This window comes from Canis lupus, chromosome 35, assembly GCF_048164855.1.
Source record: "Canis lupus baileyi chromosome 35, mCanLup2.hap1, whole genome shotgun sequence".
Lineage (NCBI taxonomy): Eukaryota > Metazoa > Chordata > Mammalia > Carnivora > Canidae > Canis > Canis lupus.
The window spans coordinates 67,051-195,000 of record NC_132872.1 but is presented as its reverse complement, the minus strand read 5'-3'; the positions used below and the strand labels follow the sequence as shown (position 1 = coordinate 195,000).

General features: G+C 42.2%; 1 protein-coding gene and 1 non-coding gene across 9 annotated transcripts; both read left to right on the top strand.

The window, feature by feature from the left end:
* Window positions 1-7,166: 7,166 nt before the first annotated feature.
* On the top strand, window positions 7,167-105,602 carry ATP13A3 (ATPase 13A3). 8 transcript variants are annotated; one of them, XM_072812106.1, is made up of 33 exons: window positions 7,167-7,275; window positions 35,461-35,559; window positions 37,456-37,629; window positions 38,324-38,506; window positions 38,777-38,847; window positions 40,454-40,534; window positions 41,721-41,790; window positions 43,866-44,000; window positions 44,445-44,517; window positions 47,469-47,600; window positions 48,890-49,069; window positions 49,207-49,364; window positions 50,254-50,442; window positions 52,106-52,167; window positions 55,609-55,759; window positions 67,059-67,175; window positions 68,439-68,456; window positions 68,551-68,704; window positions 68,801-68,921; window positions 74,374-74,498; window positions 76,002-76,177; window positions 77,026-77,148; window positions 77,232-77,311; window positions 77,998-78,040; window positions 78,128-78,237; window positions 78,530-78,626; window positions 79,534-79,606; window positions 81,867-82,044; window positions 84,137-84,327; window positions 89,341-89,429; window positions 93,092-93,172; window positions 94,814-94,903; window positions 101,880-105,602. In XM_072812106.1, the coding sequence occupies exons 2-33, from the start codon at window positions 35,509-35,511 to the stop codon at window positions 102,075-102,077; spliced, it is 3,774 nt and encodes a 1,257-aa protein (XP_072668207.1). In that variant the 5' UTR covers window positions 7,167-7,275; window positions 35,461-35,508; the 3' UTR covers window positions 102,078-105,602. The 8 variants fall into 8 exon arrangements, with proteins under 8 accessions (XP_072668207.1, XP_072668208.1, XP_072668209.1 ...); XM_072812107.1 differs by lacking the exon at window positions 7,167-7,275 and adding an exon at window positions 7,328-7,481; XM_072812108.1 differs by lacking the exon at window positions 7,167-7,275 and adding an exon at window positions 8,167-8,399.
* LOC140625257 (U6 spliceosomal RNA) lies at window positions 103,384-103,489 on the top strand. The gene has a single exon (XR_012024616.1). It is a non-coding gene; the product is annotated as a U6 spliceosomal RNA (small nuclear RNA).
* Window positions 105,603-127,950: the final 22,348 nt, after the last annotated feature.

The following is a 127,950-nucleotide window of genomic DNA, read 5'->3' as shown; positions in this document are numbered from 1 at the left end:
CCGCCCCTGCCATTGAAGAACTTTCAGTGTCTTCTTTTTCTAGGAAAGGCAGTGGTCCTGTGGGGTTTTTTTTTTTTTTTAGTCTTTCTAATCTTTTTTTATTTTTTAAAGATTTTATTTATTCATGAGACAGAGAGAGAGAGAGGTAGAGACTCAGGCAGAGGGAGAAGCAGGTTCCATGCAGGGGGCCTGACATGGGACTCGATCCCAGGTCTCCAGGATCCCACCCTGGGCTGAAGGCGGCGCTAAACCCTTAAGCCACCCAGGCTGCCCAGTCTTTTTAATCTAACCATGTGTCCTCTAACCTTTCGTGAAAGCATCAGAGAAGGTAAAAAAAAAAAGAGCTGGAGTCAGTCAGAAGGACAATTAGACAAATCACTTCCCTTGGTGAAGTTGTGAAGCTCATTTTTTATCTCTATAAAATGGGACTCATCACCATTCTATTGCTGGACTGACATGGTGGTCGTGAAAATCAATGATCATTTTTTAAAATATTTATTTATTTATTTATTTATTTATTTATTTATTTATTTATTTATTTATTTATGAGACACACAGGGAGAGGCAGAGACACAGGCAGAGGGAGAAGCAGGCGCCCTGCCGGGAGCCCAATGGTGGACTTGATCCCAGGACCCTGGGATCAGGACTTGAGCCAAAGAGAAACTAACTACAATTTTAGTGTTGGCACTGTTGTTGCCATGAAAGTATTTGGAAATATAGAAAGAAAACTATGAATACAACATAAACAAATAGAAACTAGAAACACTGATACTTATTTAAGGTTGCAAATGCGATAAGAAAAAGATGCACAGAAGAGGAATTCTTAGCCTGGAATGGCCTTTGAGAGAGATCATTTTTGAGACTGAATTCATCCTCTCATTCATTCATTGATTCATTCATTCATTTATTCATTCAACTATAAAATTTGACTATTGTATGCCGGGTTTCATCTACTGCGAGGTATATAGTGATAAATAAGATCAACTCAGTCTCTCCCAGTGGTAGCACCAAGAGATGGCCTGGGAGGCATATTTTATGTGCCTCTTCCCCATAATTCCAAAAGTCTTGTCCCTCATTTACAAAGAACTGACACTTTGTCCCTCTTTTTTTTTTTTTTTTTTTTTTTTTTTTTTTAAAGATTTTATTTATTTATTCATGATAGTCACAGAGAGAGAGAGAGAGAGAGAGGCAGAGCGAGAAGCAGGCTCCATGCACCGGGAGCCCGACGTGGGATTCGATCCCGGGTCTCCAGGATCACGCCCTGGGCCAAAGGCAGGCGCCAAACCGCTGCGCCACCCAGGGATCCCCACTTTGTCCCTCTTAATTAAGTGCCATGCAAACAAAGTCTTGAAACCCTCAATTCCAAAAAAAAAAAAAAAAAAGGGATCCCTGGGTGGCGCAGCGGTTTGGCGCCTGCCTTTGGCCCAGGGCGCGATCCTGGAGACCCGGGATCGAATCCCACGTCGGGCTCCCAGTGCATGGAGCCTGCTTCTCCCTCTGCCTGTGTCTCTGCCTCTCTCTCTCTCTCTGTGACTATCATAAATAAATAAAAATTAAAAAAAAAAAAAGAAACCCTCAATTCCTCTTCCAAAAAGATTGCCACTTCTAAGCTTCTTCTAGAAAAATTCTGGACCTACAACTGGTCCTCATCTTTACAGATCTTGAAGTCTGATGAGAGAGACAAGTATTAAACACATACATAAACTCATGATAATTAATATTGCAATAATTGTTATAAAGATACTAAATGGAGGTCATCAAAAATAAGTAAATAGTGGCCAGGGAAGGCCTTTTTCAAGAACTGACCTATATTGGGATGCCTGGGTGGCTCAGCAGTTTGGGGCCTGCCTTCGGCCCAGGGCATGACCCCGGGATCCTGGGATCGAGTCCCGAATCGGGCTCCATGCATGGGGCCTGCCCTGCCTATGTCTCTGCCTCTCTCTCTCTGGGTCTCTCATGAATAAATAAATATTAAAAAAAAAAAAGAACTGATGTATAGTCATCTAAGAGCTGAATTTGAATTTGTCAGAGCCCTAGGTGAGGGGAAAAAAGGGAAAAGACAGAAAGACCAGGTTTGCAAAGGCCCTGAGGCAGGAAAGAGTTTGGTGTGTTTGGGGAAGTGAAAGAAGGCGCACTGTGGTTGGGATAAGGTGAGGTGGGGAAGCGGATCTGGGGAAGAAGAGGGTGACGGGTGACGGGTGACGGTGGAGGATGCCGGGGAAGGCCACATCCAACAATGGACCTTATAGGTCAAAGAAATCCTCACTTTATTCTCCATGAAATGGGAAGCGGTTGGACGGCTGCAAGAGCTGTGCTCCGAGTCACACGCAGTAACGAGCAGTGGCCGCTGTGGGAGAAAGGATCCGAAAAGGGTCAAGAGTCAAAGTAGAAAAATATCAGGTAGGAGGGAAGGCAGGATCCCGGGTGAGAGATGGAGGGGGCTTGGGTTATTCTAAGAGCAGTGGCAGTGGAGGGATGCGGCAGGATTTGACAGGGCCTTGGTGTTGGAGTGGCAAGAATGACCCCCAGGTTTCCGGTTGAGCCCTGGTGGGTAACGGTGTCTTGCTAAGGTCAGGAAGCCCGGGCAGAGCTGGTTTGGGCAGAAGGGCCAGCGCCGCGTCTCCGGTAAGTGGGTTTATGAGGCGGAAGTGAGACAGGGTGTGAGGATGAGAGGCCCGCGTAGCCGGGGACGCCGAACAGAGCCGAGGGTCACAGGGTAGGGTTGAGGGCTAGGAAGGCGCTCTGGCTGGTGCAGCAGCAGGTGGAGAGGTCACAGAGGTCAGCCCCGGGGTGCAGGTGGCCCAGCGCTCTTCTCCGCGGAGGGGACCAGACACCTTTAAGGAGCAATGAAAGCTATCCCTGTGGGACCCCTGGGGGGCTCAGCGGAGGAGGGCGGCCTGGGGCCCAGCGCGTGACCCCCAGATCCCAGATAGAGTCCACGTGGGCTCCCTGCATGGAACCCGCTTCTCCCTCTCCCTGGGTCTCTCTCTCATGAATAAATACATAAACTCTAAAAAAAAAAAAGAAAGAAAGAAAAAAAAAAAAGAATAGGAGATAGATGCTGAAGGTAAGGTCTGAAAAGCATCAGCTGGAGTGGAAACCGTGCGACCTTGGGGAGGCCCAGCACCATCCCGTGAAGGGCGGGACACGCAGCGAGGGCGAGCCACGGGGCAGCTCCCGTGTGGCTGCTTCCTCTGGTCCCTGTGGCTGCGGTGACTGTGACTGGCAGAGGCAAGCGGGCTAGCGGTCTTGAGGGCGGAGGACATGCCAACAGGTTCTTGCAGAAGGTCAAGTGAGGACTGTGTCTGGCGTTGCGATCGTGGGGGTCGGGGGGTCTGGAAGAGAGTGGGGTCACAGGAGGGAGGGCCCGGCCTCCGGAGCAGCAGTCCCCGGGCCGGAATCATCGCGGGTGGGGCGTCAGCCCGCCTCCCGGAACTTCTCTGGACGTGCTCCATTCTTTTTCTACCTTCTTGGTCTTCTTCTCCTCTCCTGGCTCCATCTTTTCCCTCAGCTTATAAACAGGCTCAAGCCTCTCCTGGTGACTCAGCATCTCTTCCAGGCAGCGTCCAGATCTCTTCTGTAGAACCCAGAACATCTGTAGCAGAGAATTTCCTGAAGAGTTCAATTGCCTTTTTTCTTCCTACAGTTTTCCCTTGCCCAGGTGGTTGTTGCCTTCCTCTAGGCATCTCGGCTGCTTCTTGAGGTCTGGGGCTCTTCGGGGCCTTTGAAAAGCCTCAATGCACTGACAAGCTCCTGCGGGATGCTCTGGAGGCTGAGTGGAGGCTGAGTTTGCCTGAAGGCGGCACTTAGGAGGCTGCTCCAAAGGATGGTGGGTCCATGCGGTGGGAATGGAGGTGGGGATTCCAGGCTTACTAAGGAGGTAAAATAGGTAGGATTTGGTTCCTGGATAAGGCAAAGGGCTGAACCAAGATTTCCAACTTTTTAAAAAAGATTTTATGTATTTGACAGAGAGAGAGAGAGAGAGAGAGAGACAGAACACAAGCAAGGGGAGCTGCAGCAGGAGAGCGAGAAGGAGGCTCCTCACTGAGCCCGGCTCCATCCTAGGAAGCTGGGATCATGACCTGAGCCAAAGGCAGACACTTCATCGACTGAGCCACCCAGCGTCCCTCCAACTTTCTAATTCTGATGACATTGGGTGCTGGGGTGGGGGGCAGTTGAGAGTGGGCCACTATGCAGCTAGTGGGTGGGCTCAGTCTCTCAGACATGCTGAGTTTGGGGTGCCTGGGTGATATGTCTAGATAGAGCCGCCAGACAGGCCGGACTGCGGATATTTGGGTCTAATTTTTGTGAAAGAGGCCTGCGGATGGCTGACCAGGTAGTTGACACCGTGAGGATGGAGGCAATCCCCAGGAGCGTGGATTGAGAGGAGCTGAGGGGCTTACAGGGAGTCCTGCATGTAAGGCACAGATTCACGGGTGATGTCATTGAAGGACCAGAGGAGGCCTTATTTACTGAGACGTGAGAATTGGGAGAGTGCACTCCTTTGGAATCCAAGATAGTATTGAGATTCCAGAAGGTGAGAGTCATCTGGAGGTGTCAAATGTAGTAGAGAGATCCAGAGAGATAGGCCTGAGGAGTACCTGCCCACTTTGGGTAAATGAAGGTCAGAGGTTACTCCTGCCTGAGCAGGGTTAGCAAAGGGGTGTGTGTGTGGCGGCAGGAGGCGGGGGGGGGGGGGGGGGGGGAAGCAGCCAGACTGTCAAGTGTTGAGAAATGAGGAAGTGAAGGGGGAGAAGGAGGACAGGACAGAAGGGCACACACACACATGCGCGTGCACACACACACACCCGTCTAAGAGGCCTGCAGCCTGCATGAGATGGGGAGAAGCCCTCGGAAGCTAACTGGAGAGAGCGCCTGGAGTGGAGGGCTGGCACCACAGCTTTGTTTTCAGATTTGGGAGAGACCTGAACTGGTTTAAAGGCTGAGAAGCAGTAGCCTGGAGCCAAGGGGCCAGAGAGTTGGGGGAGGAGGCTTTTAAGGGCTCAATCCTATCCATCGGGCTTCTCAGAGTTTGACAACCCTAACACACCCCTTATCATTTGAGCACCAATAAGGCTTAATGGAAACACACACACACAAGTGGTGGGACTGTGCCCAGGGGTTGTGAAGGGAGATACAGGCCCACCAGGTGCAGTGTGCCGTCTACGCCACGTGAGGAGATGCGTGGAAACTGTCCAGCTCCACACAATGTAGGGAGCCAGGAGCAGTGTGACACCTGTGATGAAGTTTTGGGACGTAGGTGAGATCCGGGCCGACCTAGAAAGAATTCTTTAGACGTCTTTGGTGCAAAATGGTGGTTTTATTAAAGCCCGGGGACAGGACCCCGGGGGCAGGAACAGCGGCTGCCCTGGGCCTAGGAGGGGTGGCTGATTACCCGCCGAGTGGGAGGGAGGGAGGGAAAAAGGGAGATTCCTTTTTCTTTTTTTTTTTTTAAAGATTTTATTTATTTATCCATGAGAGACACAGAGAGAGGCCGAGACACAGGCAGAGGGAGAAGCAGGCTCCATGCAGGAAGCCTGATGTGGGACCCGATCCCAGGATCCCGGGGTCACGCCCGAGCCAAAGTCAGCTGCTCAGCCGCTGAGCCCCCCAGACCTCCCCAAAGGGAGATTTCAAAAGGTCCTTCATATGCTAAAGAGGACCGAAGAGATACTGGAGGCCTTGGGATGTCAAGTTAAAGATTGCTTTTCCCTCTGGCAAGGCATTAACACGAAGACAATTGGAAACTTCCCAAAGAATGTCACACCTGCCCACCCAGGGGGTCGTTTGCGGGATGCCAGCCGTGCCAGGTGCAGCTCGCCCCCTCCCGCATCACCTGCACTGCGGACTCCGAGCAGCGTCCTGTCCCCATGAGGCGTCACCGTAAGTGCGGGCCCGGGGCAGGTGTCACCAGGTGCCAGTACTGAACCGGAGCCGGAATGCTTTTGGCCTCCGGGGAGGGGTCTCGGGTGCGGAGGGCGGGGGCCGGGCGGGTCGCCCCCGTCCCCGTGTTGCCTCTAAGCCGCCAGGTGTAGGGAGGCCCCCAGTGAGGCGCGCTTCCAGGTGGGCGCGGCCCGGGCAGCAGGTGGCGGAAACCAAAGGCGCGGCTGGGGGTCGGGCGTGCAGCGCGCAGAGACCAAGCCTCTGCGGGGGGAGGGGGGGAAGGTGCGGACGGGGGTGCGGGGGGCGGTGCGGAGTTTGCCTCCAGCTCCCTCGGAAGAGCGTCCGGCGCCGCAGGCGGTGGGGCGTGGGGGTCCCTGGGGTCCGCTTCCGCCCTTCCCGGGGCCCGGGGCGCAGAGCCCGCCGCCGAAGGCGAATTGCGCGTTTCTGTCTTCGGGGGCGGGGGCGGGGGCGCCGCGGGCAGCGGCGGAGGCCTGGGTCGCTGCTGGGATCCGGCTTCCCGCTGCCGCGCCCGTCTCCCCCGTGACCTGGACCGTGGGCCGGGCTTGCAGGCCCCTCGCGGGACGTTGTGCTAAGAGCTCGGGTTTGCGCGGCGGGGCCGGGGGGGGGGGGGCAGGTCCGCCTCCGCCGCGCGGGGCCCCCTGCCCTGCACCCGCAGCCGCAGCCTCCCGCCCGCACTCGGCGGCTGGGCGAGGGCCTTCCCGCCGCTTCCCTTGGCTCGCGGGGGCGGGGCCTGCGCCGTCGCCCCGCCCCGAGCCCCGCCCACCGAGCCCCGCCCACCGAGGCCCCGCCCCCGACGTCCCGCGCCCCTCCGCGCGCGCTCGGCCGAGGCGGCCACGTGACCTCACATCCGGGCGCGGGAGGCCCGAGCTCGCCGCGCTCCCCGGCCGCTGCCCGCGCTGAGGTCCCGGCGCCGCGGCGGAGGGGGCCGCTTCGTCGCCCGCCGCCCAGGCCGCCTCCGAGGGCAGCCCGCGCCCTCCCCCCCGCGCGGCCCTCCTGCCGCCCGCTGCCGCCCCGGCCCGGCCCGGCCCGGCCGCCGCGCCTTCCGCCCCCGCCGCCCGCCGCGCCGCGACCCGGAGCGACCCCGAGCGGCCCCGGGCGATGGGGCTGGGCTGAGCGCGGCGGCGGCGGCGGCGGCGGGCCCGGGCCTGGCGCCCCGCGGAGCGGCGGCTGCTCGGGCCCCGAGGCCCCCGGGAGCCGGCGGCGGGTGAGCGGCGGGCGTGGAGCCTGCGGTCGGCGGCCTCCGGGGCCTGCACCCGCGCTCCTGGGCGGCGGCGGCGGCGGCGGCGGCGGCGGGGCAGGTGCGGGGCAGCTGCGGGGCAGGTGCGGGGCAGCTGCGGCGGCCGTCCCCGGAGCCCGGCCCCGGACCGCCAGGTAGGACTCGCCCCGGGCCGCGCGCGGCGGGGCTCAGCGCCCGGGGCCGGGTCCCCTCCGTGCGCCTCGGAGCTGACTCGGGGACGCCTGCGGGCGGAGGCGGCTCCAGACCCGCGAGTCGGCCGCGGACAGCCCTGAAAGCGCGACAGACGCAGGTGTCGCTCGAGCCAGGCGGTTCCGGTTCTCCGCTAAGGGCTGGCTTCCAGGTTAGACGTGTGGTTCCTGGGCGCCCGGGCTCCGCGGGGCTCCGCGGGGCTCCGCGGGGCAGCGCCTGCCTTCGGCCCGGCGTGACCCCGGGTCGGGGGTCCGGGCCCCGAGTCTCCGATGGGCCCCCGGGCGTGACCCCGGGTCGGGGCTCCAGCTCCCGAGTCCCCGTCGGGCGCCCGGCTGTGACCCCAGGTCGGAGATCCAGCCCCCGAGTCCCCGTCGGGCCCCCAGGCGTGACCCCGGGTTGGGGATCCGCGCCCCGAGTCCTCAACGGGCGTCCAGCTGTGACCCCGGGTCAGGGGTCCAGGCCCCGAGTCACGACGGGCCCCCGGGCGTGCCCCCGGGTCGGGGATCCAGGCCCCGAGTCCCCATTGGGCGCCTGGGCGTGACCCCAGGTCAGGGGTCCAGCCCCTGAGTCCTCGTCGGGCCCCGGGCGTGACCCCAGGTCGGGGATCCAGGCTCCGAGTCCCCAACAGGCGCCCAGGCATGACCCCCGGTTGGGGGTCCAGCCCCCGAGTCCCCGAGTCCCTGTCGGGCTCCCTGCATGGAGCCTGCTTCTCCCTCTGCCCGGGTCTCTGCTCCTGTCTCTCATGAATAAATAAGTAAAACCTGTAAAAACGAGAGTAGTGCCTTTGGCTAGGTCTCAGCCTCCTTACCAAGGCACATGTACTTTGTTTCGCAGGAGTACGTGTGGCCTCCTTTTCTAGGGAGGACTGTTGTTTGCCGAGTAGGCTACACTTGCTAAAATAAGTGTGTGCGGACACCCCATCCTGGGTTAGCAGCGCTTTTCAAAATACAGATCAGCTCCTGGAGGTTCCCCGTAGCCTGTTACTGATCCTGGTTCTGCTCCTGTGCTCCTGCATCAGCCACTGTCAGACTCGCAAGGACTGAGACGGTTCAGTGAGGTGTCTGTCAAGGTTGGCGAAGCCTGTTGTTTGTTGCTCAGGGTGTTGGGCAGGTAAAGTGAGGACACCGGTTGTCTCAGTTTATAAGTAGTATAGTTACACATGAAACTGTGAAGTAGCAGGGGTGCCCGGGGGGCTCAGCGGTTGAGCACCTGCCTGTGACCCAGGTGTGACCCCGGGTCACAGGATCCAGTCCCACATCAGGCTCCCTGCATGGAGCCTGCTTCTCCCTCTGCCTGGGACTCTGCGTCTCTCTGTGTCTTGTGAATAAATAAGTAAATAAAAAATAAGAAGTAGCAGTTCTTCTTGAAGATACACTTGACAGGCTTCAGTTTATGCAGTGTTCAGATTACGTAGTAGAAGGGCTGATTTCTTTGTTCAGGTCAATTAGGTTGCTTTACTTGGAGTATGCTTGGTAATTAAGAATCTTAATTTATAACTGATTTGAGATAAATTCCTACACAGATAGGAAAATAGTTTTGTAGTAATTACAACAAAGCTTTGTAAGCTTGAATGTCTAAACGTTATTTTCTGATGACTTTCTGTGTGGTTTGCTTATTAGATATTACAGCTAAAATACTTCTGTTGGCTCGGTTAGCTCTTAATTCTCTCATTTAGGTAACATCAGTTTTCCACTGATGTCATATTTCAAGTGTAGATTCTTACGTGGATAAGAACTATTTATTGGCAGTTACAACATATTGTAGAAAAAGCATGGACTTGGAAAATCAGACTGGAGTTTGTTTTTTGACTTTTCATAACTGTTTGACTTTGACCAGTGCTAATAGTTACTGAGTAAGCTTGTTACATAGTAGGCTTTGAATCAAACACTTGACATGGATTATTTCATTTAAACCCTACCTTTTTTTTTAAAGATTTATTTATTTATTCATGACACACAGAGAAAGAGGCAGAGACACAGGCAGAAGGAGAAGCAGGCTCCATGCAGGGAGCCCAACGTGGGACTCGATCCCGGGACCCCGGGATCACGCCCTGAGCCACAGGCAGATGCTTAACCACTGAGCCACCCAGGCACCCCTAGACCCTATTTTACAGATGAGGAAACTGAGATTTAGGGATGTTAAGTTGCCCACAGTTACAGACCGCTAACATGGTAAACCTAGAAATAGAAACAGCTTGTCCCATATGGTAACAGAGAGCTAGGATTCTGCGTGTCTTCAAAGTCCCTTATATTGTAAATTGCTTAACTTCCTTGATCATCATCTTCCAGTTGTTTTTCCTTTTTTTTTTTTTTTTAATAAAGATTTTATTTATTTATTCACGGGAGACACAGAGAGGCAGAGACACAGGCAGAGGGAGAAGCAGGCTCCGTGCAGGGAGCCGGACGTGAGGCTCGATCCTGGGTCTCTTCCAGGATCACTCCCTGGGCTGAAGGCGGCGCTAAACCGGCCACCTGGGCTGCTCCTCTTCCAGTTCTTTCTTATTGAAAACAAAAATAGTAATACTTACTTCAGAGAGTTTTGAGGTTAGCTGAGACACTTCAATTCTCCCTTTGCCTCTTTCGTTCTATACACTAAATCAGGCTCTGCTTGTATAACCTGGTAGGTAGTCTTGTAAGCACTGTGAATATGAGGTTTGAAGATGTGAGTATACTTTGAAGATTGATAGCAGTCCCAGGAGATGGGCCATGATCAGTGATAGGGAGGCATCCTGTGAAACTTTGTCTTTATTCTGTATTTTTTCCCTAATGGTCGGGGTGACGGGGGAAATAACTTTATAGTTTTGAATGACAACAAAATGGTTTTAATTGCTAAAACTCTGGGAAGACAGAAATAGAATTTTAAAATGATCATGATTACTTGTTTTATCTAACACTGAATTCTGTCCGCTGGTATACTGGGTAACCTAAACTAACTATATACGTATTAAGTAGAAGACTTTGTGATGGAACATGAGTTGAATAGGAATTAGCGGCTTATCACTTATTAAGATAACAGTTTATAGCGGTACACTAAAAGAAGATAATGTAGTGCTATTACCTAATATATCAGGTAGATACACATTCCGGTGATGGAAGGCATACTGAGTGCACCATATAGCTCATCTAGTTAAATCTGCATCCAAGAGATCGCTGATGGGATTTAATCTTTGGTTTTGGAACATAGTTTGTGTGAAATGAAACTAACTGGCCTATGGCGATAATAGATCTGTAGTCACCAAAACCATGTTCTAATTATTAACCCATCTAACTAGTCCAGGAAACTTGCGAGAGGCAAGGAAATAATTGTTAGAATCTTAACTTGAATTTTGTTGACCTTCTATTTTGAGATAGAGAAAGAAGAGAGCATCAGAATTAGAGCCCATGTTTTAAGATTTATGTAAAACTATAAAAGGTTCTGGGTTTATTTAATCTGGAGGAAAGTAAGTAGTTGTCTGTAGGGTAACATGCCCTGGACTTCATGGTAGCTAGTGATTACATAAGCTGTAGGTTAAAAACCTTTGTATTAGTTTGGTGTTTGGGTGGTTCAGTTGGTTAGGTGTCATTGATTTTTGGCTCAGCCCATGAGATTGAGCCCTGCGTTGCGCTCTATCTCTAATTAAAAAAAGTATTTAAAAAAAAGTATTTAAAAAAACACAAAAAGATTTTTATTAGTAAGATTAAAAATAGATGATGTGAAATGTCACAAATCAATGGTAATAAAAAATAATCACTTTTGTAATCACGAGTTAAAAAATGTCATTAGGAAGGAGGGAGAAGAATGGAATGTAGGAGAAGGAGATTTGTTCAGATCATCAGATGTGTGAGAATGAGCAAAGTTGAGAGTGCCGAGTGCTGGAGAGTTTCTATGGAGCAGTTTTCCAGAGAGAACTGTCCCAGCACTGGATCTGGTAACATCTTAGACCCGGAGGCTCATAATGGGGCCTTTGTTAGGTCTGAGTGGTAAAACATTAACTCTGATAGCAGACTTTACGACTGCAAATTAAAGGAGTTCTGTACCCGCAAGGCATCTCCCCAGGGAAGGAGGCCATACAGACATTTGAAAACCCAGCTCCACCGAGGCATGTTTCTTTGAGGGTACAGGTGAAGACACACCTTTTACCTTCTCCTATCACCCGAGACCACTGATACTAGTATGAACTGAGAATGCAGTAAAAAGTACCCTGTGTTTAATGTCTGTGTATGTGGGATGGTATGAATTAAATGCGTTGTAATTAATCTCTTAATTGAAATTTGTCTCTTTTGTTGATTCTCACTTGCTCCCTTTGGATCTTGCTTTTATTTATTTTATATTTATTTATTTATTTATTTATTTATTTATTTATTTATTTATTTATTTATGATAGTCACACAGAGAGAGATAGAGAGAGGCAGAGACACAGGCAGAGGGAGAAGCAGGCTCCATGCACCGGGAGCCTGACGTGGGACTCGATCCCCGGTCTCCAGGATCGCGCCCTGGGCCAAAGGCAGGCGCCAAACCGCTGCGCCACCCAGGGATCCCTGGATCTTGCTTTTAAATGATCTGTTGATACTTAGATATTTGGTAAGAAATTGAATTTCTGTTAAAAGTGAGTTAACTGTGTAAAGCAGGGTTTCCTAATTACATGATGTGGAACTTGATGTAGGTAGACTTTTTCCAGAAGTTTTAAATAAAAATATTTGGGGATGCTTGTCTGGCCCAGTCGATGGAGTATGCAACTCGATCTTGGGGTTGTAAGTTCGAGCTCCATGTTGGGTGTAGAGATTATTTAAATATAAAATATTGAAAAAATAAGTAAAAATATTTATAACTGTCTTTGGATAGTAATATGAAAGACAGTTCTACTTCTGATAGCAAGCTAGATTAATTATTTTATTTAGTTTTACCTATTTTCTTCACAAGGAATTTGTGAGTTAGACATTGAAATAATGAAGTGTAAGATTGGAAGACAATAATGATGAATGGTTACAGGTCCTAGACCGATCCCTTCTTTTTACAGAAGAGGAAATGTGTAGAGTAAGTGATAGCATACTAGTGCTAGTTAAGGATCTAGGGTTAGATGGTTTCTGTTGGTAGGGAATTATTTCCACTCTTGCCTTTGCTCTTTTTTTAAATTTTATTTTATTTATTTACTCATGAAAGACACATAGAGAAAGGCAGAGACACAGGCAGAGGGAGGAGCAGGCTCCATGCAGGGAGCCCGACGTGGGACTCGATCCCGGGACCCCAGGATCAGGCCCTGGGCCAAAGGCAGGCGCTAAACAGCTGAGCCACCCAGGGATGCCCTTGCCTTTGTTTTGTATTGTAGTAATGGCTCATCTCAAAATTCACTGTTTTTTTTCTTTTTTCTACTGAGAGCCAATGTTAAGAGTTGCTTTTCATTACATGACTGACTTTAATTACTTTTTTTTTTTTATTTTTTTTTTTTACTTTTTTTTTTAAGATTTTTTTTATTTGAGAGAGAGCGAGCAAGCATGTGCACGAGCAGGGGGGAGGGGGAGAAGCAGCTGAGCGGGCAGCCTGATGTGGGACTCGATACCAGGACCCTGAAATTATGACCTGAGCCGAAGGTAGACACCAGCCATCCAGGTCCCCCTTTATTACATTTTTATTTTATTTTACTTATTATATTTATTTATTTTAAAATATTTTATTTATGTATTCATGAGAGTCAGAGAGAGAGAGAGAGAGAGAGAGAGAGAGGCAGAGACCCAGGCAGAGGGAGAAGCAGGCTCCATGCGGGGAGCCTGACGTGGGACTCGATCCCGGGACCCCAGGACCATGTCCCGTGCTGAAGGCGGTGTTCAACTGCTGAGCCACCCTGGCTGTGCCCTACTTACTTATTTTTAAAGATTTTATTTATTTGACAGAGAGAGGGAGCGAGCGGGCGAGAGTGTGCTTGCCAGAGAGCACAAGCAGGGGAGGAATGGCAGAGGGTGAGGAAGAAGCCCTATGTGGGGTTCAATCCCAGGACTCTGGGACCACATCCTGAGCTGAAGGCAGAAGGCAGACACTTAACTGACCGAGCCATCCAGACACCCCATTTTTATTTTATTTTAAAATAAGTCACGGAACAGTTCCCACGTGGGTCTAGTGTGCCTTCTAACAGCATCCCTGTTGCTCTGCCTTTTCCCATTTGTGAAATAGAATGAATAATGCATTAGTTATTAACTTACTTTGATATATAAGACAAATGTTTGAGTTCGTAATTCTTTCTGATCTAAAGAGCTGAGTATAGTGAAATCATCTTCTATAATGGGGGCTTTGGGCCAAATTCTCATTTAATGTAGAAATCCTGCATAGCCAAAATTCCACTTGAAAGAGTCCTTCAGGAAGATACCAGTTTGAAAACTGGTTGTTAACTGACATACTGTTTTTCAGTTCCAATGGCTAGTTTTTCCTCCAGCTTTTAGAATAGGTTACTTTTTTGGTGAGCTGGATCATAATTGGCTATGCAAGATACCCTTTTTTTTTTTTCTTTAAAGATTTTATTTATTTATTCATGAGAGTCACACAGAGAGAGGCAGAGACACAGGCAGAGGGAGAAGCAGGCTTCTTGCATGGAGCCTGATGCGGGACTCTGGGCTCCAGAGTCAGGACCTGAACCAAAGGCAGACCGCTGAGCCACCCAGGCATCCCTGCAAGATACCTTTTGACAGGTGAATGGGGCTTTAGACTGGTGAGGAACATGTTTATAGTCCCCATTGCACACTCACTCTGGGACAAGGATGTAAAATCAGGCATCCCACCACCACTATTTAAAATGTTTTTTTTCTCTTGTTTTTCTTTTCTCCTGTAACATGATTGTTGAGTGGGTATAGTTAAAAGCATATAATGAGGGATCCCTGGGTGGGGCAGCGGTTTGGCGCCTGCCTTTGGCCCAGGGCGCGATCCTGGAGACCCGGGATCGAATCCCACGTCAGGCTCCCGGTGCATGGAGCCTGCTTCTCCCTCTGCCTGTGTCTCTGCCTCTCTCTCTCTGTGTGACTGTCATAAATAAAAAAAAAAAAAAAAAAAAAAAAAGCATATAATGAGAGTCTACAATGTGAATAATGGAGAAAGAAATTAGGTAGCTGCTATCTCTCCAGGGTTGCACTGGGTATTTCATACCACACAAATAATCTAGCATAATTAAAAGGCTAGGTCCTAAAGTTGGGAATTTTGGAGGACCTTTTGTACTTTGTGTAATTCTGGATTGATACTCAGCTATATTCGTTGTTAGTTAATGTCTTCCCTACTGTTAGTAAAATCTGCATTATTTTATTTTATTTAATTTTTTTATTTTTATTTTTTTTTAAAGATTTATTTATTCATGAGAGACACAGAGAGAGGCAGAGGGAGAAACAGGCTCCGTGCAGGAACCTCGATGTGAGACTGGATCCCGGCACCCCGGGATTATGCCCTGAGCCAAGGACAGACCTCAACCGCCGAGCCACCCAGGCATCCCAAATCTGCATTATTTTAAAAGAACTATAGGGGCCCCTGACTGGTTCAGTTGGTAGAGCATGTGACTATTATTTTTTTTTTTTTTAAATTTTTATTTATTTATGATAGTCAGAGAGAGAGAGAGAGGCAGAGACACAGGCAGAGGGAGAAGCAGGCTCCATGCACCGGGAGCCCGACGTGGGATTCGATCCCGGGTCTCCAGGACCGCGCCCTGGGCCAAAGGCAGGCGCCAAACCGCTGCGCCACCCAGGGATCCCAGCATGTGACTATTGATCTGGTTGTGAGTTTGAGCCCCACGTTGAGTGCAGAGTTTACTTAAAAATAAATAAAAGAACTGTATAAGTTGTAGATGTTTTTCATGAAATTTAAAGTATCTGAGCCTACATATATTACTCTTGGGATAGCACAGTAAGAAAACATCAGTCTTAAAAAAAAAAAAAAAGATAATGGTGGCTAAAAATGCCTCGGGAGTGGGCATGGTATAGTGGTTAAAATGTGGGCTTCAGAGCCATATACAAGTGACTTTGAGTTCCAGCCTCATCACTTATTAGCTCTATAGTCGGGTTCAAGTGACTTTTTAAATTTCTTCCTTTGATGACTGGAGGTAATAAAAGTTACCTTAGAGAATTGTGAGGATAGGAGGCTCAGTAAATGGTAACGTACTGCTATTTGTTTAATTATATTTAACATACTCAAAACAAGTAACGTGTGTATGAGAGAGAGATGAGGATGTGTGGGGGTGGGGGATTGAGGATTGCTGCCTATTTTAACTAGAGCAGCGGGCAGTAATGACATAGTGTTGTATTCAGGCTTTTCATAGAAAGATACCATGATTTTGCATCTTTGGGAACATCCTAAAAGGTTCAGGCTGTTAACCTCATGTATCTCTAATGTACATTTTATGTGTATTTTTGTCTTTCTTTTTCTGGGTGTGTTTGCAATGCAGCCATTTCCCTCCATCCTGTGTGACTGTTATCCATTCTCTCCTGGTCACAGTATAAAATTTAAAAATATGTTTACTTAGGTTTATTTAATGGAGTTTTATGTGCATTATTTTCATTTACAAATACTGGTTATTAAAATAAAAATTAAGAATAAAAACAATAGAAAATACTGGTTATTGAAATGTGTTTATATCTTTTTATTTTTTTATATTTGAGGATTAATATATTTTTTTAAAGATTTTTTTTTTAAGATTTTATTTATTCATGAGTGATGCAGAAAGAGAGGCAGAGACACAGGCAGAGGGAGAAGCAGGCTCCCTGCAGGAAGCCCTCTGTGGGACTTGATCCCAGGACCCCAGGATCATGCCCTGGGCTCAAGGCAGATGCCCAACCGCTGAGCCACCCAGGCTTCCTTTTTTTAAAGATTTTATTTATTCATGAGAGACACACAGAGAGGCTGAGACCCAGGCAGAGGGAGAAGCAGGCTTCTCATGGGGAACCTGATGTGGGACTTGATCCCAGGACCAAGCCGAAGGCAGATGCTCAACCACGGAGCCACCCAGGTGTCCCTACATCTTTATTTTTATTTTTTAAAAAGATTTTATTTATTTATTAAAAACGTTTATTTATTTATTCATGAGAGACACACAGAGGCAGAGACACAGGCAGAGGGAGAAGCAGGCTCCATGCAGGGAGTCTAACGTGGGACTCGATCCTGGGTCCAGGATCACACCCTGGGCCGAAGGCAGGCGCTCAACAGCTGAGCCACCCAGGCATCAGGCATCCCCTTACATCTTTTATTTAAAAGGAAGTTTTTAAATTTTATTTTCCTTTGTGGCCTTTGGATTGCTTTCTTTAAATGTGGGTCTCTGGTTCTTCAAAGACCAAAGGTTTATCATCCATCTCGAGATTATGCCTTAATTTCTTCTTTTTTTAAGATTTTGTTATTTGAGAGAGAGAGAGAGCACGCGCGCGCAAGGGAGAGCGCACACAGAGAGAGGGAGGGAGAAGCAGACTCCCTGCTGAGCAGGAAGCCTAATGCCAATGTGGGCTCCATCCTAGGAGCCTGATATCATGACCTGAGCCAAAGACAGATGTTTAACGGACTGAGCCTCCCAGGTGCACCTGTGCCTTAACTTCTTAAGCGATTCATTTTTTAAGCTGATTGATTAAGGTTCTGATTTCCTAAAGTTTCTCTTAAAATTTCTTTGCCTTACTGTTTTTCCAAGCGTAAGAGATATAATCCTTATTTACATGCCAATAATAATCATGTGATTCAGTTTGCTCAGTAAATGCAAGCTACTGCAGGCAAGTAGCCTAATTTTGTCTGGAGCACTTAATGATTTGAAAACCTAACATTCTCAGTTAAAATAGATTTTTATTTCATGGATGCTTTGATATGAAATTATACTTTTTATAGTTATTACCACTGCCTTAGACTTCATTGATGAATAGATTTGGGTTAACCCAGGTTGTTTTCTGTTCAGTGTTTGGTGAGAAGAACAGAGTACGGTGCTTAATTTACTTAGGTTCAGAGGCATCTTAATGTGTTTTTAGCATGAATCCTTCATTATCTCTGATGCAGCCCATGGTGAGTGATCTTTCCTCATGTTCCTTAAAAGTTGCAGTAATTACCAGTTATGGTTGTACGTAAGAGTTGTGATTTCTCTAGGCAGGAAGGAAGGAAGCTTGGTTAGGGCCCTTGGTTATGCCCATAGGATTGTGTTGGCAAATCTGACTCTTCAGTATTTTCTTAGTTCCTGTATGTGCCAAGCGCAGGGCTAGACGTTGGATGTATGGGGATGAAATGAGTTCTGCTCACTTGAGCTGAAATGACCTCTGCTAAAGGCAGGTGAACACAGTGCTGCTGCGCTGTACGGGTCCCAGAGACACCATTCAAGTTGTATTCTTTGGAATGTGGCCCCATGGCATGGGCTTTGGTCTCTTTCAGTTGTAAAAAGTTCAGAATCTCCATCATATGCAAGTTAATCTATGTCTTTATCATATCAGGCAAGGTTCTTCATCATGATCTGATCCTGTCCCGTTTTTAGCTCCATTTCCAGGTGTTCCATAGAGGCTACCCTATGCTCCAGCTGTTTTAATTTGTATTCAAGACATTTTTCTAGGATTTCTCACCTTAGTGCTTTTTAAATTTGTTTTAATTTTAATTCTGGTTAGCATACAGTATTTCAGGTGTACAATATAGTGGTCAACAATTCCATACATGACTTGCTTTCGGTCACGGCTAGTGCATCCCTTCATTGCCATCTCCCCAAGCCCCTCCTCTAATAATTTGCCTCCTCTCCCCTCAGTACTTCTGCACGAGGTAATTCCTCTGCTGGATTCCATCCCTCTGTTATTTTCCCCGCTTTACTGCTTGATGAACTTCACACCTTTCAGGTCTTAGATCAAAGGTATACTTTATAGCACCACTCAGCCATTTTGATATGTGTTGCTTATCTCTCTAGCCCATTAGACTTGATGCTTTGAGGCGAGAAATTTAATCTTCATAATCTCCAGCATTTAGCACAGTTCTTTTTCTTTTTTTTTTTTTTAATTTTTATTTATTTATGATAGTCACAGAGAGAGAGAGAGGCAGAGACATAGGCAGAGGGAGAAGCAGAGACATAGGCAGAGGGAGAAGCAGGCTCCATGCACCGGGAGCCCGACGTGGGATTCGATCCCGGGTCTCCAGGATCGCGCCCTGGGCCAAAGGCAGGCGCCAAACCGCTGCGCCACCCAGGGATCCCCATTTAGCACAGTTCTTAAGGACATGTAGAAAAACATGTAGACAGTGACATTTTATTCCTAATTTTATTTTATTTTATTTATTTTTTTAAATTTTTAAAAAATTTTTATTTATGATAGTCACACAGAGAGAGAGAGAGAGAGAGAGAGAGAGGCAGAGACATAGACAGAGGGAGAAGCAGGCTCCATACAGGGAGCCCGACACGGGACTCCATCCTGGGACCCCAGGATCACAACCTGAGCCGAAGGCAGATGCTAAACCGCTGAGCCACCCAGGTGTCCCATAATTTTTGACTCTTGATGAAGAAGTAGTTGATCCCAAAGAATATACTGCTGTTAGTGGAGGGTATGCAGAGTATGTGGAGTCACCAAGGGACATAGGGTATTGGGAAAGTTGGAAAGGGCATTGGGATGAGTGTGGGAGCATGCCAAAGACAAAATGTACTTGGTTGTGAAATTTTACCCAGAAAAACAGGAAGGATTTTGCCCTTTCCTCATACCCTTTGTCTTGTCTTGCCATGTCTCATTCATTTACCTCCATTGCTGGGTGCTGTCTTTGTCCTCAGCCTTTAAGGTTTTCGGTCTGTAGGTCCAATTAAAAAATTTAAAAAAATATATATTTTTATTTTTATTTTTTATTTTTTTATTATTATTTTTTAATGTTTACTTATTTATGATAGTCACAGAGAGAGAGAGAGAGAGAGAGAGAGAGAGAGAGGCAGAGACACAGGCAGAGGGAGAAGCAGGCTCCATGCACCGGGAGCCCGACTTGGGACTCGATCCCGGGTCTCCGGGATCGCGCCCTGGGCCAAAGGCAGGCGCCAAACTGCTGCGCCACCCAGGGATCCCTATTTTTAAAGATTTTATTTATTCATGAGAGACACAGAGAGACAGACAGAGACACAGGCAGAGGGAGAAGCAGGCTCCACTCCACGCAGGGAGCCCGATGCAGGATTTGATCCCGGGGATTTTGGGATCGTGCGCTGAGCCACCCAGGTGCCCCTATAAGTCCAATATTATAGGACAAATGTTCTGACGTGTATGAAGAGACAAGATGGAGTTGTCCTGCTGGAAGGTAGAAGGGACAATCAAAACATGGTGGAGTTATTTGACCAGGGTCTGGAAGTACTTGTAAGAGCCCTTCAGCTAGACTGTTTGGGAAGGGCATTGTTGGCAGAAGGGACAATGTATGTGAAGGACTGGAGTCAGGAAACAGTAGTTCTTTGGGGAACTACAAATGTGTTCTTTATAAATGGGATGTAAGGTTTGTAAGAAGTGAATGATAACCATTGGTAAAAGGCAGGTAGGTGGTGGTGACAACTGGGCAGGGCCAGATTCTGAGGGATGTTACATGTCTTCCACTTAGTTGTAACTTTGTTCTTAGAGCCCAGTTGGGCCTCTCTTCTACTCCACTTCCCCATTCATGGTAGGGAAACCTGTAGTATTGTGTATTGTGAAACTTTTCAGGTTTGTTTGTTTTTTTAAAGATTTTATTTATTTGAGAGATTGAGAGGGGGGCACCTGGGTGGCTTAGTGGTTGAGCGTCTGCCTTTGGCTCAGGGCGTGATCCGGGGTACCAGGATCAAGTTCTGCATCAGGCTCCCTGCATGGAGTCTGCTTCTCCCTCTGCCTCTCCCTCTGCCTTTCTCTCTCTGTGTCTCTCATTAATAAAATTAAAAAAAAATCTTCAAAAGAGAGAGAGAGTGTGTGCATGAGCGTGAGCATGACGGGGGGAGGGGCAGAGGGAGAAGTAGATTCCTGGCTGAGCAGAAGGCTGGAGCAGAGAGCCCAACATACTAATCCTTCCCAGGACCCCAAGATCACGACCTGAGCTGAAGTCAGATGCTCAACAGACTGAGCCAGCAGGTGCCCCTAGACTTTTCAGTGTCTTGCTAGTAAAAGGATTGTTTAATTCAGTGTATTTCTTCAATTTATATGAGCAGGGGATGCCTTTTTAAAGATTTTATTTTGGAGGGACTCTTACCAGTTTGGGTAATGTTGCAGACAATGGCAAACTATTGAAATTTCAAGCAGAGAAATTATTATATCTGGATTGTATATTGATATGAATGAGGGAGACTAGAGAGGGCATCAGGACCTGAGTTGAGGCGGTGCCAGTGGAGATGGGGCATGGTGAGGGGGACGTGAGAAAGGTAGACATGGTAAGGTAAGACTGTGCCTACTTGTGGGATAGGAAGGAGTGTAGGATGACTTCTTAAATCCTGGCATGGCGTGTTTCCAAATCCTATTCATTTAAGGAGTAGAGGGAATTGTTCACAGTGGCTGGGGGTGGGTTTGGGTTTGGAAGAAAGATAAAATGAATCTATTGACTTTAGTTGTATGTAAGCATGATGTTTAAATCTATGGGTCTGGAGCTCAAGAGAGATTAGTGCTGAAAATGCTGGTTGGCAGCTGTTGGTAGTTATCACCTTGGACGCGTCAGTGGTGCTACTCTTGGCCCTTTCTGTTGCTACAGAGAAAGCCAGAGAATATTAAGTAGTGGGCAGAGGATGTGGAGGCCTAGGGAGTATTAATAATTAAGAAGTGGGCAGAGGAAGTAAAAACTTGGGTTACCTGGCTACCTGCCCCATGACCCAGGCTACTGTAATAGGAAGTATAATTTAGCAGAATTGTGGGAGGTAAAAGGTCATTTGTGAGCCATCTTGGGAGTCTAGTCAATCTTTCAACTACATTTGGCTTTCAAATGCATTTTTGAAAAATAGACACTTGAAAGTGCTGTCTGCATGTTAATTCCTTAATTTGTTGGTGATGCTTTTTGATATAGTCCCCCTATGCTTGACTTTGTGGGCAAGTCAAAAGTGCTAATTTTGGGTAATTGAGTTTTTTTTCCCGTTTTTGAAAGAAGATATTGATTGAAAACTGGTAAGTAGAGACGCCTGGGTGGCTCAGCGGTTGAGCATCTGCCTTTGACTCAGAGCGTGATCCGGGATCGAGTCCCACATTGTGTTCCTGAGGGAAGCCTGCTTCTCCCTCTGCCTGTATCTCTGCCTCTGTCTCTGCCTCTCATGAATAAATAAATAAAAAAACTTAAAAAACTGCTAAGTAAAGTAAATAAGGCCTGTAAAAGTGTTTTGTAAACTAAAAATCCCTGTACATGTGTCAGTTACTTTTGTTATGTTTGGCATAGTCCCCAAATGCTTTTTTTTTTTTTTCTTTTTAAAATCCTGAATACTGGATTACAGAATGACCATAGGAAATGAGAAAGTCCAGACTTCTATGATGATTGTACTATGAGTAAGGCCATTCAACAGCAATTTTTTAAAAAAGATCTTGTTTATTCATGAGAGACACAGAGAGAGGCAGAGACCCAGACAGAGGGGGAAGCAGGCTCCATGCAGGGAGCCTGATGTGGGACTCAATCCTGGGACCCCGGGATCACGACCCGAGCCAAAGGCAGACACTCAACCTCTGAGCCACTCAGGCGTCCCTAGTTTGGCTGTTAATCAGAAAAATGAACATCTCTGGGTTCTATGTGTAACTTCTTGACATACAACTTAGAATATAATTTTCTGTAATGTTTTCTTCCCTCCTTATTTCCCGTTCTTAACTATTCTCTCCCCATTCCCACCCCTTCTCCTCCAAGCCCTTCCTCTGCTCTGATGCTTTGTTTGGGTACCTGTCTTTGTACACCATTACTTTTTGTTTCAGAATGCAGCTACAGTGTAATTTTTTTGAATGTTTAATCAACAATTTAAACTCAGCACTGTACTACAACAATGTACTTTGCTCAGTTGAAATGACATAGTACCATAATACCATAGTTGAGACCAACTTCAAGCAGTACATGCAATAACTGCATAATGACAGTCACGAGCTAGTAGCAAGGATAAGGTTTTATCTAAGCTGTAACCTGGTTTCTATCAAAAATAGATAATAGGAGTCTTAGAATGGATGAATATTTAAATTTTATTACTATTTTTAAAATATTTATTTATTAATGAGAGACACAGAGAGAGGCAGAGACCCAGGCAGAGGGAGAAGCAGGCTCCATGCGGGGAGCCCGACGTGGGACTCCATCCCGGGTCTCCAGGATCAGCCCTGGGCTGATGGTGGTGCTAAACCACTGAGCCACCTGGCTGCCCTATTATTATTATTATTATTATTATTTTTTTTTTATTTTTTTTTTAGAATTTTATTTTTTTTTTATTTTTTTTTTTAAGTTTTATTTATTTATGATAGTTACAGAGAGAGAGAGAGGCAGAGACACAGGCAGAGGGAGAAGCAGGCTCCATGCACCGGGAGCCCGATGTGGGATTCGATCCCGGGTCTCCAGAATCGCGCCTTGGGCCAAAGGCAGGCGCCAAACCGCTGCGCCACCCAGGGATCCCCTATTATTATTATTTTTAAAAGTAAGCTCATACCCAGTGTGGGGCTTGAATTTACAACTCCAAGATTAAAAGCCACTTGCTCTAGGCATGCTCTACCAACTGAGCCAGCCAGGTGCCCCTGAATGTTTAAATTTTATTTTAAATTGCTGATTGAAATGTCGAGCTGTTAGAGATCTGGATTTAACAGCATTACATTTTAGAAGAAATCACTAATTTACACTGTCATATATTACTTAACAAAAATCCTTATCTTCTAAATTTAAAAGTGTAGGGGCACCTGGGTGGTTCAGTGGTGGAGTGTCTGCCTTTGGCTCCGGGTGTGATCTCAGCGTCCTGGGATCGAGTCCCATATTGGGGACTCTGTCTAGAGTTCTCTAAAAAGAGAACTGTATTAAATGCCAAACATTTTCTTTAGTGCTTGCTTTTAAAAACTTGTTTCAATTAGGTTTTTCTGTTTATATATACCCCTCTTACCCGAAAGCACAAAACTCATACACTCTTTCATGAATTTGAAGAAAACAGTTAATGGTAACCTGTATTTATATGTACATGTGACATGGATTTCTAATTGAGATTGTTGGATCAAAGTGTGGGAGTATTAAATTCTAATACACTATCGGTTTTCCAAAAGTAGTACAGATTCACTCTTTTCTTTTTCCTTCTCCTTTGGTGGTGGGGCGCAAGAGGGAGAGAGAGAGAGAGAGAGAGTATCGAATCTTAAGGAAGCTCCAAGCCCAGCACAGAGCCTTGATGCGGGGTTCATTCTCATGACTCTGAGATCATAAACTGACCCTAAACCAGAGTCAGATGCTTAACCAACTGAGTCACCCAGGTGTCACAAGATTCACTCTTAACAGCAGTGTATCTTTTTTTTTTTTTCCAGTTTAATGGGCAAGTAGTGTTTTACCACATAATTTTATACTTTACCTCATCTTGTTCTCTAATAGGTTCATGGGCACTTTGTTACGTTTCCCTTCCTTGCTTCACAACATATAAGATCCCTAAATTCTAGTTTCAGACAATTGTGAATTTGGGAGTAAACTTTGTAAAGGGAATAATAATATACCTGCCTTCTCTCCCCTCCACCCCCATTTATCATTTGTTTGTGTTTATTGTGTCTTATTTTTCTATTGAGACACATGAAACATAGGCTGTATTATACAGCCAACTCCTGCTTTCCCAGATTAGTATCTCCAGTCATACTGGAAAAAAAAATCTTCGAACTTCTCATCATCTCTTTTGATCAGCCGCTTTTCTATTATGGTTCCTGAAAACTGTTAGCCCTTTTCCTTACCAATGTTGGAACATCACCTAGTGGTGAGAAAGTGCAACAGCAAGATGGATAGATATAGAGGCAATACTGATGAGGGTTAAAACTTTTATGGTCGGAATGAATCCTGTGGACTATTACAATTGCGGGGTTTCAGGGGAGAAGAAATTGAAACCAATTGAAACCAACAGGTGAAGGAACTTGCAAAATAGTTCATGTTGAGTTAATTGTCATTTAAGAACAAGTTAAAGCTTTTTCTTGAGTTCTGTGATCTTTTTCTTTCCTTTTTTTTTTTTTGTATTTTAGGGTAAAGTTGTTTACCTCCTACAGTTCCTTAATATAGTAATGAACATGGCATATATGCTTACTTAATGCTTGCAGATGGATTAATTTTTTTTAGATGGATTAATCTGATTAAATATCTTAGTATTTGCTGCTGTTTTATGCTGTGTCACTGGCTACTGCTTTACTTCAGTGGAGCCAAACTGTGGAGGGGATGTAAAAATAAATATAATCAACTGTTGCTTACTGGAAGTGTACTTGTTAAGAGGGCTTTCAAAATGACTACTGTATCTTGCCAAAATGACTACGTTATCTTAACCTAATTAAGAGAGATCCAGAGAATCTGGAGAATGGCTTGATAGATCGCCATGAAGTGCTTTTCAGGTTCCTACAAGTTTCCCACCCAAGATTGTCCATGCATTGTAGAATTAGAAGCTTATACATACACTTAGCCTTCCTTCTTTCATTAACTATTTAAAAATACTATTACATGTAGACGGTACAACTATTCAAAAAGCACTAAAATCTCTTCCTTACTCTCACTCTGCAGCACCCTGTCACCACTAGTAGCCACTGTCTCCATTTTTTAAAGATTTTTATTATCTTAGGGGTAGAAGCCAGTTTTCTTTCTACGCCCTTTTGGTTCTGTCTGTTTTGATTATTCAGGCTGTAGGACTTGTCTTATTACAGCCATCCTATCTACTATTTCCTATTGCCTGCTGCAGCATTTTTTCATAATTGATAGAATTTAAAATCAGTTTAGTAATTATAATGTTTTTATAACGCAGTCCTTGAATATGGAGTTTTGAAAAGTTACATACGTGAGAAAGATTTAAGGGGAAGTTTAAAAGTTTTAAGAACAAAGTAGCTTGAATAAATGGAAATCTCTCATTCATGTAAGTAGACATTTTAAAAATACAAACTATTATGTTGTCCATAAAAGAACTTTTATGTGAACATGCTCTTTTGGCTCAGGGCATGATCCCAGAGTCTGGGATCAAGTCCTGTATTAGGCGCCCCATAGGAAGCCTGATTCTTTCTCTGCCTGTGTCTGCCTCTTTCTCTGTGTCTTTCATGAACAAATAAAATCTTAAAAAAAAATATATATATTTTTACACATTTCCATTTTTATAAAGCAAAAATTAAAACATAGATATCAGTTGTCAGTCCAAAACTACTTTTCCCATTTTTACTAATTAAATACTTTGTAGTTGATTAATACTCCAAGTTACATTTTGCCTGATGATGACATTCTCATCACAGGGAGTTTTCTCTGAATAAAAGGGGTGATTTGTTAAATAGTGTATGTAATAAAAGTGATAAAAACGTATGTAAATATGCTATAGTGTGGGCTAAGTTGTAACTCTTGATGTTCCTAATATTGATCCTAAGACATAATTATATTACTTTTCCTAATTTTAACTTATTTTGTTTTAGATATCACATTGTTTTGTAACCTATAAAAAACATAATTATACAAAGACTGTACTTTACAAATGTAAATAGTCTTGGTTTGGTGTATATTGGATACAATGGTCTTCCTTAAGCCTAAACACAGAAACAAAAGCATGTATTATAAGAGAAAGTTCAAGATGGGAAGTGATAAAATGGGTATTCACTAGAGCTTTGTTAAAATTTAGCTGGTATCCTTGTAAAATTTCCACGTATTCATTAAATTATATTATGTCATTCTTATTGTTAGAAGCTGACTTGAAGTGTTAAGTTTTGCCCTCATAAAGAGTTGTGACAGTTTGGTTTCTATAGTTAGGAGATTGAATTTTTAAAAAAATTGTTTTACACAATATTTATATAGCTATAAAAATTGAGGCTGTTCAATGAGTAAGGATTTTACATGTTATTAGACTACTTTTTTATTTCAAAGGGAGAACTGCTTTTGAATTGCTGAAGGGTATCTTAGTGGATGCTACAGATTTGACAATGAAAGAATATTCAGAGTGCTGGCTGACCTGTTTATACTTTAGGATCTTTAAAAAACCTTTTGGTGAGTGATCCTTAAAGATGGGTTTGCCAAATTTTTATTTAACATGGATAGGCATGTTTAAGTCTCAGAAAAAGAAATCTAGAACTACAGAGACAAGTAGGTGATTCATTCTGTCTTTCAACAATGCAAGGTGGCCCAAAAGTCTTCTTCTTTTTTAAAGATTTACTTATATATTTCAGAGAGAGCAAGAGTGGGCGCACACCTGAGCGAGCAGGGGGGAGGGGCAGAGAGAGAGAGAGGGTGGGAGTGTGAGAGTCTTAAGTACACTAGACTGAGCGTGGAGCTGGACTTGGGGCTTGATCCCAGGACCGTGAGATCAGGACTTGAAGTGAAACCAAGAGTCGACATTTAACCAACTGTGCCGTCTGAGCACTGCAAAGTGACCCAAAAGTCTTAATGCAATTTTAATTTTTAAAATGGCAGAGTATAAAAAAAAAATGGCAGAGTATATGTTACAAACTTATAAAAAATGTTATTTAAGAATTTCTTTTGGAATAACTTCGTTTTGTGAATTTTGAGCCAACAGATTTTTAATTTGATTTAATTTTTAATAGGTTTTATTTATTTATTCATGAGACATACACAGAGAGGCAGAGATAAAGGCAGAGGGAGAAGCAGGCTCCCCATTAGGAGCCCGATGTAGGATTCGATCCCAGATCCCGAGATCACACCCTGAGCTGAAGGCAGATGCTCAGCCGCTGAGCCACCCAGGCATCCCAACAGAGTTTTATTTTATTTTATTTTTTTTAATTTTTATTTATTTATGATAGTCACAGAGAAAGAGAGAGAGAGAGAGGCAGAGACATAGGCAGAGGGAGAAGCAGGCTCCATGCACCGGGAGCCTGATGTGGGATTCGATCCCGGGTCTCCAGGATCGCGCCCTGGGCCAAAGGCAGGCGCCAAACCTCTGCGCCACCCAGGGATCCCCCCCAAACAGAGTTTTAATTTTAATTTTTTACTTCCAACTCTCTGAACTTGGCAAATACTGAAGTAAAAAACTAAAAATGTGTTATTCAAAATTGCTTCACTTGAAGTTTCACTCAAGTTCTAGATCACTCTCTAAAGCATCTTGTAAAATTACCTGATTTGTAATTCTGGGTAGGTACATGGAATCTCCTTAAAGAAAACCCTCTTCACACATACTACTTACTATAAAACTATTGTTCCAACTAATAAGAAATTCAGGTTTGAAGAAAAATGACTTAGAGGTTTGGGGATCTCTATCCCTGTTGGAAGTCAGCTCCTCTTGTTTTAGAAAATGAGGTACAACTCTTACCCTAGAACACTGTACTTCATAGTGTGGAAAAAAATAAGTTAAGCTTTCAAGAATTTGCATCTGACTTAGTGGGATTTATTCCTGATAGCTTCACTTTGTCCTGTGCTGTTGTTTTTACTCACACAAAAGAATCAAGTTCATTGTAAATGCAAGGAAGGGTTTGGTTAAGCACAATAGCCTATGAGCTTCTTGCTATTTAGATAACATCTAGGCTGAGGCATGGGCTGTATAATTGGAACTAGATGTGATTTATTCAGTAGTAGCTTAACCAGTGCCCCAGGGTATGTATGTCTTCTGAAAACCCATTTAAAGTCAGTGAATTTAAAAATCCTAAATTTTAATATCTTAATAATTTTGGAAGCAGTTCAAAAAGAGTCAAAACAATATTTGGCAGAAAATTCTCATCTGAATGGATTTTTTTGCCTAGTTTTGTTTTTAGTATTAATAGCCAGCTTTTGAAAGTGCTGCTGATACAGCAATTGGGAAGAATGATGACATAGTGCTTTTGGTAAGAAAAATTTCTTTAATTTGTTTTCTATAATCTAGAAATTGACTTGATTAAAAAGCATGCACTCCTGCAGGCTACCATAGTTATATTCTGAAAATTAAACGGATTTTGGAAGTTTGGTATTAATGCTTCAAATGTTCTAATTAGATATAGTTTAATATGTATTTTCATCTTGACAGGCAATATAATTTAAAATATATTTATGGATTTTCATCTTTATGGATTCATAGAAAATTAGAGGCTTTCTGTTATGTACAGGTTTTTAAAATTTAAATATACATTTAAATTAAATGTTAAAGTTTATGTGATAGTCTTTGTAATTTCCTATGTGATATAGGATGCTTAAAGAGAATCATAACTGATGATTTTTATTTTTTATTATTTTTTTTAAAGATTTTATTTATTTATTCACGAGAGAGAGAGAGAGAGAGGCAGAGACATAGAAAGAGAAGCAGGCTCCACGCAGGGAGCTTGATGCGGGACTCGATCCCTGGACCTGGGATCAGACCCTGGGTAAAAGACAAAAGTGAAGAAGAGTGAGAGTCAAAACTCGGCAGTAAGAGACTATGGGTAATGCATGATACATGATCAGTTGGGTCTGTGGATTTGGGATTTACAGAGGCAGAGTTCTCAAGATTTATGGCCTTTGGTGCCAGGAATGAGTGAATATCTTCTGAAAATGTTTTTCTATCTAAAAGTTTCAGATGTATGCCTTTTATTTATTTAAAACCACTTTCTATTACAATTTCTACATGCTAAAAAACAATAGGAAGATTAGTATAATGAACTCATGTACCTATGACACTCAGCTTTTAACTCAGCTGTAGCAGTTACTAACTTGTGGCCATCCCCTGACCTATGATAAAGATTGAGGTTTTGTAATTAAAAATATTTTTATTTGGAAGTAAGTACAAAAGTGCAAAAAGTTGATGTATTGCTTTAGTGTTAAGTTCCTTGATTATTTTATTTTATTTTTTAAGTTCCTTGATTATATTTCTGAGGTCTGCAGAATCTGGTGATGTCTCCTCTCTTATTCCTGATATTGGTAATTTGTGTCTCCCCCACCTTTCTTTGAGACTGACTAGCAATGATTATTAGTTTTGTTGATCTCAAAAAAAACAATAACAACAACAAAAAACACCCCAAAACTAGCCTTTGGTTTTACTGAGTTTTACTCCTTTTACTGTTTATTATTTCATTGATTTCTACTGTGAATTTTATTAATTTCCCCTTGGTGCTTACGGTGGATGTAATTTGCTATTCTTTTTCTTCTTTCTTTCTTTCTTTTTTTTTTTTTTAAGATTTTATTTATTCATGAGAGAGAGGCAGAGACAGACCTAGGCAGAGGGAGAAGCAGGCTCCCTGCAGGAAGCCCAATAGGGCTTGATCCCAGGACCCCAGGATCATGCCCTGAGCCAAAGGCAGGCAGACCCTCAACCGCTGAACCAGCCAGGTGTCCCTCTTTTTCTACTTCCTTAAGGTGTATGCTGAGGTCATGATTTTAGGCATTTCTTGGAAATGTAGTGCTATAAATAATTTCTAAATACTGTTTTAGCTGCATCCCACAAATTTTGATGTATCTTCATTTTTATTCAGTTCAGAGTACTTCGTACTTTCCCTATTGATATCTGACTCATGGATTTCTAAAATCTTTTTGTCATTGGTTTCTTTTTTTTTTTTTTTTTAATTTTTATTTATTTATGATAGTCACAGAGAGAGAGAGAGAGAGGCAGAGACATAGGCAGAGGGAGAAGCAGGCTCCACGCACCGGGAGCCCGATGTGGGATTCGATCCCGGGTCTCCAGGATCGTGCCCTGGGCCAAAGGCAGGCGCCAAACCGCTGCGCCACCCAGGGATCCCTTGTCATTGGTTTCTGTTTCAATTCCATTGTTTTTAGAACTTATTTCTATGACTTGAATCTTTTACTTTTTGGAATGTGGTCTTTCTTGGTAAATGTTCTGTGCACATGTTAAAAGAATGTGTATTTTGTTGTAGTTCAATGTTCTGTAAATATCCATTGGGACCGGTTTGATTGATAGTGTTGTTTAGATTTTTGTCCTTTGTGTATTTTGAAGTATGTTAAATGTATACATGTTCAGGATTATTGTTTTATGTTCATCAGTTGACCCGTTTGTTGTTATAAAATGACTTTATCCCTGGTAATATTATTTTTTAAAATCCCTACTAATAATATTTGCTTTTTTTTAATGATTTATTTGTTTATGCATGAGAGACACACAGGGAGAGGCAGAGACACAGGTAGAGGGAGAAGCAGGCTTCCCGCAGGGAGCCCAATCAGGGACTTGATCCTGGATGCATGAGCAGAAGGCAGATGCTCAACCGCTGAGCCACCCAGGTGTCCCTAATCTTTGCTTTGAAATCTGTGTCTGATATTAATACAGTTATTCCAGCTTTAATTTGAATAGTGCTTGCACGATATATTTTATTCTTTTTAAATTTTTTATTTTTTTTTAAGATTTTATTTATTCATGAGAGACACAGATAGGGAGAGACACAGGCAGAGGGAGAAGCAGGCTCCCTGTGGGGAGCCCGAGGCAGGACTCGATCCCGGGACCCCAGGATCACAACCTGAGCCAAAGGCAGAGCAGCCCAGGCGTCCCTGCATGATACATTTTAACCTTTAGCCTACTGAGCCTTTATTTTAAGTTACATTTCTTATAGGCAAAATATAGTTGTCTGTAGCCTCCTTTTTTTTTTTTTTTTTAAGATTTTATTATTTTAGAAAGAGCAGGAAAAGGGGGAAAGGGAGGGAAGAAAGAGAATCCAAAGCAGACTCTGTACTGAGCATGGAGTCCAAAGCAGGGCTGGATCTTAGGACCTCAGCTGAAATCAAGAGTCAGACACTTAACCAACTGAGCCACGTAGGTGTCTCGATAGCCTTGCTTTTTATTTATTTATTTATTTATTTATTTATTTATTTATTTATTTATTTATTTTTTAAAGATTTTATTTTTTTATTCATGAGAGACAGAGAGAGGGAGAGAGGCAGAGACACAGGCAGAGGGAGAAGCAGGCTCTATGCAGGGAGCCCGATGTGGGACTTGACTCCAGGTCTCCAGGATCACGCCCTGGGCCACCGGTGGCACTAAACCGCTGAGCTACCCAGGCTGCCCTAGCCTTGCTTTTTAAAAATAAAAGCACAATCTCAGCCTTTTAATTACTGTTTAGACCATTTATATTTAATGTGATCATTGATATTGTTGGGTTTAAGTCAGCCATCTTGCTATTTATTTTCTAAATGTCTCATCTCTAGTTTCCATTTTCCTCCTTTTTTTTTCTTTTTTGCCTGCTATATCAGTATTTTTCTTTTTTTTAGTTTAGTATTTTTTATGGTTATGTTTAATCACCATTTTTTTTTTAGTTGTGAGTCTGTTGAATGGTTACTTGAGAGTTTATAGTGTTCATCTCTAACTTATTACAGTTTACCTGCAAATGATACTATTAAGAACCTTATAATATTATACTTCCATTTCTTCCCCTGTTTGTGCTATTATATATATTTACCCATATACATACCATGTCTGATGCTTTTCATTCCTTCATGGAGATCCATATTTCCATTTCCATTTTTCTACTTGAGGACTTTCTTTAACTTTCTTTTTTTGGATAGTGGTGTAGGTTTGCTCATTATGATTTTTTTCCAGGTTTTGTGTCTAGAAAAGTTTGTATTTCACCTTTGATTTTGGAAGATACTCTTGATGTTGCTCAGCTTTTCTTACCAGCATTATTTTTAGCAAGAAATCTGATGTCATTCTTATCTGTCTTCATTTGTATATAACACATCTTTTTCCTCTGGCTCCTTTTAAGATTCTTTTCAGTTTGAGCAGTTTGATAATGACATGCCTTGGTGTAATTTTTCAGTGTTTATTTGCTTAGTATTAGTTGGACTTTTTGGATCTGTAGGCTTATAGTTTTTCATCTAATTTGGAAAAATTTTGGTCATTATATCATCACATATTTTTGGTCCCTCCTACCTTAACATATATATTAGGGTGTTTACAGGTGTCTCAGAGCTTATTGATGTTGTTATGTGCTTTTTCTCCCTCTAGTCTTTTTTTCTGTTCATTATTCATTTTGGTATTTCTGTTACTTTGTTTTCAAATTCATTGATTTTTCTTCTGCAGTATTTAATCTGCTGCTAATCCCATCTAGTAAATTCTTCACCTTAGATACTATTTATGTTATAGTCAAGTGGGATCTTTTTTATATCTTTCATGTCTGTACTTAATCTCTTCAGTCTTTCCTCTTGTTTTTGATTATATGGACTACAGTTACAATGGCTATTATAATGTCCTTGTTTATCAGTTCTATTATTTGTGTCATTCTTGGTTTTTTTCTCCTGATTTCTCCTCATTATGGCTTTTTTTTTTTACTCCTAACTGGGAAACGAACTAGGGATGGTGGAAGGGGAGGTGGGCGGGGGGTGGGGGTGACTGGGTGACGGGCACTGAGGTGGGCACTTGATGGGATGACCACTGGGTGTTATTCTATATGTTGGCAAATTGAACACCAATAAAAAATAAGTTTATAAAAAAAATATGGCTTTTCTTCTTTGCATACCTGTTAAGTTTTAATTGGATGTCAGGTATTGTTACTAAATTGGGACTGGATATTTTGTATTCCTGTAAATGCCTTGAGCTTTATTTTGTGAAGTTCTTAAGTTATTTGGGAACAGTTTATTTCACATCTTAAGTTGTGTTAGGTAGGACCAGAGTAGCTTGCATTTTTTTATCTATCTTTTTTTAAAGATTTTATTTATTTATTTATTTATTTATTTATTTATTTATTCATTCATTCATTCATTCATTCATTCATTCATTCATGAGACAGAGAGACAGAGATACAGGCAGAGGGAGAAGCAGGGTAGGCTCCATGCAGGGAGCCTGGGGATCCCAGTTCTCCAGGACCACGCCCTGGGCTGAAGGCAGCGCTAAACCACTGAACCACCTGGGCTGCCCTCTATCTAACTATCTATCTATCTATCTATCCATCCATCCATCCATCCATCCATCCATTTTATTTGTTCATGGGAGAGAGAGAGAGAGAGGCAGAGACACAGAGGGAAAGCAGGCTCCCTGCAAGCAGCCCGATGTGGGGCTCGATCCCAGGACCCCAGGATCATGACCTGAGCCGAAGGCAGATGCTCAACCGCTGAGCCACCCAGGCATCCCTGGAGTAGCTTTTAGTTTAGGACTAATTTGATCCTGCTACTGAAGCAACACCCATCTAAATGCTCTTCCTGGTTCCTTGTAACTAATGGTTGGTAGGAAGGGGTACTCTTCTCAGCTCTGTGTGAGCCACGATGAGTTTTTCCTCTTAATCCTTTTGGATGGTACTTTCCCTGGCCTCAGTAGTTTCTTCACACACGTGCACTGATCAGTACTCAGCTAAAGACTTGAGGGAACCATCTTGGATATTTTCCATGTTCTTTCCCTGTGAGAATCTGCCCTGCAAATTTGCCTACTTCCATGTCTCCCCAGACTTCTAGCTTCATCTCCCCAATTGAGAGTGACTGTTGGGTTCCCTGCAGGATTGGGCTATGCCTTTCACATTGAGTTAACAATAGCGGATCTTTTCTGCAGGGAAAGAGGTCGGGCTTGCTCTTCCAGTATTTTATAGCGGTACGTTATAGCCCTTGTGAATAACTGCCACCTCAATCCTTTTGATTTGATGAACTGGTTTTACCATGGTAGAATGACTTCATACCTGTAGAGTGAGAAGCAGTTTTTGTTAAATTGCTCACAGGGTGGTATGATAATGTGTGTTTTGGAGATGTTGGACCAGATATCTCTAAGACTTCATTTTCAAGATGGTACTGACTCCTTGTATGTGTGTGTGTGTGTGTGTGTGTGTGTCTGTGTAAAATATGTATCACATATACATGTCATATTATTGTGTATGTTACATATAACATTATTAACATAGGTAATATGGAACAGTTTATACACAATATGTATGACATGTATATGTAATCAATGCTTTGTGTTTTATTTCTGTAGAAATCCCACTCAGCCATGACCCCCAACCATAGGGCTTACCAGAAGGTACAGAATCTTTCAGTACTGGTGCAGGAAGCATCAGTATTTTTTTTGGTCATTTTGTTGATGATATAAATCAAGATATTTCAGTACTTTTATATATGAGATTTGTTTAAAATTCTGCAGTTGGTTTTACTTAATTATTAATTCATATCATGTAAACATTAAATAGCTGTTGCTATCTTAGCACAAAATCTTCCTTACATCATTTATTCAACAAATGCTTTTTGAGTGTCTATTGTGTCAGACCTTTGCTACACACTGGATAGATGAGTAGGAGGATGGTATCTGGAATGAGAGAAGTAATCTTCCCACTGTATTCTGTGGAGATAATCCTAGTCTAAAGTAGTGGCTGTTTGGTCTCAGACATTTTTATAATCTTGAAAATTATTGTGAACTGTAAAGAGCTTTTGTTTATGTGAGTTATATCTGTTGATACTATATTAATTAGAACTGATATGTCTTTAAGCATATTAACTCAATGTTAATAAACGATAACAGTAATAAGCTTATTGCAGATTAATTATATTCTTCTGAAAAATACCTAAGACATTGTTTTATATTTTGCAAATCCCTTTAATGTGTGGCTGAATGTCTAATATTTCAAGTTAGTATCCTTTTTTAATACAGGAAATTTGTCAGCTCAGTTTTCTCCTAGACATCATGGGTAGTCAAACAATTAGAAGATTGCTTAGTGCACTTAGAATCAGAATGGGGGAGTGATCTCTAATAGGGGTACCCCCTCTTTAGGAATTGACTGTTGGCCAAGGATTACCATTCATGTAAAAGGTTCTCAGTAAATATTTGTTTAATGATTAATTTAATAATCATGGAGAGGTTTTGGGGTTGGTTTCACTGCTCGTACTCCTTCACTGTACTTCAAACAAGCAGTAAATTTGAGTTATGTGAAGCACTTTTAGCTCAAAATGGTTAAACTAATTTGATCTCTGAGTCTGGGGAATGAAAAGGGAAGATTCTGTAGTAGTTTCTCACAGAACTTAAATTGTTTTATACGAAGACTATCGCTAGTGTAAGTTAATTGATAAAATATGCCAGGTTTTGTGATAGATTGTATCATAAGAACTAGCACACTATTGAAAATGTCATCAGAACCAGCTAGCAGTTTAGGGAGTACTTACGTATCAGTTGAACTTTGATACACGTATCACGACAAAGTCTTACACTATAAAGTTATATAGTCTTTTGAGATACAATAGAATTCCTTAATGTTTGTTCTTCTTCCCCTCAGTTATCTTCATCTGTTTTGAAGCACAAGACCTATCAAACCACTGTAGATATGGACAAAGAAGAAAGGAAGACTATCAACCAGGGCCAAGAAGATGAAATGGTAACTGGTTTTTATAATTTATTTGTCAAGTATGAAGAATTTATTATTATTTCTATAATATTATTCCAAGGGAACTAGAAAACTATATAAAACAACAACAAAACACTAAATCAATGTGCTTTCCTTGCCCTGTGTTTTTTTGAATGGGGATTATGTAATGTTTCTATTTGCTGGTTTTAGTATAATTCCTGTTTGACTTGTGAACTGTAATACTTAGAGGAGTATGCTTTTTTATTTGATAATTGAAGCAGTTATGTTAGCTAATGCTTTAAATATAATCGCAAATGTAAGATTTGTAATTTTGATTTATAAAAGAGGTTTAAAATAAGTTTAGGGGCGCTGGGGTGACACAGTCGGTAAAGCATCTGCCTTTGGCTTAGGTCATGATCCCAAGGTCCCGGGATCAAGCCCTGCATCAGGCTCCCTGCTCAGAGGGGTGCTTGCATCTCTTTCTCCCTCTGCTGTTCCCCCTGTGTGTGCTCGCTCTCTATCAGATAAATAAATAAAATCTTAAAAAAAAATCAGCTTAATAAAAAAACAACTTTAAAGCTCTTTGTAGTAGCGGGGAGATAAGGTTGTTAGGGAAAATGGAAGACACCCCATTAAATGTGAATTTCAGATAATAAAGGAATAAATTTTTTTTAAAGATTTGATTTATTTATTCATGAGGAACACACAGAGAGAGGCAGAGACACAGGCAGAGAGAGAAGCAGGCTCCATGCGGGGAGCCTGATGTGGGACTTGATTCCAGGACTCTGGGATCATGCCCTGAGCCAAAGGCAGATACTCAACCACTGAACCACCCAGGTGCTCCAAGGAATAAATTTTTTTGTATAAGCATGTCTCATATGTTGCTAGGCTAAACAAGAATATTTTGCTAAATTTTTTATTGAAATTTATTTTATTTTTAAAATATTTTATTTTTTAAATTTTTATTTATTTATGATAGTCGCACACAGAGAGCGAGAGAGAGAGGCAGAGACACAGGCAGAGGGAGAAGCAGGCTCCATGCACCGGGAGCCCGACGTGGGATCCGATCCCGGGTCTCCAGGATCACGCCCTGGGCCAAAGGCAGGTGCCAAACCGCTGCGCCACCCAGGGATCCCCTTTTTATTGAAATTTAAATTTAACTAGGCCCCCTGCATTTTCACTTGCTAAATTTGGCAACTGTTGTTAGGTTATGGTAGTGGAGGGGCTAAAAAACAACTGGAATATTTTGGTTCGGGAGGTCAAATTTGATCAGTCATGGTGGTATTGAGACATTTAGTTAATCATTTGGGAGAAAAATAAATTTAAAACTTAACTTCATCTAAATACAGTGTGATATTATGGTTTATGTCCTGACACAGAAATAAGACAGTGGATGGGCAGCCCGGGTGGCCCAGCGGTTTAGCACCGCCTTCAGCCCAGGGCATGATCCTAGAGACCTGGGATTGAGTCCCACGTCGGGCTCCCTGCATGGAGCCTGCTTCTCCCTCTGCCTGTGTCTCTGCCTCTGTCTCTCTCTCGCTCTGTGTGTGTGTCTCATGAATAAATAAATAAAATCTTAAAAAAAAATTCTAAAAAAAAAAGAAATAAGACAGTGGAAAAACTAGTGAAATTCTAATAAAAACTAGGTGTAGTTAATAGTAATCGACATTGGTACATCTCTTGATGTTGACAAGTATACTAAGTTTACCAAGGGTAAAACCAGAGGAAGGGTATACAGGAACTCTTAATGTTTTTGTAACTTCTCTGCAAATCTAAAATCATTCCAAAATTAAGTTTATTTAAAAAAAAAAAACAACTACCTTTTATATGACAAGACAGTTAATACTCATTGGGAAAACAACAAACTTTGGCATTTTGCACTGCTATCATTTGATATTTAATTTTGTGATCACCATGTCCATGCAGGAAATTTATGGCTATAATTTGTGTCGCTGGAAGCTTGCTGTAGTTTCTCTAGGAGTGGTTTGCACTGGTGGCTTTCTCCTCCTCCTCCTCTACTGGATGCCCGAATGGCGGGTGAAGGCAACCTGTATTAGAGCTGCAGTTAGAGACTGTGAAGTGGTGCTGCTGAGGACTACTGTAAGTCTATGTATTTATTGGAAGTTGATTATTCGAGGAGTAAAATAATGCTTTTGTGTACTTGTTTCAAAATAATATATGAGGAGAACACTGCTAGGATATAATTTAGGAATAGTAATCCTAAAAGCATTTGTGTTCTAAGTGAGTATTATCATAGATTAGATATAAAGGATTAGAATATAAAGGATTCTTAAAGATGATTGTATCAACCTCTTCGTTTTAAAGTTCTTGATGTACCCAGAGATTAAATGCTTGTCTGTCAAAGTCACCAGCCAGTTTAAGGGGGGGCTGTATCAGGCAGCTCACTGGACCAGCTCCCCTTCTACTATGTGATGCTGCTGCTTCCCCGGTTTTTTTTGTTTGTTTGTTTTAATTTTGATTGGAAGGATTTTATCAGAGGCTTTAATTTTTGGTCTCAGTACATTGATGGGTAAATTAAGAAATTACACTCATCTTTCTTGGGATATTAATGAAATATGTCATAAAATGGGGAGCAATGGAAAGCACTTCATGATACTCCTGTTTATAACAAATTTATACATCTTTAAGAGGTGGTTTAAAAAAAAAGAAGTGGTTTAACATTTAGTGAGTAGGAAGTTAGGAATCAAGAATATGTAAAGAATGGGAATTAAATATATATAGGCAGTAATGTAACATACATAATTGATTTTGTTATCCCTTTCTCTCTTATAAGGATGAATTCAGAATGTGGTTTTGTGCAAAAATTCGCTTTCTGTCTCTGGAAACTCGCCCATTTTTGAGTCCAAAATCTATGGCCAATAAAGTTTCAAATGGCCACACTGTTCATCTAACTGAAAATTTAGCTGAAGAAAATAGGCATGAGATGAGTAAATATTCACAGACTCAACCACAGCAGGTATTGTGATTTTAGTGTCAAAGAAACTTTATTTTTGTTTGGGGATAAATTCATATACATATAAAATTTTTATTACTATAAATAACACAGTTTAGGTACTATTAGAAGAAGAAGACTACATTTGTATGTGATCACTTTAACTTTAATGGGTAAATAGATTTGTGTTAGTAAACTTGATCATTAACAAGTGATGATGCCTTTTTTTTCTTTCTTTTTTTTTGTGGGGGTGATGATGGTTTTTGATGTAACATTTTTGTGTGTGTCCCACAGATCCGTTATTTCACCCACCACAGTGTAAAATACTTCTGGAATGATACCCTTCACAATTTTGATTTTTTAAAGTAAGTATTTTTCTTTTGATTGGATTATATTATGAGTACCTTGAAAATGTTCCAGATAAAGAATTCATTGTAGTGTTGCATAAAATTGAAGCGGTATTTATTACATAACTTTTATTCACTTATTAAGTCCCTGGTACTTATTAACCATTTTAGGATAAATCCTACTTTTAACCTGTACCTTGGCAAAATTACATAAAAGTTTGAAATAGTTCATGTTAGAAACAGTATGGTTCTCCCCATCCACTGAATCTGAGTTCTTTTTGTGGGTTCATTTCAAAGTGAATTTTGAGTATACTTTATAGGCTGTCAGAATATCTGAAGTCTGATTTCCCAAATTGATGACAGTTCCATCTATTTGTTCTTGAGGGATGGAGTAACAGATAAACAGAAATTTAACTTGTGGATAAAGATTCAGATGTTGTTAAAAGTGTTAAGCTTTGAGTAGGACAAATTGGAGAAATCCTTTAAAATTTATTTTTTATGAAAGCCTCAAGTTATATAAGTACTAGATTAATTAGGATTCTATTTTTATTGCTATTGTTAAAGTGATTATTATAAAAACTTATGATGTATTATTATTACTTGAGTGCTGAAGGAATTCTTAATATTAGCAATACAAAGAGAATCACCGTATGAACATTTAAAATATTCATGCCTGGATTTTTTTTCTCAGACACTAAAGAATTGGAATATTCTGGAATAGCCCTGGGCATTTCCACATGTCTAGTTCTGAAGACCATTCCTAGTTAAGAACTATTGCCTTGTAGGACACGGCCAGTGAGCTGCCATTTTGTTTTTTTAAAAAAGACTTGGAGTTGATCCTGTTGCTTTTGGAGAAGTCATCAACTTCAGTGGGAAAAAAAATGTCAAACCTTATTTGCCTCGTGGCATTTTCCAGCTATTGAAACTTGTAGAATTTAAACTTATCCCAATGATGGCAGTTAGTTATGGAGCTTAGTTTTTCCATCTGAACAAAAGTAGAAAAGGATTGGAGTTAAATGATGTGCAAGATCTTCAGAGTTTTGTGACTAGTATCTCAGTTAAAATAAGCATAATTAAGACATTTTGGGGGAGAGGTATATCTGTTGGTTGAATCCAACTCAAAATTGTTAGATTTTAGAGAATACCTGTGATCCATATAAATTCTGTACTTCTAGGTTTGTAATAGAACAGGAACAGATTTGGATTGTTGGTTTTATAGAAAGAAAAATCAATGAATAGGATTTCTAACATGAAGCTTAAAAAATTGAAGAAGGGGAAAACTATATTAGCCATACTTTACCTTTAATTTTATTAACTTATTAGCTCTTACAGTTTTGGTACAATCTTAATGGATAATAATATTATAAACTTGAGCATTTAGAGCCATCTTATGTGATAGATAACATTGGATAATATAGAATTTGGCACATTTGAGACTTAGAAGTTTCATTATTGTTTATCTTAGGAGTTTGAGATTTAAAAATTCTCATTCATTTTCTCAGTTTTTGTTAAGGGTTTCTGTTTGTGAGGAAGTCACTTTAAAATCAGGATATGGAAAAATGAGGCATTAAGACATTTGGATATTTTAAACTTTGTTTAAAGTAAAAACTTTGGATTTATTTAGGGGACTGGATGAAGGTGTTTCTTGTACGTCAATTTATGAAAAGCATAGTGCAGGACTGACAAAGGGGATGCATGCCTACAGGTAATTTTTATCCAACTAAAGTTAGATCTATTATCAAAATTTCTAAATAAAGTAGTATATATAGTTCACCCTTTTACCATATAGTTGTACATATTAACAGGTATTTAAATATTATAGACATAGTAGTTGACAACTTACTGATTTTATTTGGGTAAGACTGTCTTTGAGTTTAAGAATTATGGAAATGTTGACGCTGGAGTTTTGAAGTTGATGTCCCTATATGTTGATATACCATATTTCATCAATTCTAAGTTGCACATTTTTTCCACATTTTAACATCTCTAAAGGGGAGATGTTTCATACAGTGGGTGGTGTGTCATCCTTTACTTGAGAGCATTTTTATCTTGATGGCACATAAAATAATGGATATGGCTTATAATTGATAGGATCTTAGATTTTCTGAAATGTATTGGGAATTGTAAGCATGAACTTAAAATTTACCATAATGAGTAATTGTTAGTTGGAGTGCATATTCTTTTTAATCATGTTATTATTTGCTGTGGCATAAAAATATACCAGTGTATTACGTAGTTTGAGGATAAGTGCCTCAAATAAAATTAGCAGTTTTCTTCTATTCTAATAGCATGTTTTTTCAACAGGTTAGGAGATAAAAAATTAATTCATTCAGACTTACACTTCATAAAAGGCAAGAGTTACGCATTACTCTGTCGTATAGAAAGTACTTCCAGGAGTCTAAGTGGAAGGATTTAAACAACATTTTGAAAGCATTTTTTAAAAAGTCAAATGTACACTGTTTTTGAAATAAAACGTTCTCAATACAGTATTCTCACTTGAAAAATAGTACAGGACCCCTCAAATATATTTATTTAGTCTCTTGCAAAAATTAATTGCAATTCAAAATTTTTGAGGTCTGCTATATTCAAGGATGAAAAAAAAAGTGTTTGCAGACATGGTTATTATAGATTAGTGGGAAAGATAACTTGTCACATAAGGAGATAGGAGGCAGAATGAAACAAGTGTAGTTTTCCAGTATTGACTACTTTGATTTAAATAGTGTAGGTAGAAAATTAAATTGTAGAAGACAAGTATGTAGAAACATGAATGTTTAAGTTCCAGATTTAAGAGCAATCTGTGGTTTGAACCTTATCTAATGAAATGCCATCCATATATTATACTATTATAATATAATATAATGTAACACTATTATTATGTTTTCCTGTTATAGAAAATTGCTTTATGGAGTAAATGAAATTACTGTGAAAGTGCCTTCTGTTTGTAAGCTTCTAATTAAGGAGGTAAGACAACATTTGTGATCAATAGAGTTGTCAATTTGAAAAGAGCCCCGATTGGGGCAGCCCAGGTGGCTCAGCGGTTTAGTGGGTGGCTCACGGTTTAGCGCCATCTTCAGCCCAGGGTGTGATCCTGGAGACCCAGGATCGAGTCCCACGTCGGGCTCCCTGCATGGAGCCTGCTTCTCCCTCTGCCTGTGTCTCTGCCTCTCTCTCTATGTGTCTTTCATGAAAAAAATAAATAAATCTTTAAAAAAAGAAAAAAGAGCCATGATTTAAGTAATAAGATATTTTTGGTTTTCTGTTTCTTAGTTTCTCCCTCACTCTTTTTTCTTTTCTTTCCTTCCTTTTTTTTTTTTTTTTTAAACTAGAAGGTAGGGGATCCCTCGGCGGCCCAGCAGTTTAGCACCGCCTTCAGCCCAGGGTATGATCCTGGAGTCTCGGGTTCGAGCCCCACGTCGGGCTCCCCGCATGGAGCCTCTGCCTGTGTCTCTGCCTCTCTCTCTCTGTGTGTGTCTCTCATGAATAAATAAATAAAAAAATAGGAACTCTGGTAGAGAAATAATTTGGGGGCATAAATTACCATTTTAATTAATTACCTTACTTATTTTGCTTTTCTTATCTGTACATTTTTTTTAAAGATTTTATTTATTTATTCATGAGAATACACAGAGAGGAGAGAGAGAGAGGCAGAGACACAGGCAGAGGGAGAAGCAGGCTTCACGCAGGGAGCCTGAACATGGGACTCGATCCAGGGTCTCCAGGATCACACCCTGGGCTGCAGGCGGCGCTAAACCGCTGAGCCACTGGGGCTGCCCTGTACATTTTTTTTTTAACTCAATACGTTGCACATGTAAATCTTGCCCTATTTTATAGATGTATACACCTGTTTTTTTTCTTTGATTTTTAAACAGTTTATCATATTTGTTCTTCATGTGGTATTTTATGGTGCATTTTTTGGGAACTAGACATTATACCGTAAGTTTGGAATACAAAACATGACCTGATGATTGACATTGAGGAATTGTACTTTATCCTGGGAAGGAAATGGGTCAATGATTATTGTAGTCACTGCCCAGTTACAGGTGCCATTGAGGAGATGTGAATAAAAGTTAAACATATTAAGGAACGAAGTAAGGATTTTGCCTGGCAGAGTTAGACTCTCTGGTCTTCCTTTTGGTTTTTGGCTAAAGATCAGGAGTTGAGTGAATACTTACAGTAGTGCTACAGAATGTTTTCCCTTAGTTCCTGAGAGTAACCATATAATCTTGCTTGAGAACGTATCAAAGTGTTGTGATTAGGAATTAGAAAGCCTTGTTTATAATGTAATTCATCAGTAACTAGCTTTGATCATTAGAAAACCTTTCTGCTGCTCTTTTATAAGTTGGAGTAAGTCCTTTCAAATTCTCTCATTTAATTTTGAAGTAAAATGGGACTATATATGAGAAAGTGCTTTGAAAATATACAAGCATCACTTTAAGACATTTGGGGGAAGTTGTTAATGAATTAGAATACTATGAAAACAAAGTCCATTGCCAGGATTCCCTTATCTCCTTTAGGTTTTAATTCTTAATTATTTCCTTAGAGAATGCAAAACAGTGTAACTTATTATCTAATATTTGTCTTCCCTGTAGGTTCCAGTGAACCTTTGACTTAAAGGAAAATTGGTATTTGGAGTTCATAATAAGTAAACATTTGTTCCATTTAATTAAGGATTTTATATCCTTTAGTAGCTCAATAATTATTGGAAGTAAATGTACTTTATTGCTGAAGTAAAATGAAGAATAGTTAAATAGACATATTTTAGCTATTTCTAGCTGAATCTCTATTTGGATTTGGTATGGATCTAAATGGATGCAAATAATTTAAATTAAGCTTCTTTAGCCAAATTATAGTAGGTTGATTATAAAAAAGTTCTATGCTAATATCTTGCCCTACTCTTTCGGTAGTACGTGTTGCCCTAGGTTATTACAGGGGGTATCCTCTAAATATCTTGTTAATTATTTCTTAAATGAAAAGATGGAACATCTGTATAGTTATAAAGACCTCATTCATTTGGACTTAAAAATCTTGTTTTTTAGGTTCTCAACCCATTTTACATTTTCCAGCTCTTCAGTGTTATACTATGGAGTACTGATGAATACTATTATTATGCTCTAGCCATTGTGATTATGTCTATAGTGTCAATTGTAAGCTCTCTCTATTCCATTAGAAAGGTAAGTCCAATTTATTAACAGCTTTCACATTGTGTATTTTGTAGTATTATGTAAGGTGTGTATGATAGTATTTGGTACAAAGTAATACTTAATATAGTTATTTTTTTGTTATATGAATATGTACTCCTTTCCCTCTTTTTTCGAGAATGGGGAAGGCAGGTGCTTTTTAGAGTTAGACTACCACTGGACTGGTTAGAGGGCATAGGGATCTATACATGCTTATCACAAGCTGGAATACTGGAAGAGTTATTGCACTCTTTTCAGGACTTTCATTAAAGTGCTAATCCTCGAATAATCTTTGAATCTTTTAGTCTTGACATTTTTAACGGCAAAGTAATATGCATTTGCCATATTAACTTCCCTTATTTTATATCACATTTGCTTTTTAATATCTTGAAGAATAGGCTTATATTAAGGAGTTTTTACATTTTTTTTAAATTTCAGCAATATATTATGTTGCATGACATGGTTGCAGCTCACAGTACTGTGAGAGTTTCAGTTTGCAGAGTGAATGAAGGTAAGTACTTAAGGTAACTCTTGGAAAAATAAACCAAGTAAGATACCCATTAAGCACTAATAACTAAAGCAAGACCAATGTATTATACATATACATTCGTTTGTTTTTTTTTTTTTTTAAAGATTTCATATATTTACTTGCACACATTCACAAGTTGGGGGAAGGGCAGAGGGAAAGGGAAATGAACTCACTGAGCTGGCAGCCGCACCCGGGCTCTGTCCCAGGACTTTGAGTCGAAGTCAGATGCTTTACTGACTTGAGCCAACCAGGTGCCACCTTGTACATTCATTTTTTAAGAAATAAAAATAAGTATTTGGATTTGTACTCCTCTGATGTTGTTTCAGATTCATTCCTGTAAAATTGTATTTTTCTTATTCTACTATGTGACAAGTACTGTGGTAGGCTCTGGAGATGCAGTGGTTACCAATATGGACACAGTGCTTGTCATCACTGAACTTCAGTCCAGTTGGAAAGGCAGATGATAACTAGTAACAAGAAAGTGTGACAAATGCTATCTATGGAGGGATCAGGAGATTTAGATATTAGAGCTCATTTACTGTAGGTGTCAGGGATGGCTATTGGGAAAAATATTTTTAAGTGGTTGAATTAGGTAAGAGGTAGGTGAAGGGGAGGGGTGAAAGAGGGAGAGGAGAGGGTTCTAAGTGCTCAGTCTTCTGGAAATGAAAGGTAGCTCAGTCATTGTAATAAGAGAAAGGAATTCAGTGTGGCAGGTGCAGCAACTAGATGATGGCCATCTAAGGTACATTTAGGAATTTGGTCTCCTTCCAAAAGGCAATGGAAAGCCATTGAAGGGTTTTTAAGCAGGCTAGTAATCTGATGTTTGCCTTTTTGCAAAAATTATTCTGGCTGTGTGTTTAGATCAATTTTTTAAAATTAAATCAACTTAAAAAATTTTATTTATTTATTCATGAGAGACACAGAGAGAGAGAGAAAGAGACAGAGAGACAGAGACAGACAGAGACACAGGCAGAGGGAGAAGCAGGCTCCATGCAGGGAGTCCAATGTGGGTGGAACTCGATCCTGTGACCCTGGGATCATGCCCTGAGCTGAAGGCAGACACTCAACCACTGAGCCACCCAGGTGTCCCTTTAGATGGGTTTAGAGGAGAATAATGTTGAAGACCTGAAATGGATCAAGATATGAGGGTTGTGGAGATGGAGAAAAACAGGATTGAGCTGAAAGATACTTAAATGTGGCCATTGGACAGGATTTAGCAATTCATCGGATGCGAGGTGTTAGAGCAGTGTCAGGCTCGAGGGATGGACATGGGTGCCATTTAATTAAATTAGGAACACTGTAGGACAAGCAGTACTGTAGGAAAGGATAACATTTTAGATATGTTAGTTCGTCTGATGCAGTATTGAAGGAAGTGTAAAGGACATAAAGAGACGGCACAGCAGCATGGGCCTTGGAGGTAGTAGCTATAGTAGCTATTTTGATTAATTGAGAATACCAAATCAGCCTCCAGTCCCTCGGCTCAGTACACTACATCTGAGCATAAACACTGTTTGGCCTGGCAGGTGATTCCTTCCTTGTGCTTCCTGGTCACTTGCAGCTTTAGTGGGGAGTATCTATCTTCTCCTTTGGTGCTCATCCTCTTCCTGCTCTGCGGAAGACACTGGGGATGCTAGGACATTGCATCTAATGTGTGTCTTCCTTACCTCCTTTCTCCTTTGTAAAGGCTGCCAAGTCATTGGTATTTAGTTTCCTGGTATACCTGAGAGGAGGAGACTTTCAAGTGGCATTAAAGCTTTGAAAGAGTTGAGTTTATTTAAAAATGAAAATTATTATGCCGACTATGTGCTTAATATCACTACAATTCTTTAGAAGTTGTTTCCTCATAGCTTAGGAAAGGAAGAGTTTTGTCTTACAGACTAACATCACAAACAGTAGTTTTCTCTTTACTTGTCTTTGTTTACAAACTAGCAGATCTCTTTTCTTTTTTCTTTTTCTTTTTTTTCAGATCTCTTTTCTGAGCATAGTATTAAAACCTCAGGGAGGGAAGGAATTCAGAGTCTAAACGTAAGGCAGTCTTAACAAAAACCTCCTTTTACTTGGAAAGATCTTTTAAAAGATCTTTAGATCTTTTTAGAAAGATCTAAAAAGTGTTTAGCTAAATTGAATGTAATGCACAAGTTTCTGTTTTTAAATGTACAGATTTCTAAGGAAATAATGAACTAGATAAATGTTTAATTTATTTTGTAAATTTATTTAAAATAGATGTAAAATATTAGGACTATTTTAGGAATGTTGAAGGCATTGAAATGTTAGGAGTCGTAAATAGTGGCAGTGAGAAAAAGAATAGTGTAAAAAATTTCTGTTAAAAAAAAGTGCACTGGGGCACCTGGGTGGCTCGGTTGGTTAAGCATTTGCCACTAGCTCAGGTCATGATCTTGGAGTCCTGGGATCGAGCCCTGCTTGGCTTGGGGCTCCCTCCCAGAGGAGCCTGCTTCTCCTCCCTCTGCCCCCTCCTTGCCCATGCCCACATGCTCTCTATCTCAAATAAATAAATAATATTAAAAAAAAAAGAAAGTACACTAAAATTTTCAATGCTTTCTACTGTTTCCAAGGAGTTAGAGAAATTTGAGCTTATTTAACTGTTGCGGGGAATCTCCTTTGTGGACTCACTGTTTTTCTAAGAGGCTGCTTGGTCAGAGGGGACTCGGCATCACTTGTGTGTGTGTAGCTGGTGTCCTATCAGGAGACAAACTACCTGACATACTTAAACATTATGCGTTGTTAGCCTAAGCCATAATAATCTTTTTTTGTCTTACTTTCATGTATTGAGATTGTCCTGTTTAACTACATTATATATTTAACTTAGTATTGAGGTGAGGTGACCTTTTATTTACTGCAGATCTTTTATTTACTGTATTTTTATTTCAAGTTAAGGGATATACAGACTTCTCTTTTTCTTTCTTTAAATCCAGAAATAGAAGAGATCTTTTCTACAGACCTTGTGCCAGGAGATGTTATGGTCATTCCATTGAACGGGACAGTCATGCCTTGTGATGCGGTTCTTATTAATGGTACTTGCATTGTAAATGAAAGCATGTTAACAGGTAAACTAAATGAGTAACAATCAGATCAGTTGTTTATGATATTGGGATTAAGTAGTTACTGATTAAACTAATTTAAAAAACTGTCTTGTATCTATAACTATAAAACTGTATTGTTTGTATTCTCAGAATGTCATGGATAACGAAGATACTTTTTTTTTCTTTTTGAAGGGACCAGGTTTCTCATTATACTCAGTTGTGATACTAAATCATTATGCTGGTGTCACTCTATATTTTGGCATACTACTTTTGCTATGAAGGGAGTATTTTAGTCAGGGAAGAGGAAATAAATTCTTTGCCTACAGAGGATGGCAGCATATATACTTCCCTATTTGATATGTAAAAAGTGGGAGTAAAGATTTTTTATTTTGCTTAAACTAGGGGGAAGTAGACTATGAAATGACTTCCTTTTGGAAATTCCTAATCTGAAGGTAGAACTTGATATCTTTTTATCACATTTTCTTTATTTTTTGTCAGAGTTAATCTGGAAGGAAGTGATTGCCATATGTTTTCAAACTGCTAGGAGTTTTGTCTTAAAACAGTCACACAAATATTCTCACATACTTGCTATCTTTGAAACAAGAGAGGTGAATGCTTAATATTGAAAAGAATTTGGCAGTTTGTTATTGTTTGAGAGAACTACCATATTCTGTATTTACTCTCTTTCCTAGATGGCTTTTGTCTTCTGTGTGTGTATGTATGTATAGTGGGGGTTAGGAATAGGTCCTCACATCTTTGTGTGTTTGAGGTTGCGGAGTGCTTTTCTTTTCAGTTCAGTTTTTGGGGACAAGTGAACAGATGTTGGGGCTGTAGCAACTACTTGATATTTTTATCGGAAACTGGACAAAATGATTTCCAGATTATTACTTTAACTCACAGCTCACTTCCAGGAATTAGTGTGGGAGACAAGACAATGTATTTGAGCAAGGAAATTGGTAGAAAGAAAGCTAATTGAATAAGCTTTGTTATCCACATATGAGAACTCTTAGGAACTGTTGAGGGATCCCTGGGTGGCGCAGTGGTTTGGCGCCTGCCTTTGGCCCAGGGCGCGATCCTGGAGACCTGGGATCAAGTCCCACGTCGGGCTCCCAGTGCATGGAGCCTGCTTCTCCGTCTGCCCGTGTCTCTGCCTCTCTCTCTCTGTGTGACTATCATAAATAAATAAAAATTAAAAAAAGAAAAAAAAAGGGAACTGTTGAAACAGTATAACATCTAGGTTATTTAACAATTCAAGATTTGTGTGTTTGATAATGATTTCTGTGCTTTAATTTACGATTTTTAAAATTTTAAAGGTGAGAGTGTTCCAGTGACAAAGACTAATTTGCCAAATCCTTCAGTGGACATAAAAGGAATGGGAGATGAATTCTATAGTCCAGAAATACATAAACGACACACTTTGTTTTGTGGGACTACTGTAATTCAAACTCGTTTCTACACTGGAGAACTTGTCAAGGCTGTAGTAGTTAGAACAGGTATAAAACATTTCATTTCTTCTTGCATGGTTAGCATATTTGATGTGTACTGAATGTTTGAAAAGCAGTTCTGTTTTTGGGATAATTCTCATTTTCTTACAAAAATACAGTCATTTTCTTCTTTAAATTTTTAAAAGGATTTAGCACTTCCAAAGGACAGCTTGTTCGCTCTATACTATATCCCAAACCAACTGATTTTAAACTCTACAGAGATGCCTACTTGTTTCTACTGTGTCTTGTGGCAGTGGCTGGCATTGGGTTTATCTACACTATTATCAATAGCATTTTAAATAAGGTATGTACATGGAACTTTTAATAAGGGTTGAGTCTTAATGATGGCATGTGGCTTCTGAGGATTTGAAATGTGGCTAATGAGAATGAAGAGCTAAACTTTTGATCTAACTTAAGTTAGCTATATGAGACTTATTTTATAATGTACAAATATAGAACATTTTCATCATAGCAGAAAGTTCTTTGGGACAGCTCTGGGCTAGGTGGTCTTTTTCTTGCTCTCTTGTGACCTAAAAAAGGGAGGGGCAACTACATACTCACCAAAAACTTTATTTTCTCTTAACTTCTGGAATATACAGTTATTTGTGATTACTTACTCGAAGATTCTTCTAAGAGACCTTGTCAGATTTCTTTTCATATTATGCCCTTTAGAGATGGGCATAATATGGTGCTTGTTCTGATAAGAGTATCTGCAGACGTTTATTGAACTTTGAAGTGTGTAGCCTGTGACACATGTAGAGCTCTTCAAAAGAAAATTTCCTTTATTATTTACTTATTTTTAAATATTTATTTATTCATGAGAGACACAGAAAAAGAGGCAGAGACACAGGCAGAGGGAGAAACAGGCTCCATGCAAGGAGCCTGATGTGGGACTCGATCCCGCGATCCGGATTCAGGCCCTGAGCCAAAGGCAGATGCTCAACCGCTGAGCCACTCAGATATCCCGAAAATTTCCTTTTAAAATAATTTTCATTCCACAGTCCATTGACAGCTCACTGAACTTACTGTTTTCTGAAGGGAAAAGAATTGTAAATGGTTGATGGATATAACTATATACACGCTTATAAAATTGAAAACAGTTTATGGATTCTTTACTGGAGAAATACCCACATTGTATTATTAAATATTTGATAGGGGGAGGGATCTGACATTTATTTTTCTGTTAATTGTAGGTAGAAATTGGGGTAATAATTATTGAGTCTCTGGATATCATTACCATTACTGTGCCACCTGCACTTCCTGCTGCGATGACTGCTGGTATTGTGTATGCCCAAAGAAGATTGAAAAAAATTGGTATTTTCTGTATTAGTCCCCAAAGGATAAATATCTGTGGACAGCTGAATCTTGTTTGCTTTGACAAGGTTGGTTCAGTTTCATAATCATTCTCAAAGGTTACTTCTGTAGCTTTTAAATATTTAGATTGAGGTTTTCTGAATGTGTTCTCTATCAACCAATTTGCACACATTATTTAATGTTCCTCTAATACTCCTTTTTTCAACTTTCTTGGCACATGCATCATTTATATATATTTCTTCTCACTGCTTTTTCAATTTTTAATGCTTAGATATTGCTTATTTGCTCAAATCTGCAATTGTCTAATCATTCACATCCAGAATTATGCTTTAGAGTAGTAGTAAAGACTTATCTGATCTTTCATGTTTTTAACAGAGTAAGCTCCATACCGATGTATTTACTGGAATTTTATTGGTATATCCGCTTAGTTGAAAGTTTGCTGTATGATTTTATTGAATATGATTCAAAATTATGAAGGTCACTGATGACAAATGATGTACCTGTGTGCAATGTTCCTTGCTTCTTAAACAAAGGGTTTTCCTTCCTTCTCCTGGAATTAGTTTTCTTAAAAGTTTTATTTTGAGAATTAAACATTGGCCAGAAAACCTCCCATCAAGCTCTACTTGGTAACCAATATGATAGATATGTGATTTTTTTTGCATTTTCATTATTGAGGGGAAAAAATGTGAGTCTTTTTTTTTTTTTTTTTTTTTTTGTCCTGTCCTGGGGTCTGTAGCTGGCTTAGTTGGTAGAGTGTGCGACTCTTGATCTTGGGGTTTGAGTTCAAGCCCCATGTTGGGCGTACAGATTACTTTAAAAAAATAATTATACCCCATGACTACATTTCATACTTCTCTGTTTAGAAAAATTTCGCTTATGCCTTTTGGGGAGATACTACTATTAAAATTTTTCAGCAGTCACAAAAGTGGAGAAAAGATACAAGTATGAAAAGTCCTCACTCAGCTTTAAGACGTAGGCATCTTGTCAGTCTTACTTTAACTGCTTCCTTCGTTTTGAAGGTGGCAGCATCAGACATGCTTTCATTCCATGTACCTCTGTTTTATCTCTAGAAGATTACTGCAATACCATTATCTTACTCCACTTAACAAAATTAACAATTCTTTAGTATTATCTAATACCCAGTTCATATTCAGATTTCCCTGTATGTCACAAAAAGTGTCTCAAATTTTGTAATTTGTTTTTTCTGTCAGAAACCAAATAACGATTGCATTGGTTACAAATTGACTATAGCAGTTGCTTTTTTTTGCCCTTTGTCCCGAATCATCTTATTGAAGAAACCAGGTCATTTGCATCCTGGATTTAGCCAGTTGCTTCCTCCTGATATCATTTAACTTTTTCCTCTTCTCTTTTTGGCTCCTTCTGTCCTGCTGTCTCCTTCCTAGGTAGGCCTTTATTGATTGGTAGATTAATTGGTGTATTGCTCGACTGTTTTTTTGATAATACAAACACATAAACATATGGTTCTATAAGTATGTTCCTCCTGCCCGTAGAGGAACCATAATGGAAGAAGGGTGTTTTGCACCCTTTCCCTAACTTTAATTATTTCCTGGAAGTTATTCCTCATCAATATACAGAGATCTTACTAGTTTCCTTTGTTGACAGCTGTATCCTATTTTATTATGTATATGTAGCATAACTTTTTGTGATTTCTGTTTTTTGGAAGCATTATTCATACTTTGTACATGTGTGCTTTTTTTTTTTTTTTTAAAGACTGGAACTCTTACTGAAGATGGTTTAGATCTTTGGGGGATTCAACGAGTGGAAAATACACGGTAAATATTAGCTAGATTTGATATTTATTACTTCTTAGATGTCTTAATATATGAAACATTAAAACATATAGAAAGTAATATGACAGCTGTGTACCCAACACCAAGATTAAGCAGTTGACCTTTTGCCATAATTGTTTCAGGTCTCGTTTAAGAGATTTAAATATTGCAGATAGTGCTAAAGTCTTAATCTGTTCCTACCATCATTCTGAAGTTGTGTTCTATTACCTTTGCATGTTTTTATATTTTTTCTACATCTGTCTGTAAACAAGACCTATCTGTAAATAAACATATGTGACTGATATATTGTTTATGTGTTTTTGCTGCTTTCATAATCTTAAGTATTGTGTAGTATTCCATGATGGGATTAAACCATAATATATATTCTAGGGAGCAGTTTTATTTTTTTCTTCATGTCCCCTTCCAATTGTTATACACATCTTGTGAACATGTGATTGAGTTTCAGTAAACTAGCTTTTTGAAGATGTCTGTGCTGGGTTATATAGCACCTGCATGGCTACAGGTTTAGTAGGGACTGCCTAGTTACTAAGTGATACCGCCCTGTAAGTGATTGTCAGACTTCTCATTTTTGCCACATGGATAGATTCAAAACGGTCTTTCATTGTGGCTCTTGCAGTTCCCTTGTTACTTGATAAGCTGATCTTACTTTCACATTTTAGGAAGGATTGTTATTTAACATTCTTCTGTATATTGTCAGTTTATATATTGACAGAACTTTTGGTTGTGTTCGTCGTTTTTATTTTGTTCAGGTGGTAATCTTTTTCAGTACTATGCATTGCAAAAATATTCCAACGGTGTATCTCGTCTTTATGTTTTTGTTGTCTTTTAATGGCTTAGTAGTTGTGTTTGTGTCATTTTTTTTTTCCTTTCAGAAGTCTTTGGGATTTAGGGTTTACAGTTGGAGAGAATATTGTGTGGTTCATGTGATTTCAGAGTTGTTATATCTTAGCCAATAGAATGTCACATTGTGATCTTATGTCTTCCTCCTAATGCATCCTGCCTTCAGTTCCGTTTCGTCTTACATTTTATAGTTACACATCGCAGCTTTCTTTGGTCTAATGTTTGCCGAGTGTGTAGTCTTTTCCATCGCTTTGCTTTTTAATCTTTCTGTGCCGTTGTGCTCACATTTGTAATTTCAGTTATATTGGAAATTATTTCTGCCATTCTTCACTCCAGTACACACACACATTTTCTCAATTTCTCTTCCATATTTTCACACATTTTCTCAGAATTTATTCATTTTAATCTTTTACTGCTTGTCCTTAAATTATTAGTGATCATATTTAGAGTCTAAAGTTCATGGGTATTTTTATTGGGTTTCTAAACCCCCAGGAAACCCGTGGACTATAGAGTACTTTCTTGATTATTCCCCACCCTTATTTAGATGTATTTGTTACACAATATTTTAGGATTAGGACTTGGGTTTTATACCATCCGCAGGCTGAGATTTCCCTAGGTTTAGGACTATCTTTGCTAACCACTGCTGCTTCTGCCCCACACCCCTGGACTGCATTGCCCTCTTCTGCAGCTACATTTGTTAGTGATTCTTCCATTTTGCTGTCACTTTTGAAGGACGGTGTAGTTGCATATCTATCCAGGGTGTCAGCTGTTCTCAGCGCTTTGACGGTGTGATTACATTTCTCCTGACTCCTTTCCTTATTGTTGTTTTAAGAATACTCCCTTATCCTTGATTTCTGCAGTTTCTTTTTTTTTTTTTTTTTTTTTTTTTTTTTAATTTTTATTTATTTATGATAGTCACAGAGAGAGAGAGGCAGAGACACAGGCAGAGGGAGAAGCAGGCTCCATGCACCGGGAGCCCGACGTGGGACTCGATCCAGGGTCTCCAGGATCGCGCCCTGGGCCAAAGGCAGGCGCCAAACCGCTGCGCCACCCAGGGATCCCCTGCAGTTTCTTTTTACTTGTGCAGGACTCATTTGCTTCTTGATTCCAAAGACGCATGCTTTTCATAAATTCTGGAAAAATAGGAGCTTTTTTCCCCCACTCTGTTATGATCTTTTCCACACTCTGTTTTCTTCATCTGGGAATCCTGACCATCGGTTAGACAAGAAACTGCCTTTGGTTCTTTCCAAGTCACATCTCCTCCTCTCCCCCCGTGGTGTCTTGTTCTTTGTCTAAGTCTTTAATTTAAAAGTGCCTCTTTTTGCATTCTTCCAGATTGCCATTCTATTATCTCAAATTTATGGGATTCTAATTCTGTCTTGTTGTGTCTGTTGAGTCATGGGAATGTTTTCCAGTGCATGTTTAAATTATGGACTTAGGCTTAGCAGGATCTTTCTGTAAGATTTCTTTGTGGCTGTGCTGTGGGAACTCCTCTCTGGAGAGTTTGTGCTTGGCCGAGAGTGGTGGTAGTGGTGCCACATGAGCTTCAATGTTACTTTCATAACCTGAGGATTTCTGGACTTGGAGTAGCACGTATTCAAACCCAGATCCTATCCTGAGTGGTATAGTGGTTCAGAGTTCGGGCCCTAAGGCCAGACCTCCTGTGTTTGAATCCTTGCTCTGTCACTTAATGCTCTGTGTAACCGTGGCAACTTACTTCTCACTCTCTGTTTCCGTTTCCTTATCTATAAAATGGGGATAATAAAACCTCTTCTATGGTGTAAAGAGGACATGAGTCACATACGTGTAAAGTTACTAGAACTGTGCCTAGTGCATTGTAAATATGATACAGATACTAACTTTTTCAGAACTTTGGGGGAAAAGGTAGTTTGCCTTTGGATCTGTAGGTAAATTATTTTTAGTATGTTCTTTTTCTGAGATGCTCCATTCTTTTATTTAGTATATTCCTTTTCCAAGGATGCTCTTCAAGAGGACTGGCTGTCTTGGGTGAAAGACATCCTTTCAGTTTGAACTCCCTACTTCGTATCTGGCCAGATCTCTGTGTTCTGTTCCTGTGAGGGGATTAAAGCCTGGGGCCTTAGGGTACTGAGATGGTTCCCTTGCCTTCTTCCTTTTCCTTCAGCAGTCAGCATCATGCAGGTTCACGCTCCTGGTTTTCTTCTCCTTCCATTTCTGGCATTTGAAAATTTCCTTTTCTTGCTTATGAGCTCCGTTTCACATTTAAAACATTACGTGTTACACGTTCATTTTGTGTTTTTACAAAAGAGATTTTATGTATTCTTACCTATCATATGCCCTCAGGCAGAAGTTTTAATTTGGTATCTAGTATTTTCTATATTGGTTTGTCTGGCATACTTATTCACAATCTTAGATAATATAGTATTTTAGTTATGTATAATTTACATAGAGGGAAATATTTTTGAATGCTAAAAACTATAGTGAAAATAATATATGCAGAAATGATAACATTTTATTTCTATTAATATTTATGAAACTGGAGTGTGGTTGAAATATTTATTGTCTTGGGATTTATGAATCTAATTCAGTGCATTTTCTATTTAGTTTTCTTTTGCCAGAAGAAAATGTTTGCAACGAGGTACTGGTAAAGTCTCAGTTTGTTGCTTGTATGGCTACTTGTCATTCACTCACAAAGATTGAAGGAGTGCTTTCTGGTGATCCACTTGATCTGAAAATGTTTGAAGCCATTGGATGGGTAAGTTCAATATTTTGAAGCACATGTAACTTTAAGGAAAATAGTTGTAAAAATTACCTTACAGAAGGAGATTTTTTTTTCTGCTAGGTGTTTTAATAACAGGATTATCTCATACCATAAAGGGAACTGTGTAATTTCTAAAGATATGTCACTGGAAAAAGATTTATAATTGTGTAAAAAAGTGTCTGTTTTAGTTAAATTAACTCAAACACCTTTATAAAAGAGGATGATCTGCTCAGGTACCTGCTTTATGTTTATAACAGAAACCAGCTATCCCTGACTTGGGGCAGTAAGCCCGAGTCAGTAAGATGATCTTTAGCAGCAACAATTTGTTGATCATGGGTGAAAAATATAGCCCTGTGTGTTCAGTGTACTTTTGTCTCCATTTTCTACTTCTGTGTTCTCACACACATGTATACAAACACATAAATTTGTTTACAGCTTTTTATTTGTTTTGATGTTGATGATTTTGAGTGCTTGCTATGTTTTCTGGTTACCATTTCACAGCAATAATAAGTTTGTTTTTGAAGTTCCTTCTGGCTTCTGAATTATTTTCCCTGGGCCAGTTTTCTTTTTCCCCTCCCTACGCTTGGTCTTTTTCCTTCATGCTTTGGGTTTTCATTATACATCTTTGTGGTACTTCTGTATGTAAGATTGAAGGTTTGATTTGATAATTCTCAGTAGCTGCAGTCAGGTTTTTCTCCTGACGGTAGCGAGTTAGTCTGTTTTCCGGAGTTGTGTCTCCCCGGAGAGGGAAGGCTGACCAGGGGGAGCTCCCTGTGTACTGAAGGTGAGGTCTCTTGAGCATGTGTGCCTTCGTCCAGAGTTGCGGGGTTAGCCTTTTAGGTTCCTCTCCTCACCTGCTCCTACTGTGCCTGCCCAGGCAGAGCTGCGTTCTGGAGTGCCGACCCTCACATTAGCAGCCCTTCCTCCTCTCAGGTAGGTAGTTCTCTCTCTACACAGTGACCCTTGATTTTGTTTTTTTGTGATCATGGTATCTCCCCTGCCAGGTAAGTATGATTTTGTTTTTTTGTTTTTGTGCTTAGTTCCACTATTCTGGCTGTTAAGAAATGTACCTCTCCTGAATGTCTGCTTTTTATTCTGGGTACTTTTTCTTCCATCCATCAACATGTTTCACTTTACCTTTTACTTTTATATTTGAAATCCTTTTCCTTTTCTAACTTTGTTTGCTTCTGTAGGTTTATTTCTTTCTTTTGTGTGTGTGTGTGTCTGTGTGTATTAATGTTTTGAAAGGGAGGAGGATGAATGGCTAGGTTAGTGTTTGGCCATCTTCTGATAGCCCAAAGTAAATATTTGTTAAATTTATTTTTTTATTTTTTTAAATTTTTTCTTTATTTATGATGGTCACACAGAGAGAGAGAGAGGCAGAGACACAGGCAGAGGGAGAAGCAGGCTCCATGCACTGGGAGCCCGATATGGGATTCGATCCCGGGTCTCCAGGATCGCGCCCTGGGCCAAAGGCAGGCGCCAAACCGCTGCGCCACCCAGGGATCCCAATATTTGTTAAATTTAATTTGCAAAAGGCCCACAGAGAATAATTTACGAGTAAAGCAAAATAGGATGGATCATCTTTGTTTAAAACTTCTCTCCAGCTGAACAGATTTTCAGTAGATTTAGTGTCCTGTTTGTGGGTCTTCAACAACAACAACAACACTGGTTTTGTAATTAAGTTTGTATGGTAGCATGTTTTGTTGACTCTGAGATGCCTTGATGCTTGATCTTACCACAAAATATCAATGGAATGTTTCCACATAACCAAACACTACTATTATGTGATGTGATCCATGCCATAAAGATCCATCTCAATTTCAGAGATGTTAAAATATGTTTTATTTTGTATACGGTTGGCTAATTGGACACAGTTCTCTTCCACTTAATTTTCCCATTGGTTGCTTGCTTCATTTTTAAGTCAAATTAGTTTATTTTTTCTTGGTATATGTGTATTTAATACAAGTTTTTGTTGGAATTAATTTCACCAGAAATAAATGTTTTTAAATTAAATTTCAAGCAGTTAGGATAGTAGTATCTTAACCGTAAATGTTCAGTCTGAAACACTAAACTCAAATCTTTATACATCAGTGTGTATTCGATCCAGCGGTTCTACTTATCATATTCATATCTGAGCTCCATATACTTTTTACTTTTTTAATTTAAATTCAATTTAATTAACATATAGTATTATAGTATTAGTTTCAGGGGTAGAATTTAGTGATTCATCAGTTGCACATAACACCCAGTGCTTAGAGCTACCCTATGACCCAGCAATTGAACTACTGGGCTGGGTATTTACCCCAAAGATATAGATGCAATGAAACACTGGGACACCTGCACCCCAGTGTTCACAACACCAGTGTCCACAATAGCCAAACTGTGGAAGGAGCCTCGGTGTCCATCGACAGATGATGGATAAAGAAGCTGTGGTCTATATACACAGTGGAATATCACTCAGCCATCAGAAGACATGAACACCCACCATTTGCTTTGACATGGATGGACTTGAAGGGTATTATGCTGAGTGAAATAAGTCAATCGGAGAAGGACAATCATCATATGGTCTCACTTATACGTGGAATATAATAAATAGTGAAAGGGATTATAAGGGAAAGGAAGGGAACTGAGTAGGGAAAATTACAGAGGGAGACAAACCACGAGAGACTCCTAACTCTGGAAAACAAACACAGGGTTGCGGAAGGAAAGGTGGGTGGGGGGAATGGGGTAACTGGGTGACAGGCAGTGAGGAGGGTGTTGGGTGTTGTAGTATATGTTGGCAAATTGAATTTAAATTAAAAAAAAAACAACAACCCTGCTTATTACATCAAGTGCCTCCTTAATGCCCCTCACCGACCTCCCCTCCAATAACCCCAAGTTTTTCCTATAATGGAGTCTCTTTCCCTCCCTTTCGTTTTTATCTTATTTTTTCCTTCCCTTACCCCCATGTTCATCTGTTTCTTAAATAGGAGTGAAATCATATGGTATTTATCTTTCTTTGACTGACTTATTTCACTTAGCATAATACCCTCTAGTTTCATTCACATCATTGCAAATGGCAAGATTTCATTCTTTTTGATGGCTAACATTTCATTGTAAATATAACCATATCTTGATCCATTCATCTGTCAATGGACATCCAGGATCTTTCCATATTTTGGCTATTGGGGAAATTGCTGCTATAAATACTGGGTTGCATGTGCCCCTGTTGTTTTGTATCCTTTGGATAAATATCAGTGCAATTGCTAGGTTGTAGGGTAGCTCTATTTTCACCTTTTTTTTTTTTTTTAAAGATTGTATTATTTATTCATGAGAGACACAGAGAGAGAGAGAGAGAAGCAGAGACACAGGCAGAGGGAGAAGCAGGCTCCATGCAGGGAGTCTAACGTGGGACTTGATCCCGGGACTCCAGGATCACGCACTGGGCTGTAGGCGACGCTAAACCGCTGAGCCACCCGGCTGTCCTATTTTCACCTTTTTATGAACCTTAATACTGTTTCCCAGAGCGGCTGTACCAGTTTGCATTCCCACCAGCAGTTGTAAGAGGGTTCCCCTTTCCACTCATCCTCCTTCGCCAACATCTGTTGTTTCCAGAGTTGTTAATTTTAACCATTCTTACTGGTGTGAGGTGATATCATTGTGGTTTTGATTTGTATTTCTCTGATGCCGAGTGATACTGAGCATTTGTTTGTGTGTCTCTTAGCCATTTTTTTTTTTTTTTAAAGATTTTATGTATTTGAGAGAGGGAGAGAGCGCGAACAGGGAGGAGAGTGGAGAAACGGAGAAGCAGACTCCTTGCTGAGCTAGGAGCTGGATGCGGGGCTCTATCCCAGGACCCTGGGATTGTGACCTGAGCCGAAGGCAGATGCTAACGGACTGAGCCACCCAGGCGCCTTTTGTATGTCTTTGGAGAAGTGTCTGTTCATGTCTCCTGCCCATTTCACGTCTGGATTTTTTTTTTGGGTGTTGAGTTTGATAAGTTCTTTATAGGTTTTGAATACTAGCCCTTTATCTGATAATGTCATTCGTGATTATCTTCTTCCATTCTGTAGGTTGCCTTTTAGTTTTGTTGACTGTTTCCTTGCCTTGCAAAGTCTTTTATCTTGATGAAGTCCCAAGATAGTTCATTTTTGCTTTTGTTTCCCTTGTTTCTGAAGATGTGTCTAGCAAGACACTGCTGCAGCTGGGGTCAAAAAGGCTGGGATTTTGATCAATTCCTGTCTCATATTTAGGTCTTTCATTCATTTTGAATTTATTTTTGTGTATGGCGTGAGTGGTCCAGTTTCTTTCTTCTGCATGTGGCTGTCCAGTTTTCCCAACATCCTTTGTTGAGGAGACTTTTTTCCGTTGTATATTCTTTCCTGCTTTGTTGAAGATTAGTTGACCATAGAGTTGAGGGTCCATTTCTGGGTACTCCATTCTGTTCCATTGATTTATGTGTCTGGTTGTTGTGCCAGTGCTATACAAGCTTGATGATTACAGCTTTGTAGTAGAGCTTGAAGTCCGGAATTGTGATGCTTCCAGCTTTGGTTTTCTTTTTCAACATTCTTTTGGCTATTTGGGGTCTTTTCTGGTTCCACACAAATTGTAGGATTGTTTCTTTCAGCTCTGTGAAAAATGCTGGTGGTATTTTTATAGGGATTGCATTGAATGTGTAGATTGCTTTGGATAGTATAGACATTTTAACGGTATTTGTTCTTCTAATCCACAAGCATAGAATGTTTTTTCATTTCATTGTGTCTTCCTCAATTTTTTTCATAAATGTTCTATAGTTTTCAGAGTACATATCTCTTACAAACTCTTTGGTTAGGTTTATTCCTGGGTATCTTACGGTTTTTGGTACAATTGAGAATAGGATTGATTCCTTGATCTCTCTTTCTGCTGCTTCATTGTTAGTCCATGAGAGTGCAACAGACTTCTGTGCATTGATTTGATATCCTGCCACCTTGCTGAATTTTCCTGAATCAGTTCTAGCAATTTTTTGCTGAAATCCTTTGGGTTTTCCACACAGAGTATCATGTCATCTGTGAAGAGTGAGAATTTGACTTCTTTGCCGATTTGAATGCCTTTTATTTCTTTTTGCTGTCTGACTGCTGAGGCTTGGACTTCTAGTACTATGTTGAATAACAGAGAGAGTGGACATCCTTGTCATATTCCTGATGTTAGGGGAAAAAGCTCTCAGGTTTTTCCCTTGAGGAGCATATTCACTGTGGTCTTTTGTGTATGGCTTTTATGATGAACTATATTCCATCTATCCCTATGTTGTGGAGGTTGTTTTTTTTTTTTAATCAAGAAAGGGTGGTGTACTTTATCGAATGCTTTCTCTGCATCTATTGAGAGGATCATATGGTCCTTTTATTAATGTTGTGTATCACATTAGTTGATTTGCAGATGTTAAACCATCCCTGCAACCCAGGAATAAATCCCAGTTGGTTGTGGTGAATAATCCCTTTAATGTACTGTTGGATCCTGTTAGCTAGTATCTTGGTGAGAAGTTTTGCATCTGTGTTCATCAGAGGTATTGGTCCGTAATTCTTTTTTTTAGTGGGGTCTTTGTCTAGTTTTGGGATCAACGAAATACTGGCCTCCTAGAATGAGTTTGGAGGTTTTCCTTCCAGATCTATTTTTTGGAATCTTTCAGAAGAATAGGTATTAAGTCTTCTTTATTTTATTTTTATTTTTTTTTATTTTTTAAATTTATGATAGTCACAGAGAGAGAGAGAGAGAGAGAGGCAGAGACACAGGCAGAGGGAGAAGCAGTCTCCATGCACCGGGAGCCCAACGTGGGACTGGGACTTGATCCCGGGTCTCCAGGATCGCGCCCTGGGCCAAAGGCAAGCGCCAAACTGCTGTGCCACCCAGGGATCCCTAAGTCTTCTTTAAATGTTGGGTAGAATTACCCCTGGGAAGCCATCTGCCCTGGACTCTTGTTTGTTGGATGATTTTTGATTACTGATTCAATTTTTTTGTGATTATGGGTGTGTTCAGGTTTTGTATTTCTTCCTGTTTCAGTTTTGGTAGTTCATATGTTTTTAGGAATTTGTCTGTTTCTTATAGATTGCCTAATTTGTTGACATAATTGCTCATCATATTCTCTTGTGGTAGTTTGTATTTCTTTGGTGATGGTTGTGATCTCTCCTCTTTCATTCATGATTTTATTTATTTGGATCCTTTCTCTTTTCTTTTTGATAAATATGGCAAGGGATTTATCAGTCTTGTTAATTCTTTTAAAAAACCAGCTCCTAGTTTTGTTGATCTGTTCTACTATTTTCTTTTGTTGTTGTTTTTTATCATTGACATCTGGTCTAATCTTTATTATTTCTTTTCTGCTAGGTTTAGGCTTTATTTGCTGTTCTTTTTCCAGCTTTTTTTGGGTGTGAGTCTAGTTTGTGTATTTGAGATTTTTCTTGTTTCTTGAGAAAGGTTTGTATTGCTATATCCCTCTCTCGTAGGGACACCTTTGCTACCTCCCAAAGGCTTTGAACTGTCGTGTTTCATTTGCTCCCATATATTTTTAAATTCTTCTTTAATTTCTTGGTTGACCCATTCTTTCTTTAGTAGGATGTTCTTTAGCCTCCATATATTTGTGGTCTTGCAAATTTTTTCTTGTGATTGACTTCAAGTTTCATAACATTGGGGTCTGAAAATATGTGTGGTATGATCTCAGTCTTTTGTATTGGTTGAGTCCTGATTTGTGACCCAGTAAGTGGTCTATTCTGGAGACTGTTCTATGTGCACTTGAGGAGGATATGTATTCTGGTGCTTTGGGATGAAATGTTCTGAATATACCTGCTAATAAGTCCATCAGGTCCAGTGTGTTATAATAAGGAAATAAGGAAATTTCCTTAATCAAATAAGGAAAGCACTTATTTCCTTGTTGATCTGCTGCTTAGATGATTTGTCCATTGCTGTGAGTAGGGTTAAAGTCCTCTACTATTATTTTATTATCAATGAATTTCTCTAATTTTGTTATTAATTGATTTATGTACTTGGTTGCTTCTAAATTAGGGGCATACATATTTGCAATGATTGGATTTTTTTTTTTTTTTTTGAGATTTTGTTTCTCCATTCACAAGAGACACAGAAGGAGAAAGAGAGAGGCAGAGACACAGGCAGAAGGAGAAGCAGGCTCCACGCAAGGAGCCTGATATGGGACTCGATCCCAGGACCGCAGGATCACGCCCTGGACCAAAGGCAGATGCTAAACTGCTGAGCCACTCAGGGATCCCCAGCAATTATTGGATCTAATTGGATAGACCTTTTATTATGACATTAGTTTCCTCCTTCATCTCTTATTACAGTCTTTGTTTTAAAATGTAATTTATCTAATATAAGGGTGGCTACTTTAGCTTTCTTTTGATGTTCATTAGAATGATAAATGGTTCTCCACCCCCTCACTTTCAATCTGGAGCTGTCTTTGGGTCTAAAATGGGTCTCGTAAGCAGCATATTGATGGGTCTTGTTTTTTTTTTTTTTTAAATCCATTTTGATACCCTATATCTTTTGATTGGAGCATTTAGTCCATTTACATTCAAAGTAATTATTGAAAGATAAGAATTTAGTGCCATTGTATTAAATGTTATGTCACTATTTCTGTAGAGTGTATCTGTTCCTTTCTGGTCTTTGTTACTTTTGGCCTCTCTTTCCACTCAAAGGGTCTTTAATGTTTCTTGCAGGGCTGGTATAGTGTAGACAAGTTCCTTTAGTTTTTGTTTGTCTTAGAAACTCTTTATCTTTCCTTCTATTCTGAATGAAGACTTGCTGGATAAAGTATTCTTGGCTGCATATTTTTCCCATTCAGCTTGTTGAATATCATGCCAGTATATGGTCTGGTCTGCTAGGTCTCTGTGAATAGGTCTGCTGCCAGCCTTGTGTTTCTACCCTTTTAGGTTTAGGACCTCTTGTCCTGAGCTGCTTTCAGGATTTTCTCTTCATATCTTTGTAATTTGCAAGTTTCACTAATATGTGGAGGTAGTTGACCTATTTTTCTTGATTTAGGGGAATTCTTTGTGCCTCTTGAGTTGAATGCCTCTTTCCTTACTCAGATTAGGGATGTTCTCAGCTGTAATTTGCTCAAGTAAACTTTCTACCCTCTTCTCCCATTCTTCAGGACCCCTATAAATACAGATATTATTTCGCTTTTTGGAATTGCTGAGTTCCCTATGTCTGCCTTCGTGATCTAATAGTTTTCTTTCCCTCTTCTTTTCAGCTTCATTATGTTCCATAATTTTATTTTCTGTATCATGGCTTTGTTCATCCTCATTTTTATGGCCTCCACTTGGAACTGCATCTTGGCTATAGCATTTTTAATTTTGGACTGACTAGATTTTACTTCTTTTATCTGTATAGTAAGGGATTTTCTAGTGTCTTCTATGCTTTTTTCAAGCCCAGCTAGTATCTTTGTAATAGATGCTTTAGATTTTTTTTTTAAAGATTTTATTTATTTATTCATGAAAGACACGGATTGAGAGAGAGAGAGGCAGAGACACAGGCAGCGGGAGAAGCAGGCTCCATGCAGGGAGACAATGTGGGACTTGATCCCGGGACTCCAGGATCAGGCCCTGGGCTGAAGGCAGTGCTAAACTGCTGAGCCACCCAGGCTACCCTGTTTTAGATTTTAGTTCAGATATCTTAGTTATATTCATTTTGATTAAATATCTGGCTGTGACTACTACTTCCTATTCTTTCTTTTGGGGTGAATTTCTCCGTCTTGTCATCATCTGTCCAGAAAAGAAAAAAAGAAAAGGAAAAAAAGACAAACAAAAACTTCAGAAAGTGTTTCTGGTGTATGCTGTGTGTACTCTGCTGTTGTGTTTTCACTGCCCTTTCCCATCAGTCTGTTCTCTTTGGAGTTCATTCTTGGTTATAGTGGGGAGTGTTTGGATCTCTGACTTGGTGTGCTTTGGTCTGTTTATTGATTTGAAAAGAAAATTAAAAAAAAAAAAGCCTGATCCAAGACTAGAAAAGGAACAAAAATGGAAACAGACAAAAACTATAACCCTGTTTCCAAAGAATAAGAAGGAAAGAAGGGGAAAAAAGTAAGGAAAGAAGAAAAGAGACAAAAAATAAGACTGATCCGAAAAAATAAGGGAAGGAAATGAACAAACCAACAAATGAACAAAGATTGTAAGCCTCATACCAAAAAAAGAAAAAAAAAAAAAAAAGAGAGAGAGAGAAAAGAAAAAGAAAAAAAAATAGAAAAATAAAAAAATTATAAAAATTAAGAGGGGAAATAAAAGAAGCAAGCCTGATCTTATTTCCACCAGAAGCTGATGTTTGGGAGCACTTTTTAATCAGTAGACTTAGTCCATGAGGGTGGGGGGGGTGGCAGGGGGTTGTGTTGCTCTTCTGAGGGGGGCCTGCTGCGCTGTCTCACTAGCTGACTTGCCTTTTTAAAAATTCCCCTGCCAAGTGCAGGGGGATGGGATTTAGTATTGAGGGCTCCAGCCTCCTAGGGGGTGCGGTTTCTCTCTGAAGTCTAAGCTGGTGGGGGGGTGGGTAGATGGAGGAGGAACAATATGATGTCACCCCACCCTCTTGTTCCTGGGGAAGGGAACTCCTGGCCATCCCTACTCAGGAGGCCTCTCAGAAAAGCAAATATTCTCCTGTGTCCCAGGCTTTGTCAGTTCCCTGATCTTGATCTGTCTGTTCATGGGCTGTAGGTGGCCCTGGCACCACAGATCTCCTGTATTTTTTTCTCTGGCTGGTGGTTGATATTCAAAACCCCATGTTTCAAAGGGCCTGACAAGGTGTAGACCCAGTCCCCTACCCTGGAGTAGAACCTTGTGGCACACCCAGCGCTGTCCTAACCCAGAAAAGCATTCGCACAGTTCATGCATAGACGCTAGAGTTTATCATGATGCACAGTGAAAAGCTGCAACCAGGTTACTTGCCATCTGTGTGCGAATTAGCCCCCTACTCTGTTCTGCCCCAGAAAAGCAGTCACACAGAGGATGAATCTATTATGGCAACAGCGAAAAGCAGCAGCCAGGTTATCTGCAGTTTGCTCATGTCTCTGCTTTCTGCTGCTCAGTCCTGTCCCAGAAAAGCAGGCACTTGGCATGCACTTGGTGGTTTAAGTCTATTGTGGCTCATAGGGAAAGGCTGCTACAAGGTTATCTGCCCTCTGAGCACACCTCTGAGCAGACGCTCTGTCCCTGTTGTGGAGCTCTGCTCAGTGGCTCCCAGCTGGCCTTTTGTCCTTGGAGAGGCAAAATATGCTCTCCAAATGTACTCAGGGAAGGGGAGCAATCTTTCTCATTGCAACCCAGGGGATCTCTTCAGTGTTGTGTGCAGTTTTTTTTTTTAAAGATTTTATTTATTCATTCATGAGAAACACAGAGAGAGGCAGAGACCTAGGCGTAGGGAGAAGTAGGCTCTCCCCCAGGACCCTGGGGTCACGACCTGAGACCAAGGCAGAGATGGCAGACGCTCAACCAGCTCAACCACGCTCAACCATGGAGCCACCAGTGCCCCTCTTCACAGCTTCTTGTGTGATCCCCGTCTGCTGCGCTCTCTCCTGCTTTCCTTCTTCCTGACTTTGATCTTCCAAAAAAAACGGTTCCCTCCCCTTCAGGGCCCCTGGGCTTTCTTCCCCTTTCCTCCCCCCCAGTTCATGGCTCTGAACCTCGCATCTGCCACGGTGCCTTCGTCCTACTGTGCAGATTGTTTTCTTTTTCTTTTAATTTTTTTAATTTTTTAATTTATTTTTTAGATTATTTTCTTAATCCTTAGATCATATTCCTTCTTATTCAGGATAGTTGGATGTTATGTTATCTAGCTGTGTTCAGGGAAAAGGCAAGCTTAGGCTCCCTCTACTCTGCCATCTTAACTCCCTTGCACTCCATATACTTTTGAATTCTTTCCTGTTAGGAGAAAAGGCTCCTTGGATGATAGAGTGAGTATTTTTGCTACTGCAAGAATCTTCTGTGGTATTGTGTGTGTGTGTATGTGTGTGTGTGTGTGTAAATAGTCTCTAAACCAGCAGGTTGTAGAAGCAAAACAAGAAGTTTTTCTCTTTGCTTTGTCTTTATTCCACTTCTAACCTCTGTTTCCCATCTTTCATAGGTTGCTAGCACTTTAATTTTGCTTATATTTTGCTCTACTTATATTAATGATCTAGTAGTGCTCATTTATTCCTTGGGTACTGACATTTTTTTTCCTTTTTTTTTTTTAACTGAAGATAGCCATATATATATATATATAATATATATATTATATTATATATATATTAAAGTAGAACCAGTGAATTGAATTTTATGAAGTAATATGCTGGATATTTTCCTTTCAGATTCTGGAAGAAGCAACTGAAGAGGAAACAGCACTTCATAATCGAATTATGCCCACTGTGGTTCGTCCTGCAAAACAGCTGCTTCCTTCATCCACACCTGCAGGAAACCAAGAAATGGTGCGAAATCATGTTAAGTTGGATAATACTGTTGATGCTCATGTTTAGTCCTCACTTTTTGAAATGTTGCTAGAAGATGAAATCACATGTCCTTTATTTAACTCATGTAGATAACGAATATTTTAACTACATTTATCCAAAACTACCTTGTGTATTGTAGACACTCTGTGTAAAACATTGAGATTCAATTATCTTTCTTTAGATTTTTATTTATTTATTCATGAGACACACACAGGGAGAGGCAGAGGTATAGAGGGAGAAGCAGTCGATGTCCGTCTGTCTATCCCCCGTCCCTGTGCCCCGTGTCCTGTGTTGTCCCCCGTCCTCCACCCCCACCTCCCACCACCCCCTGCAAGGAATCAGATGCTGGACTTGATCTGGGACTCTGGGGACTCCAGGATCATGAGCCAAGACAGACCGCAGACGCTCAACCTTTGAGCCACCTAGGTGCCCGGGATTTAATTCTCATTATCATTACTTTTCCTTCCATTTATGGAGCAACTTAGTGCTTTGTGAATACATGGTGATTAATCCTTTTTTTTTTTAATTTTTATTTATTTATGATAGTCACAGAGAGAGAGAGAGAGAGAGAGAGAGGCAGAGACACAGGCAGAGGGAGAAGCAGGCTCCATGCACCGGGAGCCCGATGTGGGATTCCATCCCGGGTCTCCGGGATCGCGCCCTGGGCCAAAGGCAGGCACCAAACCGCTGCACCACCCAGGGATCCCGATTAATCCTTTTAAATTGCATCTTTTTCTCAGGATTTAGTAAAAAGAATATGTGAAAGGGTTTATTTTATTTGTTAAAGATTTTATTTATTTATTTGAGAGAGAGCAAGAGAGCACAAGCAGGGGGAGTGAGAGGGGGAAGCAGGCTGCCTGCCGGGATCCTGATGCAAGGCTCCATCCCAGAATCCCAGGATCATGACACCAGCTGAAGGCAGGTGCTTAACTGACTGAGCCACCCATGTGTCCTGAAAGGCTTTATTTTTAGGTGAATTTCAAATTATGTTCCTACTTAGTTTATTTTAGTACTTAATATGTTAATGATAGGAAAATATTTGAAAATATTCAAGAATATATATTTTTAAATGCTAGGAAGTTAGAGAGCAGTCTTGAAATTGACTTTGAAATAATGGAAGCTCCTTGCTATTTTTAAAATGTATTGAGGATGTATCAAGTTTTGTTTTTCTTTTAACTCGAGTATGTTAACGGACCTAATCTATACTATTTTTTTATTCTTTTTGCTTTGTTTTATTTTTAGGAGCTGTTTGAACTTCCAGTAAGTAAAGAATGTTAACTTGTTACCTAAGTATACATGCTTTAATTCTAAAAAAAAATAGTAAATGCTTTGTGCATCTTTTGAAATTACGTAGGCTATTTATGAGATAGGAATTGTTCGCCAGTTCCCATTTTCTTCTGCTTTGCAACGTATGAGTGTGGTTGCAAGGGTGCTAGGGGATAAGAAGATGGATGCCTACATGAAAGGAGCACCTGAGGTCATTGCCAGTCTTTGTAAACCTGAAACAGGTAAGGAAGCAACTAGGCTTTGAGTAAAATTCTTATATTTGTATGTACTTGTATTTGCAATTTTAACAATGACATTTACTTTTTCCTTTTTAAAAGTTCCTGTTGATTTTGAAAAAGTTTTAGAAGATTACACTAAACAGGGCTTCCGTGTGATTGCTCTTGCACACAGAAAATTAGAGTCAAAACTGACATGGCATAAAGTACAGAATATTAGCAGGTAAGGTTGATGAATGGGTTTTCTGCAGTTTTTCCAGTAATGTTTTCCATATAGAAATTTCTGTATGTTGCAAGTATTTATTAAGTATTTATGAAATGTATACAACTATACCTAATGCAGTGTTTTGTTTTAGGTGTTTGAGATACAAGCACAACTCTTCAGAATTCTTCTCAGTTTGTTTGTTAAATATTTATTTAGTGCCTACTATGTGTCAGGCATGTTCTAGGAATAGAACTATGTTTTCAAATGTAAACATAATTCTCTTGTAGTTTGTTTTCCCAAATAATCTACTTGGTTTTGCCCAGAGGTTGGAACCAAGTACTATTTTGGTCAGAATATATTGAGTCACAATAACCGTACCAGTCCCCCCTTTCTTGAACAACTCCCAAAGGTCGAATGACATTTCACATCATCACATTTCCTTTTTTCCAGTCTTTCCCTTTCTCTTCCACGGTGTCTCCAGAGAGCTTTTTAACATTCAGATCTGGGGATCCCTGGGTGGCTCAGCGGTTTAGCGCCTGCCTTTGGCCCAAGGCGTGATCCTGGAGTCCCGGGATGGAGCCCCACATCGGGCTTCCGGCATGGAGCCTGCTTCTCCCTCTGCCTGTGTCTCTGCCTCTCTCTCTCTATGTCTATCATGAATGAAGGAATGAATGAATGAATGAATGAATGAAAAGGAATGAATGAATAAATAAATCTTTAAAAAAAACCATTCAGATATAACACCAGGTCCTACCTAATACTCTCGTAAATGGCTTCCCATCATGTAGTGGAAGGGTTCACCATCAGGGATATGCATCAGGAAAGAAACAAAACAAAACGCCTAACACTTCATTTGAAAAGAAGGAGAAAGTGTTAGAAGAAATAATCAGAAAGAGACATACAAATGGCCAATGAACACATGGAAATGGTAGTATACTTTATTTAGTTCTTTGGAGAATTAGAAGATAAAACCACAGTGAGATATCACTTCTTTCCTGAGGTTGGTGAAGTTGAAAAGATTGATAATACCAAGTGTTAGTGAAGGCTTGAGAAAATTTTAATGACATACAGCTACTACACTATTGTAGCTTCACAAAGAACATGTGTAATACCTATCAAAATTTAAATTTGCTTATACAATTTGACCCAGCAAGTGCAGTTCTGGGAATCCAGCTTAAAGAGCTATTTTACAAGTGTATAAGGTTCAGATTGAAATAGTGTCAATAACATAACCAATAGGGCAGTGGCTAAATTATGGACTGTTAACACTTCTATTAATTATAGCTTTTCTTGCTATGTGAAAGTGAAGTGTTCTTGTGAAGCTATAGTTCTTGTGAAGCTATTAATTTATGTGGACAAAATTTTGAGTATTTCTGGACTCCAAAAATAACCTCTCTTAAGCTTTTCTGATACCTTAGGACACATCTCCCTCCCTCCCTCCCTCCCTCCCTCCCTCCCTCCCTTCCTTCCTTCCTTCCTTCCTTCCTTTTGCTTACCATATCTCTTTTTTTTATTGGAGTTCAATTTGCCAACATTTAGCATAACACCCAGTGCTCATCCTGCTGTGCCCCCCTCAGTGCCCATTACCCAGTCACCCCAACCCCCTGCCCACCTCACTTTCCACTACCCCTTGTTCATTTCCCAGAGTTAGGTGTCTCTCATGTTTTGCCACCTCCTCACTGATATTTATTTTCACTCATTTTCTCTCTTTTCCCTTTCCCTTTATTCCCTTTCACTAATTTTTATATTCCCCAAATGAATGAGACCATATAATGTTTGTCCTTTCTGATTGACTTATTTCACTCAGCATAATACCCTCCAGTTCCATCCACGTCAAAGCAAATGGTGGGTATTTGTTGTTTCTAATGGCTGAGTAATATTCCATTGTGTACATAGACCACAGCTTCTTTATCCATTCATCTTTCGATGGACACTGAGGCTCCTTCCACAGTGTGGCTATTGTGGACATTGCTGCTAGAAACATCGGGGTGCAGGTGTCCTGGTGTTTGACTGCATCTGTATCTTTGGGGTAAATCAGGACACATCTTTCTGATGCAGGCACAGAATAAGTCAGGATAGAACAAGATGCTCACAGACACTGTTCAAAGCTGTGTGGTGGCTCTATGTTGAGATGCTGATTGTAATTCCCAGGGAAGGAGCTGGGAGCGCCATTCTCACTGCTCAGGAGTGCATTGCTTCTGAAATGATCCACTGCAAAACATGCTAAATGCTAAGTTTGCCTTTTGCCCTTTCTTTCTTGAAAGCAAAAGCAAAAAATCCTGTTCAATTTCTTTCAGTTAGTGAAAACAAGTATTAATATAGGTCTTTCATAAAAGTAAAGTGACCTAATGGAAGCTTTTGGAAAGTGGGAGATAGATACCTGTATTTTCAGGCACACTAAGTGAAAAGAATTAGGGCAGTGTTCAGAGTACAGTCTTGTTTTTCTGAATGAGAACTGAAGGAGTGGAATGGATAGCTCAATAGCTAAAAGGAAAAACTATGTTCAGAATTCTATTAACAGGGGGATCCCTGGGTGGCGCAGCGGTTTGGCACTTGCCTTTGGCCCAGGGCACGATCCTGGAGACCCTGGATCGAATCCCACGTCAGGCTCTTTGCATGGAGCCTGCTTCTCCCTCTGCCTGTGTCTCTGCCTCTCTCTCTCTCTCTCTCTCTGTGTGACTAAGATAAATAAATTAAAAAAAAAAAAAATAGAAGCTTTAAAAAAAAAAAAAAGAATTCTATTAACACAATATTTGGGGGATGTGGTTTAAGCATGAACATTTAAAGAAAAAAAAAGCAATAGCCAGATGATCTGATGGATATGCTTGTTTGGGAGGTACACATGTAAAATACTCTGTTCTGATTCTTGTGAAGGGGCACATTAGGCTCTTTCTCTGCAGCTTTACCTTTTGCCATTTTTCCCATTAAAGTCTAACTACTGATTTTCTTTAGTTCTTGAGCTTCTCCTATTCAGATCTCCTTTCATGCCCTTGAGTAGGCTATTCCTTCTCTGCACAGAACTTTATCTACTCCCCTTCTTCCACATCTTTCAACCAAGACCTTCTCTGTCTTTCCATTCTATCTTACAGGGGCAAGTTTTGGCATTTCTCTTACAGCTTGAACCTTTATATCTTCAGTAGAATATTATTTTATGCATTCATTAGGGGACAAAGTTTCCATGACCTGTGTCATTCATTGGAGAGTTAGGAAAACAGTAGCAGCCAAAAAACTAGCAGATCATGGGAAAATGGCTACATTGCTTAGACCCTACAGTTTCACATTGGTACAGCTTTTTTTTTTTTTGTTATGATAGTCACAGAGAGAGAGAGGTAGAGACATAGGCAGAGGGAGAAGCAGGCCCCATGCACCGGGAGCCCGATGTGGGATTCGATCCCGGGTCTCCAGGATCACGCCCTGGGCCAAAGGCAGGCGCTAAACCGCTGTGCCACCCAGGGATCCCTGGTACAGCTTTGTTCCCTGAAATGCATTTTTAGAGTTCAAGATTTATTTCTACTATCAACCACCAGCAGTGTCATTTGTATTGTTTCTAAACGTTTTTTTTTAGAGCACAACTTTTTTTTTTTTTTTTTTAAGATTTCATTTATTTTTGTAAGAAAGAGAGAGAGGGAGAAGCACGAGCCGGGGGAAGGGCAGAGGGACAGGGAGAAGCAGACTCCTCGCTGAGCAGGGAGCCCCATGTGATTTGGGGCTCGATCTCAGGACCCTGAGATCATGACCTGAGCTAATGGCAGACAGCTTAACTAACTGAGCCTGCAGTCCCCCCCAACTGTTCTTTAATACCTTTACCGTCCATAGTTATAAATTATTTTTCAAAGGTTGTTTTTAGAGCTGTGTATTTAAAGTGCCTTTATTGAATTTTGCGTCAAAAAACCACTTGGGGGCAGCCCCGGTGCAGCGGTTTAGCACCACCTGCAGCCCAGGGCATGATCCTGGAGACCCTGGATCGAGTCCCATGTCAGGCTCTCTGCATGGAGCCAGCTTCTCCCTCTGCCTGTGTCTCTGCTTCTTGTTCTCTCTCTGTGTCTCTATGAATAAATAAATAAATTAAAAAGAAAAAAACCACTTGGTTGGGACGCCTAAGTGTGGCTCAGTGATTGAGCATCTGCCTTTGACTCAGGGTGTGATCCCAGAGTCCTGGGATCAAGTCCTGCATCAGGCTTCCTGCATGGAGCCTGCTTCTCCCTCCGCCTGTGTCTCTGCCTTTATCTCTGTATCTCGCATGAATAAATAAATTAAATCTTTAAAAAAAAACTTTAAAAAAAGAATACAGTCATCTCCATGATATTTTTGTATGCACCTCTCTTTTTAAAAGACTATTTATTTATTTGAATGAGAGAGAGAGAGAGAGGACGGACAGAGGGAAAGAATCCCAAAAAGAATCTCCACTAAGTGCAGGGCTCGATCTCACAACCCTGAGATCATGACTTGAGTCGAATTAAAGAGTTGGATGCTCGACCAACTGAGCCTCTGAGCCTCTGCATGCATCTCTTTGCTGGCATGTTTGTTTTCCCACAAAAACGCCATGAGTAGACATCATACCTTTTCATGTTTGACTTCCCAGTGACTAGTAGTACTACTTGTGCAGAGTAGATAACTCAACTTTTGAAGGAATAGCCTCTTAATAGCTATTGAATATTAATAAATAATTTAAGAGCCCCATCTCTGGGACCCATTGTAGATCTTATTGTCAGACTGCTAAATAGTTTTTGTATCATACTTCCAAGATTGAGAATTTGATTATGAGTCCTTTAAAATTCATCAAGGGCTTGATAGTGAATTCACTATAACTGTATTGAATGTGCTGTGGTCAAGGTTTTCCTTTTCTTGTTAATATTTATGTTAGGGTCCCCTGGGCAGGGGGGCAGTAAAGCATAGATTTATTTATGCATATTCATTTTGTGGGTAGAATACAAGGTGAACATTTGTTAGTACTATAGATGTTTAGTGTCTTACAAAGATGGCATTTCCAAATTATCCTGATTTCTCACATTTCAAAGGGTAAAATTTTATTTTACAATATAACTCTTGGGAATTATTTTTACAGTTGCAATATTTTTGAGATACTGAACGCAAACACATTTATGGTTTATGGTTTATTCAACATATAAAATGTTTCAATTTGCAAATTACAGGTATTTTAAACTGCCTTATTTATTTATTTATTTATTTATTTATTTATTTATTTATTTATTTATTTTAAAAAGATTTTATTTATTTATTCATGAGAGAGAGAGAGAGAGAGAGGCAGAGACACAGGCAGAGGGAGAAGCAGGTTCCATGCAGGGAGCCTGATGTGGGACTCGATCCCGGGTCTCCAGGATCAGACCCTGGGCTGAAGGCAGGCGCTAAACCACTGAGCCACCCGGACTGCCCTGCCTTATTTATATAAAGAGAACAGGATCTGTTCTGTGGACTAAGTCATTATGTGTTAAAATTTCTTTTTCTGCAGAGACGTCATTGAAAACAACATGGATTTTATGGGATTAATTGTAATGCAGAACAAATTAAAGCAAGAAACCCCTGCAGTACTTGAAGATTTGCATAAAGCCAACATTCGCACTGTCATGGTCACAGGTTAGACATTATAGAAGGACACAGGAAAAATTGAGAGTTCAGGTTATGGGATATTGTGGAATGATCAGTTAGTTATGAAAGTATATGGTGGCTCCATCCTACTTTGTCCCATTGTAGCTCAGAATGTTTTTTAAAGGTATAAGATAACTTTGCAGTACTCTTTTGAGGGCTAGCAAATTCTGTTTCTAGAAGTAGTAAAATGGTGAAGGGCATTTTGAAAAAAATTTAGATTCATATTTTTTATAGCAGTTGTATCTTGTGTTAGTTATTTGTAGATTTGTTTTCTCTATTAGAGCCTGTGATTCTAGGGGGTTAAGAGAATATTTTGTTCATTTTGGGGGTCTCCTGTAATTTTTAGAACTGTGCCAGATGGATGGAAAATGATTAATAATATTTGTTAGAATTATATTTTTACGTATAAAAGTATGTTTATTATCATTGCTTGAATTCATACTAGTGAAAATAGCCATTGTTTGATTGGTTTTTGATTTCTGATGACTATATCCAAATGATTTTCCTGGAATTATTATATTGTTGATATTAGATAATTCCCATTCCTTAGCTGTGTGAAATTGTGGCAGCTCTTAAGTATTTTTTTCTTAGTACATAATCAGAATTAAGATTATCACTTTATGGCTCTTGTGTGTTTACTAAGACCTGTATGGAAAAGGCAATTGACAATTTTTTGTTTTAGACTCTGAGATCGATGTAATAGCATACTTATTTACCACTATGTAGCTCAAGTAAAGAAATTTAATAGCATCCCAGCAATTCCTTGGTTCTAATGATTCCTCCTTCAAAACACTTTCCCTCTCAGTCTCTTCCCCTCTTTCCCTGCCATGACAGACTGTGGCCTTGTGTCCCACAGAAATAGTATGTGGAAACTGTGGGGACAGAAGGCCTATTACCCTTCAGTTCTGGCAGCAGTGGGCTTCCCAGACCTTTCCCTGCCTCTCACATACATTTATATTTTCTTGATCCTGTTCTTTCAGGGCTTTCTTTTCTCCTTTTCATGATGGAGAGGATGTCTGTTTTCTCTTCCTATCTTGTAAAGATTGTATTCTTGTTACCTTATCATTTTACTTCTGTAATCCATTCTTTTTTTTCCCTGTGATATTAGGTATTCTTGTACAGACCATCAGTCACTCCTAAGTTATTTCAACAAATATTTTTTGAGCACCTGCTATGTGTATAGCACTGTGCCAGGTGGTGTTGATGGTTACTACTAGTGCATGACGAAAAAGATTCACAATATATCTGGCTTTAAAAATTGTAGGTGAGAATGGTCTGTTAAGCATATGTGTGCTTCCGTTATTTGAGGCTTCCTTTGAAAAGTATGTTTCAATTTTAATTATTTTTAAGCTCCAAGAGTAAGACTGTCTGTATATTATCTTCTTGCCAAGCCCAATCATAGATCTTCTTGATAAGTATTAATTGCTGAAAACATTTATGAATACATTTATCTTCCTATTTTATTTGTATTTTCAATATTTTGAAAATTAGGTGACAACATGTTGACCGCTGTTTCTGTGGCTAGAGACTGTGGAATGATACTACCTCAGGACAAAGTTATTATTGCTGAAGCATTACCTCCAAAGGATGGGAAAGTTGCCAAAATAAATTGGCATTATGCAGACACTCTAACACCGTGCAGTAATTCATCAGCAATTGACTCAGAGGTAATGTCAAGAAGAATTTTCCCTTCTGAAGCTTGCTTGTTTGAATTTAGTCCGAAAAAATAAAGATGGTGCGTTAAAACAGAACACAACAAAAAACAAATGAAAACAGACACCTGGGCCACCTCCTCAGAGATTGATTCATTAGGATTCATTATCTTAAAAGATAATCCCAGACATTTATCCCGTTTTGATTTTTTTTTAAGATTTTATTTATTTATTCATGAGACACACAGAAAGAGAGAGGCAGAGACAGGCAGAAGCAGAGGGAGAAGCAGGCTCTATGCAGGGAGCCTGATGTGGGACTTGATCATACCCCGAGCTGAAGGCAGGTGCACTTAACCGCCGAGCCACCCAGGCATCCCTTAATTTTTTTTTTTTTTAAGATTTATTTATTTCAGAGAATGAGAGTCCAAGAATTGGGGGAGGGGCAGCAGGAGAGACTCCTCAAGCAGACTCCCTCCCTAGCGAGGAGCCCATGAGATCATAACCTGGGTTGAAACCAAGAGCGGTGGGGGGGAAGAAACCAAGAGTGGTTAACCGCTCTTAACTGAGCCATCCAGGTGCCCGTATCCTATTTTAAAGGTAATAATAAATGGTGCCAGTGGTCCATAATATTTAGTCCATGCATTATTTGAAACCAAAGCTGATTTTAGCCTTTTTTTTTTTTAATAACCACTAACGGCAGCTTGCCTTAAAATTTTCCTTTTACTTTTAACAAATGTTAAACTTTCATTGTTTTATGTAAAATATCAGATGAAAGACTTTAGCTTTAGATCAAATATATTTAAAATAGGATTTTGTTACTTGGTCTGGATGCCTAAATACAGTTTTGAATGTCTCATGCACAGGCTATTCCAATTAAACTGGTCCATGATAGCTTAGAGGATCTTCAGGTGACTCGTTATCATTTTGCAATGAATGGAAAATCATTTTCAGTGATATTGGAACATTTTCAAGACCTTGCTCCTAAGGTTAGTCACTTAGGTTTATGTATGTATGTGTTCACATGAGGACGTTGCAAACCATATTTTAAAGAAATTTGTATTTTTCCCAGTTGATGTTGCATGGCACTGTGTTTGCCCGTATGGCACCTGATCAGAAGACACAATTAATAGAAGCATTGCAAAATGTAGAGTAAGTATTGGTGGGGTTTTTTGTTTTTATGGATTATAATTTCATTTTCAAAACCAGAAAAGTAACTAATATTTCATGTGTATGGAGTTGTCACCTGTCAGTAGGTGATAACTCTAAGTGCCTTTTTAAGAGACTCATGTTCATTTATTTAGCTAAAGTATAATATCCATAATTCCTTTTCCAGGTAGTATCTGTAAGAAAGGCTTCATTCACTCAGCTTGTAGAAGTAGCTTCATAGTTTCTATTAATAATTACGTTTAAGTTTTATTTTTTATTTTTTTATTTTTATTTTTTATTTATTTTATTTATTTGTTTAAGTTTTAAAGGGAGAAATCTTTACCAATAGCCTTAAAAGTAGGTTACTAAAAACTGTACAAGCCCATGACCTTTGCTCTAAAATTAGGAAACTGAGATGCCAAATAAGAAACTGATTTGCCCAGCTTGTGACAGAAATGGGACAGTAACTCAGGTTATTTGGCTTGCAAGCTGGTGATGTTTGCAAAGCAACGTGCCTATGGTCATTGTGATAAATAGATTTTTTAGTTCCATTGGGGAGGTCTTGGTCTGTCAGCTCTTCATAATAAAATAACATATTGGGGAAATCTTAAGTTAAATGTTTGTTTTATAAAAGTAATCAAAATCTTAAAAAAAGTAATCAAAATCTTAACCTAATTTTTGTTTCTCAGTTACTTTGTTGGGATGTGCGGTGATGGTGCAAATGATTGTGGTGTAAGTATGGTTTTTGTGGTTTATAGTTCTTTCTTTAGCCTAAGTCATAGTCACAAAACGTAACCACTTTTCTTCTTCAACCATTAGGCTTTGAAGAGGGCGCATGGAGGCATTTCGTTATCAGAGCTCGAGGCTTCAGTGGCATCTCCCTTTACCTCCAAAACTCCTAGTATTTCTTGTGTGCCAAACCTTATCAGGTAGCACAAGTTGAAAATTTCACTATTATCTTTGTGGCTTGCTCTAATAATATAGAAAAAATGATAGAAATTAATATGAGTTTGTTGTAATGATGTATTATTAGTATATTCGATCTGTAAGTTCACTAGCAATAGGTTGCAACTTCTCTTTCGGTTCTGCTTGGCTTTAGTTCTTTTGTTAGAAAAGTGCTTTGTTGTAGCTGTTGAATGTTGATGTTCATCTGTTAAGATGTAATTGTGATTTGGAAGAGTTCAGATGCTTTTATTCACATGCCAACATTTGTTTTCACAGGGAAGGCCGTGCTGCTTTAATGACTTCTTTCTGTGTGTTTAAATTTATGGCTTTGTACAGCATTATACAGTACTTCAGTGTTACTCTGCTATATTCTGTGAGTACCGTCATTGCTTATAGAGATGGTGCTTTTATTAAGGCATTTGAACCAAAAAATGAGTATGTTTGCATCCACTAAGTATGGAACTTACATAACTAGCCCCTATAAATTTTCATTTAGTTTATTATATTTTGAGTAGCAGATTGAAAATCTCATTAGTCTAGAACAGCATTTTCTTTAACGTTGATGACTGTGGTTAGGACCCTATGAATAAAAGGTGATTGTAATTTTTTTCCTTTAGTGCAGATTGGGAATTCTTCAAAATGTCAAGCTGTGACATATTTCGGATTTGTAGTTAACTTTGCTATATATTTACAGAAAAAGGTCAGAAGAAGGAAAGATGTTTCAGCAGTAGTTTGTAGGACTTTCTGTATTTGGAGAAAAAATGTACACAAGTGACATCTATAGGTATACTCCATCAGATTTGATAATTGAAGTGATCTCACTTTAGAATTTTCTCAAAACAAATGTGACATCCCAGGGAGTCTTTGTGAAACTATCCCTTTCTACCATTTGTAGAAAGGATCAGGGAGGATGGTGTTAGATAGTCTTAGGAAGCTTTGAGATACTAATTTTCAAGAGTGTTGAATATTCTAAGTACAAGCTTCTGGTTTTGTTTTGTTTTGTTTTTGCCAAAAAACTTAAATTTTTACTGAATGAATGTTTAGAAGCTGCCTTTTATATTAGTAAATTGAATCTTTGCAAATGCGTGTTATTTTTTACTAATATAAAAGGTAATTGTATTTTAACTTTTAAGCAGGTCTAAGTGTCACTTTAAAGTTGTCTTTATTGGTGGTGGGAGGAGGGAGATACTAAAACCAAGGAGGAAAAATCTAAAGCTGGGGGAAAGTGATGTAAAAATAGTTTCTGAAAACTAATTATGTTTTAAAAATTACTTCTGTAGATCTTAAGTAACCTCGGAGACTTCCAGTTTCTCTTCATTGATCTGGCAATCATTTTGGTAGTGGTATTTACAAGTGAGTATTTTGCTTCGTTATTGGTTTAAAAGCATATGAAATTCTGATGTAACTCATTAAACTTTGGTAAATTTATAACAATAATTATAACACAGTGCATACTTCTTTAGATTCCTTGTAAATACTTCATTTACTATGAGTTGTTTTTAGTATATGTGCTGCCGAAGTGAGCACTACTACAAGTTGTTTTTATTTGTCCTAGTTGTTTTATTATTTTATTGTTCTTCATCTTTTCTAAAATATTTGAGAATAAGTTTGTGTAATCATGCCCCTTTGCATCCACATATTTTATTGTATATTGTCGCCAAAGTCATTCTCTTAGGTAATTAAACATAGTTATAAAGATGAGAAAGTTTAACGGTGATATAATATCTAATCCACAGCACATAATCAGATTTTGTCATATATCCCAATAATGTCCTTTCTACCTATTTTTTCCCCTTGTTCTCTAGACCCGAATCTAATCTAGGCTCACAAATTTCATTATCATGTCACTTTAGTCTTTTTTTTTTTTTTTAAATGATTTAAAAAATTTTTTGAGAGAGAGCAAGAGAGAACAGGTTGGGGGGCAGAGGGAGAGAGAAGCAGACTGTCCACTGAGCAGGGAGCCTGATCTGGGGCTTGATCCCAGGGTCCTGCGGTCATGACCTGAGCCAACGTAGGTGCCCCACTGTAGTGTTTTTTAAACCCAGAATATTACATCAGCCGTTTTGGGGGACATCTTGATGTTGACATTTATGAAAGAAGAAACCCCAGTTATATGGATTTGTCTGATTAGACATTAGACTCGGGCTGTGAGTTCTTGGCAGGAGGATTGCAATACTGTATCCTACGTACAGCATATGAGGGGACACAAGATGTTGGTTTATTTGGTCTTGGTGATTATATCAAAAGAAATGGTGTAATGGATATAACCCACTTAGTCAAATGAAAATTCACAAGTCCCTATTGGAAATAAATAGGGAGAGAAGGGAAAGCTCTGCCTGAGAGTAAAATGCAAACTAATAACTATAGAAGGAATAATGGACTTCGACCATGGAAAGACCCTGCTCTGACTGACCTTTTAGGCCAGATAATTCTTTTCAGTGTGTTAGAGGGTGCTAACCAGCATCTCTGGCCCCTACCTGCTAGATGCCAGTAACCCTGGCACATCATGTCTCATGTCATGATCTTGGGGTTCTGGGATCGAGTCCTGCATCAGGCTCCCTGCTCAGTAGGAAGCATGTTATTCTCCCTCTCCTTCTGCCCCTCCCCCTTGCTCATGTGCTCGTTCTCTCTCTCTTTCAAAATAAATAAAATCGGGATCCCTGGGTGGCGCAGTGGTTTGGCGCCTGCCTTTGGCCCAGGGCGCGATCCTGGAGACCCGGGATCGAATCCCACGTCGGGCTCCCGGTGCATGGAGCCTGCTTCTCCCTCTGCCTGTGTCTCTGCCTCTCTCTCTCTCTCTCTCTCTCTGTGACTATCATAAATAAATAAAAATTAAAAAAAATTGTTTAAAAAAAAACAAAATAAATAAAATCTTTAAAAAACCAACAAAAACGAAGGTTGAAAGCTATATAAGCATAACAGTAACTTAAAAAAGGGCTTTGAACGCTTATTAAGGTGATAACCACCAAGTTTCTCCACTATAATTTCTGCTCTTCTCTTTGTAATTTTATTATGTAATCTGTAGAAAAATACTGAAACAATGAAAAATCCTGTTCCTCATTAAATTTTCACTCACTAGTTTTAGTATCCACTAAAGATTGTTTAACCCAGTGGTTCTCAACCAACATGATTTTGCCCCCCAGAGAACATCTGACAATGTCTGGAGGTATTTTTGGTTGTCAGAACTGAGCCACCAGGCACCCTGTTTTCAACCTTCGTTAATGTCTCCTTTTTGTTATGTGTTAATGTCTTAAGAGGAAGAAATATGTATTATTACTGTAGCTTTGCAATTAAAGATGCAAAAATAAATTCTTAAACATAGAAGGATGTTGATTAAAATTATAGTTTATATGTTTATGTTTAGTATTCTTGTACTAGCGTTTCAGTAGGCTAATAGAAAAGTACTTGTGAGGCACTTTTGAAAAAGCCTAAATTGTATGTTTTTACAGATGATTTAAATATGTATGACATCTGGATTGGCTTTGGGATTTGGGACATTTTTCATATTAAAGATTTGTTAGATGGAACGAATTTAAGTTCCTAAATGAATCTGATTTTGTATTTTATAGCAACCTGTTTAGATAAAAACGTCTTTTTTTCCTCCTCAATATAGTGAGTTTAAATCCCGCCTGGAAGGAACTTGTGGCACAAAGACCACCCTCAGGTCTTATATCCGGGGCCCTTCTCTTCTCCGTTTTGTCTCAGATCATCATCTGCATTGGATTTCAATCTTTGGGATTTTTTTGGGTCAAGCAGCAACCTTGGTATGAAGTATGGCATCCACAATCAGAGTAAGTTGGTCAATCCATTTTAAAAATCTTGTGCAAAATGTGTTGGAACATATATGCGTGTAAAAATAAGTTTTAAGGGCAGCCCCCGGTGGTGCAGCGGTTTAGCGCCATCTGCAGCTCAGGGCGTGATCCTGGAGACCCCGGATCAAGTCCCACGTCAGGCTCTCTGCATGGAGCCTGCTTCTCCCTCTGCCTGTGTCTCTGCCTCTCATTCTCTCTCTGTGTCTCTATGAATAAATAAATAAAAAGTCTTTAAAAAAAAAAAAGTTTTAAAATTATTTACAAATTCCCCAGCAGGGACACCTGGGTGGCTGGGTGGTTGACGTCTGCCTTCAGCTCAGGGCATGATCCCGGGGTCCTGGAGTCCCGCGTCGGGCTCCCTGCAGGGAGCCTGCTTCTCCCTCTACCTGTGTCTCTGCCTCTCTGTGTCTCTCATGAATAAATAAATAAGATCTTTAAAAACAAAATGTTCCCAAGCTGCTTGATTATATAATTAAGTTATTTGGCCTGTATTTGACTTTACAACATAATAACTCCTTTTATTTCTAGAAATGTGGTCAGGCGTGGTGGTCGTCATAATTATTACCAAGATGAGACTATTGGATCAGTTTCCTAATTAGCTACTGAGCCTTACTTTCCTTATCTGTAAAATGAAAAGATTGAAATTAGTAGAGTCTTCTAAACCCACAATGTTTGTGCCTCTAACTTTTCCAAATTTAGGAAAGACATTTTAAGACCTATAAAAACTTGTAAAAAAGTACTAAGTGCTTCTCTTATTTATGGGTATTCTATCAGTCACAGATTATGATAAAATTATTTTAATGAATTAAACATGTAAGCTGGGGTGCCTGGGTGGGGTCAGTCAGTTAAGCATCTGACTCTTGATATTAGGGTTTTGAGTTCAAGCCCAAAAGTGGGCTCCACGTTGAGTGTGGAGTCTACTTAATTAAAACACACACAAAAAAAAAACGCCTTAAGCCCAGGGCGTGATCCTGGAGTCCCGGGATCGAGTCCCAAGTCGGGCTCCCTGCATGGAGCCTGCTTCTCCCTCGGCCTGTGTGTCTGCTTTCTCTCTCATAAATCAATCAATCAATCTTAAAAAAAAAGGTTGTAGGAAACCAAGAAATTTAACATTACTGTTTGCCTGTGTGTACGTATAAACACTACGCACCCAAGGGAATAGATGGAATTGTTTGGGGGAAGCTTTCCAGAATTCATTTGTACGGATTAACATTTTATTAGTACTTGCCTGTGCTTTTATAATTAATGTTTTAGTGCTGGTTGTTAAGTGTGTTGGACAGTCCTGCCCACCTGGAAGCAGAGCTGAGAGCATGCCGTAGAGAGGAGGTTGGGGCCCATCTCAGTGCTAAAGTGCTTTGCTGGGTGTTTATTTATAAGAGTCCTCTTCCCCATTCTTCACAGAAACCCTGTGATGGCACAGGCGGTATCTATCCTTACAGATCAGGAAACTGGGGCTCAGAAATGAAAGAATATTTCCTCAGTTAAGCTAAAAAATGGTAGAGTTAATAAGGTCAAACCTAAGGTCTGTTAACCATTACTGTGTTTCTTTGTTTGTTTGTTTGTTTTCTTTTGATTCCAGTATGGTCAACTTACAGTGTTATATTACTTTTATCCCCAAATTTAAAAAGTGAGAGGAGCTTATTAAATATGAAGTTTCTTCTAGTTTTTTTTTAAACTGACTAGAATGTGACTAAGAAAGAGACCCTTAACTCTATTGCCTGTTCTACATATTTTTATCTTGATATCATTGAAATTTTTCCTACAAAAAACCTTATTTCTATGTATATTATGAGAGTGATTCAAAAGCAGTTAAAAGAATTTTTTTCTTTAAGAATTTACTTATTTATTCATGAGAGACACAGAGAGAGAGAGAGGCAGAGAGACACAGGCAGAGGGAGAAGCAGGCTCCATGCAGGGAGCCCGATGTGGGACTCGATCCCGGGTCTGCAGGATCACGCCCCAGGCTGAAGGCAGACACTCAACCGCTGAGCCACCTGGGCATCCTCGAAAATTGATTTCTTTTGGGAAATGAGAATGGTATTTAGTAATGTAAAATATTTTTGTGTTCTAGTGCTTGTAATACAACGAGAAGCCTATATTGGAATTCTTCTTCACATTTGTACAATGAAACTGAACTTGATACGCGTAATATACAAAATTATGAAAATACCACAGTGTTTTTTATCTCCAGTTTTCAGTACCTCATAGTGGCAATTGCCTTTTCAAAAGGAAAACCCTTCAGGCAGCCTTGCTACAAGAATTGTAAGTTTGGCATATGTGATTTTTATCCTGCTTCGTTTCTTTAAAAATGTTGTAGGAAGAGTAGAGTTAAACTGTTCTTTCAAAATGAAATAGGTCTTCACAAATAGAATGAACCTAGTGATTTAGGTGTTTACTGTCTTGTTTTGTTCTCATGGTAGCTGCCACTCTAAAGTTTAAAATTGAAGCCACCAGTTCTAAACATTCCTGGTTTTCACATCCAATTGCTTCTGGCTCCAGCTTTTATTTTTACAGCCCATTGCAGACAGAGTTAGAATTAGAAGCAGGAACAGAGGTTCTTCATTTGGAACAGTGGATATTATATTTTGCTTCTGGGTGGTCTGCACAGTGCCAGCTGTCTTTTTGTCATTTTGACCCTGGTACAAGACAGTATTCACCTGGAATCCTTCATTTGTGTCACCTTTGCATCCACTTTGCTTAAAGGGCCAGTAGAATGGAGTCTTATGCCTGTGTTGACTCATCTAACTATAGCAATCAGAGATAGCATTTTGATTGATCAAAATTAGGGGTTATGGGGAAAAAAATCAATGACTATAAATTGCCAATTTTCAAAAAGTTGAGAATATACTAATATATGGGATGACTTAATTTTTGTCATAAAGAACTTTAGATTTTTGCAGTATCAATGAATGAACAGTAATTCTTTTGCTGTAGTAGAAAGAAATGCCACTGTTCTGGTTGGCAAACTCAGGTCACAGATTTCGGTATATCCTAGACGTAAGTAACAACTACTAGCATTTATTTCTATCATGAGAGTTTACAGAGCATTTTCTCATATATTTAATTTGTAATTGTCCACTATGTGGTTTGTAGGTCAAGTTTTATTTCTACTTTGGACAGGTAAGACTGTTCAAGTATTAATAATGTTGAAATCTGATTTTATGCTTTTCTTTTACAAAAACTGATATTGGGGTGTCTAGGTGCTGCAGTTGAGTGTCTGACTCTTGGTTTTAGCTCAGGTTGTGATCTCGGTCATGGGATTGAGGCCCGCATCCGTGATGTGAAGCTTTTCTCAGGGTTCTCTGTCCCTCTCCTGTTGCCCCTCCCTCGACCAAATAAATAAATTAAAAACAACAACAACAACAAAAGCCTCTGATATTATCTAACAAGTAGAAACTGTATTACTGAAAAGCATATTGGAAGCATGCTTTGGAAAAAAAAGCCTTCCATAGAAGTTCAAAAGCTTCTGAGTACTTCATAACTAAAGTTAGCTTTAGTTAAGGTGAACTTAAAGTTGACATACATGTTTTATTTTTAGTTCCATATTTTAAAATTTCAAGGATATTTAGCATGCCCAAGGGTAGCTAAAACTTCTCGTCAGAGAATAATGCTCTCTTTGTATAAGAAAACTGGTGTTCAAAAAAAAAAAAAGAAAACTGGTGTTCAGACTGTAAGTAAGACAGCCATGTCAGAAAGTTAATTTTATAGATCTAAGTAAATCAACCCTATCTATCCATGCCACTCCAATTAAAAAGAGAGATTATTAATTGCCAATTTTTAAAATGGATCTTTTGTATTGGAAAATTTCAAGAAATTTAAAAGCTTTGTATTACTGTTTAATTTTGTATTAAGATATTTTGTATTTGCATGTAAATTCAAATTGACTTGAATAAATAATAAACTCAGTTGTTGATCATTGGACTATTTTTTTAAGATGTGTATTAAAAATTATGTTTTAGCAAAAATATACCCACAAAAACCTTTGTCCTTAATATAAGCAGCTTGTGCATGTCTGGTGGATAAACGGAAGTGCATACTGTCTTAAAATATGCCTCCTGAAAAAGTAAAATAGGAACACTAAAGACAGCATACACGTATTTTGCTGATTTTCACATCTTGTCTGTCATTAGAGTTCCTTAATCTTTCCATTACTGATGAATAAAGAAGTAGGGGGGGAAAAGCAGTGATAGGAATAGTCTAACAGTATAAAGAAATAATACAGCATAAGGTATAAGTAGAGCTGGGAATGAGTGAGGCTTTACTAGAGCTGACATAAGTCTTCTTTCTTTGCTAGGACTTGCTGGTGCTATTCTCTGTGTCTTAACAGTGAAACGTATTAAACCTATTTTGAGATTATTGTTTAAAAAAATTAATCTCAATCTTAGGCATGTTAGGCATTCTCGTCAGAGTGTTTTTGTACTCTTTTGTACTCTTGGATTCTGAATCAAACTGAATTGCAGTCTGCAGTGACCCATTTTCAGCTTCAGCTTATTAGCCCAGTTATATTTTTCTCCTTTGACCATGGGCCGTGATGATACAGGCTTAATTCTTAGAGTCTCATTTAACTAGATGTGATCTCTTGGATTTGGCTTTCTTTTTTGCTACAGCGTCTTACTTGAGTCCTATAACTTCCTGCTTGTGACATCCAAGTCCGGTCTGCGAAGACCTCACTACTGGACTGCCAGTATTTCTCCTCCTCTGGGTCTATATTTTTTCCTGTTCCTCTGCCAGGCCTGAATTGATTGGAGCAGATACCTAGAGACTCTGCAGGATAAGGTGGCCTTTCAAAGATAAACTGAATAATAAGGAAGTAGGGTTAGGAATAAAAAGACTTGAAATTTGTGGTTATAAGTCAGAAGACCCCAGTTCATATTTTTGAGGAAGGAACAAGAGAAGTATATATCAGAGTCATGAACGAGTATTGTAAGTTTATTTATTCTATGTAAGGCTTTATTTCTGAGTTACATACTAAGGGGAACGTAAAGGAACTCCTTTATGATGCCTGATTTTGATGCCATATGCCATCAAAACCAACTGGTTTTGATGAACAAATCTGTGATGCCATAAGCTGAGACACGGTTCATAATAACTTGAATTTACAAATGCTTTGCATTTGAAGGCCTAAGTCTACTCTTTCCTCTGGTATCCTCATCATATCCTCATCTTATTAGTTGAAATACCTCAGCTCCTAGGGATGTGTTCATGTTCACACAGCTTTGTGGTGGAATCTAAATGTTTACCTTAAGGAACGTTCTCCCCTTATCTCCAGTCACCACCAACACAGAATTAGTTTTGATCACTTAGTCTTCTTGTGAAGAGCATTACTTGTACTTCAGTAGCGATGCCAGGAGAGTCGAGGAGCGGAGAGCACAGTCTGCTAGAATCTCCGTAGCTCTCAAAAATGAATACCTGGTTTTCCCATTCTTGGTTTCTCTGTTTATCTTTTCATTTCGGTGATTATTTACATTGGCCACCCATGCGCGTCCCTGTCAGATTCCTTCTAATAGCGCCTCTTTCTTTACCCTGGCTAAAGAAAGGGAAGGTTTAAATACTTATTTTCTGCTTCACATGGATATCTTGGCAGGTTTTTAGACGTGTGATCAAAGGGAGTGGCTTTAGGAGAAAGAGGAAAATTTGAGAAACGCTGTTGAGGTGGATGTAAGAAGTTTATGAGCCTGAGTAAAAAATTGTTTTCTGGCAACATGTCAGGAACTAGATGACAAATCTCTTTTGTGTATAGCTGTAAAAATGCAGTAAAATTTGGAAAACATTCAATATGGGCTATTACTATTTTGAAACCACTTTTTCTGTCTCTGTGTCTCTCTGGCATTTGTATTCTGACCATTTCTTCTTTTTCTGATTTTGTCTTTTGTGTGTTTCTGTACTTACAACTACCACTTTTCCAAATGCTTTTTTTTTTTAACTGACCACATTAACTCTTTGAATAACTATATAACTTATGTATTGCCTTAGCTGCTACATTTATTGAATAAAATGTTAATGTTTTCTGTTTATAGTTTAGTAGTGTGTTTTAAAAATAAAAATCCAGGGAAAAATTTTTTAAATCTAACATGTGTCCCAGATTTTTCATCCTGTTGGTCAGTGACTCATAATTAAAGTTCCCCTACTTTGGCATGGATGTTAAATAATACAACTTTCTGCCTAAGTTGTTAGAACAATAAATATGTATATTAATATATATAAACAATAACTATATATGTTATTTCTGCAGAGCAATGAATGATATTGGCCTATGGTTTTGAAACTGACATATTAACAGTGTTTATACTTATAAATGACTCCTATATTTAAAAATAGTATGAGATCCCTCATTTACAGTCCATAGAATAGTATATTAACTTCTTTATCCAATCTGAAGGATTTCTGATAAAATTTTGGTTCCACATGGTATTAATAAAATTTGAGTTTCAAGATAACCTCAGAAAAGATTTTGTAAATAAATATCCAGGCCAAAGAAAAAAGGGAAAAGAGTTGGAGAATACCAATATAATGGGGAAATTTCTGAGCCTTAAGGCTCATTATATAAATAAGAGTCTGCTTGTTTATGTGCAAATGTATGCATGCATATACACAGTTAGCAAATGGCCATAAGCAGGGATTTTTGAGTTGGAGAGTAATGGGAAGTACTGCTGGATTGAATTTACCATTTCTAGCTACTGCAGCAAGCAGAATAGTTCACATTTAAAATAGTAAATCAACTCAGTTTCTGGGTTTTAACTAACGTTTTCTGTGGCAATATTTTTACAGAGGAAGTCATTGAGAAAGTGGGATTCCCCTAACAGAAATATACTTAGAGGCAAATTAGAATGCCTCTATTTAGGATTATAACATACCTAATACTGGGAGTAACAATGTTATTCAGTATTTTTATAGTCAACAGTAATTAGTCCATACATGTTTTAAATGATAATCTCAGTTTGCTCTGCATAGGCTAGTCTCCTGTCTTTGAATTATATATGGTCTTGATTATCTTATAAAGTAGCTATCTATCTGGGGAAATTAGAAATAAGTGTCCATAAAAGTCTGTCTCTTATTTTTATAAATGCTGATTATGTCTGTTTCACATAAATGAATTCTTTGGGCCTAAATGATGTACTGTAGTCTAGGAAATAACAAAACACACACTTTATATATTTTACCAACCTAAATAGATGTATTCAAAACCAGATCTAGGATTGCTAGTATATCAGTTGTTATTATATATGCATTTTTTTAAAGGAACTTCTAATTTAATTGTTTTACTTTCTTTTTCAGATTTTTTTGTTGTGTCTGTGATTATTTTGTATGTTTTCATATTACTCATCATGTTGCATCCAGTTGCCTCTATTGACCAGGTTCTTCAGGTAAGGGTTCAGCACATCAATTATTATTGGTTGTCTAAGGGTGATAATATCTAGGAGAGCAGTAGTAAGACAGGAACAGAAAATGACGTGTTAGTATTATGTGGTTCTTACACAGCCAGATGGGACTTCTGGAGGTTTGCTTAGGGCTTAACGATCTCTCACCTCCCTTGCTCTCATATTACTGGGGACAAAGATTCATCTGTCAAGGTCATTTCCCCCAGGATCTCTTCTTTCTGAATTTTCTAAGGTGCAGTTATATTAACCCAAAAATACCCTAAAAAGAATAAAGAACATAATTGAAACAGCAGCTTTTATTGAGTCTGTTATTTTATGTTTCTTGCCTGTTTTCTTCAGTCTTTGCTCTGGTTCTATTTCCCTGTCTGAAAAAAAAAATGTTCCTTGATCTTTAAAAATAAAAAAAAAAAAAAGCTTTGACCCTGTTATTTGATCTGTCCCTTCTCAACTTACTTGAATAGTCTGTACCTACTGCCTCTTCTTCTCTGGCCACTGAGTTCATATTTTCATTAAAAATCTTACGAATGATGAAATACTTGTTTTATATAAGAGAATATGCACGTGTATATAAGTTGTGCAGCACAATAGTAATAAAATAACATCCATGAGTTTATCATCCAACCTAAAAAAGGTAACATGACACCAGTAAGGCACTATCCCATACCTTTCTCCAAACACCCTGAGGGAACCACTCTTCTAATTTTTTACCTCATTGTCTTGCTTTAATTATATACTTAACCAATGTTGTATGAAGCCATAGAGATAGTTCTGCTTGCTTTTGATTGTATGACAGTGGCACCTCGCTATTTGTATTTTTCTGTGACTTGCCTTTTCTCATTAGCATTATTTTTAAGATGCATCCATGTCAATAAATGTATTTCATTTCCACTACTGTGTAGTATTCTATTATAGATTATGGGAGTATACTTTTATTCATTTCTCTATCTCCATTGGGAAATAATTAGGTCGTTTGTCATCTTTTCCTGTACTCAGGGGTTTTATCCCAGGTACAAGCAGTTGTGTTACTGAACTTTGAAGAGGTTGACAGTTTATAGTCTTAACCAGCAGGGTATGAGTGTGTCTGTTGCCTCATGTGCTTTGATGAGGGAGTTAGATAAGCACTTTAAGCAAAAGAAGAAAACAAAATAAAACCTGTTTATGTTTCTCTCCTGCCACATGGGTCTTCTGTTTCACAGCCAAATTATTTCTTGAAAGAGTGCAACGTAATTCGACTCCCCTCTCACACACTCATCAGATAGTCTGGCGTCTACCTACTAAAGTTGCCCTGGCCAAGGCCATTAACAACGTTCTTCTTAAGTCCAGTGGACTTGTCCTTTTAGTTTTTTTTTTTTCCCCCATCTTTAATTGACTCCTCAGCAGTATTTGACAAGTTAGCCAGGTGATCGATCATTCTGGAGACTCCGTCTACAATTTTGTGATGCTGTGCTCCCTTTGTTTTTTTTTCTTAACCTCTATGACTCATCGTTTTTAATCTCCAGACTCTCCTCCTCCTGTTCCTTAGATGTTAGTGTTCCACACATTTCTATTCTTCTCTCCCGTGTTAACTCTGTACATTTGGAGGAGCTCATCTGTAGTGCTGGCTTCACCTGTCATATCTTTTATGTTGGACTAGCTTTTACAACGGAGCTTCAGAACTGAGTATCCACTGGCATACTGAATATTACATGCATAGCTCACTCATTCATCAGTGAATCTCATTCATCAGTTCTCTCATTCATCATCTTGATAACTAACCTTACCATCATGTTCTCCCTCAACCCTGCTTTGTCTTTTGTTTTTTTTTTTTTTTTGTCTTTTGTTTTTTTGTTACTAGTATTTATCTGAGTCAGAAGTGTATATATGTGTCGTGTATATATGTGTCGTCGTCGTCTTTTCATAGCCAGTCTGTTGCTAGATTCTCTGTTTTCTTACTCTGAATCTATTTTACCTTTACTCCATCTCATTTGCCACCTAAAAGGCAGCTATTGTTTCCTCTACTCACAATACTTGTAACACCAAGTGTGTGTCCCAAACCAACTAGTCCTCCAACTGGGTATCTTACAATTCAGTTCTGATACCAACTACCTGGAATCAGCACACACCCTACAGGTTAAAGACTGTCCCACAAGAGTGCTCTCCAACTTGAGATAACAGTTGTAAGTCCCAGGTCATCCCCTGTGCTTCTTATTGATTACATATAAATCAGGGTTCCCAGAACCTCCTCCTCAGGTTCAATAATTTGCTGTAAAACTGAGGTTAAGACCTATGTTTATTGGTTTATAATAAAGGTACAGATGAACAACCAGATGAGGAGGCAGATAGGCCAAGGACTGGAAATGTCTCGAGCATAAGACTTTCTGTCCTTGTGGAGTTGGGATGCATCAACCTCCCAGAACGTGGCTGTGTTGCCTGAACGAGAAGCTCTCTAAACCTGAAGTTTAGGGATTTTTTTTTTTAATTTTTATTTATTTATGATAGTCACACACACAGAGAAAGAGAGAGAGAGAGAGAGAGAGGCAGAGGGAGAAGCAGGCTCCATGCACCGGGAGCCCGACGTGGGATTCGATCCCGGGTCTCCAGGATCGCGCCCTGGGCCAAAGGCAGGCGCTAAACCGCTGTGCCACCCAGGGATCCCTGGGATTTTTTTTTTTAATGGAGGCTACCTCATCTAGTCATGGTTAGTTATTAACTTAGTCTCCAGCCTTTCTCCCTTCCATGGAGGATGGGGGAGTGGGCCTGAAAGCTCCAAGCTTCTAATCATTGCTTAGTCTTTCTGATAACCAGCCCCCATCCTGGAGCTATCCAGGAGCCCACCATGAGTAGCCTCCTTAGAATAAAAGACATGATCCCTAGGAAATTCCAGGGTGTTTAGGACCTCTGAGTAAGCCGCTCTTATTGTCACCATCACTCAGGAAATTACAAGAGTCTTAAGTGCTCTGTGTCAGAGACCAAATATATAACTATTATCTGGTGGCCCCCATCACTGGTTTCTACTTCGATCATCTCTTATCTTGATTGCTGTAGCAGTCTCCACCCTTAAAATCTTTCTTGCTGGAATCATGGGTGTTTTTCTAAAACATAAGATCATATTAGTCCTCCACATCTAGCACAGTATTTTAGGTACTCAGTAAATATGTGTTGACTAAAAGGTGAATGCATGAATAGGATTTTTTTCCCTTTTATTTTTTTAGACCTTAGAAATTAATCACAGACATTAAAGTGAAAACTTAGACTGTATTTGTTAATTTGTATACTTTGATGAATTTGTCTTTATGACAGTATATAGAGTGTTGAGTGATACTTCATTATTTGATCAGTATCTGCCGTATTATATTTGTTTTAAAAATAGGAACTTGTTAGAAATTCATTAACTAGTAGAAAGCATGGGCTTTTGATTTTGAGTGAATAGGATTTGATTCTAAGCTCAGCCACTTTAACTGTACTGTATTCTTTTAACCTTGAGTTACACTTTTGAGCTTCATCCTCTGAAAAGTGGATATACCTTGTGGCATTGTTAAAAATTGAGTAGATAGTGTATGTGAAGGTGCTTGGTATGTAATAGGAATTCAGTAAATTTCGAAATCATGATATAATGCTGTAACATAAACTGCATACTACAATTTTAACTTAAAAATTTTGTCTTACAGATAGTGTGTGTACCATATCAGTGGCGTATAACTATGCTCATGATTGTTCTTGTCAATGCCCTTGTATCTATCATGGTGGAGGTAAGCACTTCAGATAATCAGATGGCTACGTTGCTGCTTTGGGATTCTTGGTGATTTAATAGTCCTGGGAGAAGAGGACAGGTAACATTATGGAAGCCCACAAAGAGTTTCAGTCTCATTTTAGTTAAATTCATTTAGCTCTCTCTCCTGACCTTTTCTGTTAACTGATAATTGTCATATTAAGGGATATGATATAGCTGTAATCATACAGATAGGAGGAGATAAGCAGAGAGATAGTGAACATTAGTGATCTACGGGAAAGGGAGAAGATTAGTGCTTATGCGACCCCTCAACTAGTGGGCCCATGATCATGAAATCAGAATGGGGGTGTACCACTAGAGACCTGTGGTATACAGTAAAAACTCCCGTTTAAGGGAAAAAGGAGGGAGGGGGCTTTCTACATGAACTCTAGTAAATTTTAATGACAGTTTATTGAAAGTATAAAATAATGACTGCTCTGAGCTTACTGGCACTGATTACTGGAACCTCCTCCTTGGTATTTACTTTTGAGTTTCCTCTGGAGGTCTTAAGTCCTCTGTGATTGATTGTATATTATATAGTTATTCTCCTATTAGGATTGCCCTTAAGTTGACTTCTGTAAAGGGAGCCAGTAATAAGTAATGTTTATTAATAAAATTTTATCTGTTCTCTATTAAAATATTATAATCCACTTCTTTTATATTCACTATTATAATTCACTGTTATAATTCTATTATATTATAGAATATAATATATTCTATTATAGAATATATATTCACTTCTATTCACTTCTATAGTAGCAATATATGAAATGGAAGAAGGAGATACAGTTGTCATTTTTAAGTGAAAGGTTCTCTTCATAGGGCAGGCTTTTGAATTAAAATTAAGTAATTTGTGGGGAAATGTGTATACTTCAGTGATAATAGTTCTCGACTTGGAAATTATGCTTAATTTGTTATCTTTCTAAAAGATGACTTGGTATTTAAATTTGGGCCATAATTGGCAGCGTAGCTATTATGCTACTGCTTTTTTAAGTTGTCCAGTGGAAAGTATTTGTGCTATTTTATGGACACGAGAAAGCACATCTAAGATATTATATTTTAAAAGCTTTCCCTTTTTTATAATATAAGTTCATCTGTTCACACAAATATTACTTAAAATCTAGAGGAAAACAATTTTTAGGGAATCTGCTCATAATCTCTCTTATTATTCTTGTTTAGTATTGAAAGAATTTTTGTGTTGGACTTTGATGATACTCATGAGCTCATCTATAGACATAGACTTAATATAATGTTAATTGAATGAAAATAATTCATTGTTAAAAAAAACCTCAAATTATAAGCATTATTTTAAAATGGGAAAGACCCAAGGATGCGATTAAAAACCACATTTTGTGGAAATTTTAGAGGTCCCATTTTTTCAAGAATTTTATGGTATTTGTTACCTATGTTGCCTTGTTAAAAAAAAAAAAAAACCAAAAAACCAAAAATGTTCTCTTGTTAATGCTTTATCCTTTTCCAATATTAACTGAAATTGTCTATATGAAAACCAAGTCATGTTTTTCACTAATGATGCAGCTTTGTATGAGCATTTTAAAATGTGCACATTAATAAAGAATGACTTAGTCATTTTTAATTCTTAACTCACTGGAATATCTCTCAGAACTTCTTCCTTGACATGGTCCTTTGGAAAGTTGTGTTCAATCGAGACAAACAAGGAGAATATCGCTTCACCACCACACAGCCACCACAGGTTGGAAATCAGCACTTACTCTCAATTCTTCACGCGTATTTAGGCTCTTTTAGTTGTGTGCTCTGCCGCCTTTCTGTAGGGTGATGTTTTGTTGTGTGTTTACTCAACCTTTTCTCCTGTGCCTGGCATTTCATTCCCTGTAAGGAGTCCTAGAAAATTCTTGGCAAACCTTTGTTACAGGTTTTTCAGGACTTCAGAAATTTCATAAGTCTCTTTTCCATTCCAATCCGTATCTTCGCTGTGTGTAAAGGTCTTCTCAGTAGTGAGAGGTTTCCCATTTCTCTCTGGTTTATATGTTTACGGTTTTCATGAGTCCCATTAGACCTAAATGAGATTCATGGAAACATAGTTATGAAATGGGAATTGTTCAGAGGCCAAAATGAATCAAAATTCAGAGGCCAAAATTTTGAGGAATTATTTCTGATCTCTTGTCAGCAATCACTGTACCTTGATTTGGGTGGCTTTTTGGCTTTTCCAAACATAGGTCTCTCTTCATAAAGATTTTCAGAGACCATGCATATCTGTAAATAAATCACAGCGTGGGACTTTTGACTTTTTGGATCCCTTCACAAGCCTGAGATTTGAAAGACATACAAGCTCCATGGGAAAAAGAGAGGAGAAATAGTTGAATAAAACCCATTTCCTGGTGTTTGGATGTTGAAGTATAGTTCGATACCGTAACATACAGTCGTATAGTATAAACTAATGTTAAACTAATATTGTGTTACCTGTGTAGAAGCATATGTATGCCCTATGTAAGGTAACCTATCAGGTCAGTCTTTTTTTTTTTTTTACCTGATACCATTGAATTAGCTCTGATCCAGCCCATTTGGATATAAAGAACTTGACAACACAGTGTCTCCCCACCTCCTTATCTGACCCATTGCCGTTTATGTATTGGCGAGGTGATGTGCTTTTACACATGTGAGTTCTAAATCTTCCCTTCATTCTGAGGCACAAGGAAAGCTTTCAGAGTTCAAGAGGATTCCCTGGCATTTCTGAGTTGGGCCACTCACTTATTTTTAGCCTTCTTTTACTTAAGTACCAACTTCCTGAGCTTTATTTTGGTATTTCAACGGGCTTGATGCCCAGTGTAGTATCACAGATTACTTTCCTTATAAGAGGTCCCGTGGAGTGCCATTTCCTTGTCTTCTGTTTTATGATGAAGAGTGAGAGTTTGGTAGTAATGGGATGAGTCTGGCTTCAGCTTCAGTTCCTTTTTCTCAAAGTGGTGTAGTGATATGGCCACAGCTATATCAGGGGCTCACATCCCTTAGCTAAATCTCCTTTGTGTCCAAGTGTTTTTCCTTTTGGTTACCTCACTATGTTATTTCAAAGGGTATATTCTGGCTCATATCATCAGTCCTCATATGAAATGTTTGTATCGGCAAGGCCCAGGCCATGGAAAACATTTACATGGAGTTTCCAGCATCTCCAAAGAGTTCTCTAACTGTTGATCTAAACAGGAAATGTGAGGGCACCTGACTGGCTCAATCTGTAGTGTTATGACTCTTACCTTGGGATTATGAGGTTTGAGCCCAACATTGGGTGTAGAGATTTTTTTTTTTAAGATTTTATTTATTTATTCACGAGAGACACCCAGAGAGAGAGAGAGAGAAAGAGAGAGGGGCAGAGACACAGGCAGAGGGAGAAGCAGGCTCCATGCAGGGAGCCCGACGTGGGACTTATCCCAGGATCCCGGGATCAGGCCCTGGGCTGAAGGCAGGTGCTAAACCGCTGAGCCACCTGGACTGCCCCTAGAGATTACTTTAGAAAAAAAATTCTTTAAGCAGGAAATGGCAGGTTCTGAGGAGGCATTATACCCTATTTATTCAAAAGTGGGTATCATAAGCCTCCTTTAAAATATTTGAATTGGAAATTTCTCCTCAGTTTTCAACCAAAATTGAATGGGAGAAGATTCTATCATTTGCTAAATCTGTTTTCTAGAAATTTGGTAGTATCTGTCTTCTTTATTTTTAAGAGTTTGTGTCTTTCATGTGAAGTCCTACCTCTGAAGTGCTCACAGGAGAGAGTGAAGATGGCGAGTGGTCTAGCATAGGCAGCTCCAGCATTCCCTGTGTGTTTTGCCACTTTGTTCTGAGAATCCCAGAGTAGACGAGAATTTTAGTCTTCATTTTCTGTAGTCATGATTGAGAAAGCATTTTTTAAATTACTGGCTTTAGAAAAGAGTTGTTGTAAGGTTTTAGCACAGAATGCTTCCCGTTTTCATCTTCTGACACTTCTGTGTGTAATGTGGTTTCACTGTTCATATTTGTGACCCTTCAAGAACTAGTCAGCTAGTCGTATTACCATAAGGCTGTGGTTCTCAATCAGAGACAGTTCTATTTGCCCCTGCCTACCCTGACATTTGGTGGTGTCTGGAGGCATACTTGGTTGTCACACTTGGAGAGGAGAGGGGTTGCTCCTGGCATGCAGTGGGTAGAGGCCAGGGGTTTTGCTCTGTAAACATCCTACAGAGGTACACGGGACAAACCCCTCATAACAAAGACTGATTTTTTTGGAGAGAAAGTGAGAGAGAGTTCATGAGCGGGGCGGGGAGGGAGAGGAGAGAGAATCCCAGGCAGGCTCCACAGTGTAGAGCCTGACATGGGACTTGATTCCATGACAACTGAGATCATGACCCGCGCTGAAATCAAGAGTCGGATGCTTAACCAACTGGGCCACCCAGAAGCTCCACACAAAGAAATTTTATTTTTATTTTATTTTATTTTTTTTTTTTAATTTTTTTTTTAAAATTTTTTTTTTTTAATTTTTATTTATTTATGATAGTCACAGAGAGAGAGAGAGAGAGGCAGAGACACAGGCAGAGGGAGAAGCAGGCTCCATGCACCGGGAGCCTGACGTGGGATTCGATCCCGGGTCTCCAGGATCGCGCCCTGGGCCAAAGGCAGGCGCTAAACCACTGCGCCACCCAGGGATCCCCACAAAGAAATTTTAGTCCGAGATGTCACTAGTGCCAAAACTGAAGGTGAAAAAGAAAGTAGAGGCGAGAAGTCCCTTAAGGACTTCTGTGGCTACCGTAATTCTCTGCCAGGAACTCTCGTTCCGCCTCTGACTGCTCTGTGCTCTTTTCTACCAAGGATCCCATGAGGTCTTTTCAGACTGCAACTCCCAACCATCTGTATTAATTCTGGGAGAAAGAGAAGACCTATTTCTTTCTTTTTCCTCCTTTACCATATAGACCCAAGGGCCATGGAATTGTGTTGAAAATTTCAAAGCTAGAGGCCCTGGACTAGGCCCCACATCTTAGACAGTTGGATTGGGAAGTCAGGAGCCTTATCTGAAAATCTCTGACGACTTTGTCTAAAATATCTGTTTATCTACAAGGGACATTGTACACCTCCAGCATCCTCCCAAATCTTAAGGTCTTATTTATAACTTCACTTTGTACATAAAGCAGCAACATTGGGTTGACTTGCCAAGGTTGTGCATGTAATGAATAACAAAATTGGGAGTTGAAACCAGGGTTTCTCAATTTCAAGAAAAGTTTCTTTTTTTATAAAGCATTACCCCTATTTAGGAAGATCTGTGCTGCATAATCTGTTACTAAAAAGCATTTGTGTGTATCTTGTGTCTGGTAAACTAGGGCCAATTAGTAGTAGATGTGGACCTAGGATCATGTCGTCGTGTAGGTTGATCCTGCCCGAGGATTTGTGCTGGATTATGTTTTCCTTTTGTGGGGAAAAGCAGATATTAGTGGTAATCTTCACGCCACTTAGAAGATTATTTGAGCTTATTTAGATAGAATGTTAATTCTGATTATCTTTATTTTATATTCAGGATTGGTATGGAAGAAGACGATTTTGAAAACCACAGTATCATTACAGCACTTCCCGCACAAGCATGGCTTTATATTTTACATGCTACCTGTGAAAGCATTTCCTAAAAGTAGACTGGCATTGGGATTCTAGAGTGAATAGCTTGGAATGGCCTAAGAAGCAGGAGAATTTTAGCTATAGATCTTTTTGAAAGTTCTTTGTGATCTCTCTTCTGGACTGTGGTAGCCACTTTCCTGTCTTTGAGGGACACACTCAGTCATTCAACCATTGCTTTCGGCAGCAAAGGAGAAGATCCAGTTGCTATAGCTACTGTATTCTCCTGCTTCAGGGATTATGTTTGGATGTTGGGGGAGACCTGCGTGCTCACTCTAAGCCCTGTGGTGTCCCACCTCTTTGCCCTCCTCTTCTTGCTGTCATGTCTCCCTTGGTTCATTTCTCTAGCATGCCTGTAGCACCTTTTCTTTTCTCTACCAGTGAATTGTATTGTATTTGAGGATGTATGTGGTATGTTTGTATTTTTAAACTAACAAACCTATATTGTGTATTTTTTTGTGTATGATATTTGGGGAAGGTGAGGTACAGGAACAGCATGTTTCTAATCATAGTAGAAGGAGATTCTCTAGTTTTCTTGTGACTTAATTTATTTTTTCTGAATTATAATTTTACTTGTTTTTGATAAGTGAGGATTTTTTTAAAAAACATGCATCTCGGGCAGCCCCGGTGGCGCAGCGGTTTGGTGCTGCCTGCAGCCTGGGGTATGATCCTGGAGACCTGGGATCGAGTCCCACATCGGGCTCCCTGCATGGAGCCTGCTTCTCCCTCTGCCTGTGTCTCTGCCTCTCTCTCTGTGTTTATGAATAAATAAATAAAATCTTAAAAAAAAACATGCATCACAATGTAAAAAGATTTCTATTTCATTGTGATTCTGTTTGCAACGAAATTAGTTTCCAATTTATTGCTTGCCTCACTTTCTACAGGTAGGAAACTGGACTTACGGGTGTATGTGTGTCTTAAATTTGAAGACACTGGGCTGTGACTTATCTTAACTCAGCCTGCTATGCATTGTCGCGTGCCCTTCCACCCAGCCAGTTCATCTGGACAGTCAAAACCTGTATGTTTTCGCTTTTTTAAAAGTCAGCATTCACCATTTGCCTTTTCCTGTGGTCCTTTAACAGTGCTACAGGCTGTAAAATGAAAAGTGACAGCTTTCAGATTGATTTAGGAACAGGGTATCTTTTTTCTCACTACTCTGAAGAATTTAAGCACCTTGGGGAAAACATAGACCCAAGTAGTGAGTCTCATCTCAGGTTACATATGAAGGTGTATTGTGTATGTGCCTACACAACGTGTAATGTGGAAAGGAATTACAGTTGACCTTTGAACGGCACAGGTGTTAGAGGTGCTAACTGCCCCTCGCCCCGTGCAGCCCAAAATCTGTGTATAAATTTTGACTCCTCAAAAACTTAACCACTGGGGCAGCACCTGGGTGGCTCAGTTGTTAAGCATCCGACTCTTGATTTCAGCTCAGGTCATGATCTCAGAGTTGTGAGATCAAGCCCTGTGTTGGGCTCCTTTGCTCTTTTGTGCTCTCTGCCTCCCTCCCTCCCTCTCTCTCCAGTAAATAAATCTTTAAAAACAAAACAAAACTACTGATAGCCTACAGTTGGCCTTACTGATCATATAAGCTGTCAGTTAACACATATTTTGTATGTCGTATGTATTATATACTGTATTCTTAAAGTAAGCTAGAGCAAAGTGTTACTAAAAGAAATCATAAGGAAGAGAAAATAAGTTTTTAGTACTGTGTTTTACAAATCTGCGTAATTGGACTTGCACAGTTCAAACCCATATTGTTCAAGGGTTAGCTGTATTTGTTATTTGGATCACCTGAAGAATCCTATTATCTAGTCTCTTCTGAATCCTAATGCCAAGTATTTTCTTGTAGACTTCTTTTAAGATGATGATAGTTCTTTTTAGTTATGACAATAAAGAGGCTACTAGATAAAGATCTCCAGCCTCCCCCGCCCCCCCAGTCCTCATACAGCTTATTTGTGACCACAATTTTTGCCTGTGAATTCTTGGTACCAGTGCATCTTTTTGTGTTTTGTTGATAAAATTAAGACTTTCAAAGGTCTTCTAGTTTAAGATTTTTTTTTTAAGATTTTTAAAAAAATTTTATATTATTTTTGCTGTTCTCTGCTGGTCAATTTAGAAACACATGTTTCAAAACATGTTATAGCAAATTTGCCTTCTTTGATGATGAAACCATTTTGGGTATCAATATTAAAATGCTTTACTTACCTCAGTTATGTTACATTTCATTTTGTGAGATTACTTCAATTGAGATTAAACCTAGTTGCAGCTTGAGGTACATGTTGATGGGACAACAAACACCATGGGGTTTAAATTTTGTTTGAAGAAGTGACAGCCAGAGTAATTAGAAGTTGACTGTTCTTCAGAGGTGACTATAACTTACGTCTCAGTACAATCATTTTAGTTTTATTTCAGTTTTATCTCAAATTTCAATTAAATTCTGAGGACCTATATTGAATCTACATTTTTGTATAACTAGGGACTGCTTTCTTGTTCTTAAAAGATTGTTTATCTAAGATCACATTCATTAAAAACATTTGGATTGATCCAGAAGAATTTCAATGTCAGCAGAGCTTTTTATAATGAAATAATACTAAGAAATAGTGCTTGATTTATACTTTTCTATGTACTTCTTTCCAATAGTGGAACACCGGGGGAAGCTATAATTATAAAACAAAGTTGTTTTTTTATAGTAATGAAAACATGTGAAAAGAAGTGATTGACAGTAAACACGATCCAGGTTCTAGTTTTGACCTAACAGTATTTTCATCGTGCTTTATTTTTTGAAAGATGACATGAATAGTAATAATAATAATAATATTTGTATACTACTTTCTTCCAAAAATGAGCAGCTAGCTGGCTGAATTGCTAGGAGCAATGGTATAATCTGGGATAGAATACGGGGGTTTTCATATTAAATATTAAAAATATTTTCTTTCATTTGGATTTTTTCCATTTATTTGTTGTACTCAGAAGTCATTTCTCTTATTTTCCTGCGTTGATGTATTTTGCTTTTAAAAACTTGTTAAGAACAAGCAGATCTTAATCTACTTGTATATTCTTTTTTTCCCTTATTTTCTTAGGAGTCAGTGGATCGGTGGGGAAAATGCTGCTTGTCCTGGGCTCTGGGCTGTAGAAAGAAGGTACCAAAGGCAAAGTATATGTATCTGGCTCAGGAGCTCTTGGTTGATCCAGAATGGCCACCAAAACCTCAGACAACAACGGAAGCTAAAGCTTTAGTTAAAGAGAATGGATCATGTCAAATCATCACCATAACATAGCAGTGCATCACTCTCGGTGGTATGCTAGTAGCAGGAGAATGCAATTTTAGGACATTCTGATCCTGTGTGTCGGAATGGCACCATTTCAATTTATGTCCCTTCTAATAGCTGATACTAGAGCCTTTTTTTTTTTTTTTTAATAAACAGAACAGAACAATAAGATTGGCCTGTCAGTTAAATTAATAGTCTGTAAAGTCCTATATCTTCTTTCAGTAACTACATAATACATATATTTCCAGAATTTTTTGTTAACCTCAGTGATACTCTTTATATAGGGTACAGAAGAAAGATGGTATTTGATAGGCTTTTAGACATTAGCTTCTGAGACTTGGTTTATCTGTTTAAATTTATTATTTTCCTCACTCGCTTATTAGAAAAAGTCCTCGTTTATATACCAGCCCTAAATTTGCTATTGATCAATAAAATGGGTGTTAATTACCCTCCAGTGAAAATAGGTAGAAAGCCTGTTTTCTTTTGGTTCCAAAATTTCTTGCAAAGACTTCCATATATACCTACACCTGTTCCCTTTGATAGTCTAGGAGTTAGTTTTATGGTGTTGCTTATAGAATAACTCAGGTAATTTCCATTTATGGTTTTATATTTTCTGTACAAACTGCCTGGGTTTTATTTTTCTAATCAGCAAGGTGCTTCACTGCCTTCTTCAGACGTCCCTCAAAGCTATTAAACAGATCTTGTGGTATGTCTCCTGTCAGTAGTATAATTTACTTCACTTAAATGTTGTAGGACCATTTTCACTGGGAAAGAAAGTTTTTTGTTGTTGTTGTTGTTGTTTTGCAATAGATGTAGGTCTGTCTGATATCTCTTTTTTTTTCTCTCAGGTTTTATATAATTTTAAATATTTTTATTTTCTATCTTTTTAATTACTTAAAGACATAGGATAATAGTGAATTGGGTTTTGTTTTTTGTTTTGTTTTAGTCTTTTGAGTTAGACTTTCACCTACTAAAATATTTAAGGGTTGATACATGTCTCTCCTATGAATAATGAGGCTTAAAAATGAGTGGTTTTGAGTGACTGCTTCTTCAAAACAGTATGAACTCGCTGAGTTTGTTTTATGCCATTAGGTGGCGCCAGAGGTCAGAGTTTACCTGTTTAAGATGGGATGTTTACAAAGGAGCATTAATTTGGATGTAAAAATTTGTGGGAGGAAGAAAAAATGAAATAAAGTTAAAGAATAGACATTAATTGGGCCAAAAGAAATGTGAAAAGCATTTTTCACCTTTCTGTTTTTTCTGGTTATTTTTAAATTCGAAACAAAATTAAAGTAACCTTAAAAATGCCTTTCTGGTGCTCGCTTCTGCAGCACATACACAAAATCGGAACAATACAGAGGAGATTAGCATGGCCCCTGTGCAAGGATGACACGCAAATTCGTGACATGTTCCATATCTTTTCAGCTTGGGGCGTGATCCTGGGATCCGGGATCGAGTCCTGCGTTGGGCTCCCTGTGAGGAGCCTGCTTCTCCCTCTGCCTGAGTCTCCTCTGCCTCTCTCTCTGTCTCTCATAAATAAATAAATCTTTTTTTTTTTTTTTAAATGCCTTTCTGGGTAAGATCCAGCAGTTTGGCAAAGCCCACAGTTCTGATAAACACAGAAATTGCTATGCTATAAAACGGACACTAAACTAACTAAACTATGTGACATTATCCTGTGTTCTTCCCTAACTGGTAGTAGGCTTGTGCTGTCCACTTCCAGCTGATCATTGTTTTTCTGATAGATATTTACCAGTTTATCAGATGTTAGCCAGAGCTCTAGAACCACATGGTTCTCATTTTTTATGCTGCAGAGACCTGAATGATGTTAGGTAACTATAGGAAAATGTAAGTTACACTCAGGATCACTGTTAACTGCTATTGCCACTGATGATTCTTACAAAAATATTAATCGAAGTTTTCCATCAGAAAGCATAATATGATATTAATACACATTAGATAAGAACAGTTGTTCATGAATGAACAATTTTGTGAAGCTATGCATCTTAGACCTCTTGAGCTGTGAATTAGCACTGTTTTCTATAGTTACTTACTCTTGATCATTTTCTGGTTTCCACATTCATTTTCAGTATGTATAAACATTATTCTTAAAGTGATTTCCCAGAATTGTAGATTTTATTCTTTGATTTAAATACTGAAGCATATAATTAATGACTAAATAGCAGCTTAGAAATCCAGTTACCGGATTGTATTTAACATCTTTAAGAGCATGATCATAAAGAGCTGTACTTTTTACACCTTTCTCTTTTTTTAACATTTAGATTTTATGAGTGTTTTATATCTCATTTGTCCATATTATTTTCAAAGGAGTGAGGTTTTTAGGTAGCTGGAAGAGCATCTGTAGGAATCAGATTTGAACATAGACAAGGTGGGTTGTTCAAGTTGCAATTGATGGTTTCCAGAATATTATTTGAAGAATGTCTGTGAATCTAGGTGTGGGTCCTACTCAGTGCCATAGATAGGAGGAGTTCTCTCTCTGTAGGTCACCGTTACATAGTAATTTTGATTCTGAACTTCACATTAAATTATTTGAGTGTATACAGACCTAAATTTAAAAATCTGTACATATCTTATTTTGATGTATTAAAGATTAATAAATATTGCCGATTTAAATTTTATTTATGCACATACTTAAAGGACAGAAATGTCCGGAAAAGTAATTGTTAAATAATGATATGTAACTTTTTAACTTTTTAAATAAATAACAAGATTTTTAATGTGTGTCTCCCTCAGGGTTGTTTAAAGTTTTTTTTTTTCTCCCTCAGATATAAATAGTGGTAACTATATGTTTTGTATCTTCTAGCACCAACTGCTGTAAAGCAATGCTGCAAATAATGCTTGAATAAAAGTGGCTAAGCCAACAACAAAATAAATACTTTTTATATTAGTTTTATAATTCCTACATTCGAGAGCTTTCCAAATTGCACTTGCATTTAAACAGAACTGTTGCGGTCTTAACTGTATTTATTTTGTCTCCCATGTTTGTGAAGATACTGCACAGTTTCAGAGGCATGGTAAATAACATATCAGTGTTTATGTATTTTGTTCCCCAAACGGCTATAGATAATAATATCCAGAGAAGAGCAAAATCCAAGCTTTAAAAAAACCTTCTAAATCGCATGCATGCAATTTTGACATATCCGAAAATAGGTTTTTGTATATTTATGGTGGGAGGTGATGGGGAACTTTTGACAAAATGTGCGATGTTAATTTTTGTATAGTCTGTGGGCATTTACACATTTTTAATGTAATTAAATTTTAATGTAATTAAATTAATAAGATAGCTACTTCCTGTTATGATTTGTGAATTCCCTAAGACTTTGGATTTTTTTTAAGTAACTTTATATCAGAAATGATACTGCATCTTTATATTTTTTAAATTGTATTGCTGCTCAAGAATGGTACCCTGATGTCAAAAAGGCATACATTCATAATTGTACATTTAGCATTGTAAATTCATAATCTTTTTTGGATTGAAGCTATTCAAAATAAAAATTTAAATGAATGAAATAACATTTCATTTCTGTGTCCTTACACATTTGTTTGCCTTTTAGCCATACAAATACTGCCCTCTCTGGATTTATTTTCCTACTTCGTATTTTCCCATTTCCTTTGTTTAACTTAGAATTTTTGAAGGGGATAAATACTGTTTTGCACATATATATCACATCATGTGTGTGACCATCCAGTGGAAACCCATTCGTTAGTCAGATACGATGTAGAACCAAACGTTATTTGTATGGAGGCCGGAGGGCAATCGTGAAATGTTGAGACAAGAGGCTTAGAATCTACTAACAGTTGGGAAGATCCAGCCACGTCAATGCCACGTAAAATCGTGTAAGTTTGAAGTCAAGTGGCAGCCGTGGCTACGAAAAGAGTGTTCCCAAGGAGAGAGAAGCTGTGGAACTGTGCATTGTCCGAGAAACGTCAGAGAAGGCAGGATTTGTGTTGGCCTTTGTACTAGGCGGGAGACGTTTCTGGGTATCCCGGGTTCTACAGGAGGTGTGCGTCCTCTGCCGTGGCCTCCGCACTGCTGTGGTGCGATGGACTGGGTGGTGTGAAGGGTTAGAGTCCCAGGTTCCTTACGGCCACTGTGCTTTGTGGTCATGACCCCGCAGCCCCCGTCTTCCTTGGCTGTTACTGTCAGGTGCTGTATTTTGAGTGTATATTGCAGGGAAGGATGGGGTTGGAGGAGTTTGGAGGAGAACGTCAGCTGTTCAGGGTTGGGGTTTCGACTGCTCCGTAAGCGCACAGAGATCCCTCCAGTGCCCTGGTCCCCGAGTCTCCCCTCACTGAGGAGACCATGTCTCCTCCAGGCAGACAGCTATGCTTTGGAAAGGCCAAACCTTATAGGCTGGGGTGACTTTAATGCAGAAGTTGCCTCTTAGCAGAGCAGATTTCTAACCTGTTAACATGAATCCAAAATTCAAAGGACGTGAAAACACGGGAGCCATCAGCTTCATTGTTCAAAATAACTGCTCCACACCTCATCCAGGAGTATCTGGGTGGCCCTGGGGCTGGGGTCGTGGTCCCGGGCAGAGTCCTGGGTCGGGCTCCCCGCGGGGAACCCGCCTCTCCCTCTGCCTGGGTCTCTCTTTCCCTCTGTGTCTCTCATGAATGGATTAAAAAAACCTTAAACATCCAGGTTTTCAGCGAATGGACTCAACAGTGTGCTACTGTCCACAACTTCCATATCCTTGGCATTCAGAATATTAATATTCTCTTTCCAAAGAATAAAACTTGGAGGTCCTTCTGATCAGAGCACTTCCTCGGGAAGTAGGCCACAGCAGCTTACCCGAATTTGACACAAAGTCTTCTTCTGATTTAAAATCTACACAAGAATTCTATTATATATGTGTGCTCTGTTGCCTTTGTTTTACATCATTCTGTGTATCTTAGACGTTGGCACTGAAGTCCACAAGGCATTGCATTGCATGGATGTTTCATACTTTAGAAATTTCACTACTTTCCTATTGATGGTCATTTAGGGGTTTTTGTTTTTTCTACTACAAACAACCCTGTAGTGTTTTTGTGCACAATTATTTTTAAGTAGGCTCCACACCCAACATGGGGGCTTGAACCCTTGACCTTGAGAGCGAGAGTTGTATGCTCTACTGACTGAACTCTTGGGTGCTCCATTTTGTGCACAAATTTTTAAAAAATATTTTATTTATTCATGAGAGACACAGAAAGAGGCAGAGACACAGGCAGAGGGAGAAGCAGGCTCCACGCAGGGAGCCCGATGTGGGATCGATCCCGGGTCTCCAGGATCAGGCCCTGGGCTGAAGGCGGCGCTAAACCGCTGGGCCACCCGGGCTGCCCCTTGTGCACAAATTTTAATGAGCCTAGATATAGAATGTATTTTTAGCAGTGTAACTGCTGGGCAAAGGGTATGTATATTTTTAATTTAGTTGATACTGCTAAACTTTTTCCCCAAAAGTTTGCTCCAATTTATATTCCCATCATTGTAGTATGAGAATGTTTCTTCACATTTCTTAAAATGCTGGATATTTTCAGGCTTTAAGCATTAAAAAGTTATTTCAGTTTGGTGTTGGTGCAGGGATTATCAAATAGCCCAGGAACAGACTCCCAGATTCATGAGATGTTGGTTCATGACTATGCTGACAGTAAGCTCTGAAGGAAAAAGGGATTTAATTATATATAAATGGGGCTAGGACAGCTGGTTTTCTTAATGGAAAAAAATAAAATTGGACTCAACTCACATCATATACAAAAATCAGTTCTATATGGATTAAGGACCTAAAAACAAAGGACAAAACTTAAACTCCGGCATTATAGAATTTTTTTTACTTGGGATGAGAGGAGGACTTTTGATGCAAAAAACACGAATCATAAAAGATAGATAACTTTCCTTATATTAAGACTTATGTCTGTCAAAAGGCGTCATGAAGATGAAAAGGCAAACCACAAACTACTTTAAGATATTTGGCACCTATAACTGACCAAGGATTAGTATCCAGAATATATAAAGAATGCCTAGTTTAGTTTTTTAAAAGACATACACATTTCACATATAGAAAAATGGGCAAAAGAACCCAAAATTTCTCAGAAGATGAAGCACAAGTGAGGATTAAAAATATAAAAGATGCTCAAGGGCAGCCCCGGTGGCGCAGCGGTTTGGCGCCGCCTGCAGCCCGGGGTGTGATCCTGGAGACCCAGGATCGAGTCCCACATCAGTCTCCCTGCATGGTGCCTGCTTCTCCCTCTGCCTGTGTCTCTGCCTCTCTCTCTCTCTAGCTGTGTCTCTATGAATAAAAAAAAAAAAAAAAAAAAAAAAAAAGCTCAAGTTCATTAAATGGAAATGAAAAATTAAAACCACACTGAGACAGTTGCTGCGTATGTATGGTAAAAATTAAAAACTCCGGTCCGAGGACGGGCAGGGCTGGGAGGCAGAGGACTGTCCTACACTCTAGGCAGCATCACGTATTGGCACAACTCCTGGGAAAGCAGCTGGACGTTCCTAAGTTAGATTGGACATATGAACGCCCTTCAAACCTGTAGTGCCGTTTGGGACCCCTTCAAGGATGTTTTTTTTTTTTTTATTTTTTATTTTTTATTTTTATTTATTTATGATAGTCACAGAGAGAGAGAGAGAGAGAGGCAGAGACACAGGCAGAGGGAGAAGCAGGCTCCATGCACCGGGAGCCTGACGTGGGATTCGATCCCAAAGGATGTTTTTAGTCTTACTATTCCTCAAAAATGGGAGAGGAGAACTGGAATGGAGAATTGGGGCGATGGGGGGGGGAAGGGAGAGGAAGGGTGACCCACCTAAGGGGTAAGGCTGCCACGGGATCCAACTGTCACCAAGCTTCCCTAGCATCACGGAGTCCTAACGTGCCACTTTACGGAGAAACTTACCTCCCTTCTGCTCTTTCCCGTCCGCCTTGACGCCAGCGTTTCAGTCGCATGTGGTCCCTTCGGTTAGAGCCAGAACATGCCTCCTGGGAAGGGCCTTCCCCTGTTTCTGCGGAGTCGTTATCCTCGGGATGCAAGGACACTTCCCTCTTCCTTTGGAAAGCGCCAAGTCATGGGCAAAGCCCTGAGCCTTTCAGCGGTTTCAGGGCGCGGCGCCACTTCTGGTAAGGCCGAATACTTGACAAAACTTACTGTGGGCGACAGAGGGCTCCATTAGTCTTTACGTGCAGAAATCATAAAATTTAGTTCAAGAAATGATTTGCATACAATTACACTTGGGAAGTATTGCTTTGGCAGATTAGTATTGCTGGGTATTTGTCACATGTGATTCAATGCGACGAGTTTGTATTTTTTGTGAAGCATCTTGGAAATGGGAGCTGCTTATTTACGGCACAGTCCGAAGTACTGTCCCCTTGCAGCTCTGTGACCGTGGGCGTTACCTGCTTCTGTGCCTCAGTGTCATCTCCCTCAGCCCAGGATGAGAATCGTGTTATTATAGGGATGGAATGAATTCACGTAAAGAAAGTGCTGTGGGAGCCCGGGGCCTCGGCGGTTGGGCGGCTGCCTTGGGCTCGGGGGTGACCCCGGGGTCCTGGGACCGAGTCCCGCGTCGGGCTCCCTGCGTGGAGCCTGCTTCCCCCTCTGCCTGGGTCTCTGCCTCTCTCTCTCTCTGTGTCTCTCATGAATAAATAAGTAATCTTTAAAAAAAAAAAAAAAAAAGGAAGAAGAAAGAAAACGCTGAGAACACTGAGTGGCATAAAGTGTACGTTTGGCCCATGTTTCCCGGGCGCCTGACCAAAGTTGTCCACTGTTCAACGACTGGGGTGAAAGGAACCGGGCGGTGCTTGCCCTGGTTTGTGCAGACTGCTGGGCCCTTCAGGCCTGTTGCTCGCCGTCCCCTGTGCCAGCGGGCAGGGGGACCAGGACCACTTCACTGTGGGCCCTGCTCCGGCCTCTGTGAGCTTCGATGTGACAATGACTCACTAGTTCTGTGTAAATATTTTAAAGTATTGGCTTTTAACTATAGCTTGAAAAAACTTTTCTTAAAGATTTTATTTATTTATTCCTGAGAGACACAGAGAGAGGCAGGGACCCAGGCCAAGGCAGCAGCAGGCTCCACGCAGGGACCCTACGCGGGACTCGATCCCAGGACCCGGGGTCACAGCCTGGGCCCAGGACACACGCTCCACCGCTGACCCCCACGTGCCCCGGGCTTGGAGACGCTTTAACTGCAGGACTCCACACGGGGCCGGAATCCGTGGGGGGCGGATCGTTGTCCCGGGAGCACCGGGTCCAGCACGCGGGGCTGCAGCTGGGAAGGCGGCTGCGAGGCTCCCTGGGGTTCCGGGGATGGAGCCGGCTGTGGCCTGCAGGGGCGCGTGGAGGGGCTCGGGGCGGCGTTGCGGGGGCCGCACCTCCGGCACCTCCTGCACCACGCGCACCTCCCGCACCGCCCGCACCTCCCGCACCGCCCGCACCTCCCGCACCGCCCGCATCGCCCGCACCGCCCGCACCTCCTGCACCGCCCGCACCTCCCGCACCGCCCGCACCGCCCGCACCTCCCGCACCTCCCGCACCGCCCGCACCGCCCGCACCTCCCGCACCTCCCGCACCGCCCACACCTCCCGCACCGCGCGCACCTCCCGCATCTCCCGCACCGCCCGCACCGCCCGCACCTCCCGCACCGCCCGCACCTCCCGCACCGCGCGCACCTCCCGCACCGCCCGCACCGCCCGCACCGCCCGCACCGCCCGCACCGCGCGCACCTCCCGCACCGCCCGCACCTCCCGCACCTCCCGCACCGCCCGCACCGCGCGCACCTCCCGCACCGCGCGCACCTCCCGCAACGCGCGCACCTCCCGCACCGCCCGCACCGCCCGCACCTCCCGCACCGCGCGCACCGCCCGCACCGCCCGCACCGCCCGCACCGCCCGCACCTCCCGCACCGCCCGCACCTCCCGCACCGCCCGCACCGCCCGCACCTCCCGCACCGCCCGCACCGCCCGCACCGCCCGCACCTCCCGCACCGCCCGCACACGCCGCACCTCCCGCACCGCCCGCACCGCCCGCACCTCCCGCACCGCCCGCACCTCCCGCACCGCGCGCACCTCCCGCACCTCCCGCACCGCCCGCACCTCCCGCACCGCGCGCACCTCCCGCATCTCCCGCACCGCGCGCACCGCCCGCACCGCCCGCACCTCCCGCACCGCCCGCACCGCCCGCACCGCCCGCACCGCGCGCACCTCCCGCACCTCCCGCACCGCGCGCACCTCCCGCACCTCCCGCACCGCGCGCACCTCCCGCACCGCCCGCACCGCGCGCACCTCCCGCACCGCGCGCACCGCCCGCACCGCCCGCACCGCCCGCACCTCCCGCACCTCCCGCACCGCGCGCACCTCCCGCACCGCCCGCACCGCCGGCACCTCCCGCACCGCCCGCACCGCCCGCACCGCCCGCACCCCGCACCGCGCGCACCTCCCGCACCGCCCGCACCGCGCGCACCTCCCGCACCGCCCGCACCGCGCGCACCTCCCGCACCGCGCGCACCTCCCGCACCGCCCGCACCGCCCGCACCGCCCGCACCGCCCGCACCGCGCGCACCTCCCGCACCGCCCGCACCGCCCGCACCGCCCGCACCGCCCGCACCGCGCGCACCTCCCGCACCGCCCGCACGGCCCGCACCTCCCGCACCGCCCGCACCTCCCGCACCGCGCGCACCTCCCGCACCTCCCGCACCGCGCGCACCTCCCGCACCGCCCGCACCGCGCGCACCTCCCGCACCGCGCGCACCGCCCGCACCTCCCGCACCGCCCGCACCGCCCGCACCTCCCGCACCGCCCGCACACCCCGCACCTCCCGCACCGCCCGCACCGCCCGCACCTCCCGCACCGCGCGCACCTCCCGCAACTCCCGCACCGCGCGCACCTCCCGCACCGCGCGCACCGCGCGCACCTCCCGCACCGCGCGCACCGCCCGCACCGCCCGCACCGCCCGCACCGCCCGCACCGCCCGCACCGCGCGCACCGCCCGCACCTCCCGCACCGCCCGAACCGCCCGCACCGCCCGCACCTCCTGCACCGCGCGCACCTCCCGCACGGCCCGCACCGCCCGCACCTCCCGCACCGCCCGCACCGCCCGCACCGCCCGCACCTCCCGCACCGCGCGCACCTCCCGCACCGCCCGCACCGCCCGCACCTCCCGCACCGCCCGCACCGCCCGCACCGCCCGCACCTCCCGCACCGCCCGCATCGCCCGCACCGCCCGCACCTCCTGCACCGCCCGCACCTGCCGCACCTCCCGCACCGCCCGCACCGCGCGCACCGCCCGCACCGCCCGCACGACCCGCACCGCCCGCACCGCGCGCACCTCCCGCACCGCGCGCACCTCCCGCACCGCCCGCACCGCGCGCACCTCCCGCACCGCGCGCACCTCCCGCACCGCCCGCACCGCCCGCACCTCCCGCACCTCCCGCACCGCGCGCACCTCCCGCACCGCCCGCACCGCCCGCACCTCCAGCACCGCCCGCACCTCCCGCACCGCGCGCACCTCCCGCACCTCCCGCACCGCGCGCACCTCCCGCACCGCCCGCACCGCCCGCACCGCCCGCACCGCGCGCACCTCCCGCACCGCCCGCACGGCCCGCACCTCCCGCACCGCCCGCACCTCCCGCACCGCGCGCACCTCCCGCACCTCCCGCACCGCGCGCACCTCCCGCACCGCCCGCACCGCGCGCACCTCCCGCACCGCGCGCACCGCCCGCACCTCCCGCACCGCCCGCACCGCCCGCACCTCCCGCACCGCCCGCACACCCCGCACCTCCCGCACCGCCCGCACCGCCCGCACCTCCCGCACCGCGCGCACCTCCCGCAACTCCCGCACCGCGCGCACCTCCCGCACCGCGCGCACCGCGCGCACCTCCCGCACCGCGCGCACCGCCCGCACCGCCCGCACCGCCCGCACCGCCCGCACCGCGCGCACCTCCCGCACCGCGCGCACCGCCCGCACCTCCCGCACCGCCCGAACCGCCCGCACCGCCCGCACCTCCTGCACCGCGCGCACCTCCCGCACGGCCCGCACCGCCCGCACCTCCCGCACCGCCCGCACCGCCCGCACCGCCCGCACCTCCCGCACCGCGCGCACCTCCCGCACCGCCCGCACCGCCCGCACCTCCCGCACCGCCCGCACCGCCCGCACCGCCCGCACCTCCCGCACCGCCCGCATCGCCCGCACCGCCCGCACCTCCTGCACCGCCCGCACCTGCCGCACCTCCCGCACCGCCCGCACCGCGCGCACCGCCCGCACCGCCCGCACGACCCGCACCGCCCGCACCGCGCGCACCTCCCGCACCGCGCGCACCTCCCGCACCGCCCGCACCGCGCGCACCTCCCGCACCGCGCGCACCTCCCGCACCGCCCGCACCGCCCGCACCTCCCGCACCTCCCGCACCGCGCGCACCTCCCGCACCGCCCGCACCGCCCGCACCTCCAGCACCGCCCGCACCTCCCGCACCGCGCGCACCTCCCGCACCTCCCGCACCGCGCGCACCGCCCGCACCTCCCGCACCGCCCGCACCGCCCGCACCGGCCGCACCTCCCGCACCTCCCGCACCGCGCGCACCTCCCGCACCGCCCGCACCGCCCGCAACTCCCGCACCGCCCGCACCTCCCGCACCGCGCGCACCTCCCGCACCTCCCGCACCGCGCGCACCTCCCGCACCGCGCGCACCGCGCGCACCTCCCGCACCGCGCGCACCGCCCGCACCTCCCGCACCGCCCGCACCGCGCGCACCGCCCGCACCGCCCGCACCGCCCGCACCTCCCGCACCGCGCGCACCTCCCGCACCTCCCGCACCGCGCGCACCTCCCGCACCTCCCGCACCGCGCGCACCTCCCGCACCGCGCGCACCGCCCGCACCTCCCGCACCGCCCGCACCACCCGCACCGCCCGCACCTCCCGCACCTCCCGCACCGCGCGCACCTCCCGCACCGCCCGCACCGCCCGCACCTCCCGCACCGCCCGCACCGCCCGCACCGCCCGCACCTCCCGCACCGCGCGCACCTCCCGCACCTCCCGCACCGCGCGCACCTCCCGCACCGCCCGCACCGCCCGCACCGCCCGCACCTCCCGCACCTCCCGCACCGCCCGCACCTCCCGCACCGCCCGCACACCCCGCACCGCGCGCACCGCCCGCACCGCCCGCACCTCCCGCACCGCCCGCACCGCCCGCACCGCCCGCACCGCGCGCACCTCCCGCACCGCCCGCACCGCCCGCACCGCCCGCACCTCCCGCACCGCGCGCACCTCCCGCACCGCCCGCACCTCCCGCACCGCCCGCACCGCCCGCACCGCCTGCACCGCAGCCTTGTGTCCGTCGAGGGGCGCTGAACCCTGGGCTGCCGCTGCGAGCCGAGGGACTCCAGGACCGCGACCCCGCAGGAGCGCCCCCTCCCTGCGCTCCCCCGACCTGTGGAGCCGCACCCCGGGCCCTGGGGACCCGCCTGCCGCGTGGCCGCCCGGCTCTTTGGGGCGGGGGGCCTCGGACTCCATGGCGAGCAGCTCGTGTCTCCGCATTCGGGCCGCACCTGCACTCTGCACCTGTGGAGTCGCCCCCCGCACTTGGCTCACTCGCCCCCTGTCACCTTCGGGCGCTTGTGGGGGCTGCGCGGCCCACGGGAGCTGTGGCTGCACGACCCCGGCTGCCCGCTGCCCGCCGCTGCCCCGCAGGTGCTGCAGGCGCGGGTGCGGGTGCGGGTGCGGGTGTGGGTACAGATGCAGGTGCGGGTGTGGGTGCGGGTGTGGGTACAGATTCAGGTGGGGGTGCGGATGCGTGTGCGGGTGCAGGTGGGGGTGCGGGTGTGGGTGCGCGTGTGGGTGCAGGTGCGGGTGCGGGTGTGGGTGCGGGTGTGGGTACAGATTCAGGTGGGGGTGCGGATGCGTGTGCGGGTGCAGGTGGGGGTGCGGGTGCAGGTGCGGGTGCAGGTGGGGGTGCGGGTGCAGGTGCAGGTGGGGGTGCGGGTGCCGGTGCGTGTGCTGGTGCGGGTGCGGGTTCAGGTGCGGGTGCGGGGGCGGGTGCAGGTGCGGGTGCCGGTGCGTGTGCTGGTGCGGGTGCGGGTGTAGGTGCGGGTGTAAGTGCAGGTGCGGGTGCAGGTGCGGGTGCAGGTGCAAGTGTGGGTGCGGGTACGGGTGGGGGTGCGGGTGCAGGTACGGGTGCGGGTGCAGGTACGGGTGCAGGTGTGGGTGCGGGTGCAGGTGTGGGTGCGGGTGTGGGTGCAGGTGTGGGTGCGGGTGTGGGTGCAGGTGCGGGTAGGGGTGCGGGTGCAGGTGTGGGTACACATGCAGGTGCAGGTGTCTGTGCCGGTTCAGGTGCAGGTGTGGGTGCGGGTGCGGGTGCATGTGCAGGTGCCCGCCACGCCCTCCGTTGGCCGGTGGCGCTCCCTGGCAGGCCCCACCTTGCGCCCGTGCACCCTCCGCGGCCTGGAGCGGGCGCAGCTCGAACACTGCCAGCGGGAGGCCCCCGGACCCCGCCCAGTCCCCCCAGGTCCCCCTTCCCCTCCCCTCCTCCCCGCCCCCTGCGGCCGCCACGGTGCAGGACCGTCCGGATGCCGGAGCCCTGGGCCGCACGCAGCCGGTGGCCAGGGGCGGACGCCAGGACCGCAGCCCGTTCTGAGGTCTCTGTTTTCTGCTTTTCGGTCCCCAGACCGTCGTCCCGGGACCCTCGTGTTCGCTGTGGTTACGCTCGGCCAGCGCCTGGGAGAGTGAATCAGCGAGTGGCCTGTGAGTCCACCGAACGGGCAGCTGATGAGACCGTGGCCAGATCCGTCCTCCTCCCCCCTCCTCCCTCCTCCTCCCTCCTCCCTCCTTCCCCTCCCTCCTCCCTTCTTCCCCTCCCTCCTCCCTCCTCCTCCCTCCTCCTCCCTCCTCTCTCCTCCTCCCTCCTCCCTTCTCCCCCTCCATCCTCTCTTTCTCTCTTCTCCCCCCTCCCTCCTCTCTCCTCCTCCCCCCTCCCTCCTCTCTCCTCCTCCCTCCTCCCTCCTCTCTTCTCCCCCCTCCCTCCTCGGGATTCTGAGCACCTCTAAGTCAAGTCTGCTTTGTGGCTGCTGCTCGCACGGTGCCCAGGGCACCAGGGTTGGGCCCATCCTAGTGCCCCCGGTGCCCAGGAGGGGCGTCCCGCCTCTCAGCGGGAAGGGTGCAGACGGCCTACCAGCCCCCGGCCAGGCCTGTCCCAGGCACAGTCTGAGTAACATGACCTCGGGCCACCCCGGGGATGCAGGCTTTTCCTGGGCCCAGGATGGATTATTCTCTCTGCTGTTGAAAAGCCGAACTGTCCCGGGTCTCCCATGTCCTTTCTCACCCCGAGCCTCTGGCCTGTGGCTCCTGCCTTCAGTGCCCCTTTCCGGGAGAGACCTTCTCTGCAGGCGGGACCAGGAGCTCAGCGCCTTCCTGCCCCGAGCCAAGGGGCGGGAGGAGGGGGTGCAGGAGGGGGCCTCTCAGGGGGTCTCAGGTATAGGGGTAGGCCCTGGATCCTGCCAATGGCAGCTCTATCTACGTGTCTCTCCCTGCTTCCTCCACGGGTGACGAGTGTCATCGTGACACTGGGTTGGTTTTCATTTTCTGGGACTAAGTGCTACCTCATGTCAAAGCATTAATGGAGCCCCTGACCTGTGACAGGTGCTCATGGATGTAACGAGAAGTTTGGTTTCCAGTTTACTGTGGTGGCATCACGTTCTCCAGCGGCATCACGTTCTCCTCCGGCCTCCCCACTGGGAGCCTGTGCGAGGCGGCGTGTCCCCCGTCACCCCCCCATCCCCATCCCCCCTTGTCCCCGTCCCACGCACACAGCTCTCCCAGTGCCCCCAGCTGCACCTCCTGCCTGGGCCACACCTACAGTCTCTAACCTTTGGGTCCTTATCCCTGGAGAGGGACAAACAATATCTGCGTTCGGGAGTTTTTGTGAGAAGTAAGGGCAGTAAATCGTGTGCTGACTCACCCCGTGCCCTGCGCCCAGTCAAGCTCAGTGAACGCCAGCTCTTATTATTAAGGAGCTAAAGCAATTATTTGCTCCCTGATTGCACAAGAGCTCTGAGTGGCCTTTTGCTCTGCGTACATGACAGTGAGAGCAGACTTTCTCGGGCTGGAGATCACGCCAAGTCAGCTTGTCTCCCCCGTCAGTGGCGGCCCTGTGTGGCCAGGCGGCCCTGTGGTCGGTGGCGACCCTGTGTGGCCAGGCGGCCCCGTGGTCGGTGGTGGCCCTGTGTGGCCAGGCGGCCCTGTGGTCGGTGGTGGCCCTGTGTGGCCAGGTGGCCCCGTGGTCGCTGGCGGCCCTGTGTGGCCAGGTGGCCCCGTGGTCGGTGGTGGCCCTGTGTGGCCAGGCGGCCCCGTGGTCAGTCGCGGCCCTGTGTGGCCAGGTGGCCCCATGGTCACTGGCGGCCCTGTGTGGCCAGGTGGCCCCGTGGTCGGTGGTGGCCCTGTGTGGCCAGGTGGCCCCGTGGTCGGTGGCGGCCCTGTGTGGCCAGGTGGCGGCCCAGAGCCAGGGCAGGGGAGCCCTGAACACCTCCGGGGCAGGGTGGGAGCTGCCCCTTGGGGGCCAGGTCCTGGCAGCGCCCAGGCAGGCTCAGGTGTGGCCTCAAGTGTGGCCTGTCGCGGGCCACCTCTCAGCCACCGGGCCCAGGGCACCCCCCACCCTGTGTGCTCGCTCGGCACCATGGCCCACCTGGTCTTGCCTCCGGGGCGCCCGCTCCGAGCTGTGGCCTCCCTGCAGCCTGACACCTGGGCTCCCGGGGGACACAGGCTCCAGCCCCGACCGGCCGCGGAGGCTGTTCCCTTGCAGAGAACAGTGGCCGGGCGCCCGGGCCGGCGGGGCGGCGTCGTTCCCATGGGGCCCTCTGGGGTCCTAGGGTCCCGGGGTCACCTGCGCCCCGGCCCGCTGCAGGCCCTTCCCGGGCGGCGCTCTCCGTGCAGGGGCCGAGCAAGCCACACCCGAGCCCTGCTCCGAGGCCTTGCGCTGTGCTGTCCCCTCCAGCTGGACATGTCCCTGCCCGGGCCGTGCCTGCCAACGGCGGGGGATCGTGGGGAGCGGTGTGGACTCAGTCGGTGCCATAGCGAGCTGCTGGGTGGGGCTTCAGGTGTGTTGTTTCTTAGCCCCACAAAATAGGACAAAATGCCACCTGTGTGGGTGCAGGTCCCGGTGCCTGCGCGTGGTGGTGCCTTCGTGCCCTTGAACGAGCCACGTAGCGGCCGGTTCTTAGGTTCTCTGTGAACGGGCGACTCTGCACGTAGCATTCTTCAAGCCTTTCCCCAGGCCTCATGGGGTTTTGTTTTTTGTTTTCTGTTTGTTTTTGTCTTACTTTATTTACTTAATCTCTACCCAACATGGGACTCAAACTCCTCACCTGAGATCAAGAGCTGTGTGCCCGGGCCGCCCGGGTGACCCAGCAGCTTGGTGCCGCTTTCGGCCCAGGGTGTGACCCCGGGGTCCCGGGATTGAGTCCCACGTCGGACTCCCTGCAGGGAGCCTGCTTCTCCCTCTGCCTGTGTCTCTGCCTCTCTCTTTGTCTCTCTCATGAATAAATAAATAAAATCTAAAAAAAAAAAAAAAAAAAAAAATAGAGCTGCGTGCCCTTTGCACAGAGCCAGCCCGACGCCCCCGGATTATTGACATCTGTCCAAGCCTGCAGCTCTGGTTCATTCACTTTAATAGCTGCACAATATTCGATTGGATGAATTTTCCACAACTTATCTGTTCTCTCATTGATGGATGTGTATTTCTGTTATGTCTTTTTCTTTTTATTCCCCATTGGCCCATATCCTCTTCAATCCTTTGATAGTATCATCATTTTGAATTTTGGTCTGATAGGTATGAAATGGTATCTCATTGTTTTGTCTTATATTTCCCTGATAACTAGGGAAGTTGAGCTTATTTTTAAATGTTTATATGTTTATTGGACTTATTTTTAAAATGCTTAAACTTGGGGGCACCTGGGTGGCTCAAGTGGTTGAGCATCTGCCTTCGGCTCAGGTCGTGATCCTGGGGTCCTGGGATCGAGTCCCACATCGGGCTCCCCACAGGGAGCCTGCTTCTCCCTCTGCCTGTGTCTCTGCCTTTCTCTCTGTGTTTCTCATGAATAAATAAATAAAATCTTTTTAAAAAAATAAATAAAATGCTTAAACTTATAATTACTCATTTCTTCTGAAAGTTATCTGTGCATATACATTGATCCATTTATAATGGAGCATTTTGCCTTTCTTTTTAAAAAAAATTGATTTGTAGGAATTCTTAAATATCCTGGGCACCAGTCCTCTAAATTGTATACTTTGGAACTATCTTTTTTCAGTTTGCGGCTTATTTCACTTTATTTATGCTGTCTTGTGTGGAATAGCAGCTTTAATTTTAATCTAGTCAAATTTAGCAATATAACTTTATGGTTCCTTTAAAAAAAAACACTTGATTAAGTGTTTTTGGGGCCCCCTGGGTGGCTCAGTCTGTTAAGTGTCCACTCTGGATTTTGGCTCAGGTCCGGGTCGGCCTCCTGCTCAGCGCACAGTCTGCTTCAGGTTCGCTCTCCTGCTCCCTGTGCTCCTCTCGGCCCCTACCCTGCACATGCACTCACTCTCTCTCAAATAAAATCTTCAGAAAAAAAATTCTGCTACTCTCAAGTCACAAGAGAACTCTTCTATATTTTCTTCTAAAAGTTGTAAAGTTTTGTTTTTCACATTTAGGGCTTTAGTCCACGTGGAATTTTTTATACTGTGTGACGTAGGGAACCAACTGCATGTTTCCCAAATGTGCAGACCGTTTGCCACCTAACCCACCCTTTCCGCACTGGTCTGCAAAGCTACCTCTGTCATTTGTCACGTTTCCCTGCATGCACAGGTTGGCCTCTGGCTTCTGTCGCTTAAACCACCGGCTTGTTGGTCTCTTCTTATACTCACAGTCATCATTACTGTAGCTTTTGTAATTCTTGGGTATGGGGTCACCACCCTTTGTTTCTTCCTCAGAAAAAGCCTCATCCATTCTGGGCCCTTTGCAACTCCACGCACACGTTAGGATTAGCAGGGCAAGCCCCACGGAGAAACCTGTTGGAATGCCGGTCGGAGCTGCGTGAATTTGTGAACTAATCTGGGGGAGGGTTTGCATCCTTTACAAAACCTAGCACAATTGTCTATAAAGGTGGTTTGCTTTTCTGTTTATTTAGCTCTTTTATGATCTTTCAATGAGGTTTCAGAAGTTTTTGCATGAGATTCTTGCACAGGGGCTCCTGGCTCAGCTCATGGTCCCGGGGTCCTGGGGTCCAGCCCCACTTCTGGCTCCCTGCCCAGTGGGGAGTGGGGCTGTGTGTCTGTTTCTCCCTCTGCCTGCTGCTCCCCTGCCTGTGCTTTCCTACTCTCCTCTGTCAAATAAATAAATAAAAAATATATTTTTAAGATTTTATTTATTTATGCATGAGAGACACAGAGAGAGGCAGAGACACAGGCAGAGGGAGGAGCAGGCTCCCTGCAGGGAGCCCGATGTGGGACTCAATCCTGGGACCCCAGGATCAGGCCCTGGGCTGAAGGCAGGCGCTAAACCACTGAGCCACTCGGGCTGCCCAATAAATAGAATATTAAAAAAAATATTGCACAGATTTTCTTAGGTTTATTCCTAGTTCTCCTCCCTCTTTTTTGAATTGTGGCTGTTACTATAGATGTTATCTTTTTTAAAAATTACATTTTCTCATGGTTTATTACCAGGATGTAGAAATGGGATTTATTTTTATGTAATTATCTTCTGACAATGATTCCAATAACTTGCTTTTTCCTATTAAACCCTTATACCTTATAATTACTGATCTTACTATATCTTCCCTGCATTGGCTAAAGCCTCCAATACAATGTTGAATAGCAATGGTCGAGGTGAGCATCCTTAACAGCATCCTGATTGCAGATGGAAAGCCTCCAATGCTTCATTAACGAACGTGATCTTTCTAGCTCTAGCTAAGTCGTTTATAAAATCATGAGTAGGTGTTGAATGTTATTTTTTTATCTATTAATATGCTCTACAGTTTTTGTCCTATGTGATAAAGTGGTGAATTAAATTTATAGATTTTGAAAAATAAGTTCATTCTCACAACTCTATAAAGTAATCCCAAGCCTCATCATGCATTTAAAAAATACACGTGGATTCAGTTTGTTAATGTTTTATCTAAAACTTTTATTATCTGGGCAGCCTGGGTGGCTCAGCGGTTTAGCGCCGCCTTCAGCCCAGGGCGCGATCCTGGAGACCTGGGATCGAGTCCCACATCGGGCTCCCTGCATGGAGCCTGCTTCTCCCTCTGCCTCTCTCTCTCTCTCTCTCTCTCTCTCTGTCTATGAATAAATAAATAAAATCTTTAAAAAAAAAAATAAAACTTTTATTATCTGTTCATTAATGAGATTCCCTTGTAAATTAAAAAATAATAATATCTTTGATTTTTACAGTATTGTCCAAATTATACAGCTTAATAAGGTGGGTGGGGGTAATCTCTCTGGGAACAGCCTGTAAAGAATAATTACATTTTCCTCGAATGTATTCTAGAATTCCTTTCCAAAGCCATCTTGGCCTGGTTTTATTTCATGTGTACTAGTTATCTATTTCTGCATTAAAAAGACCCCAAATCCTTGGGATCCCTGGGTGGCGCAGCGGTTTGGCGCCTGCCTTTGGCCCAGGGTGCAATCCTGGAGACCCGGGATCGAATCCCACGTCGGGCTCCCGGTGCATGGAGCCTGCTTCTCCCTCTGCCTATGTCTCTGCCTCTCTCTCTCTCTCTCTCTCTCTGTGTGACTATCATAAATAAAATAAAAATAAAAAGACCCCAAATCCTAGAGGCCTAAGATGATACAGTTTATTTTCTCACAGTTTCTGAGGGTCGGAAAATGGGGAACAGCTTAACTGGGTGGCTGTGGCTCGGGGGTCTTGTGGGTCATCACTGAGCCTTGGCGGGGACTGTGGCCACCTTGGTCAGGGCTGGAGGATCTGCTCCTCACCTGGTTGCCAGTCCTCGGGGGACGGACGGCGGGAGCCTTGGCACAGGGGCCTCTGTATCAGGCTCCCTGCGTGTCTCGTGACCCGGCAGCTGGTGTCCCCGGGGCAGCTCTCGTCCCTCGAGAGATGGGAGCACAAGTCCCAGGGCCTTATTGTTGGGCCCGGGAAGTCACACGTCCTCCCGCACAGCGTCCTCCAGGGTGTGCGGCTGGGCCGTCGGAGCAGGAGGTGCGGGTCCCAGGAGCTGGGGTTCCAGGGTCGGGGACTGCTGGGGCCACTTGGGGGTCCGGCTCCTGCAACATGTGTACACTTGTGTAGCTCATTTTTAACTACTGATTTCATGTCTTCCAGCGGGTAGAGAGCTATTCAATCTTCTATTTCTCACTTTTGTGACACGTATTTTTTCAGACATTGTTCATGTTGTCTCTATGGTCCAACATTTTTCATCACGTTTTTATTTCTGTTTTTGCTTTAAATTTTTGGTTGCATCTGCAGTTGTGCTTTCTTCATCCCTACTATTGTTGAGACCCATCTTCCTTTTCCTTGATCCATTTGCAATACTTTTTCCATTTTTATTAGCTTTTGGTAAGAACGAACTGGGCTCCCCCACAGCCCTCTTGGTATAATTGTTTTCTATCGCATTCCCTGGCAGTTTTCACCTTTATCTTCTTCTGTTTCCTTTGACTCTACGTAGTCGTTTCTTCTCATGACTTTGTAGATCGGGGTCTTAGCCCATTAATTCCCCACCATCCCCCTTCTTCAGGGTATCCGTCTTCCCAGGTATTGCTCTACTGGAGGCTCCTGATTTCAGCTCCAGTTAATGCTTGGTCTCTCTTACGGGCTCTTCCTGCAGGCTCTCATTTTTGTTTCGAGCTTTCCTTGGAACAGAGTTATTTAGAAGGGTGCTTTTTAAGAAATTTTCCTGTATTTTTTTTTTTTTGAAATTTTCCTGTATTAACTTCTAACTCAGTTGTGCTCTGTAGGATCCCAACACTTTGTCTCAATTTTTTGTTTTCATGTTTTAAAGATTTGAATTAATCTTTACACCCAACGTGGAGCTCAAACTCATGACCTGAGATCAAGAGTCAAACGCTCTACTGACTGAGCTGCCCCTGCATGATCCCAATTCTTTGAACATTTTTGAGCCTTGTTTTATGGCCTAGTACACAGGCAATTTTTTTGTGAATGCTTCTCTGTGCTTGACAAAAAAAATTCTCTTTTAGCTCAGGTTCACGGGTTGCCTGGCTGCTGAATCAGTGGAGCATGCCACTCTTGATCCCGGAGTCTTGAGTTGCAGCCCCACGTTGAGTATAAAAATAATGTAAAAAATAAATAAACTAAATTCAGGTTATTATACATTCATTAAATAAAGCTTGTTGAGGTGCCTGGGTGGCGCAGTTGGTTAAGCGTTCTATATTTTCCATTTCCCATTTTCTGTCCTTGCTTTATTGACACCCTCTCTTAACACCACCCTCCGGCAGATTGATAAATTTATATTACTCTCTTTCTTTCATATGCATATCTATGGTTTTTTGTTCGTTGTCTTTTGTTCTTTTAGTGATTTTTTAAAAACATGCGTACTTAACTATAAAATTTCCCCACAAATTTTAAAGTATTCAGTATGTCTTTTCTTTCTTCTTTCTTTCTTTCTTTCTTTCTTTCTTTCTTTCTTTCTTTCTTTCTTTCTTTCTTTCTTCTTTCTCTTTCTTTCTTCTTCTTTCTTTTTCTTCTTTCTTTCTTTCTAGAATGATTCTATTTATTTATTTGAGAAAGAGAGATAGCACAAGGGGTAGGGGCAGAGGGAGAAGCAAACTCCCCACTGAGCAGGAAGCCTGAAGTAGGGCTCGATCCCAGGACCCTGAGATCGTGACCTTTGCCGAAGGCAGATACTTAAGCCACTGGGCCACCCACGTGCCTCATCATTTCTCTTTCTTTTTTTTTTTTTTAATTTTTATTTATTTATGATAGTCACAGAATGAGAGAGAGAGAGAGAGAGGCAGAGACACAGGCAGAGGGAGAAGCAGGCTCTATGCACCGGGAGCCTGATGTGGGATTCGATCCCGGGTCTCCAGGATCGCGCCCTGGGCCAAAGGCAGGCGCCAAACCACTGCGCCACCCAGGGATCCCTCATTTCTCTTTCTAAACATGGTGTGGATTTTACTGTCTTCACTCCCCAGCAAACACACAACCATCTTCGGTATCTTGTTATTTAATTTAAGGTTTGTTTGGTTTTTTTTAGATTTAAAAAAATTTTTTTTTATTTATATATGATAGTCACAGAGAGAGAGAGAGAGAGAGAGAGGCAGAGACATAGGCAGAGGGAGAAGCAGAGGGAGAAGCAGGCTCCATGCACCGGGAGCCTGATGTGGGATTCGATCCCGGGTCTCCAGGATCGCGCCCTGGGCCAAAGGCAGGCGCCAAACCACTGTGCCACCCAGGGATCCCCTTAATATAAGGTTTGACCTTTTCAAACTTGGTTAAAAATTATTCTTTTTTTTTCTTTAGATTTATTTATTCATGAGAGACACAGATTGAGGCAGAGACACAGGCAGAGGGAGACACGCAGGGAGCCTGACACGGGACTTGATCTTGGGACTCCGGGATCATGCCCTGGGCTGAAGGCAGACCCTAAACCACTTAGCCATCCAGACATCCCTCAACCATTTTTAATTAAAAAACCCCAACAGTTTCACGTAATTCAATAAAGTTATAGCACCACATGTAGTGGTTTTTTTTTTTTTTTAATATATTCAGGAGAGACCTCCGGGATCATGACCTGAGCCGGAGGCAGACGCTCAACCCTGAGCCACCCAGGGGCCCCCACATGTAGTTTTTCTAAAAGTTACATTTGTACTTAAATTCCACCTTAGGGGTACCTCATTTTATAACTTCTTTTTTTAAAATTATATTCAGCTTACCAATATATATAGTTCATCATTACTCTCAGATGTAGTTTTCAATAATTCATCAGTTGCATATAACACCCAGTGCTCATCTCCGCTTGTGCCCTCCTTAATGCCCATCACCCCGTTAGTCCTTCGCCCCATCTACCTCCCCTTCTACAACTCTTCGTTTCCCAGAGTTCAGAGTCTCTCATGAACTCTTGTCTTGAGAGTTTGTCTTCCTCTTTATTTTTACCCACTCAGTTTCTCCTCCTTCCCTTATGGTGCCTTTCACTATTTCTTAATATTTCACATATGAGTAAAGCCGTATGATGTTTATCTTTCTCCAATTGACTTATTTCACTCAGCATAATACCCTCCAGTTCCATCCACCTTGAAGTAAAACATAGGTATTTGTCCTTTCTGATACTGAGTAATATTCCATCATGTGTGTATATATATATAGAGAGAGACCACGTCATCTTTATCCATTCATCTGTCGAAGGACATCGTAGCTCCTTCCACAGTTGGGCTATTGTAGACGTTGCTGGTGTGAACACTGGGGTGCAGGTGTCCCAGCATTTCACTGCATCTGTATCTTTGAGGTAAATCCCCAGCAGTGCAATTGTTGGGTCATAGGGTAGCTCTATTTTTAACTTCTTGAGGAACCTCCACACTGTTCTCCAGGGTGGCTGTACCAGCTTGCATTCCCCCCCAACAGTGCAAGAGGGTTGCCCTTTCTCCACATCCTCTCCAACATTTGTTTCCTGAATTGTTAATTTTAGCCATTCTCACTGGTGTGAGGTGGGATCTCATGGTGGTTTTGATTTGTATTTCCCTGAATGGCAAGTGATATGGAGCATTTTTTCATGGCCATTTGCATACCTTCTTTGGAGAAATTTCTGTTCATGTCTCTGCCCATTTCTGGACTGGATTGTTTTTTGGGTGTTGAGTCTAATAAATTCTCTTTTAAGTGTATGTGCTGCTGAAGCGAGCACTGATCAATTCATTATAGATCTTGGATACTAGCCCTTTATCTCATATGTCATTTGCAAAGATCTTCTCCCAATCTGTAGGTTCATTTTAGTTCATTTTATAACTTCTTAAGAAAGAGGATATACAGACTCTCCTCTTTTCCAAGTCCTTGGCCTAAAAATTTCTTTAGTATTCATTCATTGCTAGTTTAGCTGGGAATAGAATTCTGAATTCAAATTGTCTTGCACCAAGGTTGTTAATGGGAATTTGTTATTATTTAGAGTTGCTCGTTGTTTCTTTAGAAGACTTCATGATCTTCTCTATATCCTTTATGTTCTGGTTTCAATATGATGCAGCATGTGTTGCTCTTTATTTCATTCATACTGTTGGAAACATCCAGGGTCCTCAGGAGACTGGTGTCCTTAAGTTTTGTGAAATTCTTTTCTACTATTTCCTTTATAATTTTTGTTCTCTATTTTAATCTTTCTTACCTTCTTTTTTTCTTTTTAATCTCTCTCTTGTACTTTCTGGAGACTTCTCAACTTTATCTTTTTTTTTTTAAGATTTTATTTATCCATTCATGAGAGACACATAGAGAGAGGCAGAGACACAGGCAGAGGGAGAAGCAGGCTCCATGCAGGGAGCCCGATGTGGGACTCGATCCTGGGACCCCGGGATCACGCCCTGGGCCAAAGGCAGATGCTCAACTGCTGAGCCACCCAAGCATCCCTCAACTCTATCTTCTAACAGTTGAATTAAAATTATAATTTCTGCAACTGTATTTATAATTTCTGTGATTCTTTTCTTTAATTGTTCCTTTTTCTAGGTTCTTATTTTTGTTTTATGGATGCAGTCTCTTTGTATTTTTCTTAGGATATTACAGTTTAAATTTTGCAGTTTTTAAGTTTCCCTTTTATTTTCCGAACTATATGTTTTCTCTGGGATTTTTTTGTCATTGCTGTTGTTTGTTGCTTGCTTGCCTTAAATTCTTGTTTGCCTGTTCATATTTTTAAACGAGGCAATAGGGTAGCTGACTTTGAGAACTTTGTACATGTGGGCAAGAGTTGTTGGCTGGCAAGCTTGATTTTAGGGCTCTGGGGTAGCAAGCTGAGTATTATACTAGGAATCTATCTCTATAAGCAAGAATGTTTGTAAAGGGTTGTTTTCTCGAGGACCTTATAATTTCTTTAAATAAATTTTTTGTTTGTTTTCCTAGGGATGGATGTAGAGGCAACTATTCCACATATTGACTTTCAAAAAACTTCCTGGTTATTACTTCCACAGCTTATGTGATCTGTCCTGCACTGTACCTGGTGTAATGAATTTTCAGGCCTCCATGCGGCCCTGTTAGGAAAATGAGCTCTCTCTGCTCACATTGGCTGTGACTTCCTCCTCTTCCTCCCCACCTACATTCAACTGTTTAGTTCAGTAAATGTGCTGAGGGGTCCAATCCACTGATACTCCTCTCCCATTCCCTATGATGTTGTGGGTTTATACCATTTCCATTCCTTTACTGCCATCTAAGTGAGATCCTAGGAGGGACAGATGACAGCTGGCTCTGACCAATTTGCATGTTTAACTGAAAATCTATCCATTTCTAGTTTACAAGTTTCAAGCTCTGGAGTTTCTTTGCCCCCGGGAAAAATTGAGTTTTCCTTGTTTTGGGTCCTGGATTCCTCCCATACTTTGGGGCCCCCCACCCCATCCCCCACCCCTGCCCCCACCACTGAGAATTGTAATTGGCTTCTCTTTCTGGAACCACTGCAGGTTGGGCTCTGAATCTCTACTGACATTGGGACTGGCCAAGTCTGTTTGGGGAGAAGTCACTCTGGGCTTCCCAGCTTTTAAAAATCACCATTACTACCAGGGTGTGCCGATGGCAGGGAGATTCCAGGACTCAGTGTCCAGTAGTTGCACACACCCTCATTAAGCATTTGGAATGTTACAAGATGATCTCATCAACATCATAAAAAGACAAGCATTAATTGCATCCAGTGGCTGGATCCAGAGTCCCGGGAGCCTGAGCTGCCTAGGAGAAAAACAATGAGCAGGCTCTGCCCCGTGACACCCT

What these genes read in the sequence shown, in the direction of transcription:
- ATP13A3 (XM_072812106.1), top strand. Translation starts at nt 35,509, where the DNA reads ATGGACAAAGAAGAAAGGAAGACTATCAACCAGGGCCAAGAAGATGAA. An exon ending in GTAAGCTTCTAATTAAGGAG is followed by an intron (nt 41,791 to 43,865) that starts GTAAGACAACAT and finishes CTTGTTTTTTAG; the next exon opens with GTTCTCAACCCATTTTACAT. An exon ending in TTTGGTAGTGGTATTTACAA is followed by an intron (nt 79,607 to 81,866) that starts GTGAGTATTTTG and finishes TCCTCAATATAG; the next exon opens with TGAGTTTAAATCCCGCCTGG.